Below are 144,179 nucleotides of genomic sequence, written 5' to 3'. Positions count from 1 at the left end.
AATGATACAAGGCCCATGAAATCTGGGGGCAAGCTTGCCCGCGGGAGCAAAATTTTTGACCATAACCTGGTCACCTACCTTCAAAGTGGTGGGTCTCCGTCCACGATCATACCTTTCCCTAACCTTTTCATGAGACACTTTAAGATTAGCTTTAGCCTTCTTCCAAAGATCTTTAATGTTGTCCGGATCTATTGTCTCGGGCAGAATGTCATTCAGAGACCAGAGGTTAGAGAGCGGCGTGTTGGGAACGAACTTAAACATCAAAGAAGCTGGAGTAAATTTGTGAGATTCATGAACCGCCGAATTCAAAGCAAAAGCTAACCAATGCAGGGACGTGTCCCACCTAGAATGATCTTCATGATGATAGGCAATAAGTGCGGACCTGAGATTGCGGTTAACCCGTTCAGCCAGAGATGGTTGAGGGTAATAAGCAGATGTAGTTACATGAGAGATGGACAAGTCAAAACAGAATTTACGAAACAGATTTGATGTAAAAGCTTTAGCATTATCAGATACAATGTATTGGCACGGACCAAAAGAAGCAAAAATAGAATTTAGGCAAGTAATGGTGGACTGAGCGGTAGCCAGCTTAGTCGGAAATAACCAGGAAAATCTTGTAAAACCATCTACACACACAAAGATGAACTTGTTGGCATTACCCTTTGACTGGGGGAAGGGTCCCACATAATCGATATACAGGCGTTCCATGGGGCGCGACGCTTGATGAGAAGACAAAAGGCCTACTTTAGTGGACATGGTGGGTTTACTGATCAAACAAGATTTACAAGCTTTTACAAGTTCTCGAATTTCACCGTCCATACCTTTCCATATGAACATTTCACGAATCTTTTCACGAGTTTTAAAGATTCCAAGATGCCCCCCCAATGGGGTCTCATGATAGTATTTGAAGATCATAGGTACAAGAACCGCTGGAACAACAACTTTCATCAACTTATCATGCCTCGAAGGGCAACATAGAACACCATTCCTCAGAACATAAGGGACAACATGTTCCCCAGAAGAAAGGGTTTCCATTATAGGAGCCAGCGTCGGATCTTCACGTTGGTATTTCTCAATATCCCTAAAAAGCATGGGAGCACCTGTTAAGATGGCATTAACACCAGATAGTATGGACTCGGAAGGTGATGAACTATCGACCGGTTCGTGGGTCTCGACGTCGTTATGAAACATACGGCTGAGTCCATCAGCAACAACATTTTCGGTACCTCTGATATGTCGTACATCAAATTGGAAGGCAGAAATACGGATGGCCCAACGGGCTATACGACCAGTACGACGCGGCCTACCTAAGACCCAGCTTAAGGCTTGATTATCTGTCTCCAGGTCGAATTTGACATGTTCCAGATAGAGACGGAACTTTTCTAAGGCGAATAAGACTGCCAACCCTTCGAGCTCATAGATGGAATACTTGGCTTCTTGAACCGATAGAGTCCTAGATGCATAGGCGATGGGACGCCTCCCTAGTTCAGTCTCTTGAAGAAGGACTGCAGCTACAGCTGACGACGACGCGTCCGTTTGGACGATGAATTTCTTCGAGAAATCAGGCATAGCAAGTACAGGGGCATTACAGAGAGCTAATTTAAGATCTTCGAAAGCGGCTTGTTGAGAAGGTCCCCACTCGAATTTGATGCCTTTCCTACGAAGAAGGTTTAAGGGCGCCGCTCTATTAGCGAAGTTAGGAATAAACTTCCTGAAGAAATTCACCATACCAATGAATCTAGCGATACCTTTGATGTCCTTAGGAGGTTTAAAATCACGGATGGCCTGTGTTCTAGAATGATCGACTGCTACACCATCAGGTGACACAATATGCCCTAGGAATGACATAGAGGGCTTAGCAAAGGCAACCTTGGACAACTTAACAGTTAACCCAGCCTTACGAAGGCGATTGAGAACTTCTCGCAAATGATCTAGATGTTCTTCAAAGGTTTCGGAAAATACGACGACATCATCCAAGTAGTGATATAAGTACTCAAATTTGATGTCGGAAAAGACCCTATCTAGTAGCCTAGTGAGCACAGCTGCCCCCGTGGGGAGCCCGAAAGGCACGCGGTTATATTCATATAAATTCCAGTCCGTGGCAAACGCTGTAAGATGTTTAGACTCTTCGGCAAGGGGAATTTGATTATAGGCCTGATTCAAGTCCAAGATGGTGAAGAACTTGGCCTTACGAAACCATGAAAAGCAAGAATGAAGGTCGGGAAGGGGCACAGATTGCAACACCACCTTCCGATTGAGAGCCCTGTAATCAATGACAGGCCTGAAGCCTCCTTGGGGTTTCGGGACTAGAAAAATAGGCGAAGAATACGCTGACTTAGAGGGCCTAATAATACCATCCTTCAACATCTGATCGATGATTTCTTTCAGAGCCTTCATTTTAGGTGGAGATAGCCTATACGGTGGAAAACGGACAGGAATTGAATCCGTGACCTCAATTTTGTATTCAACAAGGTCAGTAACACCAAGAGTATCAGAGAACACCTCGGGAAACGACTGACACAGTTTCCGAATACTATCAGCCTGCTCCTCAGGTAGATGTCTAAGGTCTAACAACATCTCATCCTGGGTAGGCGAAATAGATGAACATGATACAGAATTACACTTTAACAAGGGAATTCTACAATTGGACGCAAATTTGAATATGCACGACCTACACTGGAGATCGAGCACAAGACCAGTGTGAGAAATGAAGTCCGCTCCCAATATGATGGGGCAAGACAAACGCTTGGCCACAAACAATTTGATCTTCCATGTAAACTTAAAAACCCGAATTTTGACATGTATGGAACCTAGAATTTCTAATGGAGATGAATTAGCCGAAACATATTGAACAGGAGAAGAGACATAGTCAGGGAGTTTACAAACAGATTTCAATTTAGAATACCAATCAGCCGAAATAATGGAACAAACACTGCCTGAATCTAAGAGAGCTGTTATAGGCTCGTTATTTAACTCAATCTTAAGAAAAGGAACAGGTGCGGGGGTATCCGCCGCAATCCTAAGACACTCTTTAGGGCATTCAAAAGATGAATTTGAAGGCTGGTCGTTCTCTGCATTTACAACCTGTTTACTAGGGGCTAAATCTCGGGAAGATGGATTAGTCGGCTCAGCCGACGCCACTAGTCACTTTTTATTATTGGAATAGCTGGAATTTGCACCAGAAGTTGAGCAGGAGGGGGTGCTATTTGAGTTTGGGCAATTCTTGGCGATATGTGAGAAGGCCCCACACTTAAAACAGCCTTGTGATGACCCTACTCCATTCCTTGTCCCACTTGACTTGATCAGAGGACACTTATTCCGCAGATGGTCAGGCGACCCACAAGCATAACATTTACGGGGATTGACTGGTCGGCGAGGTGGAGGCCGAGTGTTACTAAAGGAAGGCGGGGGTTCTTTCGCCACACGCAAGGAATCGGCATACCTAACTCCTTCCGCAGAGACGGCTAATGCTTCCAGTTCAGAGAAGGTTTGCGGGCACGCCGCGAAACACAAATATGACCTGTAGGGTGGTGAAATCCCTTCAACAATAGCTTGCACGATCTGATCCTCAGGGAAGTGGAGAGCAAACACCCTAGTATAAAACTTAATATCTTGGATGAAGTCTGCCAGGTTTTCATCCAAGCGCTGTACCCGATAATAGTATTTCTGAATAAGGGAGGACCTGGCCCTAGCCGGGATGAAGTTAGCTAGCAAATGGGCGTGGAAATCCTCAATAGAAGATTGCTCGGCAATGGCTCTAACTATTTTGTCAGATAGAACACCAATAGCATAAGGATAGATAATTTGCAAAATTTGACATGGGGAAAGAGAAAACACAAGGGCATGATCCTGAAATTCCACTAGAAATCTTAAAAATGAAATTACGTCACTGGTGGTGTTGACGGAAAACTTAGAGATACCTCTAAGCAACATTGCCAATGGATGAGGCAAGCTGCTGAACCCAGGTGTCATAGTCGTTAAAGGTTTCAAGGGCAAGGAAGTTAATTCAGAGCGGATGTTACTCAATGACGCACGGCGTTCAGATTCGTTGTTCGATGGGGCAGAGATAGTTTGAGCAGCAACGGTTATCCTATTGACTTCTCCCTGAGGAGGCTCTTCCTCGTTACCTACATTCACCGTGGCGGGTTGATCAGTTTTGGGAGGAGCTTCGCCGGTTAGCAATTGAGTGACCTTATTAGACAATTCAGAAATAGTTTCAAGGAGCGTATTAGCTTGCTTCCTCTGAACGTCATTCACCTTTAGAGACAATAGATCATTAACTCTATTTGCAAAGTGATACAGCCTGCCTTGCACACGCTTAATTTGATTAGGAGATGGATCGTTTTCATCAAAAAAGCTGACTACCGATGCTAGCCCAGTAATATTCTCGACAATCGTGGAAAGAGAGTCGTCAATTTCTTTCTCTCCCAAATTGGGGATGGAAATGGGCAAATCAAGGGACTCTCTAAGCTTGTTAGTGTCTATTGCAACCGTGCCTCCAGATTGAACGTTTCTGATAGTTAACTCATATATCAACTCCTCTTTGCGCAAGTAGTTAAGGAGGAGAACATCGCGAGGGCCGGGCATGATGACAGAACAATTTTGAAAAACTCAAAAAATTCCAGCAACTGAGAAAATTGTTAGAGTTCGAATCAAAGCAATGTTTAGCCGTCAAAAGGGGCTAAATTGAGACCCATTCAACCACGCTCTGCTACCACTTGTTACCGAGTTTTTGTGGTAGTTAAGCATGAAAGAAGGTGCTGGGTGGTGAATAGGTCTCAAGCTACTAAAGAGAAATTAAATTTTAAAATTTAACAAGGTTATATTTTCTTTTCAAAATTAGGTAACAACAAATAGAACAGGTACTTAGTAGCCGAAATACAACTTGAAATGTACAATTACAGGGATTAAAGAATTTGGGCTTCGAGCCCTGGAAATACAATTCTTGAGCAACTAGCTCAACTTTACGATATACCAATTTCAACAAAAGGGGCAGAAGACCCCACTCAAACCCTGGAGCCCTTGCTCCAAATTACACAGCAAAGCCTCCTCGAGGCATACAACTCTCAGTTTTAGAAAAGAGCCACTCGCTCTTAAAGTTAAGCCTCTCCCAGGCCACACCAAACTCAACTTTCAAGTCGTCCTCAAAGGACATATACACAGGGGTAAAATACCCAACCTACTGAGGCCTATTAGGTGAGAAAAGATTAATACATGACCTCTAAAATACAACTTGAGAGGAGGCGAACTTGCACTCCTAATACACTTTGCTTTTAAAACCTAATCTGGCTCTGGGCCACTAACGCAAGGGCTAATCCCATACTACAGAGGTGACTGAGAGAAGAACACTTTACATTACATAAACGAAGAAAAGTTTGAGAAAATAAGTTCACCTCAAAACAAATGTGAGTGGGAGCTCGAGAGGGTTAGCACTCTCTATCCCAATATGTAACTTTACAAGAAAAGAAGAAAAGAGTAGTTACATTTTAGGAAAAGGTTACATGATGGAAAACGCTTCGAACCCGCCGCGAGAGTTAAACTGCCGACCTAGCAAGAAAAGAAGATATTAATAGGCCATTACCTGGTAGTAGATCGCTGCCGAGGAAAGAGGCGCTTCCCGCCTCCTGCAATGTACTTAATACACTGAAAGATGGAACAGAAGTGGCCCGGAGACCCCAAAATCAGCAGTTTATATCCTCTCGCGGAAGATTCTAGGCGTTAGGGGAAATAAAACACCCTCCCACAAAATCTTTATTGGTTCGGGAAAAGAAACCCCTACATAGAGGAAAAAGAAACACATTATTGGTGGAAAATTAATTAAAGAAATTCGGGATTGGCTAGATCCAAAATAAGGGGAAAAAGAGGGGTATACAGCCAACTTAAACCATGACAGAAAGAAATTTAACAAAGAACAAACTTTTGAAATAAAAATTTCTCCAACAAAATAGTTCTTTGATTTCGCACTAGGTTGCACTATTGTAATTCTTCAGTAGTGTCCTCTAGAAGAGAAAGTTCACACTTCTTACTTCAAGCGAAACAAAAACACATCAAAAGTGACACAGTTCAAAAACTCAAAATTTTCCACGTGGTGACATCTTCTGAGAAAGTAGAGAATTAATAGAATAGATAAAGTTCAACCTTCCTCCAGAAGAGGAGTTTCAACTGGCGCAACTTTTAAATAAACAGAGTAGAGGTGTACCGCCCGGTACAATTATTATTAATAATAATAATAATAATATTAATAATATTATAATAATATTATAATAATATAATACTATTATATTAATAATATTATTAATATTAATAATAATAATAATAGTTATTCCACTCCATACAGAAGTTTGCATTCAATAATAAAACGTCCCAAAAACGAGACCAGAATATCAATGAACACATAGTTACTACTACTGCATTGTTGACAACACTGACAAACCCACTAACACAGAGATCACTACGACTATGAATGACATTCCAAACAAACATATGACTAGTAGTACTACCACAGATGTTTACAAACAAACAATTAATGCTAAGAAAAGAACTTACAGACCATACCCAAACAAGAGATGTATTAAGTAGTGTGAATCACTGTATAAATGAATGTAAAAGTATGTAACTTGTGAAATGATATATAATTGTATTGTAATACTTGACACATATGTTGCAAATACAAACAGCAAGAATGGACTTAAAGACTCTAGCCAAACAAAAGGCTCAACAAAACAACAAAATAATTGACAAAATGTAAATAATTCATATAAATATGTACAAAACAAAGAATTCAATAAACGGGGATAGCGGGGGAAAACTATGGGGGGGTGTGGTGCGGGTCCTCTCCCTGGGTTGGTCCCCCTTGGTGGTCCGGCGGTTTCTGCGCCATAGTCAGCAACAATTAAAAATGTATGTACAACACATACAAACTCATTTAAAATCAAATCATCAATAAAATTTAACAATAAAAGGCCTAAGATCTACCCGTTTAGCTAACGGCCCCGCCTGTCAAAGGACAGGAATGAAATAACTTCAATCGCTCGTTCGTTCCTCCACGGTATGCACTAGCCTTGCGTCTTGGTAGGTGTGCTAAGGACCAACTGATGAGCCCAACTTAGCACATGAAGGCGAAACACAGGCAACCAAGAATGAGTTAGCTGGAAAATTCATAATGTCCAATAACAGACCATTATATTGGTATTATAAATTTACTCATTCAGGACAAATATTTCATGTTCCCTATGGGAATCAACATCTATATCATCTGATGGCCAGGCAGGCAACAATTTTTGGAAGTGAGACATAGTCTCTCATAGTGCATTGGCACTGCTGGTGGCTTCAAGTAACCTATGCAGTGGCCTCCACAATATGCACTAGCCTTGCATCTTGGTAGGTGTGCTAAGGATCAACTGATGAGCCCAACTTAGCACATGAGGGCAAAACGCAGGCAACCAAGAATGAGTTAGCTGGAAAATTTATAATGCCCAATACCGGACCATTATATTGGTATTATAAATTTACTCATTCAGGACATGGGAATCAACATCTATATCATAAGTGATATGTTCCGAGATGGCGTGGAATGACATCAGTAGATGAATAAGTGTGAGTGGTATCTTTAAATGTAGGAAAGATGAAGATAAAGTTGGAATTCAAGAGGACAAATTGGGGCACATATTCATTTGTAGGAAGAGGAGTTAGGGATTGGAATACCTTACCAAAGGAGACGTTCAATAAATTTCCAATTTCTTTGCAATCATTAAAGAAAAGGCTAGGAAAACAACAGATAGGGAATCTGCCACCGGGGAAACTGCCCTAACTGCAGGTCAGGACCGACCGCCCGACCGAAAATTCATTCCAAACAGCTGACTTGTTTCATGGTACAGTAGTAAATTTTGAAACAGCATGAACAAAGTTTTCTTAACTCCATACCTTTCAGAAGCCTCTTCTATACATTTTAATTTTTATGTATACTATCTGATCAAAAGTATGTAGATACCCCTCTATACATCTTAATTAGAGCCTAGATATCAGTACGACCACCGCTGCTGCTATAAACGACTGAGTGGTCAATATTATTCAGTGCTATGAGACATCTGCAAGATGGGTGGGGCAAGGAAGTTTAGAGACTTAAAATGTGGAATAGTTATTAGTTCTCACATCAGTAACCAATTAGTCAGGGCCATTTTCCACATGGACTGTTAGGAATGTGATTGTGAAGTGGAAACATGAAGATCAATCACAACGGCTGGCTAGGCCATGTAACTGACAGGCACTGTTGAGAATTAAAGATGGTGGTGTGGGAAAATCGCATGACGTTAGGTGTTACCGTCAATAATAGTAATAATAATAATAATAATAATAATAATAATAATAATAATAATGATGATGATGATGATGATGATGACAATATAACATTCTTTAACATGCCAGTAAATCTACCAGCGCTCTACTGTCCGAACTAGTCAGTCCAGCGATACCATCACTCTTGAATTCTGTAGTGCTACAGTTGTGCAGCTAACACCATCAGATACAAGGATTGGTGTTCAAGACTCGGTCACGTACCCATAAACTGTACATTTTGCCGATGAATGCTAAGTGCCATGTTTGGTTGTATAAAAAGCATCACCATTGTGCCATTGACTACCAGAGATATGATTTGATGTGATAAATCATGCTACACCATGTCACACTCAAATGAGGGTGTTTGGATGTGGTGAATGTCAAGGTGAACAATACATATCAGCCTATGTTTTTCACAGGGAAATTTAGCAGAGATGTCCGGCTCCATGGCTAAATGGTTACCGTGCTGGCCTTTGGTCACAGGGGTCCCGGGTTCGATTCCCGGCAGGGTCGGGCATTTTAACCTTAATTGGTTAATTTCGCTGGCACGGGGGCTGGGTGTATGTGTCATCATCATTTCATCCTCATCACGACGCGCAGGTCACCTACGGGTGTCAAATCAAAAGACCTGCATCTGGCGAGCCGAACATGTTCTCGGACACTCCCGGCCCTAAAGGCCATACGCCATTTCATTTCAGCAGAGATGAGGTGCCAGTATGGGGCTGTTTTTCATGGAAGCAACTTCATCCACTCATTAATAATAATACACAGCATATTAAAGGTAGAAGGATAAGAGGATATTTTGACCAGCTGTGTATTGTCTATGGTAGAAGAGCAGTTCAGGGATGATCACTGTTTATTTCAGCATGATAATGCTCCCTTCCATAAAGTGAGATCTGTTTGAGAGTGGTTTGTGGATAACAATGTTCTGAAAATTGACTGACCAGCCCAAAGCCTAAACCTCAAATCCACTGAATTCCTCTAGGATGAACTAGAACTGTGACTTTACTCCCCACCCCAACTTCCCACAACACTAACCATGCTTGCTACTATTCTTCAAAAAGAATGGTCAGCCATTTTTCTGGAGATGTTCCAACACTTGTTGACAGTCTTCCCTGCAGGGTTTGAGATGTAATAAAGGCCTGAATTAATGTCCACTCCTGGGCAATATATCCAAGGAACACTTAGATAACAGTTTTGAGTAGGTGTCTGGATACTTTTGATCCCATTGTGTAGATATATAAAATATAATATGGCAAAATGGCAACTTTGAGGAAATCAGTTTTAAAGATTTCTTATAATTATTGATATATGTTAATTACAAAATAATTAATGACTGTTAATCAAGGTAATAAATCTTATGCTCTCTAAATACAAAATAAATCTAATAACATTATTTCAGGAAGTAATTTCTTAAGAACATTATACTGACTGGCTATTGTTAGATGAAGTGTGCTTTGTCTCTTCAGCTGTCACTTATCCTCATTAGATGGCACTGCTGCTGCAATTATTATACAAAAGCTAACCTGTCAGCAATGAATATACAACGGCTAGTAAGAAATAAATCCAAGAAAACCAAACACTTACCGTTCAATTATGTGTCTTCCATTCTCAGTCAGATATTGCAAACCATGTATGGTACTATTGTCTAAGTATTCCTTAAGGACAAGCCAACCTCCCATGGTACTGAAACAACTGTTCTACAGTACATCACAGCAATGTTTTTGATCTGATATCTCACCTACTTTGCATGTGAGTCTTTCATGAGCCCAAAACAATCAATATAATGATTTTCTTTCAGGCATGAGAGTGCAAGTCTGTGTCATACTCTCTTATCTACATCTACATTTATTTGACTACAGCAATCAAACCTTATTACCCTATATTCAAACAACATTCAGTCCCAATAAGTTTAACAGAATTTCACACCAAAACATAATGATGGTTAATGATGGATGTAACTTCCAAATACCAAGTTTCACGTCTGTAACATCTTTAGCTTTTGGAGATATAAGTATCCTCATACAAATAATTCAATGAATTTTTCTATTCTTTCCCCCTTTAAGTGGATTTATGAAAACAAAAGAAGACGTGTTTAGTTTTGAAGGAGATTCCAAATACCAATTTTCATGTCTGTAACAGCTTTAGTTTTTGAGATATAAGTGTCTTCACAAAAAGAATTCAACTATTTTTCCCCCCACCCCTGTTAAGTCCTCCCCTCCCCCCAAAATGCATGTTCCTTTATTTTTAAAGGAGATTCCAAATACCAATTTTCACATCTGTTACCTTCAGTTTTTGAGATATAAGTATCCACATAAAAATAATATATTACGGACGCAAAAATTGGTGTTTATAATCTCCTTTAAAAGTAAAGGAACATGTATTTTTTTGTTTTAGGAAAGAGGGAAGGACTAATAAAGGGGTTGAATTCTTTTTATGGGGATTTTTATAGCCTATCTCAAAAACTAAAGATGTTATGACATGGAAATAGACATTTAGAATCTCCTTTAAAAATAAATTTATTTCTTTTTTATTTGAAAGAAGACTGTTTCTCACATCTACAGTTCTATGTTGCATGGTCATCTTAGCCCCAAAAGGCAATAACACAAATGTGGTTTACAAAGAGTTTCTGGGGTAAATGGGGTATTTGGAAAGTCCTTTAAAAATACAGGAACACGTAATTTGTTTCTTTTGTTTTTTGTTTTTGGAAAGGGCACTTAACAGGGGGTGAAAAGAAGTGAAAAAAGAATGCAAAGAAATTCTGGGAGATTCACTTACCAACATTTTTCAACAATATGCAAGTTATTCTTTGTTAAGCATCAATTCTTTCCTCAATTTTTCTCGTTGCTGGCTTGCTTGTTGTTTTACTGAACACTCGATCAAGTGCAGTACACATTACCTCAGCAAGTGTTTTATGTGTTTTATGTGCTTTATGTGTCCTCATAAAAGGAATTTAACTCCTTTTCATCCCTCCCCCAAGTTTATTTTCCTCCTAAAATGCACGTTTCTTCATTTTAAAGGAGAAAAGAAGTTGAATTCTTTTTATGAAGAAACGTATATCTCAGAAACTGAAGATGTTACAGACGTGAAAGTTGGTAGGCCTATTTTGAATCTCCTTTAAAAATAAAGAAATACTTTTTTTCTTTGTAAAATCCACTTAAGGGGCTGAAAAGAATTGGAAAAGTGGGTGAAATTTGAAAATGAGTACCAGTATATCTACAGTATATGTCAAAAACTTAATATGTTACAGACATGAAACTTGGTATTTGGAAAGTCTTTTAAAAATACAGGAACATGTATTTTGTTTTTGTTCTTTTGTTTTTGTTTTTGGAAAGGGCACTTAGTAGGGGTTGAAAAAAAGCAAATTTTTTTTTATGAGGATGCTTTTATCTCAAAAACTGAATATGTTACGGACACAAAAATTGGTATTTATAATCTCCTTTCAAAGTAAAGGAACATGTATTTTTTTTTTTGTTTTAGGAAAGAGGGAGGGACTGATAAAGGGGTTGCATTCTTTTTATGGGAGATTCTTATAGCCTATCTCAAAAACTGAAGATGTTACAACATGGAAATAGACATTTAGAATCTCCTTTAAAAATAAATCTTCTTTTTATTTGAAAGAAGGCTGTTTCTCACATGTACAGTTCTATGTTGCAAGGTCATCTTAACCCCAAAAGGCAATAACACAAACGTGGTTTACAAAGAGTTTCTGGGGTAAAAGAAACTCAATTTGTCGGTGAGTGTTTATACTTAGGGATTTTCAGATAATGTCTTAGTAGGCCTACAGTACCGAGGAACGATTACTTTTATCATTTTACGAAATCCATCCGAGCGAAGCCGTGGGTAACTGCTAGTTTAAGTACCGTATATAACATTAAAATTAAGTGATCGTTTACTTCAGCCATTATTTTTAACCAGTTAACAACTGCTATCAACCACGTTATTTATGCATTTATTATGAAAACTTGTTATCTCTTTCATTTTGAATTTTTTTAGAGAACAGTAGTCATTGGGTTTTACTAATTAATGTCGACAAAAGAGCTTGCAAATGCACATAGTGAGAAAACTATACCCCCTATACCATACCAAAGATGATCAATCGCATTTTGTGACAAACGTTTCAGTTTCCTATCAATCAATCAATACTGATCTGCATTTAGAGCAGTCGCCCAGGTGGCAGATTCCCTATCTGTTGTTTTCCTAGCCTTTTCCTAAATGATTTCAAAGAAATTGGAAATTTACTGAACATGGTAAGTTATTCCAAACCCTAACTCCTCTTCTTATAAATGAATATTTGCCCCAGTTTGTCCTCATGAATTTCAACTTTACCTTCATATTGTGATTTTTCCTACTTTTATAAACGCCAATCAAACTTATTCGTCTACTAATGTCATTCGACGCCATCTCTCCGCTGACAGCTCAGAACATACCACTTAGTTGAGCAGCTCTCCTTCTTTCTCTCAATTCTACCCAGCCCAAACTTTGCAAAATTTTTGTAACACTACACTTTTGTCGGAAATCACCCAAAACAAATCAAGCTGCTTTTCTTTGGATTTTTTTCCAGTTCTTGACTCAGGTAATCCTGGTGAGGGTTCTAAACACTGGAACCATACTCTAGTTGGAGTCTTACCAGAGACTTATATGCCCTCTCCTTTACACCCTTACTACAACCCCTAAACACCCTCATAACCATGTGCAGAAATCTGTACCCTTCATTTACAATCCCATTTATGTGATTACCCCAATAAAGATCTTTCCTTATATTAACACCCAGATACTTACAATCATCCCCAAAAGGAACTTTCACCCCATCAACGCAGTAATTAAAACTGAGAGGTCTTTTCCTATTTGTAAAACTCACAACCTGACTTTTAACCCCATTTATCAATATATTCCATCTCACAACATTTTCGAGGTCACGTTGCAGTTGCTCACAATCTTGTAACTTATTTATTACTCTATAGAGAATAACATCATCCGCAAAAAGCCTTACCTCTGATTCCACTCCTTTACTCGTATCATTCATATACATAAGAAAACATAAAGGTCCGATAATACTGCCTTGAGGAATTCCCCTCTTAATTATTACAGGGTCAGATAAAGCTTCACCTACTCTAATTCCTCTAATTCTCTGAGATCTATTTTCTAGAAATATAGCAACCCATTCAGTCACTCTTTTGTCTAGTCCAAATGCACTCATTTTTGCCAGTAGTCTCCCATGATCCACTCTATCAAATGGTTTAGACAGGTCAATTGGGATAGAGTCCATTTGACCTCCAGAATCCAAAATGTCTGCTATATCTTGCTGGAATCCTAGAAGTTGAGCTTCAGTGGAATAACCTTTCCTAAAACCGAACTGCCTTCTATCGAACCAGTTCTTAATTTCACAAACATGTCTAATATAATCAGAAAGAATGCCTTCTCAAAGCTTACATACAATGCATGTCAAACTTACTGGCCTGTAATTTTTAGCTTTATGTCTATCACCCTTTCCTTTATACACAGGGGCTACTATAGCAACTCTCCATTCATCTGGTATAGCTCCTCCAACCAAACAATAATCAAATAAGTACTTCATATATGGTATTATATCCCAACCCATTGTCTTCTTTTTAGTGTTGTTTGGGCCTGCTATGGACCACGTGGTTCTTATCTCTAGCAGCTTTCTTCTTTGACCAGTACTCCTTCATTCTTGCACTGTGAATGTCTTTTCGCTCCTGAGTCCATTTCACACCTCTTCCCAGATGTACTGTTTTTTCTGTTAGTGACTGGAGAGAGTTTGATGTTTTTATCAACGTTCTGTACCTATTCCTGTCATAAATTTCACTGGGAGCAATGTCCAATTCTTGAAGGTCTTTTCTGATGAGTCTTGCCCACTTGGCATTAGTCGCTTTCCCTCTAGAGATGGTGTGGAAGATTCTGGAGGTGAACCTCTGATTGTCCATTCTCATGACATGACCATAGAAGTTCAATCTCCTCTTCCTCATAGATGTTGTAATGCTCTCCAATTGTTGGTACAGTTCATTGTTGTGCCTGATTCTGTACTTGCCTTCTTCTTTAATAGGGCCCATGATTTTTCTCAAGATCTTCCTTTCCTTCAACTCCAGTTTTCTAAGTTACCCTTTTCTTACCATGTATAGGCATTCTGAGGCATATAGTACTGACGGTCTCACTACAGTAGTGTAATGCCGGATTTTGAGGTTAAGGGAGAGGGATTTGGATTTGTACATATTCTTACATAGGTGGTAAGTGCTTTCCAGTTTGATGCATCTGCTGTTTATGGCCTGATATTCATTCATGTTTGGGGTTATCCATTCTCCTAGATATCTGAAAGAGTCCTTTGTACTGTTTTGTCCCCCAGTGGGATTGATTTGGGTGCATCTTTGATGTTGGTGATAAACTGTGTTTTGTTGATGGCAACCTTCAGCCCTACTTTAGCTGCTATATGATCGAGAGAGGATAGTTGATGAATAGCTTCCTCCACACTGGATGCTAGGAGTGTAAGGTCGTCTGCGAAGGCTAAACAGTTGACAGTTAACTTGTCTTTCTTGTAGCCTATTCTCAATCTAGAGTCATCCTTTAGCATTTTCGTCCACTCACGAATGACTTTTTCGAGAAGGCAGTTAAAGAGGATTGGAGATAGGCCATCCCCTTGTCTAACACCTGTTTTGATCTCAAAGCTCTGGGACAGTTCCCCTCTGAATTTGATTCTGGCTGTAGTGTTGGTAAGAGTTGCTTTCACTAGATTTAAGGTTTTCTTATCTAGTCCCAGTTCAGCAAGTGCCTGGAAGAGTGACTCTCTATCTACTGAATCGTAGGCCTTCTGAAAGTCAACAAATGTTGCTACGTAGGGTGAGGTGTTTAGGTTTTTTTAAGTGATGATGGTTTTGAGGTTTAGGATTTGTTCGCCACATGACCTTAACTTGCGAAACCCAGCCTGGTACTCTCCGATGCAGGAGTCTAGTTGAGCCTCTACTCTTGTGAGTAATACTTTGGAGAGTATCTTGTACGTCACTGATACAAAGGAAATCCCTCTATAGTTGTTGAGATCTGATTTGTCGCCTTTTTTGTGTAATGGGTGGATGATAGCTGAGGTCCAGTCGCTAGGTAATGCTTCTGTCACCCAGATATTAGATATGATTTCATGGATACTTTGGATTGACTCCTCATCAGCATATTTCCAGAGCTCTGCTATGATTCCATCCTCGCCTGCTGCTTTGTGACATTTCAATTCTGAAATGGCTTTCTGCATCTCCCCCTTTGTTGGTGGGAAAGAGTCCGACTTAGTAACATTCTGAGGTTCGAAATGCAGTTTCTCCTTGGGTTCCTTTGAATTTAGAAGGTTGTTGAAATACTCTGCTAGAACTGTGGTGCACTCTTCATTGTTCATTTTCAGCTTTCTGTCAGCTCCCCAAAGGTGAAGTGTAGGGGCTGAGTAGGGTGTTATTTGAGATTTAAAAGTTTGGTAGAAGTCTCTAGTGTTCTTTCTTCAAAAATCCCTCTCTGCTTGTTCAATGATATCTTTATTGTACCGCCTCTTGGGTTCCTAATAATTTTAGTAGCAATTTTCCTAGCTTCTAAGAAGTTTTTATGGTTATCCAGACTTTTGTTACGGTTCCATTTTAGCCATGCTTGCTCTCTCTCTTCTAGTACTTTGTCACAAATAGTTGTCCACCATGGATGTTTGTTCTTTCTGACCACCGGGATGGTGGTTATCGCTGCATCTATTAGTGCTTTCTGTAGTTGGGGCCAATCATTTTTGTCTTTGTTTTTAACCAGGGTCTCGGTGAAGCTATTGTTATCTTTCATCTTGGCTGGAATGAACCTTGGAATTCGCGACTTGATGCAGTGGTTTTCTCTGCTTCTTTTAAGAGGGATGAAATTGGTTTTGATCAAAGAAAGATAGTGGTCTGAATCAATGTTTGCACTTCTCTATACTTTGACATTCAGCACTTCATTGCTGTTGCTTCTACTAATAATAATAATGCTATTTGCTTTACGTCCCACTAACTACTTTTACGGTCTTCGGAGACGCCGTTGCCGTTGCTTCTACTGATGGCTACGTGGTCCAGTTGGAATTCCCCAAGCATTGGGTTTGGGCATCTCCAAGTCATAGCTTTTCTAGGAAGGCATTTGAAAGCTGTAGATTTAGGACTACGTTGTAATTTCTGCACAGGTCAATCAGCCTTTCTCCATTCCTGTTGGTCCTCTTGTGGGCTGGGTAATCTCCAACTATGTTCTTGAATTTTCTCTCTTTGCCAATCTGGGCGTTAAAGTCCCCCATTAAAATAGTTTTGTGGTGCTTTGGGATCCGGTCCATTGTTTCTTCGAGTACCCTCCAAAAGGTTTCCACATTTTCAATATCTTTTCTGTTGGTGTCAATAGTAGGTGCATGGAAGTTAACAACTGTGTATGCTTTGTTGAAAGTTTTGAAAGCTATAGTGGACGTTCTTCCATTTGGAGATGAAAAGGAGATGCTGGAGTTGATCATTTTGTTGCTGACTATGAAGCCTGTTCCCAAGTGAGACACATTCTTCATCACTCTTTCACCGGGTTGCCCTTTGTAGATCCGATAACCTTGTGATTCTATCACTTCTTGATCGAGGAATCTGGTCTCTTGTACAGCTGTTATCAGGATGTTGTGTTCAGTTAAAACATCTAGTGTATGTTTTAGTTTTCCTGTCTCTAGGAGGGAGTTGAAGTTGATGGTCGCCAAGAAAAAAGTTTCTTCATCTCACATGAAGGTGCAAGCTGCCCAGAATCCAAAGGCTTGCTTGCCCCATCAAAACTGGGGGTGGATTTTATACCACATGGGGTAGTTTTCCCGTTGGTTGTTTTCTCTATGTTGCTGACTGAATACTTCTGCCTTTTGAAGATCCTCACATACACACTCCCCTTGTTCATTAATTATTCCTGGAATGTCCTTCTTGGAACCTGTTTCTCCCTTAAAATACCTATACATACCCTTCCATTTTTCACTGAAATTTGTATGACTGCCAATTATGCTTGCCATCATGTTATCCTTAGCTGCCTTCTTTGCTAGATTCAATTTTCCAGTAAGTTCCTTCAATTTCTCCTTACTTCCACAGCCACTTCTAACTGTATTTCTTTCCAGTCTGCATCTCCTTAGTCTCTTTATTTCTCTATTCTAATAACGTAGGTCTTTACCATTCCTTACCTCCCTTAAAGGTACAAACCTGTTTTAGCATTCCTCAACAATTTCTTTAAACCCATCCCAGAGTCTGTTTACATTTTTATTTACCGTTTTCCACCGATCATAGTTAATTTTTATTAACTGCCTCATGCCTGCTTTATCAGCCATATGGTACTGCCTAATAGTCCTACTTTTAAGACCTTCCTTTCTATCACATTTATTTTTAACTACAACAAAATCACTAATACCATCTATTACTTCAGTTTCTCTATAGAGCTCATCTGGTTTTATCAGCACCACATCCAGGATATTTTTCCCTCTGATTGGTTCCATCACTTTCTGAATCAGCTGTCCTTCCCATATTAACTTATTTGCCATTTGTTGGTCATGCTTCCTGTCGTTCGCAGTTCCTTCCCAATTGACATCTGGTAAATTCAGATCTCCCACTACAATCAGATTTCTTTCCTTGTCGTTTCCTACATAGCTGATTATCTTATCAAATAATTCTGAATCTGTGTCAGCACTATCCTTTTCTGGTCTGTACACTTCAAAGACATCAAGTTGCCTATTATCTTTAGAAATGAGCCTTACACCTGGAATTTCATGTTTCTCATTTTAACTTTTTTGTAGCTTACAAATTCTTCTTTCACCAGAATGAATACCCCCCTCCCACCATTCCTATCCTATCTCTACAATACACTCTCCAGTTCTGTGAGAAAATTTCTGCATCCATTATATCATTTCTCAGCCATGATACAACTCCTATTACAATATCTGGTAAGTATATATCTATTAAATTACTTAATTCTATTCCTTTCTTTACAATACTTCTACAGTTCAACACTAACAATTTTATGTCATCCCTACTTGATTTCCAGTTCCCTTATCACCGCTCCCTAGGCCACCCTATTTCCCTGATGTACCTCCCTATTGCCCTTCCAAACAAATTTCCTAACTTATACGTACCACTGCGGTTTAAGTGAAGGTCATCTGAGCGCAGTTCCCTATCTCCTACCCACCCATTAGGATCTAGAAATTTCACTCCCAGTTTCCCACATACCCACACCATAGTCTCATTTAAATCCCCAATCACCCTCCAGTCAGTATCCCTCCTACACAGTATTCCACTAATAACAATCTCCGCTTTCTTAAACTTCACCCGTGCTGCATTTACCAGATCCAACACATCTCCAACTATGTTGGTACTTATATCAGCTTGCCTTACATTGTTAAAATTCAACAGCGTCACCTATCCTAACTTAACCGTACTATACCGTTATGAAAACATACTTCAAGCAGCACTAGAGAAATGATAACCTTCTCGCTATAAATTTGCATGATAATAACCTTTCCGTAATTTAACCAGATGCGAGAAAATATAAACTAACCTCTGAAATCAATTATGCACTCTGCCATATCTCGAGGTGTATCCCATTTTTACTTAATTGCAGTATTTAGCATTAAAATTAAGCGATCATTTAGTCAGCCTTTATTTTTAACGAGTTAAGAACGCATTTATTATGAAAATATGTTCTCCTTCATTTTGAATTTTCTTTACGGAACAGCAGTCGACGGGTATTACTAATCGACTCTGACATCGCCTTCGAATGTCGACGAGAGAACTCGCTATTGGACATAGCGAGGAAACTATACCGAAGAGAATCGATTGCATGCAACATAATCGCTGGGGTGCATAAATATCGGCAAGATAACAGAAAAAGTCATGCTCACTCAATCGCTCACAATAATGGATGCGTCAGTGATAGGGCTCTCGCTGTAACCGAAGGATAATACACAGTTTAATATAAGGAATTTTGAAGGGACAACAAAACATTATAGGTATAACTGGGTTCTCGTTATATGCCGTACTCGCTATAACTTACTTCTACTGTAATGAAAGGGCAACAGGGGTTGCAGTTCCAGTTTCTGGGTGTTCACATGCACTTATCCTTTTGTATAAGCCACCACTGTGCAAGCTTTCTATAGGGCTATTTATATAAACTGGGTGGTTTTCAATAAGAACCCATTTCCCTCTGATAGCAGATAGGATGATGTGATTTATTTCTAAATGCAAAGGAACTCTGGGAGATTCACTTAGCAACATTTTTCAACAATATGCAAGTTATTCTTTGTTAAGCATCAATTCTTTCCTCAATTTTGCTCGTTGCTGGCTTGCTTGATGTTTTACTGAACACTCGATCAAGTGCAGTACACATTACCTCAGCAAGTATTTTAAGTAAAAAAATATTGGACTGCAAAGTCCATCGTAGCCACATACTATTAGTTATTTCATTCTTCCCTTAAGTTGGCAGGGACACACCAACACAACTAAGGGACCATTTGACTATGGAGAATGATGGTTTTTAAAATTGGTTTCATTTTATTGGGATTGTGTTCTCCATCTTACCTATGTTAATATTAAACTGAAGATGGTTCTTGTGTAGAGGTCGCTCACAATAAGGCTTCAGCCAGAACTTGGCCTACACCACATCCACTCGTGCTTTCCCAGATATTCCCCATTTATTTTACCAAGTATTATTGCACATTTTTGTCTGCAGTTACAATTGAATCTACTTATATACTGTATATGCAATTAGTTTTCTTAAATTATTACTTAAATCCATTTTTCTTCATTTTAAAGATTGTCACCTTCATCACTGTTGCTGTAATTGCTTTTTAGAATTAAATAAATTAACATCGTTCTAGATTTCACTAATAAAATAAAGCATTACTTCTTATTATGTGTCATGATATTTGAACAATTTTCACTTGTTGGGATCTGTAATATAAAGTAGGACATATACATAAACACTGTTAAAATTACACTTAGATAAAGATTTTCCAGTTCATATCCATGTGCAAATCCAGGTCGCCATATGTCTTGATGGTTTTATTATGTAATATTGTACTGTACTTGTCAAGTAATTGATGATGGTGGTTATACCATAGTACTCTATACTATGCTTAATCTAAGTTTTTGGATGGGTGATTAACCTTTACCGAAGAATGTACTACCTGCAACAGTCCGTTATTTGACACTAGAGTTAATATTTATTTTAAGGCAGAAGTTGGGGTGGGAATAGGTGTTTGGTTTGGCATGTTGGTTGATTGCTAAGGATAGACTTGGCAAATGGAGAGAGGTTAATTTAGCCACCTAAAAGGTGTTGAGAAGAGAGTATGGTATGCATGATCCTCCAGTGAGAGATACGATGCTGGCTATAGTGAGAAAGTTGAAAAAACTGGCTCTTTGTTGAGCGAGTCTGGCAAACAACTCACATTTGGTTTGGCAGATATGTCACATGATGTCCAGACTAAGTTTGCTTCTGTCTCCTAGAAAATCACTAAGTCATTTATCTCAGGAGGTGGTGTATTTGTAATATATGTCAGAGAGTGACAAAGGTAAAGAAACGGCAGCCATAAAGATGACTGCCATTCACGTGTTACAGAAACTGGATAAGGAAAAAACAAGTCCGTGTCTGCATATCATTCTTAGATTTTACTGTACGGCTGTACTGTCCTAGTAGGATGAATACAGTAACTGTGATTTCGTCAACTTAGTATTAAGAAAGGAACTCATAAGTTAGTCCTACCCTGTAGTAGCCTACTTTACCAGAGTGTTCATAAAAATATGTAGAGCAAATTACACCCAGTAGGTTTGGCCGCAGTCAGCTCTGCAATTTGAATCTTGAATTCCTGTCTCCCGTTGCCAGTGCTCTGTTTAAAATTTATAAATTTCATTATGGGGTTCTGTATTAGCTTCAAACTCAAGGAGAAAATTTTCTCTTAAAACCAAAGTTGAGGACTTTATTTCACAATTCACTCATTACTTTTTGTCTATTATGCAGTCTCTAAATAGGGGAAGAACACATTTCTTCTTCTTCTTCTTCTTCTGATTATTATTATTATTATTATTATTATTATTATTATTATTATTATTATTATTATTATTATTATTATTATTATTATTATTATTATTATTATTATTATTATTATTATTATTATTATTATTATTATTATTGCATAAGTTGGTTCATTTTTTCCAATGTCTTCTATTGCATGACTATCTTATCTGAAATCACATACACCAAACTTACATTACCAGCATCCATTATTCAGTACAGTATTTCTCTGCACATGCATGCATGAAGCATGACACATGCAAACACTCTGCTGTGTATTAAATAGATAAGGGTAATGTGTTCCGACATATACACAGAGAATGATCAGATGCAATTTCATTTAATACCTCCAGAAGGAAACTAGTTCTTATTGCTTCATTTAAAGGGATTGGAAATAATACAGCTAGAAACCCCTTCGAATTACTAATTGTATATGGAAATTCTGTCCTTTTACCCGTGTTTCTGTAATCATTTTTACTGGCTCAATAGGGCAAAGAGGTATTATTATTATTATTATTATTATTATTATTATTATTATTATTATTATTATTATTATTATTATGTTGAACTCACTATGCAGCTAATCCATCAAGCATGCAACGCCTCAATGTCCCGAGGGAGACCGCGAAACAGCAAGCGCCCAGCGTACTGGTGGACTGAAGAGAATGATGAACTGAGAAAGAATTGTCTGCGACTTCGACGCAGGGCTCAGAGGATGAGAGGCAGTCAAGAGAATACCTCAGTCACAGCGGAGTACAAGTCAGCGAAGAAGGAACTCCGTAATGCAATCAGAAAAAGTAAAGCCGATAAATGGTGGGCACTGGCTAAAGAAGTAGAAAATGATCCATGGGACAAGGTTATAAGATTGTAATTAAGAAACTCGGGACATTTTCAACCTCGAGTGCGGGTCCGCAAACAATTAAACAAATTGTGGATACACTATTCCCAGACCATCCAGAGAGGATTGACAGTGAAGATGTAAAAGAACTGGATGATATATCCCTCTTCATTGTAGAAGAGCTGAATAGAGCTAATAGCTCTCTTAGAAACAAGAAAACTCCAGGACCAGACGGTATACCTACAGAAGTGCTGAAGATAATATCAGAACTTTGTCCAGAACTGTTGCTGAATATGTACAATCATTGCCTGCAAACGGGTGTTTTTAGTCCCCGATGGAAAATGACTCATTTGGTTCTGATCAGCAAAGGAAAACTTGGTGGTTATAGACCTTTATGTATGCTGGACACAGCTGGGAAAGGCTGGGAGAAACTTTTGCAGCCCAGAATCCTCTCAGCAGTTCAACTAGCAGGGGATCTATCTGTTCGCCAACATGGATTTCAGAAAGGACACTCGACGCTAGATGCAGTGTGGGAGGTGGTGAATACAGCAGAAAGGGCACAAATGGGCAACCATCATTCCCGTAAATTGACACTTCTTGTGACCCTGGATGTTAAGAATGCCTTCAATTTGGCAAGATGGAGCGACATGTTGGTAGCTCTTGAAGAAACTTTCAAGCTACCACAATATCTTATGCGCATAATGAGAGATTACTTCAAAGATCGCTCTCTGTTGTATGATACGGAAGATGGAGAAAAGTCAAAGCGTCTGACAGCTGGTGCAGCACAGGGATCGATTCTTGGTCCAGATCTTTGGAACATAATGTATGATGGCTTGTTATGTTTGGAGATGCCAGAGGACACGAAGCTTGTGGGCTACGCTGATGATGTGGCCGCCTTGATAGTAGCTCGTAATGTTGAAATGGCTCAAATTAAACTGAATCGGGTGATGTGGCGAATAAAAGAATGGATGATGAGCCACAGTCTAACATTAGCTGAACACAAAACGGAGATAGTTCTTCTGACGAGGAAAAGGATTGAAACTCTTGTACCAATGACTGTTGGAGAGTTAGTGATAGAAACATCTGCAAGCACAAAATATCTAGGAGTGACACTTGACTCCAAGCTCACATTCTGTAATCATATTCAGAGAGCGACAGACAAGGCAGTAAAATACATGACTGCACTTAGCAGACTAATGGGAAATATTAAAGGTCCGAAATCCAGTAAACGACGTCTTCTCAGTCAGTGCTCCTATATGGCTCTGAAATCTGGGCTGAATCTTTGAGATTTGCTTGGTGTCAGAGGAGGATAGCTGCCGTACAACGGAGAGTGGCTTTACATATTGCATGTGCATACCGCACGGTTTCCGAACCTGCAATCCTCACGGTGGCAGCAATAGCCCCAATAGACCTACTCGCATTGGAGCGGCATGAAAACTGGCGTACCCTAGGAGAGCTGGGAAAGAAATGTGCAAAGAAGCGTGCCTTCAGTCAAAACTGATGAGGCGATGGCAACTCAGATGGGAAAGTGACCCTCGAGGCAAATGGACCAAGCGACTGATACCACACTTGGATATCTGGGTTGAAAGGGCCCATGGTGAAGTAAATTACTACCTCACGCAGCTTCTAACAGGACATGGATATTTCCGGAAATTTCTGCATAAATTGGGCAGAGCAGGTGACGCAGCATGTATATACTGTGATGACATTGACAATGTATTTCACACCTTTTTTGTGTGCGGCCATTGGACGATTCAGAGAAGATGTGTGGAAACTGAACTAGGAGAATTGACAACAGATAATATTATTTCGGAGAAGCTGCGAAATCAGGAATCCTGGGATTGCGTGGCAGTGCATGTGGAGGACATCCTTCATCAGAAGAAGAAGGATTTGGAAGCATACGAACGTTTGTAAAGGAGAAATGAAGAAAGAAGACGTCTGAAAGACAAAGCACGATATCACCCTGAAGTAATGTGAGAGCGGTTCCGGGGTGATGACACAAATCGTGGGAAAAGGGTGTGTGGTGTTTAGTGGGTAAGAATCCCACACACTTGTGGAGTGCGGACCCTTCACAAGTGTCTTTTGAAAATTTTCCACAATCCCTCGTTAAAAATATTATTATTATTATTATTATTATTATTATTATTATTATTATTATTATTATTATTATTATTATTATTATTATTATTATTATTATTATTATTATTATTATTATTATTATTATTATTATTATTATTATTATTAAAGGAATTAACTAGACTAGAGCAGAACTTAACACAACAAATTTGGAAATTTTATTTGTTTTTTCCTTTCTTTATCTAGTTTAAAATTGATAGATAGAAAATTTGAATGAAAAACAAGCAAGTAGAACAGATTATTAATGAACTCATCAGCTCTAACAATAACAGGGACTTAGAAGTCCAAAAATCAGGTACAAAACTTGAGATAATTATCAATTTGTTGATTTACATAGAGAAGTGCATTATTGCTCTGGACAGGTACAAATATTTTATAAGAGCAGGATTTGCTCCAAGAAGGTACATTGCTGTGAGCTTGCATCCGGAGATAGTGGGTTCAAATCCCACTGTCGGTAGCCCTGAAGATGGCTTTCCGTGGTTTCCCATTTTCACACCAGGCAAATGCTGGGGCTGTACCTTAATTAAGGCCATGGCCACTTCCTTCAAATTCCAAGGCCCTTCCTATCCCATTGTCACCATAAGATCTATCTGTGTTGGTGCGATGTAAAGCCACTGGCAAAGAAAGTACATTAATCAGGAGTTTGAACTTTGAAGAACCATAGTCTAGCCTCTTGGAGGCAATCAGTTTCCTTTCATACACTGAAATTATACTATGCCACATCGGGTGACCTCACTTTAAAATTTTCATCAACTGATCCACACTAGCATTGATCACAGTTCCAAAAAGGGAACCAAAATCGATGAAACAGTTAACCTAAGAATAATACAGGAGACACAGAGGCATAATTGTCCATACTACATGGCCTTGAAAGTAAAAAGAAAATGTTGTATATAATCAGCCATAAACAAAAGGCAAGGAGGCAAAACACCAGCACTCCTTGTAGAAATTGTTAAAAACCTACAGTAAGTGGCTTAGGCCCAAAATGAAAAAGAGGCTAATCCTATGCTACGCCAGGGTGACTAAGGAAGAAACAATAGTGCCAAGACAAGATTTAAGAAATTTAGAGGTTGAAAGCTTTAGTCACCCATACAATTGTTAAGGATCCACTAATTCAATATAATATTTAATCAAATAAAAAACATCATCTGATAGCAATTACACTGGCGGAAAGAAATATCCAAACACCATGAAATAAGGAATGTAGAATATGGAAACTTTGGTAATATATTTGATTAAAGATATAAGACTACAGTTAATATCCACCTGAGAAAAGCCATCGCAAATGTGGCCTGCTGGTCCATTAATAACTAGTGTAACTGCCTGACTGTTGAATGCAGACATGCAAACGTACATGCATTATGTTGTACAGGTGCCAGATGTCAGCTTGTGGGATGGAGTTCCATGCCTGTTACACTTGGTCGGTCAATACAAGGGCGGTCAATGCCGGTTGTGGATGACGCTGGAGTTATCATCCAATGATGTCCCATACGTGCTCGATTGGGGACAGATCGGGAGATCGAGCAGGCCAAGGCAACATGTCGACACTCTGTAGAGCACGTTGGGGTACAACAGTGGTATGGGGCATGCATTATCCTGTTGGAAAACACCCCTGGGAATGCTGTTCATGAATGGCAGCATAACAGGTCGAATCACCAGACGGACGTATACATCTGCAGTCAGGGTGCATGGAATAACAACGAGAGTGCTCCTGCTATCATAGGAAATTGCTCCCCAGACCAGAACTCCCGGTGTAGGTCTAGTGTGTCGACACCGCACACAGGTGGAATGCAAGTGCTCACCTGGTCTCCTTCTAAGCAACACACGGCCATCATTGGCACAAAGGCATAACTGGCTTTCATCAGAAACACAATGGACCTCCACTCCATCCTCCAATGAGATCTTGCTTGACACCATTGAAGTCGCAGACAGTGGTGGTTTGGGGTAAGTGGAATACACACCAGAGGGTGCCTGGCTTGGAGCTGTCCTTCAAATAACTGATTTTGAAGAGTTTGTTGCATCACTGTGGTGCCAACTGCCACTTGAATTGTTGCTGCCATGCTGTCTGCTGTGCCACAGCTAAACACCAAATATGGCGTCCTCACTCTTGGTGGTGCCATGGGGATGTCCGGAGCCCGGTCTTCTTGTGACCGTACCTTCTCATGGACACTGCTGCCAGCACACATGCAGAGTGGAGACTTTCCTGCCAAGTTGTTCTGCAATAGTGCGGAAGGAAAATCCACCTTCATGTAACCCTATTGTACCGCCTCGTTCAACCACAGTGAGCTGTTGATATTGGCCTCTTCATCATCGTAAAGACATTCTTGACCCACTCAAAGTCATTCAGTTCAAACTCACAGGTAACTAACACACTTGCACAGTACAGCTCATATTTAAAGTAAACTTGATGTGCAACGTCATGGGGCCACGCTCATGTGATTTGAGAGAAATGTGAAATGTTCGTTAATCTAGCACAACCCCTTCTTGGTGTTTGGATTTTTTTTCTGCCAGTGTTTCATCCACCTAGCTACCTAACATACCATATTTACTCATGTATAAAACCCCATCACATATTTTTTTTTTTTGCTAGGGGCTTTACGTCGCACCGACACAGATAGGTCTTATGGCGACGATGGGATGGGAAAGGCCTAGGAGTTGGAAGGAAGCGGCCGTGGCCTTAATTAAGGTACAGCCCCAGCATTTGCCTGGTGTGAAAATGGGAAACCACGGAAAACCATCTTCAGGGCTGCCGATAGTGGGATTCGAACCTACTATCTCCCGGATGCAAGCTCACAGCCGCGCGCCTCAACGCGCACGGCCAACTCGCCCGGTCCCATCACATATTAGACCCTCCCCCATTCATATGCTTTATCAGGCGGTGGTCATTTAGTCAAATTACAGTAACGTGCTGGTAGTCAGGGAAAGTTATGATATTGGAATTAGTTGTGTACTACTATGAGTGGTAATGTTAATATCAGTAAGCGTAAAAGTTATTCTGCTTCTTTTAAACTAAATGTTCTGATGTTTGCCAATAAGAATGGTGTCCAGGACACCATCCGTGATTTCACTGTTCAACCAACATGATCAGATATTGGCAAAAACAACAAGAAAACTAATGACCACAAAACAATGTTAGATCTTTTCCTGGACTGCAAACGAGTAAATATTTTGAATTGGATAAGAAGGTGTTGGTGTGGGTACAGGAAACCAGGAACAGTGGCAACAGCATGTCTCATGCAATGCTACAAATTAAGGCACGTAAAATCACAAAGAGGTATGGAATCAGTGAACGTGAGTTTAAAGCAAGCAGAAGTTGGGCTGTGCGTTTCATGTGAAGAAACAGCCTGGCTTTATGGATGCATAGATCATTGTGTCAGTGACTGCCGGAGGAATACTCGGATAAAGTGTAGACGCTCCCTCACCCCTGAGTAATTGCGGAGTGAGTGCCCTTGCTGCGAGCCGGAGGTCAGGCGGTTTTTGTGCGCACATCAAAGGGTTTCGCTCATCGAATTTCTCTCAGTGTAAACGTGGTCCCCGTAGTTGCGCGAGGGATGAATCAAGAACAGTGCTTGCAGCTCATCGAGCTCTACAAAAATAGAGATTTTATGTGGAATCCGAAAAACAAAATCTATTTCAATCGCAATAAAAGAGAAGATGCGCGGAAGGAAATTAGTTCTCAACTAAACTTTCCTATCTCTACAGTGAAAGCGAAGATGAAAGCGCTACTGGGATCATATCGAAGTGAAAGATCGAAAGAAAATAAGAGCAGACTCACTGGATCAGGTAAGCTATTACTATTGGTTTAAACGCAAAATTGCGTCATTTCATTACTTTTTTGAACCTACCGGTACCTATTTTGAAACATTCTTGGCTCATTGTGAAGAACTTCCACTAGTGGGCAGACAACACCACATCCAGAAGGCACAAGCCCTGAACATTTGGATTAGTCACATTTTGATGGGCTATTGAGCTTGTGACTAATTTTACTTGGTTTGTGATTTATTTTTTCTTCCATTTTTTTTTTTACATTTTCACCCATTTTTTGTATTGATCCACAACAATTAACAAATATATCAAACGCTATTTTTTTTTAAATGGGTGCGGTTTGGATACGAAATGTATTTCTAAATTGAATTAATGTTGTGATTTTAATTATTAGCATTCCTATTTGTTCATTTGACTTTTTTAAAATACATATAAAATACCGAGTCGATTTACTGTTTTAAATGCGATTAATTATTATCGTTACCTTCACATAATCCTGAAGTGTTTCAATCAACACATCACAAACTTCTGGGACGATTTTTGATATTGTGCACTTCGATATTTTAAATGAATACTGCAAACTTGTGTACGAATCACCAGTTGCTAAGAAACGCAGTGTGACAGCCAACCTTTCTCTCACTGTTGCTGCTTCTCTGAATGTTGTGTCTTGTTCTTCAACTTTTTGACTGATCAGTGAAACGAGTTGTTCAAAATCTTGGGTACTCATGCGGACGAAGTTCTTAATTGTATCATCAATGGTTTCCTGTACCATTTCTCTCATAAGGCTGTTTCCATATTGGCTTCTTCCAAGGAATAATTGTTTGCTCCACCATCGTCGAGGGCGCCGATTTTTGTTCTTCCCTTTCTTGATCAAAAATGACATTGATATGATGGAAAACGCGGCTGCAGCGGCTGGAGGGACAAAACAAGTTTCCATGTAAATAGCTGCAAAACAAGAACAGAAGTGTTCAGGCTTGTCGAAGGTGGCTCGCCCCACTCGCGCTATTTTTCGCTGTGAATTGCGCTCTGGTTTGGGTAGTACGAAATTTCCCTCGAAGCGAGTAAATTTCACCCGAGTGACTTTCACGAGGGAGTTTCGCTAGTGTAAACGCAGCTTTAGAATTCCATCAGTTCGTGCCTCGACAGTGGCAAGAACACCAGTTTCTCCTATTGCAGATAGGATACACGTATCAGACTCCAGTTTATTTTGATATGCTGAGATGCTCCACTATCAATGCCAAAGGAGCCTCAAGTATACTTCTTAAACCCACAGGAGCTGATAAATTGCACTCTATGATAATGCTGGCAATTATGGCTGATGGAAGGAAACTCCCTCTATAGGCTATATTTAAAAGAAAAAACTTGCACAAGGGCAACTTTCCCAAAGGGATTGTTATCCGCATTCATGAGATGGGGTGGATAGCAGCAGATGTGATGATAGATTTATTGCACATTGAGTGGTCTCACCGCTCGGGGGCTTTGACGCAGAAGAAGGCACTGCTCATGCTGGAGAGTTTTTGAGGTCAACTTGTTGATGCCGTAAAAAAACAACATGCTGCAAATGAACACCCAAGCCACAGTAATTCTGGAGAGATAAACTTCTACCCCTCAGCCAATTGATGTCTCCATCAACAAGCCATTCAAAGACCACATGGGGCATTTTTATGTTGACTTGCTGGTAGCTGGAAACCACTCACTGACAAAAGGTGGGAAAATTTTAAAAAAACGTCTATTAAAACAGAGTGCGAGTGGAGAGTTCGGGCCTGGGGCCTTATCACACTAGAAATTGTTGAACAAATTTTCAAAAAAACTCTAATTTCGTGTGCCTTGGATCGGATCGGAAGATGATGCCATATAGGAAACAAACGATCCCGCAGATGTTACCAATTCAGAAGGCAGTTCAGACAGTGACAATGACAGCAATTATGGAGACCTTCATGGACAGTGATGAATTAAATGTAACAAGAGGTAAATGCAATTTATTATGAGACTTTCTCGCCTATATAATATAATATAATATAATATAATATAATATAATATAATATAATATATATTGTACCGGGAACGCCGCTACGAGCTAAGTCCGAAGCATGTTTGTGGAACTTCGCGCGAGGAGGAAGGTAGGCAGCCCGCCGAACGCAGTGACGTACACAGCGAGTGACGTGGCTGCCGTAAGCCAGCTATACGTGCCATATATGGTAATGTTCCAGCTCACCGTCAAAAGTACATTTTGAGCTACTTTAACGCTATTTTGACACTGCCATATTAAAAACCTTTACAATGGATGTCATCTGTTAAGATTTCAAGAAAATCCACCGAGTATTATAGAAGTTATAAGGGTAGATAGTACCCGAGTTCTAGACACTTCCATGCGAACATGTATAAAAGGATGACCACCCGACCTATGAATTCAGTGTCTGTCACTCCGCCGTCTCTGTGACACGGGTGACAGGAGAAGTATTGTGTGTGTCGAACTTCTGGTTGACAGTGTGAAATCCAAGTATTGGAACTTCAGTATTTTCTCTAAGTGTTGTATCGGGACTTTATCATATTCTTGAAGTTCCTGAATGGGACTTTGTTATTTTCTGCGAGCATCGTATTGGAACTTTGTCACATTGACACATTGGAACTTTGTTATTTTTCGTGTGTCGTGACTGGACTTTGATATTTTCTTAAAGTGCCATATAGGAACTTCGTTATTTTTTCGGAAGCGTTTCATTGGAACTTTGTTATTTTCGCCAAGTGTCGCGATAAGACTTTATTATTTTCTTAAGGTGACATATTGGAACATTGCCATCGGAAGTTTATTTTCTTCGAGTGTCGTGTTGGGACTTAAATATTTCGACACGTTGGAACTTTATTTTCTTTGAGTGTCGTGTTGGGACTTTAATATTTTGACATATCGGAACTTTGTTATTTCTACACATTGGAACTTTGTTATTTTTTGAAGTGCCACATAGGGACTTACTTATTCAATGACAATTGAAAGGACTTTGAATTTTCACGAGTGTTGTGTATCGCATTGAACTTACGTTTCGAACTTATTCGAACCTGTATTTTTTTGAATCATTTTCTGGAACATTGAAATTTTCCCGAGCGTGTAGGATGAACTTGTGCCCTACCAACATAAACTTTCGTGTGAACGATATGACTTGTTTTCTCAAGTGCCTCATTGAATTTACGCCTTGTAAAGACTATGAAACTTAGGGGACGTTCAACATTACGTTTAATTGTGAAATATGCAATACTTTCCAAGTGCTGCACAGGGACTTATGTTTTGATTCTTAAAGACTGTGACAATTCAGAATACGCATATCGCGTTCCCAGAAAGCCTAGAACTTTCCAGTATTTTGAGTGATCTATAATTTATGAAGTCAGACTTTTTCTTTCAAATATTATTTTCTTTAATGGCTATTCACATCGCCTATTGACGGAACAGGACAGTTTCCGAGTGCTACTTATTCAGTTCATTGCCAACATGTTTTAAATCTTCAGAACTATGCATTTAGGACTGCAGTGACAGTAATCCTCTAGAACATTCTGACTTACAGTGAGCTTGCATTATGAACTTGCATTTCTACCAGTACTTGTTCTTCGAGTGATTATTCCAGAACGTTTGATTTAATATCTAGAGTGCAGTAACCATAATTAAAAAGTCATATCTGTTCAGACAGTGCCATGAATGTGTGGAGTGCCGTGCAGGAAATTCAAGTGTGAATTACGTCTCGAATCGAACCCAGGAACGTGTGCTAATCTTCGAGACATTCCAGAATGTTGGGACATTCCAGAACGTCGGGACATTTCCAGAACCTCGAGACATTCCAGAACTCCTCATCCGAGCAGGTGTGGTCCCTGCCCAGTCGATGTCCAGCACCATCCCAGGACTTGGAGGTACCAACCAGTCACGACACTTCCACGCTGCTGTACGAAGGTGATATGAACTTGCTTTTGATGATCAATAAACTCAATTTATCAAAAGAATCTCTAAAATTTATAACTATACCTCTCTCTGTACCAGCTCCAATGATAAAGCCACTCCCTAGGTTAAGAATCATGCTCGTTAATTTAATATCAAGCGCCTTAAAGATATGAACACATTTTTACAGGTACAATATATATAAAATAACTTGTCCTGACTGACTGATTGACCGATTCATCATCGCCGAGCCAAAACTACTGGACATAAAGAAATGAAATTTTGGGGATACATTCATATTAAGATGTAGGTGCTCACTAAGAGAGGATTTTTGGATATTCCATCGCTAAGGGGGTGAAAAGGGGGGTGAAATTTTAAAATGAGTGTATCTATATCTCAAAACTTTAAAAGTTTACAGATGTCAAAAATGGTATTTAGAATCTTCTTTAAAAATAAGGAAACACATATTTTTTTGTTTTCAGAAAATCCCAATAGAACGGGTGAAAAAGGGTGAAAAAGGGTGAAAAAGGGTGAAAAAGGGGTTGAATGCCTTTAATCAGGATACCGGTATGTATATCTCAGAAACTGAAGATATTACAGACCAGAAAATTGGTACTTTTGATCTCTTTTAAAAATTAAGAAACATATGTTTTTTTGTTTTTGGAAAATCCAATTAATGGGAGGGTGAAAAGGGGGCTGAATTTTTAAAATGAGCGTATATATATCTAAAAAATTTGAAAGTTTAAAGATGTAAAAATTGGTATTTAGTATCTTCATTAAAAATAAAGAAACACACATTTTTTTGTTTTTGGAAAATCCCAATAGGTGGGGAGAAAAGGGGTGAAGAAATGGTTGAATGCCTTAAATTAGGATTCTTATATCTCAGAAACTGAAGAAATTACAGACCTGAAAATTGATGTTTGGGATCTCCTTTAAAAACAAAAGAAACATGTATTTTTTGTTTTTGGAAAATCCAATTAATGGGGGGTGAAAAGGGGGTGAATTTTTAAAATGAGTGTATCTATATCTCAAAACTTGTAAAGTTTACAGATGTAAAATTTGGTATTTAGAATCTCTCTTTAAAAATAAAGAAACTTGTATTTTTTCGGAAAATCCCTATAGGAGGGGTGAAACAGGGGTTGAATGCCTTTAATGAGGATACTTAAATCTCAGAAACTGAAGATGTTACAGTCATGAAAATTTAAATTTGGAAACTCCTATAAAAATAAAGGAACACATAATTTTTTGTTTTTGGAAAATCCAAATAATGGGGAGGTGAAAAGGGGGGGGGGGTGATTTTTTAAAATGAGTGTATCTATATCTCGAAACTGTAAAAGTTTACAGATATAGAAATTGGTATTTAGAATCTCCTTTCAACATAAAGAAACACATACTTTTTGTTTTCGGAAAATCCCAATAGGAGGGGTAAAAAGGAGTGAAAAGTGGGTTGAATGCCTTTAATGAGGATACTTATATCTCAGAAACTGAAGATATTACAGCCTGAAAAAAGCCATTTGGGATCTCCTGTAAAAATAAAGAAACATGTACTTTTTGTTTTTGAAAAATCCAAATAGTGGAGTGTTGAAAGGAGGGTGAATTATTAAAATGAGTGTATCTATATCTCAAATCTTTCAAACACACTTTCAATCACACTTTCAAGATGAAGAAACACGTATTTTTTGTTTTCGGAAAATCCCAATAGGAGGGGTGAAAAGGGGTGAAAAATGGTTGAATGCCTTTAATAAGGATACTTAAGGATACTGAAGATGTTACAGACCTGAAGATCGGTATTTGGGATCTCTTTTATAAATAAAGAAACATGTATTTTTTGTTTTTAGAAAATACAAATAGTGGGGGGTGAAATGGGGGGGAGGGTGTATTTTAAAAATTAGTATATCTATATCTCAAAACTTCAAAAGTTTGCAGATGTAAAAATTGATATTTAGGGTGAAAAGTGTGAATAAGGGGCTGAATGTCTTTAATGAGGATACGTATATCTCAGAAACTGAAGATAATACAGACCAAATAGTTAGTATATGGAATCTCCTTTAAAAATACAGAAATATTTATTTTTGTTGTTTTTGGAAAATCTAATTAAGGGGGGTTAACATGAAATTCTTTACAATTGCAATCCGCTTCCTCAACTTTCATAACGCGCTACACAAGGGGTTCCTGTCTTAACGTCTTACCTCCACGTCTGGTGAGTCCTCAGTTCGAGGCCGCGGCGGGACCGGCTGCGAATGCAGCGAGCAAGTCAAGCAGACCGGAAAAAGAATGACGGCAAGGAGCAGCAAGCGCTCCCCTGCCCAGCAGGGAGAGGCGCGCGCGCACTCAAAGGGGAGGGGAGTTTTGTCACCAGACGTGCAGGCAAGAGGAGGATAGCCAACCTAAGGTTGAAAACACCCCAGGACGGGAAGAAACTTCGCTTTATCCTGGGGCCATGAGGGCATGAGGACAACGTTTATTTAGGAAGGGCAATGCAAAACATAATACAACATGACATATATAAATAACATCTAAATAAAAGAGCTTGCAAGCACAATTACACTGATAAAATAAAACGAAGAGTGAAAGGAAATCTTCTTCACGCTACAATAATAACATAAACAATACTGCAACTCCAACTGACACTGATTTCCAACTACTCAAATTTACTTCACAATACCAACATTATATCTTTACAACAACTCATTCTTTGATCTATAACTACTATTGACTAAAACTGACCCATCATCATGGTGTCAATATAGCTGATCTACGATAGCTTATTGCATAACAGCACTACAATTCCAACTCAACTGCCTACTGGTGTCAACACTCATTTTGGATAATTCTGCTTTTTTACAATTTAATACAAGATACCTGGGAGGTTCTACACTTAACATCCAGAAGTCCTTGTTAAGAGCCATCAGCCTCTGCTCTAAAGTAGAAATATTTCCTTCAATCTGTTTTCCATGCTGGAGATTTGCCTATCTAGATTCTGTTCTAGAGTTGTAATATGGGAACTCACTTGTGTTACCTTTCTACCTAAGCTCTGTCCCATATTCAAAACCCACAGTCATTAGATCAGCCAACATAGTTTTAATGCTTACCGCCTCTCCTGACATTGAAGATTCTCCCTCCTCGTCGTGCTCAATGTAAAATTAGTCTGGATTTAATTCATCGGTGATCAGCTGTTCTCAGAGTCTTATAATTATGTCTGATTTCCTACTGGTAGTGGGAAGTCTGCATTCCTCCAACTGTCCCGTCAATTGACTGACCATAAGAACCTTGAAAAATATGTTTATGATTCCACTATATTTCAAGTCTTTGCACAATATTTTCATCACTCTTCACTCCTTAACGATAAACGTAATCTGAACGCAAGTACCACACTTCGGACACAATAATCCTATCACAGCATCCCAAATTCCTGTCACAGCTGCCAGTTTAACATAGATGTAGCAATGTTGCAAAATAAAACCGCTACTATCACTGACTACTTGAATATATTTTCACTTAACATGCATACAGTATGATATCACGTAGAAACATGTACACAGTAAATCACGATCGATGCACCATCATGGTATCGATATAGGTGGTCTACAATAACATCAACAACACTATGACCCCAACTGGCAGGTCAGTCCATGAATTTCCTGCCGTACCAACACCTTTGCTAGACTCAAAAGGTGTTCTTGTTATAAATCAGGAAATCACATAAATATACTTGGCAGAAATTTTCAATGTATCGTGACAATACCTTATCCATCAATCATATAAATGTGGCTGATGCATTCTTCAGTTCGAATGGCATGACTGCAAATCGGAATAGGCCTCTCAGTGTCATGACAGCAGTAATTGGTCTGGATTTTTCTTCTACCTCATCTTGCTAGTATCCAGATTTAAAATCTAGTGTGTTGAAAAATCTTGGATCCATTCATCTGTTTAAGCAAGTCCTTCAGGTCAGGCCTGGGGTAGGCATCACTAATCATTCTTCATTTAATTTATGGAAGTCGACACAAAGCCTATAAGAAGATGTACAATATAAGAAGGATCCACCTTTCAATACTCCGTTGTAAGTTGAACTAAAAAGAAGTCACAACTTGTTTATTGGGACCGGTTTCGACACATTACAAGTAAATGTACAATATAACTATTTATAATAGTTTATTTAAATCCGCCTTGATCAATACACTCATTAAATGAAAGAAACATTATTTATTAACCATACATGTTTCGGGAAATCTCAACCATTCCCTTCATCAGTGGTTAGATCAAAGAATAACATAATGACACAATCTTTTGTTTTACAATTTAAAGGAGTATTGTTTCCCAATACATCATGTCAAAGAGTAAAGAGAACTTACGAAATATTATAAAAATGATCAATACATACAATTTTGGTTGAACTGAATGAGAAACACTATACAAATTTATGATCTTCAAGTTTTTCTTCTTTTCTTCTTCTTTTTGTTCCTTAAATGATTATATGCTAGCCTAAACAGTGTCACCATCAGCCAAATAGTAAAATAGGGCAAGATATAAAGATCTTAAAACAACTAATACATTGAACACAGGCAAAAAATTAACATTGATTCATATCGTAGCAATTCAGTTAATGTCCAAAACACAATGATCGCAGTCAAGAGAGTAAACAGAACATCATTGTCTTGCGCCGAAAACAAATATAGTTGAAGTTCACAAGCAGGTCAAGTATGCACTTATGTAGAGTCGTTGCTAGGCAGGTCTTGTAGGCATTTGTTTCTCAGGCCGAAGAGTAAAAGGTGATGTAATTGAAGTCTTAGGAAAACAGTGTAGGATTTAATTTCGTCTAATTCAAAGTAGGTATATAAGTTTGAAAATAATTTAAAACATTATAAAGTCAAATAAAAATATATTAAAAATAGGAAGAAATAATAAAAGAAAATTGCAGTGTGAGGTTCAACTCGAAACAACTTGCCGTAGTAATTGATAGATGAATGGGAGATGATAGAGAAAAGGTTGGGGAACGTTTATTAGAGGGTGGTGGTGGTGGTGATTATTGCTATTAGAGGAAGTACAAATGTGTACATCTTCTTATTTCTCTATTCAATACGGAACGATCATGAAGTTTTTAACTTAAAAAAAAATTAAAACAAAGCCTATATTCACCATTCTCCTTATTTGGTAGTAAAATAAACGAGACTCAACTAGGGGAGGGTTCAAGAAGACATTGTCCTTCCATTTCTTGCATCTCCTTTATGATGCTTATCTGGGTTTATTGAATATGGACATTGCTTAATCGGAGAATAGTCATTACATTCAATGGTATGTGTTACTGTGGTAGTATGGACTGTATTGTTACTAATTACTTCAGGAAAGTACTTTATGACCGATTTCAGGTTCTCTTCATCATCTGGCTGAAGATGCTCTAACTGGATTTCCCCCATGTATGAATTGTCATGTAGATTACCATGAGTTGTGAAATTTCCATCCGTCCAATATACTGTCCGATATCCATCCTTGCCCAGAAAAATCTCATTGGCTGCATAATCCAAAATCACACTATACTTTACCACTCTACCAGGGTCATGGCCAAGTATGATATCCGGCAACAAATCTTGAATTACCGCAATGGTAATTTCCATGGATATGACAAGGCATTTAGCTGTCAACTTAGTCTGTCCTTGAACAGAATAGGTTACATCATCAACCACCCCTTTCACTCTTCCAAGCTGATGAGGTTTTGTATGAGGTAGTAAGTTAGTTATAGTGTTATTTACAAAGGAGTTATATGCTTGACTATCTAGTATGGCTGAAAAATGTCTGTTACTGATCTTCTGGTGATGGCTGAGAGGGAATGGTCCCTTTCACCAACAGTTTTGCCTATCTCTTTCCTACTTATACAGGACTTCTTCATCATATGTTCTTGACTTACTTGACTTGACTTAATTTCTCTTGTTCCCCCTGGAATATCTGGAACATAGGGAATCCATGAAACATCTCCATTGAGGTAGTTGGCATGTCAATGCTTTAACTTCCTTCCAAATCTTCCCTACTTTTAAGGGCCTCCTCCTTTACAGTCCTCCCCCAGGTCTTTCCTAGAAGTCTTCCTAGGATGACCTCTCCTCTGTGTATCTTGTGGATTCCATTCCAGTGCTGTGCATTCTATAGATCCTGCTGGCTTTCTCAAAGACCTATCCATTTCCATTTCCTTCTCTTGTTTCCTACTGTGACTGGAACTTGGTTTGTGTTCTCCATAGCTCGTTATTGAATACAATTTCAGGCCATCTGATGTTTATGATGCTTCATAAGCAACAGTTTATAAATGTTTGAAAGAGATTACTGGTAGTTTGTGTAACCTTTCAAGTTTCACAAGCATATAGAAGGACTGACTTAACATCTGTATTGACAATGTTTATTTTTGTCTTCCTTGGAATGTTCTTATTCTTCCACACTGCATACAGCTGCATAAAGGCTCCATTTCCTTTCCAGTCTAGCTGTTTTGTTGTGTGTTATTTGCTCGCTCCCATCCAAAAGGGGTTATTTCCAACATGTTTAAACAAAAAGGGATATTTGTGTGGTACCGTACCTGAGTGAAAGGGACTATTTGCATTTTGTTTATATTGGCATTAATACTAACAACAGAACACCCATGATGTATGTTTGGAATTGGAGCATAGTTCTAAACAGTTGTACCATACCTGGTCAAGGGTACGCCCTATGTGTCTTTTATTATATGTTTCTTGCGTTTTCCCACAACTTTCTCTTGGTGGAAGTAGGGACTTTTGAACAGACACTCCTCAATTCTGGAACAGGAACTTCCCAACAGTAGAACAAAATTAGGACAGATAATCATTGTTTTAAGAGGAGGTTCAACTGCACAAATTGAGAAAGACAAGTGCCACGAAGGGTGTGAAAATGAAAGTCTCCATAGACTTCAAATGCTCTAATACCTTTAGGGTTGTAAACGAAAAAGAGTTGATCATTGTGAAGGTGGTGGTGGTGGTGGTGGTGGTGATTATTGTTTTAAGAGGAAGTACAACTGGGCAACCATCCTCTATATAACACTAATCAGAGGGAAAAATGGAAGGGATCCGACACTTCGAAAAATGAAGATATCGACCAAAGTAAGACAAGGGCCACGAAGGGCGTGAAAATGAAAGACTCCCTAGCCCTCGCAAACCTAATAGCGTCGGGGTCGGATAAGAACAAGAGTTGACCAAGGGTGGTCGGATAGGATAGCTGAAAGTGAGGAGCCTGGCACAAGTAAGTGGAAGCAATGCCAGGACTCAGCTGAGGGCCCCATGGTCGCCAACCCACGCTCCAAAGTTCAGAGCCCCTGAGGCCCCTTTTAGTCGCCTCTTACAACAGGCAGGGGATACCATGGATGTTATTCTACCGCCCCCACCCACAGGGGGTGATCATTGTGAAGAAAATTACGATTGTGATTGCGTAAAACATGATATAGGTGACATACCACTGTGATGGTATTCTGGTTTTGTCATTTGTGTACTAATGGTGACATTTTGTGGAAAGCTAATTTTTTTTTTTTTTTTTGCTAGGGGCTTTACGTCGCACCGACACAGATAGGTCTTATGGCGACGATGGGATGGGAAAGGCCTAGGAGTTGGAAGGAAGCGGCCGTGGCCTTAATTCAGGTACAGCCCCAGCATTTGCCTGGTGTGAAAAAAGCTAATTTAATGTGGTATTGAACTGTATTTAACAAACATTATGCAATGTAGGGGATAAGATGTAGGGGACATTGTAGAGGAACGGATTTTGATTACGTCGAATATGATGTGTGTGACAGTTAAGTATCATGTTCTCTTGTTATAGTGTACAAGTTATCCCAAATTGTTATAAAGAAGGATGTACAGTAAATATATTCTGAGAACCAATGCATGTTACAGCAGTGTACCAATGAATAAGGCACTTGAGCTTCGGTGTTTCTGAGTTGCTCAATTTTGCCTAGACTCATTCTGCTTATTGTGATCAGACGGCATGGGCAATTCAGTAGACTCATTTGTTCAGTGAAGTTGATCTTTTCTAGTCTGGTTGTTCCAAACACTCACTGACCAGGAAACTTTGCACGAGTTTTAGTGAAACAAATCTTTCATAAATGAGTCTACAGGTTTTGCACATTTCTGCCAGATATGTTGTCTTCTACATCAAAAATAAGAAAGATTACAGCAATTAGAAAGAATTGTAGGGAGAAGGGAAGATGAGCTGAACTTTTAGGATCAAAACCACATTCAAAAGGGGAGGCTTTTCCTCGATCATTAATGGTTTCTTTAGACAGGATTGAAGCCAAAATTATGACGCTTGAGTGTCTCTTGTAGATTGCAAAAAATTAGCTTCATTTCCCATATCAAACAGGTGGAAGTTTATTTGTATTGATTTAATGTATCCTGCAGGCCAAGGCTCTTCACTTCCATGTATCCTATCCAACCGCCCTTGTCAACTCTTGTTCTTTTCCGACCCCAATGTTATTAGGTTTACGAGACCTAGGGAGTCTTTCATTTTCACATCCATTATGGCCTTTGCCTTCCTTTGGCCAATACTGTCATTTTTAAAAGTGTCAGACCCATTCCATTTTTTCCCTCTGATTAGTGTTATAGGGGATTGTTGCCTAGTTGTACTTCCTCTTAAAACAATAATTACCACAACCACCTCTGACCCTGCACTTCAAAGTGACTCCCATCAGAGAAAATAACTTCCTTCCAGTGTTCCACTGTCCAATTTGATGACTACATGCCTACAAGAGATGTTTCCTGCGCATTTTACATGTTAGTAGGTGTTTCTTTATAGGTTTGTGGGCTTTCATTCCAGCTTCCAGAAGTCTATGATAACATTAGAAATCTGCAAATTCACTCCCCTTTCCTCCCAGTTTGTGAGCACAGTCTACAATGGTTAGCCTGGGGTTAGATTTGCTTCCTCTGAGGAGATATGTTCATCAGTTGGCATCGCTTTCTTTTTCCTGCTATATTTTTCCTTTTTTCCTGTAGTGAAATTGAGCCAGTTTGTTTGTGCCACTGAATAATTCTATTTATAGAGCCTGCACTGACAGCAACAGAGTCACCAACCCAGAAGTCTTTTCTCCACTAAATTTCAGTTGAAAATCCACTCAATTCCAAACTGAAGCACAATAGTCTGCAACATCTTTTCTTTTTTTCTCAATTGGTTGTATGTTGCATTGATATAGATAGGTCTTATGGCGACAATGGAATAGGAAAGGGCTAGGAGTGAGAAGGAAGCAGCCATAGCCTTAATTAAGGTACAGCCCCAGCATTTGTCTGGTGTAAAAATGGGAAACCATGGAAAACCATCCTCAGGGCTGCTGGCAAAGGAGTTCGAACCGACTATCTCCCAAATGTCAGCTCACAGCTGCGGACCCCTACCTGAATGGCCAACTCACTCAGTAACATCTTTTCTTATAGAGGAAATTAACTCAACACTCACCAATTTTAGAGCAGGAGGTCATCATCTTTGCTTTTCAGCACTATATCCTTTGAAGTTAATGTCCTGGGTTGAGTTCCTGTGGTTTCATGTGAAGCCATGGTGCCAATTTTTTTCAAAATATCTGATGGCAATTCTTAATCACTGCAATACTTCTTTACTCATTTCAATCCTGCTCTTATGGCAAGCAATGCTTTTACCATAGTGGCAAACATTCTATTAAGCAAGGATGTTTTTACCCTATTTAATTGGCTGGAAGCTCTTTTCATATCAGCATCCATCCAAGGTAACACTAAAAGTCCAAGGGCTAATTTAGAAACTTCTTCAAAAGGATTTGAAACCACTTGCATCTTTAAATAACCACACTTCATTCCAGAAGTCTACAGTATTTTCATAGTTCTTCCATTGGAAATCAATTTTTATTACTGTCAGAATATCCTAAGTCCTTAGCTAAAGGTATTATTTGCTCCCTCAGTACATGAAGACACTCTTTTGGAGCAACCAAAGAACCTTCCATAACACTGCTATATTGGGGGGCAATAAACATCGCAGTTCAGCAGCAAGACACATAAGGAAATTCTCACACCTTTTTTAAAAGTTATTTTCATTTTCATTACTGATTTCATTGTTTCTGATCAGTTTGGAAAGAGAAACTTCAACTTGTTAGTCAAGATATATTTTAGAAGATTTATGTTTACTAACATTGTCAACATTGTATCTGGAACAAAATTCTTCTGGCAGCGATTCATCTCTAACAGAAAGTACTGCTAATCGAATAGAATGACACACACAGAGAATATAAAGCTAGATCGTTCTTTCTTTAATAGCTTGTACACTCCTTTGTTTATGCTAACCATAACTGGAGCAAATAAGGTTATTGTTGCTTCTGTCAAAACGCGTTCTCTAGAAAGCTTAACACAGAGAATTCTATTTTTGACTGTTGTTGAAATGAAAATGACAAAGCAACTTTTTAATGTTTAATGAAATTTTCCATGATTAAGAATGTCAGACAGTTTCACATTTATAATGCATTGATAAAATCTGCACCATCTGTCTTCAGGATCACTTGGAAACTCAACCAACTAGTCTTTTACAGCTTCATTATTGAGCCACTCTTTCCTAAATATCTGACTGTACTTTTTAACCTTTTCTTTCAGCATAATGATGCACCTAAAGCAGTGGCATGTGCTGGGATCAAGACGTGGGCTACCACTAGACTTAGGTTACCCCTTTTCGATAGTTGGTTTAGTGAATGTCAAGCCCTAAGCGTTCTGAGCTGCAGCCAATAGCCAACGGAGTAGCCTGCTGTGTTGTCAGTGCTGTTTCACAAGCTACTGCGCTGGCCTCTGCTACTGTCAATAATCAACACCTGATCAGTGGAGATGGTAGCCTAAGGTTTAGCAAATTAAAGTCCAGCTTTGTGGCAAAATGGGTAGAATGATTGTCTTTGGTCCAATGGCCCGGTTCAATTCTCAGAATCAACCTCCTTGTACTCTTAATTTCCTAGGCTTGGGGAATGAGTGTTTATCATATCTTCACCATTCATTTTATCCTTATTTAGTCACCACCAGGCCTATACAGATGCCATGTACCATTATTATTATTATTGAAATAAAAACCACAGCCTGTTTCCAGTCATTCGACCGGGTCAGAAATGGAATGAATGAAGCCCCCGTATAGCGGCGAAGATTGGAATTGTGCCGGCTGCTGAAGCCTGTCGCACTCCTCTGGGGTAATGATTATTGAATGACAGATTAAATGAAATGGTAATGGAGAGTGTTGCTGGAATGAAAGATGACAGGGAAAACTGGAGTACCTGGACAAAAACCTGTCCCGCCTCTGCTTTGTCCAGCACAAATCTCACATGGAGTGACCGGGATTTGAAACACGGAACCCAGTGGTGAGAGGCCGGCACGCTGCTGCCTGAGCCACGGAAGCTCTTATTCTTATTCTTATTCTTATTCTTATTCTTATTCTTATTCTTATTCTTCTTCTTCTTCTTCTTCTTATTATTATTATTATTATTATTATTATTATTATTATTATTATTATTATTATTATTATTATTATTATTATTATTATTAAATTTTGAATTTTACTACATTACCAGCAGTCGTACCCATCATTCACTGGTTTATTGGCTTCCTCAGGAGATCAGTGGTGATGTCCGACCCTTGATCACAGGTTCGATTGCAACCAACCAAAGAGAACACTAAACCTGAAAGAGTACATTTCATTTTAGCAGATCTACCTATAAAAAGAAAATTATATTACTCCTATAACAGTAGCCCTGCAGTATCCTTCTATGAGGATGTAAGCAAAAATGAGTGAAATACCAGCACTCTGTTATCTGTATAATTAAGTCAGAAGTATGAGGTGAGGAAGTATATACGATGAGGAACGCATGAGTCAATTTGGAAATATCCGGAGAACTTTGAGTCTTTGAATTATCTGTCCTTCGTTAGTAGTGGCAATCTGATGGACCAAAGCCTAGCACACCTATCCCCGCGGGCACCACACCTATCGGGCATTTAGCAGCAAGCCGAGCAAGGTAAGGCGAGGGAAGAGGGACACAGTGCCTGGGCTGCAATATCTTTCTCCGATGCCTTGCACTCAGAAATGCGAGTGATGTTTTATCTCATTGCGTTCAAGTTTTGTAAATGGAACAATGTGCCAGATCCTCACAATATAATGTGCTTTAGATTTTCATCGTTCTCATTTGAGGTTAGGGACCGATAGCCTTGGTAGCCCTAAGTATATGCCACTGACCTAAAGGAACCTAATTGCATCACTGACCTCACATGATGAATAATGATGGAGCAAAGACAGATTGTTGGGTCATCATGTTTTTGTTAAGTACAGTTGCAGCGTAAGTTCAATTTAACAACAGGATTAGTAAGTTCCATATTATTTTTTCTCCTTATGATAAAAGGTGATATTGTTACAGAACCAGTCCACTGAAAACCATTGACAGAAGTCTGAAAATCCATCAAAATATCTGCGGTCTACTATATGGAAAATGTATCCGCTGTTCCATTTAAAAATACATGAGTTGTCAAAATTGGACACCAAATTTAGTAGCTAACTCTCTTTGTGTCGTGGAAGTATTCTGAGATAATGCTACAATCACATTACACTTCATGGGAGTCATATCCATTGGAGACATAGGCGTTACTATTTGCACAAGGAACCTCAGAATTCCTCAAAAGTGACACACATCAAAATAAATACACTTTTAACCTGAAACAATTGTCACAAAAATAAATTACCACAGAAAAACAGTGCAAAGAATGCATAGAGAACATAGGATCTTGGAATAAACAATGTGTAACGCTGTTACCAACCAATTGAGAAAATTATTAAAGAAAGACAACCCTACCAATTAATTTGATCACTACTGTATGCAAGAGTTCATATATTCTCAGCGTTCTGGCAGAAGTTACAAAGCCCAAAAAACATAGCTTGGAGATAAATGAGTTTTCAAGAAATCAGTGATATATGACTCTATATTATTGTGAGGCTATCGCACCTTTTGGGCTAGTTCTTTTTGCAATGCCTTGTACTGTGTTACATATTAAGTGATTAAGTCCACTTTCACTTTTGTCTTGATGTCAGACTTCGAAAATGGACTTCACATTAGAGGGTAGGGTAGCTGTACCCTCAAAATGGTTCATTCTATTACAATAATGACCACGCCATCGTGAAGAACGTGTTTTCTTTACCCCAGCAGTACATTTAACTCAAATTGGTAAAAAAAATGGACTTAGTCACTTCTGCCTGAACATCAACGATATTGACTTCTAGGCCATGACAGGTATGTAAGAAGAGATTCATAAATGAGAGCCAAATGGCAAAGAGAAAGAAAAAACCTTCATGACAGAAAGAGACATCCTCCATCAAGAGTACTGTTCAATCAGAAGAGAATTAGATTTTTAGACCATAAATTACAGAAAGTGACTTTTAAGATACACTATAGTTTGAAAATGATATTTTAGGAATGAATCAATGCAAATGACTGATACTGAAAACTTTGGAGAAAGCAGTTACTAGGAATACCGTCTTCATGAAACAGGAGTGAATAAAAGTTTCCCTTCTCTTAGTCTTTTATTGATGACAATTCAAAAATGCCACGTTTTATGCTACTAATTTTTAATCCACGTCTAGCAGTCTCTAAAAGTGAATGTTCACTTTCAAATAGCAAGCTTAGTCATTATTCATTATTTATCATTAGTATTAACAATGAAGGGAAGCTTTTGGACATTTGCCACTAAATTAATCCATGAGATTACATTTATTTCATGATTTTTTTATTTGACCATTACAGCTGCATAAAATAATCATATGCTTAGTACATAACACCGAAAGTGCATATGTGGTACAGCACAACCACATTCAGAATTTAAAATTTGATGAAGTTGTAATTTTATGTAACTTTGTCTACTAGATTTACCAATAGGAAATTTAATATGTATTATATGTATTCTATAATACAGCAAATTGATTTTGCTGAATACTTATACAGTGTGGATGCTTTCTGTTTAAGTTTCAATTGAATCATTCATAAAGATTCTTGAATAAAATTCCAACTGATTAACTACAGTTAGTAGTATGAATGTGAGAGACAAAAGCTATTTCTCTGCTTCTAAGCCTTGTACAGTACCAGGAGGGTCAAGTCGAGGACACAAGAAATGACGAACATTACGTGGCATCACCATACCTTCCTGTCGATCTGCCCAGTATTTCATATAAGATACAACTGATTCAATCTGGTCTTCCTCCACAACAGGACCAATTCCTTGAACCTCAGCAGCAAATCTTAATTTTCTTTGTTCTCTTCTTGCTATTCTTGCCAAAACCTCAGGATCTTCTTGAATTGGGACAGCTTCAACAATTTTTTCAATTATAGAAGCAACAGTGTCAGTACGTGTTAATGTAGAACGTTGAAAAATTTCCTCGACGATGGAAGATATCGGTTCAGCATTTGGAAGTGTTGCACGTTCAACTATTTCTTCAACAATAGAAGCTGCAGGTTCTGCACGTGGAATTGTTGCACGTTCAAACACATCCTCATCAGTAAAATCTGCTGGTTCATCCTGTTGAATTGTTGAACGTTCAACAATTTCTTCAACAATAGAGAATGCAGGTTCAGAGCATGGAAATGCTGAATGTTCAACTGTATCAATTATATCCTCAACAAGGGAAGAAGCTATAGGTTCCCCATGTGAAACTGTAGCACGTCTGACCATTTCCTCAACAATTGAAGCAGCAGGTTCATTACGTGGAATTGTTGCATGTTCCACCATTTCATCAACAATAGTAGATATTCGTTCAGTTGGTGGAACTGTTGAATGTTCAACAATTTCCTCAACAATAGAAGCTATATGTTCCGTACGTTGATCAGGAGTTTCTTCTTCTTCTTCCTCTTCTCCTTTTACTTCACCCTCTGCACCTTCTTCAATAGCTCCTACTTTTGCCTCTATTCTCGGAGGACCGCAGTCCATTCTAGCCAGGAAAGTGTACAGATCACAGAAGGTGTCACAGGGGATCATAGCAGAGCCTCCTTCAGGTTCTTCAGTTAGTAATTCACAGAGCAACACCATGGTTTGAGAGAGAGACTGTGAAAAGAAAAAAAAAATATTATGGTAGTAGAGTAGCTGCAGATTAAGTTTGTTTTTAAAATTTTAAAAAAAAATTTTAAAAATGAATATTTTGTAGGGGAATTGAAAGATTTTTACATGAGAAGTCCTTATACAGTACATGATTCACTCCATAAACAAATGGATCATCCTTACACTATGTTACCTGGTATCAAAATATTATAGAATAGATAAATATAAATTAACAGATTAACTACTGTGTATATATATCGATCTAAAATTTATTTGTGCATAGATAACTAATAAGTTTCTTAATTTCTATATAGAAGTTTAAACTGTATGGAGTAGACCATGCAGCCAGTATTTCAATGCCAAGTGTTGGATGATGGTAAATAACCTAACCCCCAAAGGGGTCCATACCTAAGGTGGGGGGGGGGGGGTACTCCCTTAGTGTAGGAGATGACACCGGAACCCACTAAGCAGCATTTGTTCCCAGGTTATGGACAGCTATGACAGGCGTCCAAACTCTATGTTAGAAGTGGCTTGATCAACTACTGTCACTAACTCCAAATAGTTTTGGGAACAGCAACCTCATTGTACTAATAGCCTTATATGAGTGGTTCTCAAACTATTTTATCATACAGAATCCTACAGAAAGTACAAAATCTATTGCAGAACCCTTAAGCGCTTGTCACATCCCTTTTCCTTCTACAAATAAACTAAAATGTTTTTGGCTTCAACTAAGTACTATTGTCACTATCTATTATTCACATATTTTACGCCCACATTGGAGCACTTAAATCAATACATTTGAGTTAATTTCTTCTTTTTCTTTTTCTTCTCCCAGAACTTTTTCATCCTCTCCGACCTGGAAGCCCTTTGTGTGTCCGATATAGTATATTGTTTCCATTCAAATGTTTTTAGTTTGAGACTTATGCTTTTGTTCTTCAAACTCCTCTTCTCTTTTCTGTCTTTGATTTGTTGCCGAGTTATACCCAATTCTTCCAAATCATCCTGAACTTCTTTGAACCAATCATTATTGGTTTTATTTTTCAAAAAGTAATCAAATAGTTGTTTCAATATCCTGGTGTCTGGTAATCTTGATATGTGACAGAAAAAGGAAATTCTTCTTATACGCATTGTAGATATTATTGATTCATATTCACGATAGACAGTGTTGTTAGGCAACACTCTTCACTGTCCATCAACTTCGTGTTTTTTATTAATAATTGTTCTAAGAATTCTTCTATCAGTTTTCTGTAATTTGTCTGTTGTAGATTTTACATTTAATTTGAATAAAGTTTCACTAGCATACGTTGCCTCTGGTTTAACTAAGGAATTATAATGTTTCAGCTTAGCGTTTATCGAAAGAGATTTTTTTTAATACGTTGGCCAGGTAAGTCTTTGTGCTTGTTTAAATTTAGTTGTTCTGTGTTCTATTGCTTCTTTTTCATTTGTGTTCCATGTTATTATTTCCCCAAGATATTTGAATTTCTGAACAATTTTAATCTCTTTATTACTGTTCAGTTAAATAACTGGTAAATCAACTTTAAAAGTTGGCATCATTTCTGTTTTCTCAAATGAAATTTGTAATCCCATTTCTTTAATAATTACTAGTTGTTCAATTTGAAATTTAGCCTCTTCTATTGTATTTGCAAGTAATACTAAATCGTTCGCAAAAGCTAGGCAGTTGAGTTTAATATTTCTACCTATCCTGTTAGTTGGTCGGCATTTCTTGTTCCATTCATAACCTTCTCCAATGCACAATTAAATAACAATGGTGAAAGTCCATCTCCTTGTCGAAGTCCAGTTCTTATAGTGAATGATTCTGATAATTCACCTCTAAATTTAACTTCTGCCTTCGTATTTTTAAAAGTCATACTAATGAGGTTAACAAGTTTTTGGTGTAAGCCAAATTCTTTAAGGCTTTTTAATAATGATTCACGATGAATACTGTCGTATGCTTTTTTTAAATCTACAAACGTGATGACTAGACCCTTACTTCGAACTCTTTGGTGCTTCATTATCCATTTTAAACTAATGATTTGATCTGGACAGCTTCTACCTGGTCGAAATCCTCCCTGGTATTCTGCAAGTTCTTGGTCGAGTTGTTCTTGGATTCTTGTGTATATAATCTTGGATAAAATCTTGTATGTAATATCAAGCAAGGATATCCCCCGATAATTATTTGGATTGGAGTGATCACCTTTCTTATGCAGCGGGTGGATTATCGCTGTATTCCATTCCTCGGGAAGCTTCTCTGTGTTCCAAATATCAATGATGTATTTATGTAGGTTTTGAATAGTCTGATCATTAGCATTCTTATTGTCACTACCTATAGTAAATTTATGCAATAAATTAAGAATAACTGAAGTAATTTATTACATACTCAATATTAATAATTATTTCAAACTGTACTGGAAGTACTGATACACGTTTCAAATTTTAAAATGACAACTAAAGAATTCACAGAAGTAAATGTTAGAAATATTGAAAAGTTTACTATTCAAAACATAACTTTTTTTAAAGTTCAGTATTTTAAAAATGATTGCTCATGAGATGGATGTCTTCTAAACTTGAGTTTTCCAAAGTCAAGTGTGATGTTGGATAGCTGGATCCACATGTCTGCTTTCGGATTAAGTCTACTTCCTTGCTTGGTCTTAGTGAGACAGTTTTGAGAATGGTGCCTCAGTAAGATTTGTTAGAGGAAAGGGTAAATATTTTCTACAGCTCACTTTGCAAATTCTGGATATTCACTTCTAAACTTAGCCCAAAATTCAAATAACTTTGACAGACTGAAAGTGTCCTTCAGGTTCCTGTCATATCATTTTGAACAGGAACATATTCATATTCATGGAATGAAGTTTGTAGGTTTTGTAGATGTTCTATGATTGCTGATGCAACCTCCAAAGAGAGAACAACTCTTGATTCAGACAAAAAATCATGCAGTGTAGGGAAGCATTCAGTAACTTTCTTTCTCACACAGGACTCCCAAAAGTGGATTTTTCTTAATGTTGATTCAATTTTGTCATGAGCCGAAAGCACAGTTACACGTGAATCTTGCAGAGACAGATTCAATACATTCAAGACTGAAAATATATCAGTGACATTCATTCATTCATTCATTCATTCATTCATTCATTCATTCATTCATTCATTCATTCATTCATTATTTAGTTATTTATTTACCATAAACCTTTACAGTATGTATGGAAGGCCAGGGAAAAAGGATAGGCTCCCTACATGCAGTACCCCCTGACGAGTGTTGTAACCACTCAAAATCACAAAGTGTTGAAGACAGATCAAATACAAAGTCAGAGAGAACAATTCTTCCCCATTCATTCTAAAGGGTAAAAGGTTTAACCTCTAAACTTTGCCCCAGGACAACCTTCTTACTTCAGTGTGAAGTAATAAAATCTTAAATTGACTTCCCATTTCTTCACAGAGAGCAGTGGAAACATGAGAATTCAGGGGTCTTAATTTTATAAAATTCAGTATTTTGACTGCTTAATTAAATACACTTAGAAGGTTCAGTGGCATATTTTTCATTGCTAATGCTTTTCTGTGGATGACACAAAGGCTATTTCCAACTTTGGGCACCACACTTTTAACAAGAGCAATAAATACACAGTATTTCCTGAGATTGCATCAATACAGGTATAAATTCATTCATTCCAAGACAGTCCATTTTATGTGAGATAGAAATTGACTAAATTAAATATATGTATATGGTATCCTCGTCAGTTGTCTGAGTCTTGAGAGGCTTGCAAAACAATATTTCATCTTTGACTGAATTATCTTTTACCGGTATCAATCAATCATTATTGATATGCACTTAGGACTGTTACTTAGGTGGCAGATTCCCTATCAATTGGTTACCTAGACTTATCTTAAATTTTTTCAAAGAACTTGGAAATTTATTAAATATTTCCATTGATAAATTATTCCATTATATAATTCCTCTTCCTATAAATGAATATTTGCCCTTATTTGTCCTTTTGAATTTCAACTTTATTTTAATATTATGATCTTTCCTACCTTTTAAAGCTCCTTATTCATCTACTAATGTCATTCCATGCCATTTTTCCACTGACAGTTCAGAACATCCTACTTAGTTGAGCGGCTTGTCTCTTTACTCCCAAGTCTTCCCAGCCCATAATATATTTTTTAAACTATTCTTTTATCAGAAATCACCCAGAACAAATTTTGCTGCTTTCCTTTGGATCTTATCCAGTTTTCATATCAAGTAATCCTGGTATGGATCCTATACTCTGGAACCATACTCTAATTGGGGTCTTACCAGAGCCTTATGTAACCTCTCCTTTACATCCTTACTACAACCCCTAAATTAATTTCATTACTTGTAAAACACTCAATACTCCCATAACCATATGGAGAGATCTGTAACCTTTATTTACAACCTCATTAATGTGATTAGCTTAATGAAGATCTTTCCTTATATAACACCTAACTACTTACAGCAGGGGCGTATTTTTTTTTTTTTTTTGCATGCATTACGATAGTGCAAAAACTGCCTGGCATATGGTTTTAGGTTGTTTCAAATTAAGTATTAATAATTTAATCTTTCAAAAGTTCAAAAGTTCCGCACAACTGCACTAGTTTTGTTTCTTGACTACATGCGGTGCTAGTGTACTCTGGCCATCTAATCCACTGTACAAAGAATGAAAGAAAGAAAGAAAGAAAGAATGAAAGAAAAAGAAAGAGAGAGCAGATGGAGAAGTTGATGATGATCATGCTTGTCTCTTTCATCCCATATTATAATCAGTTCAATAAAGGCACATGGTCTTTCAGCATATGTAGATTCATTCACTTTCAACCACTCCTTCTTGGTGTTTAACATTTTTTGTCAGACAGTGTAATTAGGGTGAGTAGAATTGGAATTTACTGAACACACTGTGCTACTACATTGTTGAGGTCTTTCTGCAGTCACTCAGAATCCTGTAACTTATTTATTACTCTATCTCTATACAGCATAACATCATCTGCACAAAGCCTTACCTATGATTCCAGTTTTTTACTTATATCATATATATATATATATACTAGCAAGATACCCGTGCTTCGCTACGGTATTATACTGAAATTTATAATTGAATGCTAATTGTTTTAGATATATAATCCGCCGAAATTCGCGATCTGACTCGTTTTCTGCGAGAATCCGCCAAAATTCGCGATCTGACTCGTTTTCTAATAGATTACGGTATGTTTCCTCACATTTTTCAATCCTTCTTTCCAGCAATCGATTTCGTACTTCCCGGGCTAGGTCCAGATATTCCACCCCGTCAGTTGGGTCCCTAAATCTTTGCCATCTTTTCCTATAAGCGTTTTTAATATGGATCAAATCCTTCAGGAGATCCGGCGTGGTGTCGTCTTAGGTGCCTTGGCGGTACTGAACCCGCGGCCGGACTGCATTCTTAGTCATTACCCGTCCAGGACCATTTTCCAGGGGGGTCCGCACATTTGACAACGGTCCAGAACATTATTATTATTATTATTATTATTATTATTATTATTATTATTATTATTATTATTATTATTATTATTAAAAGATGTTCTGAACCCCACAGCAAGCTGCAAGATCGCTACTTGGCGGTAAATTACATCTGCTGCCAGTGTCATTGTTACAATGTGACCAGCACCATCATCGCGCGTAGGCAAGTGTGCGGGATTTCTGGCGATACCAATGCCATACTTCCGTGCATTGTTGACCTTATTATAGAGGTGAACAATTTGACGGTCCATCTCATTCCTATCGTTTATTTCAAATGTGTTTAAATTTTTATTTACATGCCAGGAGGATCTACTGTAATCTAAGAACGTTCTCCGAAGGAAAAGATGGCTGTTGAAAACCAGCCCAGGAAAGATTAAAAATGATCGGTTTATGATCAGAATAAGTACATCGAAACTATATAGCCTGTTTCCAGTCATTCGACAGGGTCAGGAATGGAATGAATAAAGCCCCATCTAGCAGCGACAATAGGAATTGTGCCGGCTGCCAAAGCACACCTCTGGGGCAATGATCGTTGAATGACAAATGAAATGAAATATTGGACAGTGTTGCTGGAATGAATGATGAGAGAGAAAATCGAAGTATCCGGAGAAAAACCTGTCCCGCCTCCGTTTTGTCCAGCACGAATGTCACATGGAGTGACCGGGATTTGAACCACGGAACCCAGCTGTGAGAGGCCGGCGCGCTGCCGCCTGAGCAACGGAGGCTCCTTAAGTACATTATGAACAGTAAAATCAATTGATCTCACCTCCTTTTACACCCCACCGCCGTTAAGTTTATTTACACCCCCCCCCCCAAAAAAAAAAATAGAAGACGTGTTTCTTTATGTTTAAAAGATATTCCAAACACCAATGTTTACATCTGTTACATTCAGTTTTGAGATATAAGTATCCCCATAAAAATAATTCACTTTATTTTCACTTCCTTTCACACTCCCCTCCCCCCACCCCGTAAGTGAATTTTCCGGCAAAATATACTTGTTTCCTTAATAGCAAAGGATCTTCTAAATAGTAATTATCACGACTCTAACTTCTTCAGTTTTTGATTTATGTGTCTTCATGAAAGGAATTCAACTCCTTTTCACTCCCGCCCCCCAAACGCGTTTTTCTTTGTTTAAGGAGATTCAAATACCAATTTTCACGTCCGTAACAACTTTAGTTTCTATTAGATGTATGTATTCTCATACAATTAATTCAATTAATTTTTCAATACTTTCACCCCCCCACCCCCCCTTCATTGGATTTTCCGAGAATACGTGTTTCTTTACTTTTAAAGCAGATTCCAAAGCAGATTTCACGTCTGTAATATCTTCATTTTTGAGATATCAATAGCCTAATTAAAAGAATTCAACACCATTTTCAGTCACTTTTACCCCCCCCCCTTCCACCCAAGTGGTATTTCCGAAAGCTGAAAATACACGTTTCTTTATTTTTAATAGAGATAAAAATACCATTTTTCACTTCTGTAACATGTTATGTTTTTGAGATATACTGTAGAAATTCGCTTTTTAAAATTTCACCCCTTTTTATTTCCCCTTACGTGGAGTTTCCGAAAACAAATCACCTATCTTTCTTTACATTTACAGGAGATTCCAAATACCCACTTTTTACGTCTATAACATTTTACGTTTCTCAGATATTCTGTAGATATAGTCTTTCAAAAAATTCACCCCAGTTTGTCACTCCTGTTTAACCCCCATTAATTGGATTTTCCAAAAACAAAAAAATACGTGTTTCCTTATTTTTAAAGGAGCTCCCATATACAAATTTTCAGTTCCGTAATATTTTCAGTTTCTGAGATATATGTATCCTCATTAAAGGCATTCATCTCATTATTCACCCATCTACACCCCTCCTATTGGGATTTAAAGAAAGCAAAAAATACGTGTTCTTGTATTTTTAAAGTTCTAAATACCATTTTTTTACATCTGTAAACTTTTAAAGTTTTAAGATGTAGACACACTCATTTTAAAAATTCACCCCCCTTTTCACCCTCCATTATTTGGATTTTCCAAAATCAAAAAAATTCCTGTTTATTTATTTTTAAAGTAAATCCCAAATACCAATTTTCAGGTCTGTAATATCTTCAGGTTCTGAAATATAAGTAGCCTCATTAAAGGCATTCAACCGCTTTTTCACCCTTTTCCACCCTTTGAATTGGGATTTTCCGAAAACAAAAAAATACGTGTTTCTTTATTTTTAAAGGAGTTTCTAAATGCCAATTTTTACATCTTTAAACTTTAAAAGTTTTGAGATATAGATAGACTCATTTTAAAAATTCACCCCCTTTTCACACCCCCCATTAATTGGATTTTCCAAAAACAAAAAATATGTATTTCTTTATTTTTAAAGGAGATCCTAAACACCAATTATCAGGTCTGTAATATCTTCAGTTTCTGAGATATAAGTATCCTCATGAAAGTCATTCAACCACGTTTTCACCCCTTTTCACCCCTCCTATTGGGATTTTCCGAAAACAAAAAAATATGTGTTTCTTTGTTTTTAATGAAGATTCTAAGTACCAATTTTTACATCTGTAAACTTTAAGAGTTTTGAGATATAGATGCACCCATTTTAAAAATTCACCCCCTTTTCACCCTCCCATTAATTGGATTTCCCCCAAACAAAAAAATACGTGTTTCTTTATTTTTAAAGGAGATCAAAAGTACCAATTTTCATGTCTGTAATATCTTCAGTTTCTGAGATATAAGTACCGGTATCCCGATTAAAGGCATTCAACCCCTTTTTCACCCTTTTGTGCCCCTCCTATTGGGATTGTCTCAAAACAAAAAAATACGTGTTTCCTTATTTTTAAAGAAGATTCTAAATACCAATTTTCACATCTGTAAACTTTTAAAGTTTTGAGGTATAGACACACTCATTTTAAAATTTCACCCCCCTTTTCACCCCCTTAGCGACGGAATATCCAAAAATCCTCTCTTAGCGAGCACCTGCATCTTAATATGAATAAATCTCCAAAATTTCATTTCTTTATGTCCAGTAGTTTTGGCTCGGCGATGATGAATCAGTCAGTCAGTCAGTCAGTCAGTCAGGACAAGCTACTTTATATATATAGATATATATATATATACACACACCAATAAGATTGCCCTGTAGGACACCTGCTGGACAGTGTCCTCAAGAAAAGGTTTCCTAAGCTAGCTCCAACAAGGTGGAACTATTCTAGCTGTTTAGTACAGACCATCGCAGAATATCGTGCGCCTCTCCAAGAGCTTTACAAAAGTATTTTAGAGGAACCTGAGAACTGGTATAACATTACAATCAATAAGGCAAGCGAACTTCTTGCGAAGTTAATGGAATTTCAGTTCAGTTTTCTTCTGAATGCTTTAAATGAAATATTTTCATTGACTGATTCAATCTAAGATCCTAGACATTGCATTTTGCACTGGAGAAGTAAACTCTTCAGAAACTAAAGTACCAATAATGTGAAACAGTGGATTTGCTAATGCTTGGAACAGAACAGAAGGGAAATCTGATCCCTGAAGGAAAAGTAGAAAGGAAGAAACATTTTTAGTTAAAGGAGAGTTTACCTGGGAATACATTATATTATTCTAGCACAGTTAAAATATTGCTTCTGTTCATCAGGAGAATTACCTTTCATTGAAATGTGTGATTGTAAGAAATTTTCATTTTCCTCTGGCAATTTTCCTAAAGAGCAATTCAGCAAACTGATAGAAGTCTATGGAAAATACTTCAATATAGTATAACTTAAATCCAAATTGAGGGCAATGTTCACTTCTGAACACTTCAAAGATAAGACTGTGGCTCTTTTCCACAAGTTCCTATTGACCAGTGGTCTCCATTGTTGTCTTTATGAGATTTATAAATTGTGCATATTGGTTACAACAATTCCTGCTACATCATCAACTGTACAATGCTCCTTCTTGGCTCTAAAGCGAATAAAATCTTTTGTCCGCAATTCTCACAGTCAGTCATCTCTCTAGATTAGGAATGATGACTACAGAGAAGGATCTTCTTGTTGAGATGGAAGTAACTGAGGAGTTCTACAGTGACATCATCAAGGAATTCTGCAGAAAGAATCGCAGGGTCAAGTTCACCTACATGTAATTAGGGTGAGTACAATTGGAATTTACTTAATACATTATGCTACAACATGGTTACTAGTTGCATGCCTTCTTGGAGAATCCAGGATATGCCACTGACCTACAGTGATCCCCATGAGGTACTTTCACCCTATCAACACAGTAATTTAAACTGAAAGGAGTTTTTCTCTTAGTGAATCTTACAATCTGACTTTTCATCCTATTTACCATCATACCACTGTCTACTGTCCATCTCACAACATTGTTGAAGTCTTTTTGCAGTTGTTTGCAATCCTGTAACTTATTTATTACTCTTTCTGTACAGTATAACATAATCTGCAAAAAGCCTTACCATGATTTCAGTTTTTTTTAAACTCATATCACTGATATACCGTATATATGAAAATTTAAGGACCAAAAATACTGCCCCAGAGAACACCCCTCTTAATCAGATAATGCTTAACCTATAGTTATTCTCTGAGTTCTATATTCTAGAAATTTAGCCAACCAATTATTCACTCTTTTGTCTAGTCCAATAGCCCTCATATTTGTCAGCAGTCTCCCATGATCTACCCGATCAAAAGTCTTGGATAGGTCAATAGTGATACAGTCTATTTGACCTCCTGAATCTAAAATATCTGCTATATCTTGCTGGAATCCTATGATTTCAGCCTCACTGGAATAACCTTTCTAAAACACCAACTGCCTTTAATAAAACCAGTTAGTAATTTTGCACACATGTCTAATATAATTAGAAACAATAATTTCCCAGAGCTTACAAGCAACATATGTCAACCTGACTGGCCTGTAATTATCCACTTTAAGTATATCACCTTTTCCCTAGTACACTGGGGCTAATATAGCTACTCTCCATTCATTCAGTATGTAGCTCTACATGCCAGCCTATCCTGCGCTAACCTTTTCATTTCTACAAATCTACTCTAATCTGTTGATCATATTCATGCCTTGGTCTACTCCTACAATTCTTACTGCCTACACTTCTCTCAAAACCGGGCGAGTTGGCCGTGCGCGTAGAGGCGCGCGGCTGTGAGCTTGCATCCGGGAGATAGTAGGTTCGAATCCCACTATCGGCAGCCCTGAAGATGGTTTTCCGTGGTTTCCCATTTTCACACCAGGCAAATGCTGGGGCTGTACCTTAATGAAGGCCACGGCCGCTTCCTTCCAACTCCTAGGCCTTTCCTATCCCATCGTCGCCATAAGACCTATCTGTGTCGGTGCAACATGAAGCCCCTAGCAATATAAAAAACTTCTCTCAAAAACTAACTGAGTTTTCCATGGTTTCCCATTTTCACACCAGGCAAATGTTAGACTCGTTGGCTGAATGGTCAGCATACTGGCCTTCGGTTCAGAGGATCCTGGGTTCAATTCCTGGCTGGGTTGGGGATTTTAACCTTAATTGGTTAATTCCAATAGCTCAGGGGCTGGGTGTGTGTGGCGTATTCAACATTAGAAATCATCCTAGGTAGGGCCCTCATCTTCACAGACATGCAGGTCACCTAATAAGCGTCTACTAGATAAAGGCCTGCACCAGGCCTCTCCGGAGGCCATATGCCATTATATATACCAGGCAAATGCTGAGGCTGTACCTTAATTAAGGCAATGGCTACTTTCTTCCCATTCCTAAGCCTTTCCTGTCCCACCGTTGTCATAAAACCTATCTGTGTCAGTGCGACGTAAAGCAAATAGAAAAAGAAAACCCAACTGAACAAGTTCTGCACATCTTAAGATGTGTCTTTTGATTCTGTCTGTTTTTCTCTAATCAAATGTTGTCAAATCAATATCCTCTCACCTATTTGATTTAATATTCATGATTTCATGTATCCATCTCACCTTAAATATTCATCTGCAACACCAACAGCAACACCTAGTTATTGTCTATGTTTCACTTGCACGCAATGCTACACTCCAGCGAAAAGTCTTCAAAAGCATCTTTCTAATTCCTATATCAATATCAAGTGAGCAAGTTTCTTTTCTTAGGAAAGGCCTTCCTTGCATGTGCTAGTCTGCATTTTATGTCCCCCTTATGTCTGCCATCATTAATTATTCTTCTATCCAATTAACAATATTCATCTACTTCCATTAAGACTTCATTTCCCAATCTAATATTTCCTGCTTCTCCTAACTTCATTCGACTGCACTTCATTATTTTTGTTTTGGATTTATTTATTTTCATCTTGTTCTCCTTCTCCAAGACCGTGTCTGTACCATTCATCAGTTTCTCCAGATCTCCTGCAAACTCAGAAAAAATAATAATATTGTCAGCAAATCTCAATTTCCTCTCCTTGGATTGCACATTCCTCTGATTTCCTTTACCACCTGATGTATATAAACAATGAAAAGAGAGGGGACAAAGAGCAGGGTTGCCTCACTCCTTTTTGGATTGCTGCTCCTTTTTCATAGCCCTCGTTTTTATAATTGCAGACTGATTTTTGTACAGATTGTAGAATAACCTTCTTTCTTGGTATTTGATCCCAATCACCTTCAGTCCAACCAATACTATTAAATGATTCTTCTAGACCTATAATTCCATGTATGTGGGCTTGTGCTTCTTAATTCAATCCTCTAATGTCAGATATAACGTTAGGACTGCTTTACAGATAATTCCAGGCTTGTGTTAGTGTCATACTTTCATAACATATGTACACCTGTTATGCTCCCCTCCCCCCTCTCCCCCAATCTTCCATGCTGACTCTGATGGTACCATCAGCTGCCACTTGGAATGCTGGTACTGTGCCAGCACATGGCGAGCCATCTGGTGATGAATGAACATATCACTTCCTATTACTAACGACTAAATTCAAACCTTCATTATTGGAGAAGTCCCCTTCATGAACAGTCAAGATTTTCTTGTGAAGAGGCGGAGCAAAGTTCTCTTCGAAAGGTAAAGAATTTCACCTTATATTCTTGACATGGCATAAACCCAAAACAGCCTGTATCATGTCTACAGACTACAAGTTGTTGATGGATGAATTTTCAAAAATACAAATGTTTTCAAATCCTTTAACAAATTACTCCCAGGGCACAGGCAGGAAGGGAGTCTGGAACAGGCTACATAGAACTGGCTATGAGGTGAGAAAAATACCTTTATGCCCCAGGTCAGCAGTGGAAAAGGCAAAATGTATTGTGAAAGAAGCAATGCCAAGGAAAGGCTACCATGGGAATGATCACAAAGAAGATGACCTAACACATCTGGAGACAGCGATACTGTCCTCCATCTATGAGTAAAGCCCTGGAAGGAATGCAGACTGGGAGCATGTGTGGCCAGCTACCCTGACACTGCTGGCTGTTATGAAAACATTTATCACTTTTCTCCTAATCTGTCTACATTAATACATGTAAGGGTAGTGAGATAGCCTACACATACAAATGAAAAATACATTAATTAATGAGGCACTTCCAGACATGTTAGAATATTCAAACTCTGTGCCAGGGAAGTTGAGATCCTTCAAGTTCCCTAGAAAATATTAAAAACCAAGAAAGTGCTGAGGAAATTTTTTGAGATAGTAAGCATGTAATCAGACATTCTCAGATGCTGGTTGTCCACAGCTTTTGTAGATGTGGAATGTCTCATTTTGTTCTCTGTGCAAGGTCTGAATGGATGTTAAATATCTAAAATGCCACCTATTGATATCCAGTCTTTCCACTAAAATTTTACGCTTATTTACGTAGGCACATATTTCTTCCACTTAAAATCCAGTTTGTGTAAAACAAGCCTAAGAGATTCTACTTCCCATCGCAAGTCTGTTTTTTCTTTTAAAAGACCTTATAATTTACCACATCTCTGGACCGTTTTCCTAATTTCACAAAATTCTTGGACTGTAGGGTTTCCCTTTTAGTTATCTCTTACAACCGGAAGAGAATACTGTAGATGTATTCTACGATGCCCAACACTTATAGGAGGGTTTTTTGAACCCACCATCTCGTGAATGAAAACTGATGATGATGATGATGATGATGATGATAATGATATTTTTCTTTTATTTTCTTTTATGAGGGACTGTGGAAAATCTTCAAAAGACAGTTGTGAAGGGTCTGCACTCCATAAGTGTGTGGGATTCTTACCCACTAAAAACCACACACCCTTTACCCACGATGTGTATCATCACCCCGGAACTGCTCTCACATTACTTCACGGTGATGTCGTACTTACTTAGTCTTTTAGACTTCTTCTTTCTCCTTTACAGGTGTTTGTACACTTCCAAATCCCTCTTCTTCTGACGAAGGACATCCTCCACATACACAGTCACTCGATCCCAGGATTCCTGGTTTCGTAGCATCACAGAAATAATATTATCTGGTGTCGGTTCTCCCAATTCAGTTTCCACATATCTTCTCTTTATCATCCAACGGCCGCACAGAAAGAAGGTGTGAAGTACATCATTGATGTCATCACAGTATATGCATGCTGCAACACTCGCTCCGCCCACTCTATGCAGGAATTTCCAAAAATATCCATGTCCTGTTAGAAGCTGTGTGAGGTAATATTTGACTTCACCATGAACCCTTTCAACCCAGATATCTAAGCGTGGTATCAGTCGCTTGGTCTATTTACCGCGAGGGTCACTTTTCCATCTGAGTGACCATCACCTCATCCGTTGACTGAAGGCATGCTTCTTTGCACATTTCTTTCCCAGCTCTCCTTGGGTACGACAGATTTCTTGTCACTTCAATGCAAGTAGATCTATTGGGGCTATTGCTGCCACCGCGAGGATTGCAGGTTCAGAAACCGTGCAGTATGCACATGCAATACATAAAGCTTCTCTTCATTGTACGGCTGCTATCCTTCTCTGATACCAAGCAAATCTCGAGGATTCAGCCCAGATTTCAGAGCTATACAGGAGCATTGACTGAACCATCAACATGAGAAGCCGTCGTTTACTGGATTTCAGACCTTTAATATTTCCCATCAGTCTACTAAGTGCAGCCATGTATTTTACTGCCTTATCTGTTGCTCTCTGAATATTATTCCAGAATGTGAGCTTGGAGTCAAGTGTCACTCCTAGATATTTTGTGCTCGTAGAAGTTTCAATCACTAACTCTCCAACAGTCATTGGTACAAAGTCTCGATCCTTTTCCTCGTCAGAAGAACTATCTCCATTTTGTGTTCTGCTAGTGTTAGCCTGTGACTCATCATCCATTCTTTTATGCGCCGAATCACCTGGTTCAGTTTGATTTGAGCCATCTCAACATCACGAGCCACTATCAAGCCAGCCACATCGTCAGCACAGCCCACAAGCTTCGTATCCTCTGGCATCTCCAAATGTAACAAGCCATCATACATGATATTCCAAAGATCTGGCACTGCATCAGCCGTCAGTCGTTTTGTCCTTTGTCCGTCTTCCATATCATACAGCTGAGTGTGATCCTTGAAGTAACCTCTCATTATACGCATAAGATACTGTGGTAGCTTGAAAGTTTCTTCAAGAGCTTCCAACATGTCATTCCACCTTGGCGAATTGAAAGTGTTCTTCACATTCAGGGTCACAAGAAGTGTCAATTTATGGAAATGATGATTACCTGTTTGTGTTCTTTCTGCTGTATTCACCACCTCCCACACTGCATCCATCATCGAGTGCCCTCTCCGAAATCCATACTGGTGAACAGATAAATCCCCTGCTAGCTGAACTGCTGAGAGAATTCTGGGCTGTGGAAGTTTCCCCAGGCTTTTTGCAGCTGTGTTCAACATACATAAATGTCTATAACCATCAGGTTTTCCTTTGCTGATCAAAGCTAATCAGGCCATTTTCCATTGGGGACTAAAAATAACTGCTTGCAGGCAGTGATTGTACATATTCAGCAACAGTTCTGGACAGAGTTCTGATATTATCTTTAGCACTTCAGCAGGTATACCATCTGGTCCTGGAGTCTTCTTGTTTCTAAGAGAGCTAATAGCTCTATTCAGCTCTTCTACTGTTACGAGGGGTATATCATCCAGTTCTTTTTCATCATCACAGTCAATCCTCTCTGGATGATTGGGGAATAGTGTATCCACAATTTCTTTAATGGTTTGCAGATCCATGCTTGGGGTTGAAAATGTCCCAAGTTTCTTCATTACAATCTTGTAATCTAGTCGCCATGGATCATCTACTTCCTTAGTCAATGCCTGCCATTTATCAACTTTATTCTTTCTTATTGCATTGTGGAGTTCCTTCCTCACTGACTTGTACTCCGCTAAGTGAGGTATTCTTTGGACTGCCTCTCATCCTCTGAGCCCTGCGCTTAAGTCGCAGACAATTCCTTCTCAGTTCAGCAATCTCTTTGATCCACAAGTATGCTGGGCGTTTGCTAGTTCATGGTCTCTTTCGGGACATTGAGACATTGCATGCTTGCTGGATTAGCTGCATGGTGAGTTCAACACCTACACCAGCTGATTCCTTCCCTCTACAGCCAAAACAATTTTTTTGTTATGTTCTCCATTCCATTCTGTATTACAACAAGAAACTTTTCCTTGTTGATACTGGCTATGTTTCACTGTGCTGGCCTGTGCAAAATGTTTCCTACCTGAGGAGCTTCCTAGAGCAGTCGAAAGATGATATATTGGTGATCACTCCCCGTATGGTTCTCAATCACTTGCCATTCAGTAATCTTAGGTGCAATATCCTCCAATGAGAAGATTATATCCGGTATTGTTCACTGATATCCTGCCCATCGAATTGTTGGCACATTTCCAATGTTGTTGACCACCAAACCCGTTCTGGCTGCCATTTCCATTATACATTGTCCTCTGGAGTCTGTTTGTGGCATGCCCCATTCCAACGCTTGAGCATTAAAATCGTCAGTGACCACTAGTCTGTTTTCCATTCTGCGTAATGCATCCTCAAGGCCATGAAGTTTCATCTGAAAGTTGGAAACAGATTCATTTGGCATAAAATAACAGCTTACAATAGTGGTTCCCCCAGTCTGTACCCAAACAAAAACATATTCACATCCATGCTCTGTTACTGAAAATTTTTCTAGATCTGGTATCCAAATTGCAGCTGTTCCAAGATTATCCACAAACCACCCTGGATGGTCCCTCTCTTGACATGGTTCGCTAATAATAACGATGTCTGTTTCCATCTCATAAATCAGCTGTGTCAGAAGGTCGTTAGCTGCTTGACTCCTGTGCATGTTTGCTTGAAGGATTCGCATCATTTGCTGTGATTTTTGGCCTTTTCAAGAGCTTCACTAACTATTGTGCATGCACCCGATCCAAGAACATGATTTCATTTAGCTTCATTGATACCCTTGTCTGTCCAAAGCATGCATCACGGATTATTCTTTTTGCAGTCTACTACCTTATGACCAGCTTCTCCACACTTAAAACAGAGCCTACTTCTGTCAGGGCCTGTGCAGTTTCTTGCCAGGTGTCCATATGATAGGCATTGTAAGCGAGGTAACATGGTTCTAGCACGTACTCTGCAGTATAGCCATCCTATGTTAATTCTTCCCGCTTCCAGTAGTTTCTGAGCATCCTCATCTTTAGTTTTGAAGATGGCAAGTTTCTGTCCCAAGCTGTTTGGTTTTGTGACCGATATTTTCAGCTCTCTGTGAGGATTACCGGAATCTCGTCTTACAGCTTCCTCTACATCTGCAGTGGTAGTGAATCTCCAGTATGATTCAGGGGATTAAAGCTTTTACATCGCCATCTTGTCTGAGGGCATCTCTCAGATATTTACTGAATATCTCCCTGTTTTCAATCTGTCTTGTTTTATTGAACTCAAGAAGAACGGCCCCAGCTTTTGTTTTGCGGACAGATCAGATGCCTGCTCCAATGTCTTCCGGCTTCACTCTGTTCCTGACATCCTTCAAAACATCAGCGAAAGTCTTACCATTCATTGGCTTGATGATTACGGCTTCTGAATGACTGCTTGATTTAGAATAAGGTCTTTTCCACTCTAGCTAACCGCTGTACCTTCAAGATCGTTTCCAGCCCGTTTCGTTGGAATATCTTTGTGCTTCCTATCCTAACTCTTCTTCTTAGATAGAACCATTTCCCACTTTCCTTGGTCTTCCTCCACGTCATTTGTCACTGGTGATGTCCTGGACAATTCCTTATTCTCTGTGGCAGTTGATCTCTGCTTCAGTTCTTCTGTAGATTTCTTCCACAATATACTACATGTTGCTCCAGCCTCTAAGGCTTCTTCCAACTTCATGAGGCCATTTTTTATTTCCATTTCTAGATTCTTACGAGGAATAGTCATGATGTTCTTCAATAGTGATCTTGCAGTCTCAAGATGCACCTCTTCTTCATACTGATTCTCCGTTATCTGCCGACTGATATCATCAATCAGATTTAAGTCAAGACTCCTACCATTTCTGCCATTGTAGATGCTTTCCCTTGATACTCAGACAGCTCCACTGTATCACACTGATTAACAACTGCTTTACACCTTAGCTTATCCGGAATATCGCATCTAGCACCAAGGCGGTTTTAACTAGTTCAGAGGCGGATGACGTAGAATTCATGTTGGCGGGCAAATATTGCATCAACAGTTTATAATAAGCACTTTAACAATTTGAACGATGCCCTGGTCCATTGGTTGAGTAACACTTATGGTGTTTGAAATTAACTAACCAAATTGTATGTTGTAAAATTCAATATGGGGGTGACATGTTAAAAAGAAAAAAGAAAAAAAGCATAACATACCAGTTTTGCCTTTTTCTTCTTCCATTTAATGCTGTTAACCATTCTTCCATGATCTGTGATGTTATCCATGCCTTTTTTTTTTTTTTTTTTTTTTGGTTGAATCTTTAATCAACAGGTAGGTTTCTTAGGTCAATGTTTATGAAGCATCATGGCTTACCAAATACTTTTTTCGGACATTTACATGGGACAGTTTCTGTGCTCATTAAGTTATTCCCAAGAGACCCGATTCCTTCAGTAAGAAAACACAACTCCTATTAACTTCCATACATTTTCCACATTTCCCCCAGTACCCTCTGACACACGTCTATTACACTAGGTAGACTGAAGAGACTTTAAAAAAATATAACTAATCATTGGACAATATAACAAATGAACAAAGAAAGTTATATCTTCGAAATACCATCATTTTTGACTTCACTCATCTCCTTGCCAGCATTTCAATAACTTTTTCTAATGTCAATTCCTGTATTTGGAGGCAAAAACTTGTACACTAGCATTTCTAACATCTTCAAGATCATCAAACTATCTTCTCAAAGAGATGAGGCTGTGAACTGGGACCAATGTTATTCATTAGACATAGAAGATACAGTAACAGTTCTACTGCATCTAAAATTCCTGGACTTTCTGTTGAGTTGAACTTTTCCAATGTGCTAAAACTTTCTCTTGCTCCAGTATAATGTGCTGGGTAGTATTATTGTCTTAAAACTTCAGAAACCCAATCCACTCGATAATGACAGAACTCAATATCAACTACACAATTGCCAAGAACTAATCAATCAAACAAAAATCAATCATCATTGATCTGCATTTAAGGCTGTCACCCAGGTTGCAGAATACCTATCAATTGTTACCTAGTATTTTAGAGGAACTTGGAAATGTATTGTACATTTCCATTAATAAATCATTCCAATTTAATAATTCTACCTATAAATGAATATTTCCCCAAATTATCCACTTGAATTCCAATTTTTATCTTCATTCTAGCTGTAGTGCCCGGTTCTGCTTGGGTACTTTTTTGAATGTTTACTTTTAGGATTTATGTTACCTGTTTGAAGTGAATTTTTGTAGATTTCTTTATTGTGGTGATTGATAGTTTATTAACTCTTTTGTAGATTTAGAAATATGGTTATATGTATAATTGAGATTATTTAGTTTCATGTTAATCTGTTTCCTTGTGACACCCCAGATTGTCCTGGGGTCCTGGTGTAGTTGGTCCTTTCATACAAATAATAAAAGTATTCAAAGATATAAACTTCATTATGGTTCTGTACTGAACTTTGTAATAAAAGTATGTTATAACCATATGAACAGTATATGTGTGTCACACTATTGATATCATGTACATGATTCCAACTGTCACTGGGACTATCACAAATCAGCCTAGGGACCATGAAAACTATGGAATCAATACTCCTCTCTATCATTTTGGACATCTTCTTTTTCGCCCTTTCTGAACCCCCAAGCTGAACTTGGACTTAAACGGCATCTCAGCGATACTGTAAACTATGCATTTGACACTGAAATTGGTCATTTTCAATTATTTTTTAATGTAATTCCCCCCCCCAGGGATGTCTTACTTCCACAGATTTTTTTTTTTTTTTTTTTTTTTTTGCAGATAATATAGTGGTTCATGGTGTGGCTTACTGTAGTCACGTCCTAGTTCTTGAACCATGGGCAACAGCTGAGTGGACAAGTAAGTGGTCCTGAGAGTCGGGATACCAGTTACTATGGAATAAGAGTGGGTATCTCGGACATATTCTGAGTCATGGTCCTCCTTGTGCTCAGGCGGCTAGGACTATGCAATCCACCAGTGGTCCCTAACCCGTTAGAGGAGATACCCTCACTGGGACTATGTGTAAGTAAGGGTAGCATCCTGATTCACAGAATTCTCACTGAGCATGTTCAGAACATTTTAAGCAAGCCTCGGACCTATGGGAGTAATGGAGTCCCACATCTATTTGACAGGTGAGGGACTCCTTGAAAACATCTTGGCTAATGAAAAAAGGAATTTGATGGGGAGTTATCAATATTAATGGAGCTTATGGAAGAAAGAAAGTAGAACTGGCTAAGTCAGCAAAGAGGATGCATCTGAAAGTCTTCGGAGTTAATGATATTCAGGTAAGGGGGGATAACAAGGAAGAGTTAGGAGATTATAAAGTGTACTTGATGGATGTTAAAAAGGAAAGAGCTGAGTGTGGGGTAGTACTGTTTATCAAAAATACAATTGCACATAACATAGTTTCTGTGGAAATGGAAATGATAAAAGCTGGAAGTGGAAGTGCAAATGATAAAAGCTATGTACAAAAATTGTGTTAGTAGTCTGAAGACTAGTACAGGGAAAACAAAATGGTTTAAAGTTGAAACTGTTCTCTGACAGGGAAGTGTACTGTTCCCCATACTATTCATCATAGTCATGGATGAAATTCATAAGAACATTAAACAGAGATTGGGAAGACAGGCAACAAAAGCCATGTTGTTTGCAGATGAAATAGTGATATGGGGTGAGGATGAAATGGAAGTGCAAAAATAAATAGATTTATGGAATCAAGGGATAGAAAAATTTGGGATGAAAGTAAGCACAGAGAAAAGTAAAACAATAGTGTTGATGGAAGGAAGGAAGGAAGGAAGGAAGGAAGGAAGGAAGGAAGGAAGGAAGGAAGGAAGGAAGGAAGAGGAAAGATAAAACTGAATGGTAACATTCTGGAAGTGGTTAAAAGTTTCAAGTACTTGGGAAGTGTGGTCACAGAAGGTGGAAATATTACCAAGGAAATTTGAAAAAGAATACAACAAGCAAACAGCTCCTACCAGAGTGTAAGGGGTATTTTGTGGAACCAAGATGTCCCAAAGAAATGTAAGAAAGTATTATATTCAACCTATTATGAACCCATACTAACCTATGCAGCTGGATTGTGGACTACAACAAAATGAGAGGAGAGTAGAATTTAAAGTTAAAAAATTTATTATGTTATATATTGAACTGAGATCACAATGTTAAAATTTGGGTAAAAGTTCCACCTTTTCAATACAATATGTGTTGTACAAGATTGTTATTCACAACATATTTTATTTAAGGTACCGGTTTTGACACCTGTATATGGTGTCATCATCAGCCTAAAATTGTAACCATGCAAAAGAACAGAGAGAAGAGGGAGGAAAACCAGAAGATGTACTCAAAAAAGGAGAAGTGTGGTGGAGAGACAGGAAGCGATGGAGGTCCTTGATTCACAACCCAACCCAGGAAGCTGGAAACGGGAAATGAAGATGATGATGATGATGATGATGATGATGATAGTTTCTGTTAGGCACATAAATAAGCGAATGATGTGGGTAGATATGACAATTGGAAGAACTGGGACAAGAATTGTCTCAGTGTATTCACCATGTGAGGGTGCAGATGAGGATGAAGTTGACAAGATTTTTATGAAGCTTCGAGTGACATCTACAATGTGAGAGTTGGAATTAGAACTGGAGGATACAAAAGATAACTGGTAAACATGGGGAAGATATGGAAGCTAATATGAATGGGATGCATTTGCTGGACTTCTGCGCTGGTATGGGATTAGCAGTTACAAATATATTCTTCAAGCATACTTACTTACTTACTTACTTACTTACTTACTTACTTACTCCTCAGCGCTACAGCCCTTGTAGGGCCTTGGCCTCTCTGACGATTGTAGCCCAATCTTCACGATCTTCTGCACGCCTCCTCCATCTTCTTATTCCCATCTTTCTTAAATCCTCCTCCACCTCATCCAGCCATCTTTTCCGGGGTCTTCCTTTCCATCTTCTACCACCTGGATTTCCTTTGTAGATCTTCTTGATAGCCCTATTATCCGGCATTCTCTCCACGTGTCCCAACCACCTTAATATGTTGCTTTTTATTTCGGTTATGATACTTGGATGTCCATAGAGTTCTTCCAATTCCTTGGTTTTCCTTATTCTCCAAAATTCCCCTTCCTTCACTGGGCCAAAAATCTTTCTCAGTACTTTTTTCTCCCATCTGTTCAACACTTCTTCATCTGCTTTGGTCACTGTCCATGTTTCAGAACCATAAGTTACCACTGGTCGTAATACTGTTCGATACACTGTCAACTTTAATCTTCTACCAAGGCTGCGTAATCTAAACACTTTCAGTAAAGCTAAGTAAGCCCTATTGTCTGCAGCAATCCTCACTTTTATTTCTTCTTTCATGTCATTATCTTTTGTCACCAGCACTCCTAAATACTTAAACTTTTCACATCTCTCGTAATTAATCCCATTCAATTTTATGCACTTGTCTTCCCTAACTATGGTCCTCCTAGATGCAAACAGGTAATGAGTTCTGGCATTATTCACTCTTAGGCCCATTTCTCCTCCTTCCTTTTCTAATCTATCCAGTCCTTCCTCTAGGTCTTTCAATCTTCTAGAAAGCATATCAACATCATCAGCATACGCCAGATTCTGTGTTATACAGTTGAACAGCGTACCGCCTGGATTACTGACCTCCACCTTTCTCATCACACGCTCCAAAACCACATTGAAGAGCAGGGTAGATAACACATCCCCTTGCTGCAAACCTTGGTTTACTTCAAACTCTTTAGTAAGATTTCCTTCTATTTTAACCATGCATTTAGTACCCGTTAGGGTCATTTGTACCAGTCTTATCAATTTAGTTGGGAACTCCATGTCCATCATTGTTTGATACAGTTTCCTCCTTTTCACACTATCACAAGCCTGCCAAAAATCCACAAACAGCTGATGCACATCCACATTATATTCATAGCATTTCTCCATTACTTGCCTGACAGTAAAGATGTGATCTGTTGTTGATCTACCCTGTAGAAAGCTACTTTGGTAGTCTCCTAGAATCTGCTCAACCAGTGAGTCTCATAGACAAAACTTTGGCTATGACCTTGCAGACCACACTAAGCAAAGATATACCTCTATGAATGAAAACCTACAACCTGTTTTCCAGTCTTTGACCGGATCAGGGATGTAATGAATGAATCATATATAGGCTGTTATTACGATGGGGTCGCCACTCCCAAAGTGATTTATATTAATGAGTGATAGATGCTATGAAATGAGAATGGAGAGTGTTGCTGGAATGAAAGATGACAGGGAAAACAGGAGTACCCGGAGAAAAACCTGTCCCGCCCCCCGCTTTGTCCAGCACAAATCTCACATGGAGTGACCGGGATTTGAACCACGGTATCCAGCGGTGAGAGGCCAACGCGCTGCCGTCTGAGCCACGGAGGCTACAGATATACCTCTATAATTTTCACAATTTGCTTTATCTTTCGAATTGGGCAAATAATTGCTAAGCTCCAGTGCTCTGGCATTTGTTCCAATTCCAAAACTTCCACAATTAGTTGGTGAACAAGTCGCGTTAACTGTTCACCTCCGTATTTAATCATCTCAGCTGAGATGTTATCACTTCCTGGAATCTTATTATTCTTCAAGTACTTAATTGCCGTCCTCACTTCTTCTATAGATGGTAGAGGCACTGGTTTTAAATCCAGGCTAGGATCTTGCCAAGGCTGCCCATCCTCTTCTTCCTCTTCTTCCAATCTTACCGTCTCTGCCACCATATTCAACAGTTCACTAAAGTATTCCACCCAACGGTCAAGAATCCGGTCTCTTCCCCCAATCATGTTTCCTTCCCATAGAACTTCTGTACTTCTTGCATTTCATATTGTTCCTCCAAATCTGTAATCCATTTCCTCTCTGCCTCTCTCTTCTTTCTCCTACAAATTCTGTCTGCCCCTTTCCTCTTCTTCCTAAATTCTTCTACATATGTTCTTGTTTTCCTGCTAAACATTTTCTTTCTTGCTTCATTTCTCTCCGCAATTGCTCTTCTGGAATCATCATCAAACCATCCTTGCCTTTCAGTCTTTGCTTCCACTCCTTGTACTTGATACGCAGTTTCCTGCAATGCATCCCTCAATAAAGTCCACTTTCCTTCGATGTTTTCCACTGCCCAACTTTGTTGTTTAGCCTCCAATCTTCTCCATCCTGGATCCATATAGCTGCGCAGTTTTGTTATCTTTCAATTTTGAGACCATATATCTCCTCGGAGCTTTCCCTTTCTTAGCAGATCTGTAAGTTGCAATATGTTGCCTATATTTTACCCGTACCAAGTAATGGTCTGAATCACAATCAGCTCCCCTCAGATGCATGTCTCCTATCGATTACTACATGGTCTATTTGATTGAAGGTGACACCATCTGGTGAACACGAAGTGGCTTTCCGTATATTCTTTCTTTGAAACCATGTACTCTTCACCACCATCGAGTTTCCCATGGCAAAATCAATTAGCCTCTGTCCATTATCATTTGACTCATCATGCAAACTTTCCTTCCCAACTGTCTTCCTATAGGCTTCTTCTTTACCCACTTTAGCGTTGAAATCTCCAAGTATGATTTTTACATCTTGTCTTGGGAGGCATTCTATTTCTTGTTCCAACTGTCCATAGAACATATCTTTCTCTTCATCCTCAGCCTCTTCTGTAGGTGCATACACACACACACACACACACACACACAAAGGTGATATTGAAAAAATAGGCCTTCATCCTTAGCGTGCATATTCTTTCATTTACAGGTTTAAAATTCAAAACTGCTGACTTATATCTGTCATCCACTAGGAAGCCTGTGCCACCTACTGTACCCCTGGCTCCATCACTATGCAGCACTGTATATCTACCACTTCTAAAACACCATTTCCTTTCCATCTGACTTCCTGAATTGCTGCTATTACAATATTATATTTCTCCATTTCTTGTTTCAGACTGTTTAGGGCTCCTGGTTTATTCAGGGTTCGTACATTCCAGGTTGCTATATACATATTATATTTCCGTTTGCAACTTCCATTTCCTCGTGTGGGTCGTTTACCATTATCATCAGTCCAGCTATTCTTGTCTATGAGTTTCGTGACGAGTTGATTTTTCCAATATAGGGTTGTTAGCCCCATGATCAACCCCCAACCTGGAGTACCAGGGTATCCTTTTTAGTCTGCCCTATCACCTTTGACCTTTCCGGCTTGGGTGGCCCTACCAGAAGCTTATGCTCCTGCCGGTATAGCTCTCAGGATCACTTAGGCAGACAAGCTCCCACATCGCGACAAGATGAAGATACCAGCGTGGGAGATTCTTCAAGCATAAGGAAGGCTATTCACCACTACAAGGGGCACCAGATTCATAATAGACTATATCATAACCAACTTTAAATTCCGGAAATCTGTTAGGAATGTGTGGGTTTTCCAATGATTTTTCGATGATACAGACCACTAACTGATTTGTAGTGAACTAAGTATCTCTAGGCCTAGAACGGAGAAAGTGAAATTTGTCTGTAGAAAGATAAAGGTAGAAAATCTCCAGGATGAGGAAATTAGAAAGAAGTACATGGATATGATTAATGAAAAGTTCCAAACAATGGGCAGTAAGCAGGTTCAGGATACAGAAAGAGAATGGGTGGCATACAGGGATGCTGTAGTAGAAACAACAAGGGAACGCAAGGGAATGCCTAGGAACAACTGTATGTAAAGATATTTAAAAGTGAACACCTCGGTTGAATGATGAAGTGAGAGCAGCTTGTAAACACAAAAAAAGGTGTATCAGAAATGGCTCTAAACAAGGACAGACGCAGACAGGGAATTGTATGTTGGTAAAAGAAACAGAGTGAAATAAATAGCTGTTGAATCCAAGAAGAAGTCATGGGAAGGTTTTGGTAATAACCTGGAAAGGCTAGGTGAAGCAGCAGGGAAACCTTTCTAAACATTATACGAGGGGGTGTCAGAAAATAACCAGAATGATTGTTTTTTGTGTTTCATTAATCCTGCATTTATCAGGCAAGTTAGCCATGTGGTTAGGGGCATGCAGCTGTGAACTCGCATCCGGGAGATAGTGGGTTCGAACCCCACTGACAGCAGCCCTGAAAATGGTTTTCCATGGTTTCCCATTTTCAAACCAGGAAAATGCTGGGGCTATACCTTAATTAAGGCCACAGCCACTTCCTTCCCATTCCTAGGCCTTTTCATCATCGCCAAAAGACCTATCTGTGCCAGTGCAACGTAAAGCAAAAAAAAAATCTGCGCTGGAGTTTGCCGGTGGTAGTACTGGAAAGGTCTGACATTGAGTGATACAGTACAAAGCATATCATTCACCTCAGGCTTCTCCATTGCAGGGGAGCAGCTGAGGAAGGGGGCCGTGTTCGCTGTACCCAACATGGATCTCGAGCTGCAGCAGCGTGCTTCAATGAAATCTTGTGTTCTCCTGGACAAATCTCCAACATAAACAGTGGAAATGTTGCAGCCAGCTGACAGAGAGGAAGCCATGGGAAAAATGCAAGGTTTAGAGTGGCACAAACGCTTTAAGTAGGGTAAAACTGATCTTGAGGATGCTTCACACCCCGGAAGACCCTCAACTTCGAAATCAATGTGAACACAATTTATGCCACGTTGAGGGAAGACCACCGTTGAACCATTGAACAGATTGTTGGAATGATAAACATCTCCTATGGATCAGCCAAAGACATTATACGCAATGTTCTAGGGTGTAGAAAAGTTTCAGTGAAGTGGGTGCCATGTGTGATGAATGTTGAAAAGAAGGTTCACCGTGTGATTGCATTTCAAGAATGGAAAGGGAGACTTCGGCAGGAACCAAATTTTTTGGACAGGGTTATTACATGTGACAAGTCCTGGTTCCATCATTATGACCCAGACACAAAACAGCAAAGTGCCCTTCCAGTCCAAGACCCAAAAAGGCCAAAGTTCAGGCGAGTGCAGGGAAAGTCATGCACTTTGTCTTTTTTGATAAGCAGGGCATTGTGTACGATCATGTAGTGAAAAAGCAACATACTGTTACTGCTGATTACTATTGTGAATTGTTAAAGGGGCCACTGAAAAGAAAAATTACAGAAAAAAGACCAAAATTCGCTCAAACGGGATGGATCCTGCACCAGGATAACACACCTGCGCATCAGGCAATCAAGACATTGAGGTGGTGCCACATTCACATTTACCGAACCTAGCACCCTGCGAATTCTACCTATTACCTGCAATGAAAAAGGAACTTCACAGTAGCGTGGCGAGAAACAAGTCAGAGCGAGGCTCGGTCTAAACCAGCTATAGGGAGTTTCATTTATGACCTTGTCTTTTTCAAAAAGAAATATTCTTAAGATTTAAGCCATGAATATGGTGGTCATGCAGTGCTGGTCTTTGCTATACAACAGGCAGTCTCATAAAGCTTCAGATTTCTTCTACCAAAATAGCTCAATTTGAAAGAAAATTCTACAAGTTAATGCTTTTAAATGTTCTGATATGGATTTAGTATCAATCCTTTTTCAAGCCCAGAATTTCTCCCCAGTCAACACACTGAAACTACCAGATTCCAACAATGCTTGGAATGTTTTTCAAGTAAGGTCGTTCACATTTAACTTTGCAGAAGATTGTTTGCAGGAAGTGTTAAACTACCTCATTAAATATGTGTATATTTTTTCTCCAATGTTTTCTCAACAGTTAAAAATGGACCTTCCGCTTTAAATACGGACAGCAACAATAGACAGTGATTCCGTATGAGACGTTATGGCAGGCTTGTCATTTTTCAAGTTATATTTCATTTTTTAACATTGAAGACAACAAAAGTTTTTGCAAGAAGTGAGGTTAATTTGTGTAAATAATGTAGTTATATTTATATCTTTTGCATTTCTCAAAGATGTCCTTAAAAGGCACTGGGTTCTTCCATTTTTTCATTTTCTGAATTTTGAGTTTTGTAATCTACCACGTGATTTTATGGCTGATGAAGTCTCAAACAGAGATGAAACATGTTCCTAAATATATTTAATATGTCTTTTAATTAAATAGTTCACTTGTAAAGTGATGTATATTGATTGGGTGGACCAAAACCTAACATTGTTTCTTAATATTTAACTAATCGAGTATATAACAGTTGGAGTGATCCATAAACAATGTGCCAACAGTCATATGTTTAACCATTAGAAAATGTACTTTGAATTTTGACTACATATTATCACGATTATAATTATATTTTTATATTTCACAACCAAATCATGGCTAATAATGCACTATACATTCTATGATATATTAAAGGACCCACAAACAATGTAATAGCATTTAACTATATCCATCAAATAGCATCCCTAATTGTACACATTACCAATGTATATTTCCATTCCATGTTTCATAGTCAAACGTAACTGATAGTTCACCATTGTGTTTTGTATTACTCTATTTCAGATATGCTAACATGTTCAACAAGTTCTCTTTTTCTTCTTCTTCATCCATTCCCTTTTCCAGATTCTCTCTGGGTAGAGTAGTGTACCAAAGCCCTCCACCTTATTCGATCGTTCCACCATTCCTCTTCTAGTACTTTATTGCCATAGACTCCTCTATCTACAATACAGTCCACAACAGAGCTCCTCCATCTCATTCTAGGACATCCCCTAGGCCTCTTTCCAGTCTCTGTATCCATGAATGTTCTCTTTGGTATTCTCTCTCCTGGCATTCTCATCAAGTGTCCAAACAATTTTAGTTTTGCTATATCAATCTCTTCTTGAAGTTTACACACTCCCACGCTTCTCCTTATTTCCTCATTTCGTATTCTATCTCGTCTTGTCTTTCCCTGTACGCACCTCAAGAACCTCATTTTAGCTGCTTGTATCTTACTTTGGTTCGGCTCAGTTAATGTCCAGGCTGCTGAAGCATAGGTCAGTATAGGTTTATAATAGGACGAGTATAAAACCTTCTTGCACTTCATTGGCACATCTTTGTTCCATACAATGTCTCTCACAGATTGGTAGAAACTTGCAGACTGCTGTATTCTTAAATCAATTTCTCCATCCAAATTTCCATCTTGTGATATCATGCTGCCCAAATATTTCACTACTTCAAGAGGTTCATTTCCAATTTTTATCACTCCCCTGGATTTTCTGTTACCTCTCGTCATGATCAAAGAACTAATCTTCATTCCAAAATTTCTTATCTCCTCATTCCATAAATCAACTTGTGTCTGTACTTCCTCTTCATTACCTTCCCAAACTGCAATGTCATCAGCAAAGAGAAGAGCATAGACTTTATTTGCTCATCCATCATCTTCTCCTTGATATTATGTAGAATTCTATCCATGATGATAATGAAGAGTAAGGGGGACAATACACTTCCCTGTCTTAAGTCTGTCTCAACTATGAACCATTCAGTTTGACCCACTTTGGTTCTAACACAGCTTTTGCAATTTTGATACAATGCTATTACCATCTGCATAGTTTTATTCCCAATCTGTGCCTCTGTCAATGTCTTCCAAACCAAATTTCTTGGGACGCTGTCATATGCCTTTTCAATATCTAGAAATGTTACTACTATGTCCTTTCTATATTGTCAATATCTTTCCATCTTGATGCAATGTAAATATCGGGTCAAATGTGGACCTGCCTCTTCTGAATCCATACTGGTGTTCTGCCAATTTTCCCTCTACTCTGTCTCTTATTTGTCTACCCAAGATTCCTACAAGGATTTTAGCTGTATGAGGTATCAGTGTCACTCCTCTGTAATTTTCACATTGCTTCCTGTCACCTTTCTTGAAAATTGGTATAATGACCGCTTTCATCCACTCTAGAGTGTCTGGGAGGGCTGTTACCACTGTAGACCAACTACTCCTGCTGCTTTTCTATGGTGACCTCGTCAATTCCAGCTGCCTTGCCTCGTTTCATTTTTTAGTGGTCCACTCAATCTCTGCTATGGACACCTCGTTTTCCTTATCTTCCATCTGCACTAAATCTGGTTCTTCGGTTTCTCGTTGTACCAAGGTATTTTGCATGGTGTAAAGCTGTTCAAAGTATTTTCTCCACCTCTGCAATATATCCTGCTTCTGTGTCATCACTTCCTCCTGTTCATTTTTAATGAAGTTAGCACCTTCACCTAGGTTTTTCTTCCTTTTAACAAACTGGAAAAAGATCTTTTTATTTCCAGCTGTATCTTCTAGCAGAGATTCAGTAAATTTTTGCCAGCATTTCTTTTGCTCTTCTTGAACCACCTTGGAGCACCCCTTCTTGCAGTGCCTGTGTTCTGTTTTGCATTCTGTTGTTCTGTTTCTCAGCCATCTTTTCCAAGCTTGTTCCTTTCTTTTAACTATATCTTTTACCCTGTCATTCCACCAGGGCATTTCATGATCTTTCTTCCTTCCTGATACTCTTCCACAGGTCTTTTCTGCAGACTCGACCATGACTGTTTTAAAGTAGGCCCATTCTTCTTCAACACTTCCGATGTCTTCCTTAGGTATACTTGTTTTAATGTGTGTCTGGAACTCTTCATTTTTTCCCTTCTCCTGCAATTTCCACATCCTTAGCTTTCTCTGCCTAATCTCAGTTATCTTTTGTATCTTTCCCATCTTTAACATAGCTATCACAACTCTGTGATCTCCTTCGAAAGATTCACTTGGGAGGGCTGTTACGTCTACCAACATTTTCCTGTTACCTATCTCGACCAAAATGTAACCTATCAGAGTTTTGATTTTTGATTTTGTTATCCCAATTATATTTTGTTATCTTCTGACTGTTTTTCTTTTGAAACCATGTGTTACCAATGATCAGCTCATTTCTTCTACAAAATTCTACCAAAACATCTCCAGCCTTGTTTCTCTTGCCATATCCAAATGGACCTACAATCTCTTCATCTCCTTTTCTTTCCTGACCTACTTGGGCATTCATGTCTCCTATCATCACAACCTGTTTATTCTGTATATAGTCTTCCAGATATTCAAGGTATTCCTCTAGATCCGTATCTGTATTTCCTGTTTGTGGAGCATACCCTTGAATTAAATCTGTAACACCAGTTTAAGTCTCAATCTGACCTAAATCAATGTGTCATTTATGTTTTCCACCAGTTCTAGGTATTCCTTTAAGTCTTTTCTAATTATGAGACCTACACCATTTTTGGCTTCTCTTTCTCCACTATAGTATAAGGTGTATCCTTTCTTTAGTTTCCTCTCACCTTTCCCTTTCCATTTCGTCTCACTGATTCCCAGCAATGCTATATCTTTGTCAACCATAAAATCTACAGTTTCTTCCACTTTCCCTGTTAGTGTCACTACATAGATGGTCGCTACCTTGATGTATCAGAATGTGAATACTACATCTTATTATGTACTATACCAATTTGATTTCTAGGTTAACTTATAAGGCTGATGATGACCCTAACTCAGGCTGAAACTAATCCCATATCCCTGTATATACATACATATATGTAAATAATACAATGATTTAGTAAACAAATTTGTATTGATTAGGTGGATCTAACCTCATACCACATTTGTCCGATAGAAGGCATTTGTTCTGTTGGTCAGTTTACATCATTAGTAAGTTTGGTGGTGTACAGATAGCACATTTGAATTGTGACCTTGCTGTGCAAAGGATGGCAACAAGTGGATGTTGCTGCTTGTGATGAAGAGAATTGGACTGATGTCACCTGAGTTTGGAACAATTTCAGTAAAACACAAATTGTTGCTGATCTACATGCAAAAAACTCACAGGGAGGATAGGTATTTGTTGATTTCAGCACATGGTGAGCCCACTGCTACTGCCACCTCATTCTGCCAGGATCTTCGGAGGGCCATCAGAGTTAATGTGTTAGATCAGACAGTGCGAAATCAGCTGCACAACAGAGGACTGATATCAAGGAGGACTGTGTCAAAAGCTCTACTTAAAACACGCCATAGGGCAGCTTGTGTGAGGTGGGCAACAACTCGTAGCCTATGACATTAGAAATAGTGTAAGCATATGCTTGTTTCTGATTAGGTCACCATAAGCTTGCATCCAAACATCAGAAGCATTAGAGTCTGGAGACAATCCAGTGAGAGATGGAATGAACCCTTCATCCAGAAGTGCCATGAGCAGCAAGGGGGCGCTCTCATGGTTTGAGATGGGATTATGTTTGATTGATGTGCACCGCTGATTACTATCCACAGTAATATGGACTGGCTTTGTATACAGAGACAACATTCTCCAACCTGCAGCCACTGTGTGGAAGGGTCTTACACAAGTGGATATAATCTCATGTCTCTCTAGCCGCCAGAGCGGTCATCATTTCCTTGAGACGCATGACATACAACGAATAGTGTGGCTGGCATATTCTGTGGACATGAACCGCGTTGAACATGCATGATGTGAATTAAAGAGAGCAATTGCCCATCATCCCAATCCTCCTTCTAACATTCAGCGACTGACTGAAGCTGCTACCCAAGAGTGGAATAATCAGTTCCAAAACAGGTTGAATTCTTTGGTGCTGCACATGCCTCGTCATATTCAAGCAAACCTCAGAGCCAAAGGTGGCTACACACAGTACTGATCTGCCACACAATGAATGATAATTTTGTGTTCAAAATCCCACATTACTAACTTTATGATTTTGTTGCATTTCTGTTGTTCTTGCATAGCTCACTGTATGCTGGTTTTCTATGCATATACCCTTCATTACATATGTACATACACATAGCAAAATAAGAAGTGTACTAAACCAGGGTTCAACTATTTATGAGCACTGTACATAGTCCAAGGAAGATTTGCACAGTAACAGTTTGGGGTCTGTCAGTGAACTGTGTTCTCTCAGTCACCAGAGCACAAAAAAGGCTGTGACACAGAATATAACCAAGATGCCTGCTCCTGTATCCAACCCTGAGAACTACTTTGCTAAGCCACTTAGCTGTGGCCCATAGCTTATGAACTAGGACTTGACTACAGGAACTCGTCCAAATAACTATGTGTAAAATGAAGGTTAAATAAAAAAAATGACTTAAATATCTTCAGAGTCTCCTATTTACATTAAAATAAGATCAAATTACACAAAATATACAAAAAGTTCTTACATTTGTTAGGTGTCCTGCTGCAACTGCTATGAATTTCAGGAATTCAAACTCTTCATCAAAGTTCCCAAGGTTGAGCATCTCAAGGAGAGCACTTTCATTGAGACACATTCCTTTCCACTTTTCAAACAGATCATCTTCTTGTACTATAGTTTGATTCTGGAACTGAGGAGAAAACATGTCATTTTAGTTTCTGAAACTTTATACAGTATATTTTGAGAAGTACAAACTGTTAAGTGACAATTTACGTTTTGAATGCTAGAGGCATTAATGCTCAGGTTATTAGCTCCAGCATTGGAAGCAACGGGCTCCACTTGAAACTATTAAAGAAGAAGATAGACAGGGTGTTCAAGATAAAGGGTAATAGGAGGGGAAAATATTGTATTGTATTGTATTTTATTTCGTCCAACTGATCATACAGTGATATGGGACACGTCAATAATCATATTTACAGTAACAAAGGATAAAACAGTAATAATACATGCCATGATAAATAAAGAGAAATATACAATGTGGTAAAGAGGCACAGATTTAAAAAAAAAAGTGATACATAAGTTAATTTTCAAGAGCTAAGTATTCTTCAATAGAATAAAAACAATGGTTAGAAACAAATCTGAATAATTCTTTCTTAAATTTTGAACATGGTTTTATCTGCTTAATGTAGGCTGGTAATTTATTAATTAAATGTACTCCTGAATAACTCAAACTTGATTCATATAGCTTAGTTTTGTGTGATTTTATGTGCAGACTGTGTCTATTTCTAGTATTATACCTATGTACATCAGAGTTTATGGTGTAGCTGTTTACATTCTCCTTCATATATACATGTGTATGGAAGATATAAAGGCTAGGCAATGGTAAAATAAAATAAAGTTTAAAGTATTTCTTGCAGCTTGTCCTCCTGCTGACACCGGCCATTCCTCTAATTATTTTCTTTAGTAACCTAAAGATGACTTTGCTATATCGTGAATTCCCCCAGTAAATGATTTCATAGGTTAGTATGGGATGGACATATGCAAAATACATAATTTGGCAAGCCTTTAAATTAAAATTATTTTTCAAATATATTATCATGAAATAAATTCTACTAAGCTTTTTCCCTATAACCTCTGTATGTTTTTCCCAGGTTAATGATTCATCCATCCACAAGCCAAGAAACTTTGTTGATGATGAGTACTCAATTATGGTATCTCCAAATGATATTGGACTAATTTCCATATTTAAATTAATCTTATGGTGAAATCTAATCACAGAAGTTTTCTGTTTACTCAAAATTAATTTATTATCTTCAAGCCAGCTCAGGATATTACTCACTATATTGCCTGCCTTCAATTCTAACCCTTCAGAACTTTCATCAGCTACAAAAACAGTAATATCATCTGCAAACAAAGTTAATTGCACTCCTTGAATATCATCGACAATTTGGACGATATCATTAATAAATACTAAAAATAATAATGGTCCTAAAACTGACCCCTGTGGAACACCATGATCTATGTTTCTGGCACAGGAATACACATTCTTAATTACATTTTTGCTCAAATCAGTACCGGTATATGATATTTCAACAATCTGTCTTCTATCCCCTAAAAATGATTTGAATCAGTCATAGGCCATTCCCCGAACTCCATACATGTATAACTTTTCTAAAAGCAAGCTGTGGTCAATTATATCAAAAGCTTTTGTTAAGTCCAAGAAAATACCTAAACATGCACCCTTCCATCTAGTGTGGCATATATCCGTTCAATAAAGTTAATGAATGCTGTGGTAGTTGATCTATTTTTACGAAAGCCATTCTGGCAACCAGCTAATATATTATGCTTCTCTAAGAATGATAACAGTCTATCATACATAATTCTTTCCAGTGTTTTGAAGAATACAGAGGGGAGGCAGACAGGTCTAGAGTTACCAGCATCTTCTTCACTACCCTTTTTATGTATCGGAACAACTTTGGTTACCTTGAATTTGTCTGGAAATTTACCAGTGGTTAGTGACAAATTTATCAAGTAACAGATAGGCTTGATTATGTATTGGTAACAACATTTAATAAGGTAGTTTGAATAACCATCTAAACCAGAAGACTTCTTTTTACCCATCTGTTTTATTATCTTATCTACACTGACTGACAGAGCAAATGCAACACCAAGAATGAGTGGTCAGAACGTTATGCCAATTGCAGGGTAGACTGACGTCACTGAGGTATGCTCATGATGTGAAATGCGCCGCTGTGCTGCGCACGTAGCGAACGATAAATGGGACACGGCGTTGGCGAATGCCCACTTCGTACCGTGATTTCTCAGCCGACAGTCATTGTAGAACGTGTTGTCGTGTGCCACAGGACACGTGTATAGCTAAGAATGCCAGGCCGCCGTCAACGGAGGCATTTCCAGCAGACAGACGACTTTACGAGGGGTATGGTGATCGGGCTGAGAAGGGCAGGTTGGTCGCTTCGTCAAATCGCAGCCGATACCCATAGGGATGTGTCCACGGTGCAGCCCCTGTGGCGAAGATGGTTGGCGCAGGGACATGTGGCACGTGCGAGGGGTCCAGGCGCAGCCCGAGTGACGTCAGCACGCGAGGATCGGCGCATCCGCCGCCAAGCGGTGGCAGCCCCGCACGCCACGTCAACCGCCATTCTTCAGCATGTGCAAGACACCCTGGCTGTTCCAATATCGACCAGAACAATTTCCCGTCGATTGGTTGAAGGAGGCCTGCACTCCCGGCGTCCGCTCAGAAGACTACCATTGACTCCACAGCATAGACGTGCACGCCTGGCATGGTGCCGGGCTAGAGCGACTTGGATGAGGGAATGGCGGAACGTCGTGTTCTCCGATGAGTCACACTTCTGTTCTGTCAGTGATAGTCACCGCAGACGAGTGTGGCGTCGGCGTGGAGAAAGGTCAAATCCGGCAGTAACTGTGGAGCGCCCTACCGCTAGACAACGCGGCATCATGGTTTGGGGCGCTATTGCGTATGATTCCACGTCACCTCTAGTGCGTATTCAAGGCACATTAAATGCCCACCGCTACGTGCAGCATGTGCTGCGGCCGGTGGCACTCCCGTACCTTCAGGGGCTGCCCAATGCTCTGTTTCAGCAGGATAATGCCCGCCCACACACTGCTCGCATCTCCCAACAGGCTCTACGAGGTGTACAGATGCTTCCGTGGCCAGCGTACTCTCCGCATCTCTCACCAATCGAACACGTGTGGGATCTCATTGGACGCCGTTTGCAAACTCTGCCCCAGCCTCGTACGGACGACCAACTGTGGCAAATGGTTGACAGAGAATGGAGAACCATCCCTCAGGACACCATCCGCACTCTTATTGACTCTGTACCTCGACGTGTTTCTGCGTGCATCGCCGCTCGCGGTGGTCCTACATCCTACTGAGTCGATGCCGTGCGCATTGTGTAACCTGCATATCGGTTTGAAATAAACATCAATTATTCATCCGTGCCATCTCTGTTTTTTCCCCAACTTTCATCCCTTTCGAACCACTCCTCCTTGGTGTTGCATTGTCACTGTCAGTCAGTGTATCTCTTGCTCAGTCACAGGAGTAAGAAACATGGATGATACATTCCTGTGAACTGTATTCAAGTTTGTTCTTGTCACTGATGTTTCAAAAATTTTCCGTTAACCTCAAAACTGCTTCTAGAAAATAGTTACTAAATATTTCTGCAACTTCTTCTGGATCACTGACTTCTTTCCCTGCATTTGTAAGAGTAATATTATTTTTTAATGGAACTAGAGTACCTTTCTCCCTTTTTATAATGTTCCACATACATTTAGACCTGTTTTTAGAATTTTTTAGCTCATTCTCATTATGCAATTTTTTGGCAGCCTTCAAAACTTCTTGATATATGTTCTTATATTTCTTATAATAATCCTTCAATTCAGATGAGGTGTTACTCCCTTTCACACATTTGCTTAAAAACCTTAATCGTATACTTGAATTTCTAATTCCTGTTGTAATCCACCCATTCCTATAATTCTTTACAATTATCCTTTTGACTGGCATTGCCACTTGATAATAATAATCGAACAAACCTAAAAACTCACTGAAGGCCTCATTAGTTGAGTTATTTCTATATACACTCTCCCAAGTTTCCTTGGCCAATAACTGGTTAAAATATGAAATATTTTCTTTGTTGCACATTCTAGTTTCCCTGTAAATTACATTGTTATTTTTTAAATTATGGTTTCCTATTATCCTAAAATTTAGATGCACAATTTGAGCAAAATGATTTGAAAAACCTGTATCATAAACTTCTATTTCATAGTTCCACATTTCCTCATTCAGTACAACTTGATCTACTGGTGACTTTGTATCCCCAGATATTCTAGTTGGTTGATTTACAACTGCCTTTAGACCGTACAAGGAAAATAACATTTCTAGCCTTTGCTTATCTCGCCCACCATTATTCCCTAAAAAAATCTACAATGAAGTCACCCATGATTATTACATTTTTGTTCTTATTCTGTAGGCCATCTAAAATAATTTCAATGTTATTATAAAAAGTTTCAACATTACTAGAAGGATTTCTATAAATGCATATGTATTAACTTATAATCCACTAGTTCAATAAAGCTAGCCTCGAAATGCTCCTCTACATTCAGATGTTCAAATTTATCCAACTGCTTACATTTGATATTATTATTCACATATATACATGAACCTCCACACTTCATTTTCTTTCTATAAAACTTACTTGCAAGAGCATAACCTTCTAATACAAAGTTTGAAATCTCATCCCCTATCAACCAATGTTCAGTTAAGCATAAAATATCATACCCTTGTAGGTTATCTGCCAACAGAACCTCCATACTTAGAATTTTATTTCTTAAAGATTGAACATTCTGGTGGAACAAATTTAGCTCTCCCTTTAAATTATAACTATTGCTACCTTTTACCTTAAAAAATCGTGCTCTAGTAATACTGGTCGTTTCCTTGTCCTACTTAACGTTCTTATTTCTGGTTGTTTAGCTTTCCCTCCTTCAGTTCGTCCTGATGGTACTCCAACATCCAACTTCTCCAGTAACTCCTCTCCTCGTTCATCCAACTAACTGCTACTGACGATCTCAATGGTTTCCTCACAAGTTTTCCCTGAGTACTCGGTGCTTTCTGGTATTGCTGTCTCTGATGATTGTGGTAGAATCACATTAATCCCTTTCAGCTGAATTTCTTCTCCTAGGCATCCTTCTTTAGTGGTAGCACTCACCTCAACTACTTCCTCAACTCTTCTTACTTTCATTACCTGCAAATGTTCTGCAACTTCCTCATCTTTATCGAACAGCAGTGGTATGGCATTAGTCATGATAGTTGTTCCTGGAGTCTGTTGTATTTTCTTTCTTATCATATTACATAGCTGCTTTTTCCCTCTTCTGCTAAGATGCAGGCCATGATTTGTGAAATATCCTCGATCCATATTGCTCACATCAATTATTTCTGTATTTTGAAAGCATTTGACAATTTTCTGTAGCCGCCTGTTTGTATCATCAACTAACTTATTTACACAAGACCATTCAATTAAATCATGTCGATGTGGAATATTACATAATATTACATTGGTGGTCTTTAATTTGCAAAGTGCTTTCTTCACCCCAGAAATCACATTTGATGCTTCATTTCTAGCAATATCATTCGTCCCTGCCATAATAACCACGTAGTCATGAAATCAGAAGATTAACATCCAAGAATCACATTAGAGTTTGGATCAGAAGAGAACAAGAACTAACCAAGGAAGCTTAGTGATGTGGATGTGATAATGTTAAGGGATGGCCCTCATGAAAATTAAGAGAAAAAAGGAATAATTTACTAAGCACTATAACATTATTCTTTCTCTGCCACTTTTCTCAAATCCACAGGGTTGCACGTATGGACTAAATCCTGTTTTATGGCTTAATGCTATTATTTCTTGATGCCAACCAAACATGGAGAAATGTATTCATTATTGCACATTTCTGTGGTGGTTGATAGTGTGGTGTATTGGGTATATATGAAGAGGTGTGCATTAGGACAAACACAAACATCCAGTCTCTGAGTCAGAGGAATTAACCAGACATGGCTAAAATCCCCAACTTGGCTGGGAATCGAATCTGGGTCCATCTAAACCAAAGGGGCTGATGCTGACCATTCAACCAAGAAAGATTCTGAAATGGCGTATGGCTTTTAGTGCCGGGATGTGTTCAAGGACTTCAGCTAGCCAGGTGCAGGTCTTTTGATTTGACTCCCGTAGGGGACCTGTGCGTTGTGATGATGATGATGATGATGATGCATCCAGTCCCCGTGCCAGGGGAATTTACCAATTATGGTTAAAATACTCGACCCTGCCGGGAATCGAACCCGGGAACCCTGTGATCAAAGACCAGCATGCTAACCATTTAGCCATGGAGCCGGACATAAAATTGATTACAAAATAAGAATAAAAATGAAATGTGCACATTATATGAAATCTTGCGTTCTCTAAGTAAAAGTCAAGTGTATTCTCAGAAATTATTGTTGAACCCATCCTTTCATACTGTAAAGTGAGTGATGAAATCAGCTGGCATAAGATAATCTGTTATAGGCAGAATGCAGACCTTTGCCAATCACACTGATTGTCATATCTGTAGAATGTACACCAAGTGAACAAAAGTGTATGAAATGAATAGCAAATTTTCTCCTTAGTCCAAATGAATTTCTAGACAGTTTCTGGGATATTCAAAACTCTATTTAGACCTTCCTCTATGATTACCACAAAGAGGATGGTCACTCTCTCATGCTGTGCTCTTCACTTTCAATTTACTGGGTAATCAGTCAGCTAACCACTCTGATTCTTGGAACGTAGGCAATTGATGGTGCAACTAAAAGGGAATGTCCCTTGCAAGGATATCAATTGACAATGATACTCATGCTGCTGATGATGACTGCAGTATTAAGGAATCTAACTTAAAAGTCATTAGCTCTAGATCAGGGTGAAAGTAAGATTCCTTCCTTCTCAGTCTTGTCTTCCAATTTATTTCCTTTTATTCTCATGAGGTTGGGAACCTGAAGAAAATAACTCTACAGTCAGCCTTGTAAAACCTAGATTACAAGTCCTAAATGTGCTGCTTCAATGAGTGATTGGGAACCATAATAACTATACCTAGTTTCAAAAGTCAAGAACCCTAGGGCACAAAATATAACCTAGCAAGTAAGTTATGAATGTACTGCATCAACAGTTGTTACTAGGAATCTGTGATTGCTGTACTATGTGTCACAAGTTATTACCTCTGGGGTAAGATAAATAAGTGCTATTATGAAGGGTAGTGAAGTCGTTTCAATGTTACCAGTATTTTCATTACAGACATGGTACTATTGTGCCATGTAACTCTAACTATTGAGACTTAGAAATAGTTACTGCATCATGATATGAAGAACATTACCTGCTTTAGTAAGACTTTGAGGTAGCCGGGAGTAAGGCCCGATGGCAGCTCAATGGGAGGATATTCAAGCCTCACTTTAACAGGAGGCTCATCTCCATTTGCCATTGCACGGAAATAAGCTGCTGACCAGCGTAGGAGATCATATGGCTGAGTACGAATTGCAGCTTTAGCATATTGTTTTAATATATATGGAAATGTAGGTGGAATATGTATCTGCTCAGCGCAGTACATCTGTTCAACAAGGTCTGGCATATTGCTTTCACTTCAGTTCTTTACAGTCGAACCACAGATGACCTGAAATTATATATACAATGTTACACTAAAAAATATGGTAAAATATCACAACAACAGGTAGGGCCTACTGCCAGTATAACATATAACATAATATATAACATATAAACTTTCATAGAGTAAAATAAATTTAATGGTGGCTACTCAACTTAGGTTTTCATTAACAAATGAAATATTAGCTTATGCAGTACACAGTGAGTATTTGCCAAACCAACATTTAATACTGTATAAAGCTAAAACTGTATGGTATGACTGGGAATCAGCCAAAAATCTCCTTCTAAGGAACTGCTTTAACAACTAAGTTATTATTATTATCATTATTATTATTATTATTATTATTATTATTATTATTATTATTATTATTATTATTATTATTATTATTATTATTATTATTATTATTATTAGATTGGATTATTTCCTAACACAGACATAATAAAAAAATTCAGCATTGCACCAATCCAGAAGAAAAGTATGCAAAAGTTTACTATACTGGTTTGAATGTGTTGTGAGCAGAAGCAGATGTAATTGAAGACCTTAGAAAGAGACCCAAAGGACAATCGATGATGGGTTGATGCACTTTACAAATGACTTGAAGAGAGTTTAAATCTACGCCCAGATATTGCCCAAGACCGAAGAGAATGGAAACAGCAGAGCCTCATCCTGAGATGGTGCAACTCTTTCTTAGGCACACTCCCTATGGAGGTGAGCTGTCTGTACCATTTTATATCACCTCTCCTGCCATTCAAATCTCTGGCAGCTAATAAACATGATGAGGATGATGATTATTATGATTTCTTTTTACATGGTCCATATTATAAGGCAGAAAGTGTTTCCAAACAATCCAAACATACAGATGGAGTATAGCGAACTCCAAAAAATTCAAATTGAATAATTCGTTACTTTATATCAAAGCTGGAAGCTATGGTCTACAAATTTTTAAATTATCTAGAAATTATATGAGTGGTCACTTCTACTGTTTACAACTGTGTTGATATCATGAAAAGGCACAAGAACCTCATAACTGTATAAGAATAAACAACATTGTTTGCTAATGAAATTATTGTTTGAGGAAAGGATGGGAAAGGAGTTCAAGAACAGCCAGATGTAAAAAATGAGAAATTGGAATAATGGAGAATGAGATTAACGTGGAGAAAAGTAAAACAAATATGATGGGAAGAGGAAGAGGGGAGAAAAAGGGATGAATAATAGAAATTGGAGATAAAAGTATTAAATTATAGAGACTTTTAAGAACTCAGAAAGAGAATTAAAGGAAAATTGAATATATGATATGGAATCAACTGGAGGATATATTAGGTGTTTTCTACCAGTTTTCAACTACTAAGATAAACCAAAGGAAGGTTAAAAATATACTGCATAACATACATTAACAATCTATGATGACATAATTAGCTAAAAATTAGACTTGTGCCCTCATCCTGAGGTGGTGCAACTCTTTTTAAGGCACACTCCCTATGGAGGTGAGCTGTTTGTACCATTTTATATCACCTCTCCTGCCATTCAAATCTCTGGCAGCACCGGGAATTGAACCCGGGCCTCCGAAGATGGCAGCAAATAAAGCTAACCATTACTCTATGGAGGTGGATACATAATGAGCTGTGATATGGCCAGTGACAAGAATAAATGAATATTGAGTACAAACAGTGTAAGTAAATATAATAAAATTCTTCCGGGCTGTTATGCCGTGGTCCACTCCTCTCGCTTCTCCCAGACGTTTCGACTACTGCTGCGGTAGTCATCTTCTGTGGCGTCGTGTAGATACGCTCTCCTGTATCCCGCTGGTGACTGCAAAAGTTGTTTGGGAAGCAGCTGTATTTATATGTAAATGTGTGGCCTCCAATTGGTTCGCGCTGTGCAAACCAACAGCTGATTGACTATCTGAAAGCACGACCTCCGATTGGGTCGCGCCGAGCAGCTTGACGTTTGGTTGGCTATCTGAACACACGACCTCTGATTGGTTCGCGCCGGGCATGGATTCTGACTGGGTCGCTCCGAGAAGTCTGTCGTCTGATTGGACCTCGGAGTGCACGACTTCCGATTGGGTCGTGCCGAGCAATGGATCCTCTGGTTGGTTGACGGTAATGTCCCTGATCTTAGTAAACTTCGGCCGTACGTTATATAAAGGGGTGTACCAGGCCTTGCTGAGTTTCAGTCCTTCCTCCTTTCTATTAAAGTTATCTGGATGTTTATGTATTTCGATTGCTTCCCTGTAGAGACGGGCGTGAAAGTGGGATGTTGTGGCCAGTATGTCAGTATCCTCGTAACGGATCTCATGATTTCCGTCAAGCAGTGCATGCTCCGCTACTGCTGATTTGTCGTATTGTCCCAAGCGACAATTCCTTTTGTGCTCCGTCAGGCGAGTATTGACACTTCTGCCAGTCGTGCCAATATAAACAGCTCCACAGCTGCAAGGTATCCTATAGACCCCAGTAGATGTTAAAGGGTCACGTGGATCTTTGGCAGAACGTAACATGTTTCGTAGCTGTTGGGTCGGCTGAAAAATGGTTTTAACTTCGTGACGTTCAAGGAGCCTTCCAATACGATCCGTGACGTCCCGTATATACGGCAAATAAGCGATACCTTTCTTCCTGGGTTCTTCTTGCTTACTATTCGCTGGCTGTCTTCTGGGGTGGAGTGCTCTCCTGACCTCTTGTACCGTGTAGCCATTGGTTTGTAAGGCTAGATCAAGATGCCGTAGTTCCTTCTCGATGTACTCTGGTTCACAGACACGAAGGGCGCGATCCACCAAAGTCTTCATCATGGCGCGCTTCTGCCCAGGATGGTGATTCGAATTTTTGTTTAAATATCGGTCTGTGTGTGTTGGTTTTCGGTATACTTGATGCCTACTAATTATGTTCCAGGAGACATGGAATAGAGAAAAATGAAAGCATCCATCTGTTCATGAATCATGGTCTCCTTATTTGATTCTATTTACAAGGATTGAATGCAGTGGTTACAAATCATGACTTGGGGGGAATCATGTGACTTGTGAACCCTATGCCTACCAGAATAAATTTTCTCAATCTCTAGGATTCTAAATTTCTGAAATATTTCCTTTTTTCCTTGATGCTTAGGGTCAAAGTGCAATCATGAAAAAATCTATTTAAATGGACTCCAACAAAATGTCAGTAATGATGATGGAACCTAACTAGCACTAAGGTTAAGCAATGGCAGAATTAGTGATTAACATTTTGGGGGGTAAAATAACAGTACCCTATGTATTATTAATAATCATAAGAAAAGGAGTTTAAAACTCTTAAAGAAAAGTTACAGTTTAAAAAATAGTCCATGAAGGTTTAGAGAAAAATTTCCAAGACCCTGCAAATCTACTATCAGTGGGGCTGGAAAATAACAACAGATGACTAAAAGAGTTGTTGTTGCTGTTGTTGTTGTCATTTCTTTTTTAGTCATCAGTCCACAGACTAGTTTGATACAGCTCTGCCTGTTGTCCTATCTGGTGCTAATCTTTTCATTTCTATGTAACTACTGCATCCTACATCTACTCTAATCTATTTGTCATATTCATACATTTGTCTACACCTAACATTCTTACTGTCTACACTTCCCTTAAAAAATCAACTGAACAAGTCCTGGGTTTCCTAAGATGTGTCCTATCGTTCTATCCCTTCTTCTGGAGGTGAAGCTGAATCCTGTTCGTGGTGCCCCTGCATAGGTAATTGGAATTGAATTTCTGTTACTGAACTGAACGTCAGCATTCCAGAAGCATCAATAAACTACTATCTGAAATTATTCATTCCAGTAGGGACAGCTCTTATCAGAGCCCAATTTTACAATTATTTCTCTTAACATTGAAGGACTGTCTTCTTATAAAGAAGATATTTTACATAAAATATGCTTAAAACATAACTGTGATGTTTTATGTGTACGACAAACACATAGGGATGTTAATCAACGACGTCCTAAAATCCCTGGAATGAGATTGGCAGTCAAACGTCCTCATGGCCAATATGGAAGTGACATCTTCACTAAACCAGATATCAGGATTATTGCAACCTTCATCACAGATGAAAATGACATAGAAATTATTGCAATAGAATTGAGTAACTCGATCATTTGTTCCATTTATAAACCCCCAAATGTAAGCTTTTCATTCAGACAACCTGATAATCTGGATTTGCAGAAAGTGTCCACCTTCATGGGTGATGGTCCTTGCTTCTGCCATCTTTAGTTATTCTACTACCCAAATAACAACATTCATCTACTTCCTTTAAGACTTCATTTCCTAATCTCACTTTGTTTGACTGCACTTCATTATTTTTGTTTTGAATTAATTTATTTTCATCTTGTACTACTCCTTCAAGACTGTGTCCATACCATTCAACAATTTCTCCAGATCTTTTGCAAATTCAGATAAAATAACAATATCATAGGCAAGCCTCAGAGTTTTGATTTCCTCCACTTGGATTGTGATTCTGTTTCCAAATTCCTCTTTACTCCCTGTTCTATTTAACACTGAAAAAGAGAGAGGACAAACTACAGCCTTGTGTCACTCCTTTATGCATTGCTGCTTATATTTCATAGCCTGCAATTTGTATCACTACAGACTGATTTCTGTACATATTGTACATAATCCTTCTTTCTTGGTATTGGATCCCAGTCACCTTCAGAATCTCAACAGATTGGTTCAACCAAACTTTTTGAATGCCTTTTCTAGATCTACGAATGCCATGTTCGTGGGCTTGTCCTTAGTTAGATCCTTTAAGATCAGACATAAACCGAGGATTGCTTCATGTGTTCCTACATTTCTTCTGTAGCCAAATCAATCTTATCCCAAATTAGCTTCAACTTTTCTTTCCATTCTTCTGTAAATAATACGTGTTAAAATTTAGCAAATGTGAGATACTACTGTAAACTAATGGTGAGGTAGTTTTCATGCTTATCAGCACCTGCTTTCTTAGGAATAGCTTTAACAACAATCTGTCTAAAATCGGATGGCACTTCTCCTATCTCACATATCTTACACATTAAATGGAATAACCTCGCTATGCTGCTTTTTCCTAAGGCATTTAGTAATTATGAGGGTATGTCATCAATTCCGGGTGCCTTGTTCCTATTTACGCCGCTCAAAGCTCTGTCAAATTTTGACCTCAAAACTTGGTCTCCCATTTTATCAGCATCAACAACCTCTTCAACCTCTTCTTATTCCAGAGTTAGGATAGAAAAAGAAAGGTATCTTGGGTAAGTGGAAGTAATGCAAAATTCATTGCAATCCCATGATCATCATACTGACATCCTGCAAGTTGTGGTAGGATGAGGTGGTGATTATTGTTTTAAGGGAGAAGTACATGAATGAATGAATGAATGAATGAATGAATGAATGAATGAATGAATGAATGAATCAATCAATCAATCAATCAATCAATCAATCAATCAATCAATCAATCAATCAACCAAGCAATCAACCAACCAACCAATCAATCAATCAATCAATCAATCAATCAATCAATCAATCAATCAATCAATCAATCAATCTATCTATCTATCTATCTATCTATCTATCTATCTATCTATCTATCTATCAACACTGATCTGCATTTAGGACAGTCGCCCAGGTGGCAAATTACCTAATAGTTGTTTACTGGCCAGGTCAGGGATTTTTACCTGCATCTGAGGGCTGGTTCAAGGTCCACTCAGCCTACGTGATTACGATTGGGGAGCTAGATGACGGTGAGATGGCGGCCCCGATCTAGAAAGCCAAGAGTAACGGCCGAGAGGATCCATCGTGCTGACCACACGACACCTCATAATCTGCAGGCCTTCGGGCTGAGCAGCGGTCACTTGGTAGGCCATGGTTCTTCGGGGGTGTTGCACCATGGGTTTTGGTTTGGTTTTTCTAGTCTTATCTTAAGAGAGGATGGTTACCCACTTGTAATTCCTCTTAAAACAATAATAATCACTACCAGCATCACTGCTAGTGATCCTGTTTTTGTTGTTGTTGTGGTTTATCCTTGCACTAACACACACAGATTTTTGTTGGCAACAAAGAAGAGGCAGAGCTCTATGACTGGAAAAGTAGCATCCATAGCCTTAATTAAAGTATTGCCCCAGTATTTGAATGTATGAAAATGTAAAACTAAGGTAAAGCTTAACCAGCTTGCTGAATGGCAGTGATCCAAGCTCCTTTCAATGGTACATATCGGGCTAACTCATGGTTACAAAGGCATGTTAACCCAAAAAGTGGAGACTATTTTGTATAATGGAAAGTACTTTATGTGAAAGGCCTCACAACCCACCATCAGACTGCTTGGTGTCATATGTTATATAATACAATTTTTGGTCATGTTCCTTATCATAGTTAGAACTTATGAAATTCTCTAGTTTTCTGTTTCACTCTCTGTGGGTGGATGTAATTGAATACATCCTCAGTATCTCCTGCCTGTTACAAGAGGTGATTAAAAGACTCAACTTGGGAATATTGATCGGCAACCAGGGGTGTCCTAGCTGGGTCTGATATTGTTGCCACTTACTTATACTAGGCTCCTGGCATTCATCTATTTTATCTGAACTCCTTTGGATAACTCTTGTTCTTTTCTAACCCTGACAATAGTATGTTTGCGAGGCCTTACGTGCCTTTCATGGCCTTTCCCTTTTTTTTTGCCAAAAGCCTTATTCTTTGAATGATCATACCTCTTCTATTTTTTCATTATTTAGCACTGAGAGACCTCCCGTGGGTGAGGGCGGTAGGAATGACATCCATGGTATCCCCTGCCTGTTGTAAGAGGCAACTGAAAGGGGATCAGAGGCTCTCAAGTTGGGAGCATGGCTTGGCAATCACGGTTCTCCTAGCTGAGTCTGGCATCACTTAAAATTACTTGTGTCAGGGCCCTTGCTTTTATCTTTCCAACCTCCCTTGGTCAATTCTTGTTTATTTCCAACATCGATGGTATTAGTTTTTTGAAGCCTAGGGAGTCTTTCATTTTCATGCTCTTTATGGCCCTTCTCTTCCTTTTGCCAATATCTTGATCTTTCAAAGTGTTGAATATTTTCTATTTTTTTTCTGGTTAGTGTTAATGGAGGATGGTTGCCTAATTGTACTTCCTCTTAAAATAATAACCACCACTACCACCATTAGCTTTGAGAGTGAATAGTTACCCAGTTGTGTTTCCTCTTAAATATATGTCATCACCACCACCACCACTTTCTTTCTAGCAGTGAATCAAACATTACATTAATTAGTACTGCTGCTTCTGCTGCTGTTGCTGCCTGACTTGGGTATCAGCAAGGAAATGTGAGTGAGGGGTTCCAGGTGACCTCAGAACTGATTTGATCTAGTTTATTTATTGAATTATTCTTAAAAAGAAAGGGAATAACTTTGAATACTTGTTGCAGACCTTTCAAGAAGAAGTTTACTGTTCTTATCCTGTTCTTCCTGTCCCTTCTCTGCCCCCATCTTCTCTATTAGAAAATTTCCTACAAATGACTGTAATGTATTTGGCTCTTCATATCCTTTTCTTCTAACATGTGTTACTGAAATGAAATGGCATATGGCTTTTAGTGCCGGGAGTGTCCGAGGACAACTTGTGTTACTAAACAGATGTTATGTTCATTTGGAAGAAAACAGGTCTCTTATCCACTTTGTCCAGCACAAATTCCAAATGCAATTACTGAGTACAGGATAAAAACTATAAGTGCGAAACATGGGCGCCCATATGACAGTTTGTAGGGGGGGCCTTGACCTGGGGGTATGTATTATTTTTAATATTCTGGAAGATGAATGGTGACTTGGCTGCGGCCCCTCTCTAGCTCTCAGGGAAAGGAAAAAATCTGATGTCATGTGTTTTTCTTTCAAGAAAATGATTTAGAAGTCGGTATTACGTAGAAGTGGTAGTACCACCCCCCACCAACAGACAGGGGATACCGTGGTGTTATTCTACCCTGGAATACAAGTCGCCATTCATCTTCCAGAATATTAAATAAATACCCCCAGGTCAAGGCGCCCCCCCCCCTACAAACTGTCATATGGGCGCCCATGTTTTGCACTTATAGTTTTTATCCTGTACTCAGTAATTGCATTTGGAATTTGTGCTGGACAAAGTGGATAAGAGACCTGTTTTCTTCCAAATGAACATAACCTTTTTCTCTCATTGCAGTTAAGCTCTTGATCAATCAGTGTGCATATTATAGGGTTTGCCATATAGCAAACTGTTTCACCTTAGCCTCAAGGGCTTACAAGAAGGGAGCATGACACTGTGGTCATAAGGCTTCCATTCTCGTATTGGTTCCACTTATTGTGTCAGAGTTTTCATTTTCATGTTTTCTATCTATCCTCTTATGGTCAACTCTTATTTTCTACTAACCCCAACACTGTTATATTTGCGAGTCCTATGCTGTCTTTCATGAACCCTCTCACTGATTCCTCAAAGGTCAAGGTTCTTCTTCTTTCTTGTATGATTAAAACTTAGTACCACGTTCAAAGAACTTATTTGATTACTGTTTGCATGAAGGAGCTATAGAAAATGAATGGAGAGTTGCAAGAGTAGTCCCAGTGTATAAAGGCAAGAGTGATAAATATAAAGCCAATGATTACAGCCTGTCAGTTTGACATGTGTTGCATGTAAGCTTTGGCAAAGCATTCTTTCTGATTATATTACACATATTTGTGAAATTACTAACTGGTTTGATAGAAGGCAGTTCAGACTTAGGAAAATTTATTCCTCTAAAGCTCAACTTGTAGGATTTGAGTAAAATATAGCAGATATTTTACGTTCAGCAGTTCAAATGGACTATATCACAATTGACCTATCTAATGCTTTTGATAGGGTAGATCATGAGACTACTGACAAAACTGAGCGCAGTTGGACTAAAGAAAAGATTGACTGAATAGGTAGCTATATTTTTAGAAAATAGAGAGGAGAAAGACGGGAAAGGTCAGATTAGACTTGCAGACAAGCCCCTGGAAGTAGTGGAAACGTTTAAATACCTAGGGAGTGAATTAATGGAGAATGCTCGACTGGATGCTGAGATTAATAAAAGGATTCAAGCTGGAAGTTGTTTCTATCATAGTGTAAGAAACATGTTATGGGACAAAGATGTGCCAACGGAAGCAAAGGATACTATGTACAAGATGTATTATGTACCCATAACAACTTACGGAGCAGAAACTTGGACAATGACAAAGAAGGATGAGAGTCGAATACAGGCAGCCGAAATGAAGTTCTTGAGGAGTATGATACAGAAGAGTAGAAGAGACAAAATAAGGAATGAGAAAATCCGGGAAGAAATTGGAGTGGAAAAAATGAATGATAGAATAGAGAAGAGCTGACTAAGATGGTTTGGGCACGTAAAGCGAATGAGCGACGAAAGAATGTTAAAAAAGGTGATGGAAATGCAAATCCAAGGAAGGAGAGGCCGTGGACGACCACAATTGAGATGGAAGGATACCATCCAATGCAGCATTATAGAAAGAAACCTGGACTGGGACACAGTGTTGGAGGAGGAGTGGTGGAAAGACCGAAGAAAGTGGAGAGGAACCATATTTGCCCCAACCCGGCTACAGCTGGATAAAGGGAAATGATGGTGATGATGATGATGAGAAAGTATGGTAAGTGAAGCATTATCTGATCCTGTAAACACTAAGAGGGGAATTCCTCAAGGCAGTGTAATTGGACATTTATGTTTTCTTATATATAAATGATGAGTAGGCCTAAAGAACTGAAATCGGAGATAAGGCTTTTTGTAGATGGTGTTAATACTGGATAGAACAATAGTTATAAATAAGTTACAAGATTGTGAGCAACAGCAAGAAAGACCTCGACAACGTTGTAAAATTGACAGTAGATGGTATGTTGGTAAACGGGGTGAAAAGTCAGGTTGTGAGTTTCACTAATAGGAAAAGTCCTCTTAGTTTTAATTACTTTGTTGTTGCAAGTGAAAGTTCCTCATGGGGATCACTGTAAGGAACTAGGTCTTAATATAAGGAAAGATCTTCATTGAGGGTAATCACATAAATGGGATTGTAAATAAAGTGTTAAAAATCTCTTCATTTGGTTATGGGATTATTTAGGGGTTGTAGTAAGGATGTAAAGGCCACAATTAGAGTTTGGTTCCAGTGATCCTCACAGTGTTCCAGAGAAGCAGTTTTATTTGTTCTGGGTGATTTTTGACAAAAGAGTAGTGATACAAAAATACGGTATTGCAAACTTTGGGCTGGAAAGACTTGGGAAGAAGGAGGCAAGCTGCTCGACTAAGCAGTAGCATATGTTCTGAGCTGTCAGTGGAGAGATAGCATTGGTAGATGAATAAGTTTGAGTGATGTTTTTGAAAGTAGGAAAGATCACAATATGAAAATGACGTTGGAATTCAAGAGGACAAGTTGGAGTAAATATTCATAAACCTTCACACATTACATTAATTATGGGAAACAAACTGGAACAGAATGTACCAGCATACCACATGAAACTCTTTCCTACATGAAATGTTCAAAATGCCCTCCGTTAGCATTCATACATGCATGAACCTGCCATCGCACCGAATTCCAGATGCAGGATTTCTTCATAATATTCCCTGTAGTAGTCTGTGGCCTCTAGCCATATTCCCCAACAAGTGAAGGCAGGTTCTGGAGGAAGATGAATGTCTGACAATCTTAATGGAGTTTTCACAACTACATTCTTCACAGAAGTGATAAGTTTATTCACTGTTGGAAATTCCATTCTTATTTGCTCTTCTACTCGATGTAGTCCGTGTGCCAAGAGAAGGAAAAGACACCGTAAGCCAGCAAGTGACTGGAGCCGAGCACTGTAACGTCGCTGTGTTCTTCCAAAAAATCCTTCACTTTCCTGATTTTGGATTGAAGGGTGTGGAGAAGGTGCTCTCAGAGGAATTTCAGCAGATGTCAAGGGCTGTGTAGATGTAGGAAGACCATTGATTTTTGCACTAATATATCCATAGGCTGTGTACTCTCAGTCTGGCGCAGAACGAATGGATTTCAAGTTATGTATATGTGGGGAATATGTAGTTTCTCATGTGTAGAGGCATGATTTTTTTCGCATTAACGATAAACGCGACAAAAAATATTTTGAAGCGATTTTGCGTCATCTTTATGAATCATATGTTTCTGGTTAAGAAAATATGGATATTATGTTCACGAATTAAAGCAAATTAAAGCGATAAGGCCATTTTAAAGCGAAATTCAATCATTTGGTGATAAGCGTGATATTACAGTGAAAGTGAATAACCAACGTGACATTTTGTTCCAAGATTACGTATGAAAAGAAACAAAAGAGCAAAGAAAGATTCATCAACAGGAAAGAAATATGCTATCATTAATGTTCTGGAAAATCTCTTTATGACATGGCATCAAAGAAAAGGGGTTGGCTCCAGGCTTCTTGCCAAACAAAATATTTGGAATGTTGTTCTTGTGGTGGCTGGTAATCCCACCCCAGCCTGACTCCTCACGGCATTGTGCAATCCTGTAATCCCTAATGACGTCTACAAGCAGCACAATTGACTGGTGTATTTTGGCTTCGTGGTCAGGTAAAATTAAGAAAGTGATCACAGATAGTAGCGAAGATGTGTCGCTCGACAAGTGTTTCGGTGCACAGCAGAGCTAAACAGTTTACGTGTGAAGGTTTATACGTTTCGGAAAGCAATATTTTAATGTGTAAATTTCGTAATGTTCGTATCCAGTGTGAGAAAATGATACTGTCTCAAAACATTGTTTTAAAAATAAGGAACATTCAGAACGTAAATTTAGCACTCCGACAGTGAAACGGCAGGCAACAATAGAACTCTCATTAGATATGCAAAAGAAAGCTAGTGTGAAAAAATAGAATTTATTCACGAAACAACAGCAATGCTACTCAAAGCCAACATTCCGCTAGAGAAGGCATACGACCTTGCAGCCCGGAAATGACTTCAAAAGTATGTACCAGGTATGTACAATCTATCAATTAAACTTCCACAATCAACGATCAGTGATAGTAATGAAACCTTTAATGATTAATTTTAGAATGTCATTAAAGCAAAATTAAAGCGATACGGCAATATCTATTTCGCGAAATAACGTGAAAATGAGTATCCTTCTCGCGAAATTGTTCAAAAATTAATGCGAAAAAATCATGCCCCTACTCATGTGCTAGTATATCCATATCATTTCACAATGTGACTTCTCTTCTGAGTGACAGAAGAGACAGGCACCTGTGTAATATTTAATATATGCACCACAGATGGGTGCCATTTGTAATATAAATAAAATATAACCCACACTGGACACCATTTACAATATAAATAAAATACTTGCATCACGTTTGGGCATTAATTGGAATCTTAATAAACATGAAATTAATAAAATTATTAACTGAAATACCCATAATTTGGGTGCCAGAGTTCACCCAAATGGATCCATTGAATTTTGATAGAGCATGATAATTCTCTCTCCCAGGGTGTGTACATAAAGCTGTGTATTGGTACATCTGCAGCAGGCCTTACCTAATCCTTGGAAAATTATTAAACATGTAGGTACTGCACCTAGGTTCATGTTCACCAATTACTTCTCCACTGATTCTAAATTAACTAACTATATTATGACTTGTATCAGTGCATGAGCATTTCATCAATATATAGAAATATACAATGCATACTTGAAATATTAACAACTGCTGGAAGACTCCCAACATATATTAAATAATCCTAGAACAAAAGCCGTGGGAAATGACAGCGAGGACATTGCCCGTCACTGCTTTTGTGTATCAGCACAAACTGCCGACTCTCACCATTGACACATGTATAACACTTTGATACTGTACCTCTTTATGCACTGACTCTAACACTTTGTTAAGAGATACTTTCGCTTGCACAAACACACACTGTTGATCTATACCTTGACACCAGGTCATAGATTACACTGACCTGCAAATTCAAACTTTCCGATCATTGCATGAAGTTTACATAGTGATCTTTTATATTTCAGGCATGTTGATTGCGGAACTGAAGTCAGTTTTCCCTTATCAAATTCAAAATGAAAATTTGATAAATATGCAGCACGTGCACATTCAAGATTACTATTATCACATGTAAAGAACACTTCTTATTATTTTCATCCATCTCAACACTCCTATTTTACACTGGTATACTTATGAACATAATATAAAGATATGTAGTGCATTGTATTGCCAGCCCCGTGGTGTAGGGGCAGCGTGCTTGCCTCTTACCCGGAGGCCCCGGGTTCGATTCCTGGCCAGGACAGGGATTTATACCTGGACCTGAGGGCTGGTTCGAGGTCCACTCAGCCTACGTGATTAGAATTGAGGAGCTATCTGAGGGATGTAGTGCCATGGGATTTGGTTTGGTGTATTGTGTTAACAGATCTGTAGAAAAACACAGCCAAATGGACCAAAATTTACCACGCATTAAGCCACATAATGTACTGAGAATGGTAAGTCTACGGTTTCAATTTTATAATGTCCTACCTTAGTATAAGAAACGTCTTCACCTTGCTTTTTGTGTGTGAGGAGTAGTTGGACCTTCTCTCTTTAGTAACCAGCAGTAATCTGCCAGCATGTTTTTGTTCCATTTCTCTTGATATCTGCATTCCATTTCCTGTAGATCCTGACGGAATCCTTCTCCTTGTTCTTTGCTCAGCATTCCTAGGTTCTCAGGGAAATAGTCCAGATGTGAATGTAACATGTGCACTTTCAAGCTCATTTTTCAGCCTAAATCTTGGAAAGAAATAAGCAATCTATCCACCATTTGTTTGTAGTCTGAATCCCTTGTGTTTTCAAGAAAGTTTTTGACCACATTCCGGAATGCTGTCTACGCTGATCACTCTGCAGCGCACATAATGTCTTCAAAATTAGCATCAGAAAGAAGTTTTCTGATATCTGGACCTGTGAAAATACCCTCCTTGATTTTGGAATTACTGATGCCTGGGAATCGACGACACAGGTACTGAAAGCATTCACCTTCACTGTTTAGGGCCTTAATGAACTGCTTCATAACCCCTAGTTTGATATAAAGCAGAAGTAACAGTATTTTGCTCTTCTGAACAAGAGTTTCTTGTTTTATGTTTTTTGACCCTACAATCCATTGTCTATGTGGCCATTCTTTTTGAGTTCAGTGATGTAACCTTGCTCGACTGTCCCACTCACACAGAAACCAGGGGTGCTTTGTGTAACCTCCTTGTAAACCTAACAGAATTCCTATCACTTTGGAATCATCACACACTTGCCACTTGTGTTCCTGGTACTTCAGTTTACACAACAGTATTTCGAGATTTCCATATGTTTCTTGCATAATAACTGAATGAGCAATGGGAATGGATGCAAGTTTGTTTTCACAGTGAAGAAGGACACACTTCAAACTACGCTTGGAGGCGTCAATGAAAAGTCTCCAGTCAGTAGGGTCATACTGTGGTGCTCCTAGTTTTAAGATTACATCTGGAATGTTGTTGCAGTAAACCAAGGCTCCCTCTTCATAAAAGAAGGGTGTACATTCTTGTTTGTGTTGTCTGTACCAATAGTACTTCGTCCATGGTGCCAACACGTTCCTTTCATGAAGTCTAGACCCGAGTAACACGGCAGATTCCTTTGTAAGGCCAAGATCTCGAACAAAGTCATTTAATGCACTTTGCTCGAACAGTCTCGGTTCTTTTTCAACACATTCAGGGCAGAAATCACAGTCAGAGTTAGTGCCCGCCATTTCTGCGTTAGATTCAGATGAGGGACAATCCTGTAAATGTTCTGGATGCTGTGGTACTGGTGTATCAGGGCCATGAGGAACGGGTAAAATTGCAGATCGAATATTGCTTGGATACACAATGTTACCTTTGTTGCTGCTGTTAAATCCCTTCACATTCACAGAACAGAAGTAGCGGTGAGTACTGTGGTCTGGGGGTTCTCGCCACATCATTGGAATACCGAATAGCAACGCAGTTCGCTTACCGTTCACCCATTGCCGTAACTGCTCTATACAGGTTCTACAAGTCTTATGTGGTGCCCACGGCTTGTCTTGGTCTCCAAGTTTTAAGCCAAAGTAGGCATAGTACGCCTTTCTCATGAACTAGATTATACTGCACCGCTGTCTCATCAGCACGAAACTTCCACATACATACCAGAATGTATCTCGATTGTTCTTGCAGCCACGTCGTGGCATGTTGATGAAAGTGCAATAAAAATATTAACACAATACGTCACTCACATATAGAACACTTATGTGAAACACAACTCAAACTGTCGCGGGCAAAGCACAACGAGAGAATGACGCCATTCAGCCAAAACCGTGCGTTTGTTGTACATAGTTGCCGGCTCTACACTCTGAGCATGATAATACAGGACAACGAGATGGCTGGAGGACGTCAAATTAATAAAAATAAAATAAATTAATAAAATAATGTGGAAATCTAAATTAAAGCAACACACTTCCTAACAAAGTAAGAAGTGCATTAGTGCATGTGATGAAATCAACGTAATATAGGATTTTGAGAAAATGTGATGTGATGGGGAAAAATTAACATCGGATCCTGATTCAGAATGCAGAAGTCATCCTAAAAAGCAATACAGGATGGCGGCAATGAAATCATCGCAGGACATTGTTATTGAAAGTTGCCTTGAGACATAGAACCAAGTATATCCACTAGATCAGTACACTAACACAAGAGTTGTTTGAGTATCAGCAAGTATGCTACAATACTTCTCAGTTCGTAACTTAGTAGATTAGTCAAAAATTCCATCATAAAAGTTAATAGTTCGCTGGCCGCGTCCTTCAAGCGCACATATAATACTCTCATTCCCCTATTCCATCTTGATATGTCCAGGCTAGTTTGGGCATGTATGTTCAGTAGTAGTAGTAGTAGTAGTATAATACTACATCTTCATTATAGACTGTTAAGCCTTTCAGCGTTCAGTCTGAAAGCCTCTGTGAATTTACTAACTACTGCCACAGTCTTCTATTTGTAACTAGTTCTGTGTCCTTGTTTAGTTCTATACCTCTTATCTTTAAATTGTTAAAAGCTGAGTCTAACCATAGTTGTCTTTGTCTTCCCCTACTCCTCCATAACTGAGTTTATTATTCTCCTAGGTAATCTATCCTCCTCCATTCACCTCACGTGACTCCACCAGCGAGTCAGGTTTATGAACACTGCTTCATCTATCGAGTTCATTCCTAACTTATCCTTTTTTTACCTCCTCATTTTGATTATCCTCCTGCATTGTTCTCACCAGTTTGTACCAGCAATCATTCTCACTACGTTCATGTCTGTTACTTCGAACTTATGACTAATATATCCTGAGTCCATCCAGCTTTCACTCCCATACAGCAAAGTTGGTCTGAAAACAAACCGATATAAAGATAATTTTGTCCGGGAACTGACTTGCTTCTTACAGCATACTGTTGATCGTGACTGCGAGTTCACTGCATTAGCTTTGCTGCACCTTGATTCAATCTCACTTACTAGACTACCATCCTGGAAGAACACACATCCTAAGTACTTGAAATAATAATAATGCTATTGGCTTCTAACTAGTTTTACTGATTTCGGAGACGCCAAGGTGCCTTTAGTCCTGCAGAATTCTTTTACATGCCAGTAAATCTACCAACACGAAGCTGACGTATTTGAACACCTTCAAATACCATCGGACTGAGCCAGCATCAAACCTGCCAAGCTGAAGTCAGAAGGCCAGCGTCTCAACCATCTGAACTACTCAGCCTGGCTACATACTTGAAATTGTCTACCTGTTCTAGCTTTGTATCCCCGATCTAACATTCAATTCTCTTGGATTTCTGCGAAGATATTAGACTGCAGGTTTACAACACAATCTGCCCGAAGCCCAAGCTGTCAGCAGAGGTCAAACTGGTTACTATATTTTCTCCTAACTGAATCCTTCTCTACTACTTTAATACCTTTGAGCAGACGGTCCATGTAAACTACGAACAACAAAAGTGAAAAATTAGAGCCTTGTGTATTCCCTGTAGGTACCTTGAACCAAGAACTCCTTCTACCATCAATTCTCACTCTAGCAGTATGTTCCAAGCTGTCAGTGGAGAGATGGCATGGAATGATATTGGTAGACACACAAGCTCAATTGGAGCTTTTAAAGGTAGGAATGATCATAAAATGAAAAGTTCAAATTCAAGAGGACAAAGTGGGGCAGATATTCATGTTTAGAATTACAGATTGGAATAATTTATCAAGGGAAATGTTCTTAAATTTCAAAGTTCTTTGAAATCATTTAAGAAAGGACTAGGCAAACAATTGAAGGGTTTCTGGGAAAGGCAAACTATGTCAAAAATATGAAATGTTCAGGAGAAACAATAAACTGTCTAAATATGAATCTGTGTTACAATGAAACCAGGCAAACTTATCATACATTTGTTCATAACAAATGTTGAAGTTTTTGATGTTGAACGTTTAAAATTTCCTCTTAAAAATTGTTGTCATGAAAAATACATAATATTCCTTACATTCATTTTTAATGCAACAGAAATTTTTCCTACACATGTATATTTAAGTCTTCCATTCTTCCATCACATGGTATTGAAAACAGATTAAAATAACGTAGTAATGTTATGGTTCACTAGAACATTTTCACTTGGTGTGTCCATCACTGTTGTCATCTTCTTCTACATCAGTAATACATTCTGTGCTCTCTTCCAGCTGTGTGAAGAACAGCCTACCTTCTGGTTTCTGAAGGAATGCACGCAATCATTTTAAGTCCTGTAACTTTGCTGGTGGAAGCGGAATGGGATCTCCACACAATGGGGTTAATTCTACACTGGGAGGAAGGATGGTTTTGCTGCAAACGTTACACTTATCACAACGGCCAGGGTATATATCACATTTCAAAACAAATGGGCAATCTACATCTGCTATTTCCATCAAGTGAAGATTTTTTAGAGTAAGGGACAATCTTAGTGTTTTTAAAAAATAAGGAGCTACTGCAAGTTTAAAATTTTTTAAAAAGTAAGGAGCTACTGCAAGTTTTAAATCATAAAGCATGTCCTGTGTCACGACATCAAATGGCAATGATCTGCTGCACCAGCTACTTATCATTTCACTCCAGCAAAAACGGAAATGCCGTATGACTTTTAGTGCTGGGAGTGTCCGAGGACAAGTTCAGCTCGCCAGGTGCAGGTCTTCTGGTTTAACTCCCATAGGCAACCTGCATATCATAATGAGGATGAAGATGTCACATACAACCAGCCCCTGTGCCAGCGAAATTAACCAATGATGGTTAAAATTCCTGACCCTGCCGGGAATCGAACCCGGGACCCCTGTGACCAAAGGTCAGTACGCTAACCATTTAGCCATGTAGCCGGACAATTAATTCCAGTCATTTGGTACTTCTGGCAAAGCAGTTCCATTTTTTCTTCTCAATCAATGCAAAGTCAATAACAACTGATAGCCCAAACACAAGATGGCAGAAAATGTTATGGCTTGCAAGCAAAAACAACCAATATCTTTTGACTATCGTTATTCTTACTAGAAACCTAACTGACATTGGTCATTTTTACAGAAGTACCAATTTTCCATGCCTCTGTAACTTGGTGACTGGCTGATTTTGCAGAATATGCGATGTACTCATACATAAAAAGATGAGCATCCTGTGACTGTATTCCCATTCTACTAGTATCTCATTTTTGGTATTTTTGACACTGGTTGCTTTTTAAACAGAAACCCTTCAATTGTCATCTGAGTTGCAGCTCTAAATGCAGATCAATGGCAACAGATTGATTGATTGATTGATTGACTGATTGAATGATTGATTGACTAATTGATTTTGATTGACTGATTGACTGATTCATTTAAAACTTCAGCCTTCAACAGGCATGGTTACAAGAATGGCTTAACAGAAAAACTCCACACCTTAATTTTAATGTCAGTAAGAAAACTTTTTTTTTTTGCTAGTTGCTTTCCGTCGCACCGACACACATAGGTCTTATGGCGACGATGGGACAGGAAAGGGCTAGGAGTGAGAAGGAAGCGGCCATGGCCTTAATGAAGGTACAGCCCCAGCATTTGCCTCGTGTGAAAATGGGAAACCACGGAAAATCATCTTCAGGGCGGCCGACAGTGGGATTCGAACCTACTATCTCCTGAATACTGGATACTGGCCGCACTTAAGCGACTGCAGCTATCAAGCTCGGTAGTAAGAAAACCATGGGAACTAGATCCTCCTCATAGAATGTGGTCAACACTCAATAGAATCCACACAAACCATGGCAGCCATGCTGACAAAAAAAATTGAAGCACCCAGAAGTAATGGTTGGATGTCAATGTAACTTTGTACGTGTACACATCAGTGGCGGGTATGTAAATTATTCAAGTTGCAATTCTCTGTGACAGGTAGAACAGCCACCAGAGTGCATTAGTGTTGTTCGTGTTTAGTGTTGTTACCAGGCCTGGTAGGGTATATAAGGGGCGTGAACAGCATCAGATGTTGAGTGATCACTGTGAAGGACACGGAGATGCCGTGTACTCATGTGAAACAGTGTTATCAGCACCTGACAGAGTTTGAAAGGGCCTCATTGTGGGTCTCCATTTGGCCGGCTGGTCAAATTGTGCAATATCCAGATTTGTGGGGCATTCAGATATGACAGTGGCCTGATTTTAGACTGCATGGGAACGTGACGGCAGGCATACCTCTCATCAAGGTGACAACATCTAACCACCACAAGGGAGGATTGCCTTACTGTGCACCACGCGCATCATAACCCCTTCACATATGGGCCTGCCATCTGAAAACATGTAATGGACTTCCTGCAACATTCTTCGTCATCCTGCTCCATTCGCGTAGGCTACCATTAACACCACAACACAAATAGCTGCGTTTAGAGTGGTGCCATGACCTGAAGCATGGACTGTTGATGAATGGTGTCGCATTGTATTCAGCGATGAATCACGGTTCTGCACTACCCCCGGATGGCCATCGCCTGTGAGTATGGCGGCAACCTGGGAAGAGGTCCCATTCTTCCAATGTTGTGGAGAGGCACAGCAGTGTTACTCCTGGCATCATGGTGTGGGGAACCATCAGGTATGACTTCAGGTCACAGCTGGTAGTGATTGAGGGAACTCTGATGGCACAACGGTATGTCACAGACATCCTGTATCCTCATATGTTACCTCTCATGCAACAGTATCCTGGTGCCATTTTTCAACAGAACAATGCTCGTCCACACACGGTATGTGTCTCTATGAACTGTCTGCATGATGCTGAGGTACTCATGTGGCCAGCAAGATCCCCAGATCTGTCCCCGATAGAATGTGTGGGACCAGCTCCGATGTCAACTCCATCCTAATGCCAATATCCAGGATATCAAAGACCAGTTACAACAGTTGTGGGCCAGCTTGCTTCAGGAGAGAATACAATGGCTTTATGACAACCTTCCCAACCAAATAAGTGCATGCATCCAGGCCAGACGGGGTACAACATCTTACTGATAAGTGGGCTCATGCTGCTAAGTTCTTTGTAAATTTGACACGATTTTGTAATATCTGAAATAACATCACATACCCTCTCTACACGTGAAGTCAGGCAGTGTACTTCAGAATTAGGGAAAGGTGCCTTCTGCACAGTTTAGTTGCAGCTACCCAAGGCAGACAGCCCAAGATATTGTTGATGAGTACCCTCTGAACTCCTACGGAGGAAACTTCTTGGACACTACACCATGTGCAATAGATTGTATAAATAGGTTAACTGTACAATTGCAGAATTTTTAAAAGTTCAGATGGTTTTCTTATGTAATAGTGTTGTATAATAATAATTTTTAAATAATAATAATAATAATAATAATAATAATAATAATAATAATAATAATAATAATAATAATAATAATAATAATCTTTCTTTCTTAATCCATTTACCCTCCAGGGTTGATTTTTCCCTCAGACTCGGTGAGGGATCCCACCTCCTAGCTCAAGGGCAGTGTCCTGGAACGTGAGACGTTGGGTTGGCGTGATACAACTGGGAAGGAGGACTAGTACCTTGCCCAGGCAGCCTCACCTGCTATGCTGAACAGCGGCCTTGTGGGGGGATGGGAAAGAAGAGGCCATGGTCTTAAGTTAGGTATCATCCCAGCATTTTCCTGGAGAAGTGGGAAACCACGGAAAACCACTTCGAAGATGGCTGAGGTGGGAATCGAACCCTCCTATACTCAGTTAACCTCCCGAGGCTGAGGGGACCCCATTCCAGCCCTCCTACCACTTTTCAAATTACGTGGCAGAACCGGGAATCGAACCCGGGCCTCCGGGGAAGCTAATAGCATTACACCACAGAGGAGGACTTATTATTATTATTATTATTATGCAACTTTCATTCAGTTTTCACTAATCTGATTGAAATTATGTATAATTTTCACAAAGCTTTCAAGTCTCTGTTTAGCAAATAAAGCAACAACAAAAAAATCAACACAAAACGTTACCGTATATCTTAATATCTTGCCTTCCTGTGTTCAGTGATAGGTCTACCTTTAAAAACGCAAACCTTCAGGCATACCACATTGGCAGAGAGACAATACAGGCTACATCATGTGGATTTCAGTACCAATAATTCAACTTTTAGTAACATGGACTCTGTGAAACAGCAACTAAAGAAAATGTACGTACATTATGACATTTCTTGATGTCGCTTTGTTTACACTCGTTGGAATTTGCGTTGTCATGACAACGTACGCCATGATACCCAATGCCAAGTAAAGGTTATGACATACGTTGGATAAGAATGCCATAAATTCAAGTTGTTTTGATCAAGTATTAATAACATGTATCTAAACTTATTCAAATTAAGGATATTTTTTATGAAACAGTTCTTGAAAAGTAAGACTGAATAGTCCGTTACGTTCGATGTCATGACCGATGCAGTGAACTATGGCTTTGCTGCATCCTTAGCTGACATCTGTATGTCATACGCTGAACTTAACTGACGACTGGGATATCACGTGACATTGAAGAGTTTGGAGGAAAGTTCATTGCTGTAACGGGAACATTTTCTTGTGATTCGCGTAAAAAAATGGGGAAAACAATCATTCGAAGATGAATTTTACTGCAGACAATGACTTGAAAACGTGAAAGGGGCCGGCCATGGACGTTCTTGGGGAGGATCAAGCTCTACAGGCCGTCCTAGGTGAGTTTGAATGGTAACACCTACCTTCGGTAGGCGGTGTTGACAGAGTAGCAGATCCGTAAGCATAGCAAAACCGAAAGTGATGGTGAATGTTTATGTTTACGTGACTGGTTCTTCGGCTGCATGCGAAAACATATTAAGACATTGTCACCTCCTGTGTAGTCGTGCTTTAATTATAATATTGCTTTTACAATAAGAGAAAATATTTATATACATATCTACATAACGAATGCAGGAAACAGGGACAGACTTTTTCATGAGCAACAAACTGCATGGTGACCTTGGCAACCTGTAATGTAATATCCGCAAAGGTCTATCAATTTATATGTAAGTTCGTGCGGTCGTAGTGTGTTCCGTCTTATATCTTTCACCAACCATACTCGTGCCGTGTGGTTTGACATTTGACGTTTCTGCGAGCATCGCGCGCCCGTTTATGTGCATTCCTCTTGTGATGAAGGTGAAGCATGCCCTCGCTCTTAAATGAAATACAGTGAATATTAATACATAATAACTTATTGACATTCTCCCTCCCCCTCATTATTGCCTATTATGCAATACGCAAGATTGATAGTACCTTATGACACCACCTTGTCATGAATTCACCGAACTTGAGGAATGTAATTGTTCAGATTTTTATATTCCCTGAAGAGTATAATTATTTTGACTCATTCAGAATATACATTTATCGGAATCGTATAGGATCCTTACAAACGAATGAATTCGTACACTTTCACTTCTGGTCGGGCCCGCACATATTGTTAATGCTTGTGGATACAGGGTGAGGGGCGTGGTTATTTTTGCTCAGATCCTGTTTGCTTCCCTACGTCATTGTTCTATATTACCTATACTGACAGCGTTAACAGACTGCTTGCAGGCTCTTTCTAGTTTATATTATGTGATTATCTGTATAACTAGCTGCACATTATTTTATACAGTATGTGGGCGTCTTGGAGGTGCCGGCTTTAATATCATATTGGCTCAGGTTGACGGCCTTTTTATTTGTATTTTTCATTATGTTAACATTTTACATAGAAATAATATCAAACCAACTGGATTAAAAATACATCGTTCGTTGACGCTGTAAAGTTCTTTTTAAAGATGAGAAATTTTACTAAATAAGATTAACATGTACCGGCAAGTGATTTCTTGACGCACGGTCGCTGCTGCTTTGGAATTACTCAGGTTAAAGTTAATGTATTTAGCAAGAGATGATTGCAAGTTGCCGAGATAGTAGAGAGACTAATGTTGAGGCTTCCCTAAAATGCATTGTAACTTAAATCGATTTTAGTTTTCAAGGTTTCGGGCTCTAGTAAGCGTTGTCCGTTATAGGTAGATCGAAGTGGAAGTGGAATCTCTAATGTGATTTTATTTAATTGAGACCTTTCTACAACATATTGTACTTAGTTTTTATATTGTGATCGATAAAAGCCCAAGTGTTCGAAGATAAAGGAAATACTTTACTATATATTTACTAACATGAACATCTCGATTTGGGTTACGGTAACGACGCGATGTTGTTGACGTATTATATTTAGATAATATTTTTAGTAAATGCAGGTGTCACGTCGCAATAAGACCTAAGTATCTGTGTCGGTGCGACATAAAGCAAAAAAAAAAAAAAAAAAAAAAAGGTGCATGATAGCCGAGGAACATAGTCACCGGTTTCTCTCCAAGGCAGCATGATTCGAATCTGGGCCAGTGCATGTGGAATTTTTAAAATGAAAAGTCACGCCCACGTGGTTCGGATTCCACGTAAAATTGGAGGTGCTGTGCTATGATCACGATCGCTGTAACTTTTACGTGAACTTACAAACTAACGCGTTAAGTGCGGCCAGTATCCAGTAATCGGGAGATAGTGGATTCGAACCCCACTGTCGGCAGCCCTGAAGATGGTTTTCCGTGGTTTCCCATTTTCACATCAGGCAAATGCTGGGGCTGTACCTTAATTAAGGCCACGGCCGCTTCCTTCCCATTCCTAGGCCTTTCCTCTCCCATTGTCGCCAAACGACCTATCTGTGTCGGTGCGACGTAAAGCCAAAAAAAAAAAAAAAAGAAAAAAAAACTAACGCCTGTAGTAAGTTTGTAAAGAATTGAATTACTTGTATGAAATACTGTAAATAAATATGGACGTGAGACGGTGATGATCGTACCCTCGAGAACGCCATAATAAATATAGACGTGAGACGGTGATGATCGTATCCTCGAGAACGCCATTTTTGGATTATGTGATATTTGTCAAAATAGAATAGTGAACAAATACAATATTGTCTGTTTACGAGATGGATGGAAGTTAGAATTCATGATGCAGATAACTGATTGAAGCCATCTAACGTCATACGAATGGATAATAATTTATTATGCAATAAAATAGTAGAAATATATATTATGTCGTCACTACGTATAAACAAAAACAGATTTTTACACTGGGCATCAGTTAATACCTGTTGTAACTAACGTCCCATGACGTGTCTCGCAATCAAATTTAATTAGTTACCGGGTCATTTCGACCTTCGGTGACAATTCTTAACAGTATGGACTCCTAGTAGAATGTTCTGCAGCACCTTTCTCTATCACACCCAGGAATAATTACAATAAACATCAAAATAATACAGAATAACTAAAACGATTATACTGGTTACATTCTAGACTTCTTTATAACGTTTTAGAAAGAGTTTCAGCTGCCTGTGAAAAGCGTCGATAAAATTGTCATTGCTGCGATTCGAAGATCTGTGAAAATACTCCGATCTCATTTATACTGACCTGCTTGATTTCATGATACAAACATATAATTTTTCCCCCTTAAAAGATGTTTCTATACATGTAACGTTTGTTTGTCAACCCGTTCATGCGGGAAGTTGTTGACATCGTCAACACATTACTTTTTAATTTGGAACTGAAGACGACGTTGTCCTAGACCCTGACAAAAATCAACAGAAATAATGTACTTCAGTAGGGGAAGTTGTCTTCTGGACGATTCAGTCCAGATGTAGAATCTATGTTACAAAACTAGAATCTCTCCCTCTCCTCCCCTTCCTATGTTAAAACAACATTCGCCATCATATTCCCACGTTATCACTTAGAGCATCGTGGTTCTTCATCGCTCGATACACTATAAATGTAGTTACACTCCTTTGTCAAATTGCTAGACTTCTACATTTTTATTGGTTTATGCAGATGATCCTCACAATATGGATTAAAATGAACATGTACTATTGATAAAATTCTGCCCATCGATTATTTTTTCTTACACAATTTGGCAACTCTGTATAGTGGAGAATCCTGTATATGAATAATCGTTGGGTACGATTTCCAACGTACCACCACAGCTGACTTCAGTAGCCCATTTGACACCATAGAATTCAAACTATGATAAAGATGGAATTACTAAATTTCGATCCAGCTGCGCTAACGTTTTTCAGTTCTTATTTGAGTGACTGTCAACAGCGGGTAACAGTAAACGACAAGGCCTCTGAACGGAAAATGAAAGTGGTGCCCCACAGGGCAGTATTATTGGCCCTTTGCTTTTCTGTATTTATATTATTTATGTTAATGACGTAGGCCTACCACCTGTGATAGGAAACAACGCACACCACCCAAGACCGACTCCAATACTCAGACTGTAATTAAAAAAAAAAAAACGTGGTGGCCGAAGTAGCCGGACTGCTGGTATAGGCTAAAACGGAATTATAATGTACATATTATACAAGTGACGGTAATTTAACATGATAATTGTAATATAAGGAAGAATCACCGTTGCACGTATGAAAACTTTTCGCGAACAACTACCCATCACATATAATCAACTAGAATCACATATATTCTACTAGAATAAATGGACAATCCCCACAGTAAAAGAGAACAACAAGCTGATTATTTAGAAATTTCACTCAGTCATATAACAACGTTTTCTCTTAGGTTTCACTTCACTGGATAGATGGAAATACATGATAAAACTGTTAAAATGTTATTTATAACATGATTTTGAATGTTTAAAAATAAATTAAGGTGCGAAATTCATCAATTTATTCACTCTCATGAGAACTATAATGCATAACTTGTTGCCTTACTTTCGAAATGGTGGGCAATTTCTAATGTTCAGCGCCCAATGAAAGGAAGGTACATTCGAAGTTATTATGCTAACCCAGTTAACGGCCCTAGTGATGCTAAGCTTTTCTTTCTGGAAGCTTAAAACATATGCTGACATATGACATAGCAGCACCTCACACAGTGATGGTAAACTTAGTAATGAAACGTTCAGACACTAAGTTATAATAGGTCTTCATACATTGAGGGACCTGAGTGCAAAAACTCTATTGACTCTAACCATTGATGCCTTTAATCTACATGGACTAGCTTAAGTTTGGTGTAGTCTGCTTGATAACATAACCGCAGCATGAATCGGAAGATCTTGGTACTGTAAAACCCAGCTAATCCCTCCAAGTCACAATTTTTTCCGTGTAAATGTGTACAGTTATGAATTAAGTTATTATTTAAAAGATAAAGTTTTATCAAAATAATTGACAAGACAGCTCACCAAATTTTCCAGATTGCTCCATCTGTCACTTATAGGTATTGTTACACTCCAAGATCCAGCCAAACTTTTCCACAGGCAAGCACAGATTCGTGTAAAATACACTTGCATCTAAATCACTCGGCACTTTGTAGCACATAGTTACTGACGGAACATCACCATATCAAGTATCATCTATCTGATTGAATATTATTTTCGAGAAATGCGGATAGGTTTACCATTTATAATCAGAAAAAAGTCTTCTCTAATCTCAGACTTATTTTCAAAATGATGAACGGGCCAGGCTGAGTGGCTCAGACGGTTGAGGCGCTGGCCTTCTGACCCCACCTTGGCAGGTTCGATTCTGGCTCAGTCCGATGGCATTTGAAGGTGCTCAAACACGTCAGCCTCGTGTCGGTAGATTTACTGGCACGTGAAGGAACTCCTGAGGGTGGCACGTGAAGGAACTCCTGAGGGACCAAATTCCAGCACCTCGGCGTCTCCGAAAACCGTAAGAGTAGTTAGTGGGACGTTAAGCAAATTACATTAAAATGATGTACGCACACTACTGTTTTGTCATCGACTTTAAAACAGTCACGATATATATTCCTAATCCGCTTCTCTCTTAATGTTTTATTCTTTAGAAAACTTAGGAATAGTTGTATGGAAGGAATTGCCGTAGTCGGACCTAAACCCGGTTCACAACTCGATCAAAACATTCTCTCATTACTGCATATACCGGTAATTACAGATCCTAAGTGTCCATTGACTCAAATAAAATACATTCGTACACTTATATTCTACAAAGAAACTAATATTTATCATCAACTTTCATGAAATTACACCGACCGCAGGCGAAAACAACAAATCCACGTTTCCGGCATGCCTGGCTACTCGATTCGCCTCTTGGAACGATCGAAAGTAGCATTAAGTTCTACCGAGCGAGTTGGCCGTGCGGTTAGGGACGCGCAGTCGTGAGCTTGTTTTCGGGAGATAGTGGGTTCGAACCCCGCTGTCTACATCCCTGAAGATGGTTTTCCGTGGTTTCCCATTTTAACATCAGGTAAATTTTCACACCAAGGCCGCTTCCTTCCTACTCTTACCCCTGGCCTATCCCATCGTCACTCTCTAAGACCTATCTGCGTCGGTATGGCGTAAAGCCAATTGTAAAAAAAAAAAGCGTCAATTCTAAGGATTGGATTCGGTCATCCACTTCCTCTATGCCGACGATCTTTAAATATATCAATACTGCTAGACTTCAGAGACTTCAGACTTACGTGAAACAATAGAAGATATTAACAGTACCTCTGACGACTCAGTGTAGACGCACAACGGAATTCTCTTATTCTAAACGCGACAAAGACTTTGGCAATCATATCAGGATTACGAAAATTACTGAGCTGCTAAAACAATAGAACAATTCCACGTATCCTGCTGAATGGTAACACTATTCTCTATAGTAAAAGGGTTGGAAATCTTAGCATCAATGTAAATGAAACACTTGATTGATCGGATCACACAAAAGCAACACTTTGTGTGTATGGCCGTTAAGTTTGCCGACAAGAGTGTGGGTGATTCGAGCAGAGCGCAACATTGAGTCCATACAGACTACCTAATTAATTTCAATCCGTATAACTTTTTCAATAGTGGTTAGTGTGATTCGTTGTCATCCCCGGAGGCCCGAGTTCGATTCCCGACTCTGCCACGAAATTTGAAATGTGGCACGAGTACTGGAACGGGGTCCACTCAGCTTCGGGCGGTCGACAGAGTACAGGGGTTCGATTCCCACCTCAGCCATCCTCGAAGTTGTTTTCCGTCGTTTCCCACTTCTTCTCCAGGTAAATAGGCAACCGGTATGGTTCCTAACTGAAGTCCACAGCCGCTTCCTTCCCTCTTCTTTGCATATACCTTCCAATGCTTCCATCCCCCACAAGGCCCCTAATCAGCATAGCAGGTGAGGCCGCCTGGGCGAAGTAATGATCTTCCTCCCCAGTTGTATCCCCAACCAAATATCTCACGCTCCAGGACATTATCATTGAGGAGGTAGATATGGGATCCCTCGCTGAGTCCGTGAAACAAACCAACCCTCTGGGGTAAATTGATCAAATAAATAGTCAAATAACTTTTTTCAACCATCGGAAGCGCATAATCTGAAACAGGAAACAGTTGAGCGCTTATTCATCTACCTCAGTAAATCATTTAGTCTGAGCGTTTGTGGGCAACTGCATACTTCCGACTTCCCTCCCGGAGGGAAGTCTGTGCAGGTAAGTATCCCAGAAATCTGCGCGTGCATGGGGCACTTTTAAGAGAGGGCCTAGAGCGTTAACTTCGCCACTGAGCAAGGCACTAATGTTATTCGACTCCCGATCAGTTGAAATTATTTTGCGAAGTGTTTTTCGAATAATACAGTACAGCTAATAATAATAGTAATAATAATAACTTTACGTCCTACTAACTACTTTTACGGTTTTCGGAGACGCCAAGGTGCCGGAATTTAGTTCAGCAGGAGTTCTTTTACTTGCCCGTAAATCTACCGACACGAGGCTGACGTTTTTGAGCACCTTCAAATACCACTGGACTGAGCCAGGATCGAACCTGCCAAGTTGGGGTCAGAAGGCCAGCACCTCAACCGTCTGAGCCACTCAGCCCGGCAAGTGATTTTACGTCGTACCACGTTATTCTGGTAAAATTACTAACGGCTGAAACTTTTCATTTCTTATTTCGTCTAGGTTGTACGGACTTATAGACCTGCGTGTGTGATTCTGGGAATCATTGAGTAAACACTGAACATTTTTGAGGGGGGGTGGGGTTAAGGAGGAGATTGTTCTGAAATATAGAAAAACTGAATGCTATTTGCAAACATCTGTATAGATGGATCAATGATACCGAGCGAGTTAGCTACGTGGTTTGCATCACGTAAGTGTGAGCTTACAGTCGGGAGATTGTTAGTTCGGAACCCTCTGCCGACAGCTCTAAAGATGGTTTTCCGTGGTTTCCACATTTTCACTTCTCCTTAACCTGTTTACCCCCCAGGGTTGGTTTTTTCCTCGGACTCAGCGAGGGATCCCACCTCTACCGCATCAAGGGCAGTGTCCTGGAGCGTGAGCCTTTGGGTAGGGGGATACAACTGGGGAGAATGACTAGTACCTCGGCCAAGCGGCCTCACCTGCTGTGCTGAACAGAAGCGTTGTCGAGGGATGGGAAGATTGGAAGGGATAGACAGGAAGAGGGAAGGAAGTGGGCGTGGCCTAAAGTTAGGTACCATCCCGGCATTTGCCTGGAGGAGAAGTGGGAAACCACGGAAAACCACTTCGAGGAAGGCTGAGGAGGGAATCGAACTCCCCTCTACTCAGTTGACCTCCCGAGGCTGAGTGGACCTCGTTCCAGCCCTCGTACTACTTTTCAAATTTGGTGGCAGAGCCGGAAATCGAACCCGGGCCTCTGGGGGTGGCAACTAATCACACTAACCACTACACCACAGAGGCGGACCCACATTTTCACACTAGGAAAATGCTGGGGCTGTATTTAGACTCATGCCGTGGTCGCTTCCTTCCCAGTCCTAGTCGTGTCCTATGCTGTCGTCGCCTTAAGATCTGTGTTGGTGCGACGTAAAACAAATAGCAAATAAAGATAAAGAACATTGTAAATATTTATTATTGAATAACATGTACTAACTTTGGGAATAATAATAATAATAATAATAATAATAATAATAATAATAATAATAATAATAATAATACCACTAACTACTTTTACTATTTTTGGAGACGCTGAGATGTAGGAATGTTGTCACTCAGGAGTTCTTTTACGTGTCAGTAAATCTTTCGTCATGAGGCTGGCGTTTTTGAGCACTTTCGAATACCCGGACTGAGTCAGGAAGACACCCACCAATTTCGGCTCAGGTGACGAGTGTTTTACAGTCTCAACCACTCATCCGGGCGTACTTAATTCTCTTTTGTGGGTAGAGACGGTTTTTTGCATGATAAATAAGCTGAGGATATTTCCTAAAATGCCTGTTTGTTCCTGTAATTTTGTTAAACGTGTAGAGTAGTTACGAATCCGTCCTAAGTCAAATTATGAGGAACAGAAGGCATTTTTAGTGCCTATAAAGCCTGTTTTGATCGTTAGCGCCTATTTTGCGATACATTCCTATTATAACGCCTAAAACGTTATTTGTTTCGATATACCTCGTTGGTTGAAAGATAGTATAGGCCAAACACTTCTTGTAAGGATGAGAGGACATTTTCTCGATTTAGGAATAAATCCTGGATTAAACGAGGTATACAACAGAAAACCTTGAAAATTACGCAGTCCACTATAACGTAGCTGGAGAATAAGTTATTTCATTATAGTTGCCTTTCTACAGAATTGAGATCAGTGACAAATTGGCTCTTCAAATACAGTAAAACTCTTATTTAGCATTGTTCAGGAGATAATTAAAATTTTAAATAGTTAAGTAGTTAATCCGCCTCTGTGGTGTAGTGGTCAGTGTGGTTAGCTGCCACTCGCGGAGGCTCGGGTTCGATTCCCGGCTGTGCCACGAAATTTGAAACGTGGTACGAGGGCTGGAACGGGGTCCACTCAGCCTCAGGAGGTCAACTGAGTAGAGGGGGGTTTCGATTCCTACCTGAGCCATCCTCGAAGTGGTTTTCCATGGTTTCCCACTTCTTCTCCAGGCAAACGCCACGATGGTACCTAACTTAAGTCCACAGCCGCTTCCTTCCTTGTCTATCCCATCCAATCTTCCCCTTCCCCTATAAGGTCCCTGTTTAGCATAGCAGTTGAGGCCGCCTGGGCTAAAGACTGGTCCCCCTCCCCAGTTGAATCCCCCGACGTAAAGTCTCACGCTCCAGGACACTGCCCTTGAGGCGGTAGAGGTGGGATCCCTCGCTGAGTCCGAGGGAAAAGCTAACCCTGGGGGGTAAACAGATTAAGAAAGAAAGAAAGAAAGAAAGAAAGAAAGAAAGAATATTGATTAGTAATAAGAACATTATCCTGTATCTAAGGTTTCACATTCCTAATCTATATATAGACCATAAAATAAGAGTTTTGTCTGTACAATGCTCATAATTTGAAAAGAATGGTATTTATGTATCGGTCATGTCAACAGTAACAAGGAAATGCAATTTTTTACTTTTCCATAACTTCTGTCTGTCTGTCTGTCTGTCTGTCTGTCTGTCTGTCTGTCTGTCTGTCTGTCTGTCTGTCTGTCTGTCTGTCTGTCTGTCTGTCTGTCTGTCTGTCTGTATGTACACGTATCACTAGAAAACGGGTGAAGAGAATTTAGTAAAAATCGGTATGCAAAGTCGGGGAATAAGTCGCTACAATTTAGGCTATAAATAATTGTATTCACGCTGATTGAAATGGTAGTTTAGGGGAAGGCCTGAAATTTAATTCTCAGATATTTATGTTATTAGTGGTGATATCTTAATGAAAATTGGTATGCAAAGTCGAGGAATAAGTCGCTATAATCTAGGCTATAAATAATTTTATTCACGCTGAGTGAAATGGTAGTTTAGGGGAAGGCCAAAAATATTATTCTAAATATTCACGTTATTAGTGGTCGTACCCCATTGAAAATTTGTATGCAAAGTCGGAGAACGAGCCACTAAAATCTAGGCTATACATCATTTTATTCACGCTGAGTGAAATGGTACTTTGGGGGAAGGCCTAAAATGTATTTCTCAAATATTTGTATTATTAGTGGTCGTGTCGATAAATACTACATAACGAAAGTCATATAGAATTAAATTTCCGACCATTTATGTCTTATACATTTTTACCGTACCGGCTATGATAACACAGATATTCATGAATTTGTATTTTTGTTGCTAAGTCCATATCAACGCCGAGCCACGAGAAAATGAGTTAACAGAATTTAATGAAAATCGGTATATAGAGACGGCGAATAATAAACTACAGCCTAAGCTATAAACACTTTTATTCAAACTGGATTAAATTGTAGTTTAGGGGAAGGCGCCTAAAATTTATAAATACGTATGTTATTGGTCCTGTCGAAAAGTACTACATAACAAATGTTAAAGAGAGTACAATATTCGACCATGAATATTTTATTCAGTTTTACCGTGCCGACTATGATAGGAGTGGTATTTCAGAGTCGGAAGAAAACGAAATGACCGGGCGAGTTGGCCGTGCGCGTAGAGGCGCGCTCCTGTGAGTTTGCATCCGGGATATGGTAGGTTCGAATCCCACTGTCGGCAGCCCTGAAGATGGTTTTCCTATCCTATTCCATCGTCGCCATAAGACCTATCTGTGTCGGTGCGACGTAAAGCCCTATCAAAAAAAAAAAACTAACTAAATGTGAAGGCCTACAATATCGAAAGCGCATAACGTTGATGAACAATAATATTACATTGACCATTGTTAGTGGCGGTGTTCTTTATCTCGTATGCTGCCTCTCAATTCCGATAGATGGGATTACTGCTGCGTACCGAGTATAATAGCCTGACTGGTTACTGGCGGAAAATAGCTGGGGAGTTGGAAAACTTTCTTCTTTAGCATGCCATTCCTCTGGTTCATACATTTTCTGATACATCTGGTACGTAACACACCGGTTCAGCTGTTCGATCCCCACTCTGACGCTCTGTTTTGAATGAGCAGTGTGCATACTTAAGGCAGTAGTAGACCTATGGCCTGGTCTAGAATAACAATTTAGGTTCCAATTTATAGCACCACAATTCGCAATATGATTCAAAATTCAACCCTGAAAAGAGCCGTTTCTTAAGCTTCTTCCTCCTCACTTTTATTAAATTCTACATTCATTTTATTCCAAATTAGCAGTGAAGAGGGGGTTTCTCCTCTGGCTTGGGAGGAGAAATTTACCTCCAAGTCAGATAGATTTTTCCGCCGCCAGTGTAGTGAATTGATATTTACCGACTCATCGTGTACTCCTAGGAAATAGATTAGTAAAAGGGCATGATTTTTGCCCTGGGAGTCTCCACTATTCGACCTCCTCCTCCTCGCCGAAAAAAAAGACGAAGAGTGTTCACGGCTCACGGCTGTCTGCGGCTTGGTCATCCCAGCTCTGAAACTTTGGACTGTAATGTCGGGAGCTTAGACCTGTTCGTTAAAAGTGAGAAGATGTGTGGTTTGTGATTTGATCGAGTATTTCATATGAAAGCATTGCTTTTAATTGCGCCATTCCTACTGACGTCACTGTAATGTTTGTTCATTTCAGTTGGGAAAACCAGTAAGACAGTCTTTCTGAGGATGTAAAAAGGCAGGTGGAGAGTGAGTGTCTACCAGTAAAATGAAAGCTTCCCAACCTTATTGTGACTGATGGTATGCAAGCTGGTCTACCATTACAGTGAAAATTCCCTAACTCAGTCTTCATATCAGAAAAGATGTTTGGTGACATCGCCGTCGCGTTTCTAGGGTATCGTTAAGAGCTTTGCAATTTAATACGATCTTGCTCACATCGTGTACACTACCTAACCTAGAATTCTGTATACATTGTAGAATTCCGTAGCGAAGCACGGGTACATCAGCTAGTAATTATATAATAAGTTAAATGAACCGAGATGTTAAAGAATCGTTAAAGAAAAGAACTATCAACATGATTATTTAATTTACAGTCAACTTATGGTACCATTGAATTTAAAGGGACTGCATTGTAAAAACTACGTACAGATCTTTGCTCACTGTTTTGATCTTTGTGCACACATTGTAACGTTCATCGTAATCACTTCGTATCGATTCGTATCGATTTGAATACACAGTTGATGTATAATCTCCAAATTAAGGGCAACCTAGTAAATACACAGTTCCGTACGGTGGAATTACTAGTATTTATAGCGATTATATATATGTCAGTGGTAAGTTCGGCGGTTCGGCTCCTTGGGTGAATGTTTAGCGACGAGACCTTCTATTCAGAGTATCCCGGGTTTGATTCCCGGCCGGTCGGAGATTTTGATTGCGTCAGGTTAATTCCTCTGACTCGGAGACTGGGAGTTTGTGTTTATTTCCAACACACTCCCCGTCATATTATATGTAGTAGGATAAGTGTAACGTCAGACTTTTAAATCAGCCGCCTTTTTGCAGAAAAATGTCGATAACTCAATTAGACTGGGAATTCTTGGTCTTTGTATAATAAATCTGATCCATCGCATCCTAACTGTAGAACGTACAAAAAGGCGAACACTATATCCAGCCGTGTTGTAACTATCCTGATATGCCCAGCCAAATTGTGAACTGTTATTTCTCTTCTTGTCCGCACGTGGCACTTCACAAGAATATTGTAGGAAAGCTCGTAGATTTCAGGAATAGAGTTTATCGAATAGGTGCCACTTCGGGAATTATTAAAAACTAGCTTCCACCCCACGAAATACAGTATTCAACTGCACTGAATTCAGGTACTATATTGGGCATACCTATCTCTTTAAGAGAGGCAATATCAAAGCAATCATCATTCGGTGGACAAGGTTTTCAAAAACGTTGCTGTAAATCTGCTAAAAATTAGTGCAGAACAAATTGATGTGCTTGTTTCAAAAATAATGCCTAGTGCTACTCAAAATATCATTTCAGTTAACATGTGTTAATAGATAGTCTTTCATATAATCATATCAGAATTGACTATTATTACTACTATACATTTCCATTTGAAAACATTGTGCCTAAGTACTATTCTTAATTCAGATTGTGTTATATTCATATTCTTTTTCATAACTGTAGAATGTGTTTCAAAATGTAACCTAGACATGTAGGATATGTGATGATTGTTCAGTGGTTGAAGTGACCTTTAATTAATAACTAGCAAATGTTCCCGTGCTTCGCTACGGTATTCTAGCTTGTATACGGATTTCTACGTAAATTGCTTTACCCGAAGTGAGTAATATTATATCAGGATAGTTGCAACATGGCTGGAGATAGTGCATTCGCTTTTTTGTACGTTCTACAATTAGGCTGCAATGCATCAGGTTTATTATAAAAAGACCAAGAATTCCAAGTCTGATTGAGTAATCGACATTTTTCTGCAAAAAAGGCGGCTGATTTAAAAGTCTGACGTTACACTTATCCTACGACATATAATGTGAGGACCCCATACGTTGTTTCCAATGTAAGGAGAGCGTTGGGGAAGTTTCGATAATAACGACACACCACATTTCTTACTGCCATTCACAATCGAGTTCGGGAGTTCCCACTATAACGGCAGGTTTTTCCGTTTTCATTACCCACCCTGAGGCCACCAAGAGGGTTGCGCCCTCACTCTGGCCGAACGGCAAGGTCACTTGCCAACTGCTATTCACATTAGAGACTGCTATTCACATTAGAGATGGAGAGATTTCACTATAATGAGAAGCACCTTTTCCTAATGCCAGTCAAATCGAGTTGGAGAGCTTTGATTATAATCGAGAACTGCAGCGCTATCTAACATGTAAAGACTCGAGATACGACAAAAAGTCATGGGACCAAAGTTGAAGTTCTCTCCAAATTGAGCGGCCATTGTGTCATTTTCTTTGTGAAATGACACCGTTTAGAAAGCAGTTACCCTGAAACGAAATTCGGCACCATCACTGAAATTAACTCCATATTACGATATTTTCCGGGGCTAAAAAGTTATACATTTGAACAGATTGGAATTTTCCTTCAAAGGAATGAATCTCCAGTGACCAAACGAAATTATGTACATAACAAACGTTGCCAAAATATGGCTTCCGATTGAGATAGCTAAAATTAAAATTCAGGAAACTCAATCGTCAAAAATTACCAGTGTTTCGCCCTGAGTGCGGCATGGGCTCCTCAGTTGGATAACGCACCTTTTCCAAGACACTGGCCGGCGACACCACGATTGAGTTTCCTGAATTTTAATTTTAGCTATCTCAATCGGAAGCCATATTTTGGTCATGCTAGCCCGGGAGGGCAATATAGCAAGTGGAGATGCAATTCTCCCCTAGTACGTCGGCACTGCATTGTGCTTATCACATGTATTGCTTGCAGTGGTGTCGCTACCGGCGTGCTAGCCGGCCAGTGTCTTGGAAAAGGTGCGGTATCCAACTGATGAGCCCATGCCGCACTCTGGGCGAAACACTGGTAATTTTTGACGATTGAGTTTCCTGAATTTTAATTTTATAACAAACGTTGTTTAAAATGAAGGGACGTTTCACATATAGTCCAGGAATTTTACAGAAAATCAGTAGTAAAAGAGAAAATGAAAAAAAACTGTTGTTGGTTTCTTATAAATCCCAATTCTGTTCAGTGATTTTTAAATCATATGCATATATAAACCTTCCTCTGGATGAGTATGTTCAAAACATCAAGTTCGGTAGAGACCTATCAAGCCGTTTCGCCGTAATGGTGGAACAGATGGACAGACAGACAGACGGGCAAACAGACATGAAAGCTAAAAACCGCTTATGCGGTCTTGAGTTGACCTAAATCGGATAAAGATCCTCATAATTGGCAAAAACAAACGAAATTACAGACAGCGGACTCCCCCAACTTTATTTATATAGATAAGCATGGGCACGTTTATAAGTGCAGACCTTCATTTTGAGATTTAGGGCCTACTGCTATTAAACGGTACCGTCCGCCGTATCAAAAAACGGAATTCCGCGGTCAGACGAGTTTACAGGAAAGTTGACGAAAATGACATTACGTTACTTCCCTGCTGGCATGCAGTCAGGGACTCTGCCATGGTAACAGGTAGGTTCGTTGTCGGTCTGTCGGTCACCCAATGCAGAGCACGATGCCCGCAGAAAGTAGTAATTTTCTCCGGCATTTGAAGAGTAAGCGAAATTATGCTCATAACAAAAGTTATTTGAAAGGGCATTTCACATATAGTCCACGGATTTCACAGAAAATCAGTTGTATAAGAGAAAATGGAAGGAAACTGTTGTGGTTTTCTTATAAAACCCCAGTCTGTTCAGTGATTTTTAATCCTATGCATATCTAAACCTTCCTCTGGATGAGTATGCTCTGAATATTAAGTCTTATTTGATAAGATAATCAGCTATGTGGGAAACGACATGGAAACGAACGTGATTGTAGCGGGTGATCTCAATTTACCAAATATCAATTGGGAAGGTAATGCAAACGACAGGAAGCATGACTAACAAATGGCAAATAAGTTAATATGGAAAGGGCAGCTGATTCACGAAGTGTTGGAACCAACTAGAGGGAAGGATATACTTGACGAGATGCTGGTAAAACCAGATGACCTCTATGGAGAAACCGAAGTAATAGGTGGTATTAGTGATCACGAAGGTAGTTTTTGTCGTAGTTAAAAATAAATGTGAAAGAAAGGAAGGTCATAAAAGTAGGACTATTAGGCAGTGCCATATGGCTGATAAAACCGGCATGAGGGATTTTTTGAAAAGTAACTATGGTTGGTGGAAAACGGTTCAAAGATGTAAAGATGGGTTTAAAGCAATTGTTGAGGAATGTGAAAATACGTTTGTACCTTTAAATGTGGTAAGGAATGGTAAAGTCCCATTTTACTATAACAGAGAAATAAAGAGACTAAGGAGGAGGTGCAGATTGGACAGAAATAGAAATGGCTGTGGAAGTAAGGAGAAATTGAAGGAACTTACCAGGAAATGGAATCTAACAAAGAAGTCAGCTATGGATAACGTGATGACAAGCATAATTGGCAGTCATACAAATTTTAGTGAAAAATGGAAGAGTATGTATAGGCACTTTAAGGCAGAAACAAGTTCCAAGAAGGACATTCTATGAATCATTAATGAACAAGGGGAGTGAGGATCTTCAAAAGGCAGTATTCAGTCAGCTGTATGTAAAGATTGTTGGTTACAAGGATAATGTCCAGATAGAGGAGGTGACTAATACTAAAGAAGTATTAAAATTTGCCTGTGATAACAATGACATTTAAAATAAGATACACAAGTTGGAAAATAGAAAAGCAGCTGGAATTGATAAGAATTCTGGGAATATACTAAAGACAGTGGGTTGGTATATAGTACCATATCTGAAGTACTTCTTTGATTATTGTTTGCATGAAGGAGCTATTCCAAATGCATGCAGAGTGGCTATAGTAGCCCCTGTGCATAAAGGAAAGGAAGATAGACATAAAGCTGAAAATTACAGGCCAGTCAGTTTGACATGCATTGCATGTAAGCTTTGGAAAAGCATTCTTTGATTCAATAGAAGGCAGTTCCTGTTTAGGAAAGGTTATTCCACTGAAACTCAACTTGTAGGATTCCAGCAAGATATAGCAGATAACTTGGATTCAGGAGGTCAAATGGACTCTATCGCGATTGACCTGTCTAAGGCATTTGATAGGGTGGATCATGGGAGACTACTGGCAAAAATGAGTGCAGTTGGACTTAAAAAAAAAGAGTGACTGAATGGGTTGCTCTATTTCTAGGAAAACCGGGCGAGTTGGCCGTGCGGTTAGGAACGTGCAGCTGTGAGCTCGCATCCGGGAGATAGTGGGTTCAAACACCACTGTCGGCAGCCCTGAAAATGGTTTTCCGTGGTTTCCCATTTTCACACCAGGCAAATGCTGGGGCTGTACCTTAATTAAGGCCACGGCCACGTTCTTCCCATTCCTAGGCCTTTCCTGTCCCATCGTCACCATAAGACCTATCTGTGTCGGTGCGACGTTAAGCAACTAGCAAGAAAAGTATTTCTAGGAAATAGATCTCAGAGATTTAGAGTAGGCGAATTTTATCTGACCCTGTGGTAATTAAGAGGAAAATTCCTCAAGGCAGTATTATTGTACCTTTAAGTGTCCTTCTATATATAGATGATATGAGTAAAGAAGTGGAATCAGGGATAAGGCTATTTGTGAATGATGTAATTCTGTACAGAGTAATAAATAATTTATAAGATTGTGAGTAACTGCAAAATGACCTCGATAATGTTGTGAGATGGAATATGGTGATAAACGGGGTTAAAAGTCAGGTTGTGAGTTTTACAAATAGGAAAAGTCCTCTCAGTTTTAACTACAGCGTTGATGGGGTGATAGTTCCTTATGGGGTTCACTGGAAGTACCTAGGTGTTAATATAAAGAAAGATCTTAATTGGATTGTAAATAAAGGGTACAGATTTCTGCACTTGGTTAAGAGGGTGTTTAGGGGTTGTAGTAAGGCTGTAAATTAGAGGGAATATAAGAGTCTGGTAAGACCCCGAATAGAGTATGGTTCCACTGTATGGGACCCTCACGAGGATTACTTGATTCAGGAACTTGAAAAAAAAAGCTCGATTTGTTCTGGGCGATTTCCGACAAAAGAGTAGCGTTACAAAAATGTTGTAAAGTTTGGGCTGGGAAGACTTGGGAGAAAGGAGGCGAGCTGCTCGACTAAGTGGTATGTTCCGAGCTGTCAGTGGAGAGATGGCGTGGAATGACATTGGTTGACGAATAAGTTTGAGTGATGGTTTTGAAAGTGGAAACGATCACAATAAATATGAAGATAAAGTTGGAATTCAAGAGGGCAAATTGGGGCAAATATTCGCTTATAGGAAGAGGAGTTAGGGATTGGAATAATTTGCCAAGGAAGATGTTCGATAAATTTCCAAATTCTTTGAAATAATTTAAGATAAGACTAAGTAAACAATTGTTAGGCACCTGGGCGACTGCCCTAAATGCAAGTCAGTGGTGATTAATTGATGATTGAGCCTACTTTGTAACATGTAATAATAAAAATAATCTGAATAAATACTAAATTTTAAACCCTGTTAGACAAGTCATGAATGTGGGTTGACATAAATTAGCAGTGCTTGCTTTCTTAACACTAAGCTGATCAAAACACCAACGAATACCTGTAATACCTTTTAAATTACAAGAACGTAAGTCAAAATCTCATGTAAAACAAAGCTTTCGCCTTTATATGAATGCGCCAAATCTGTGACGTGATCCCTGTGAAACTGTTAACAGTAGAAGGCCTTAACTAACCGAGTTGGCCATTTATGGAGAGCCAACAATTTTTACTGTCCTTCAGAAATGGACTACCTCATCTGGGATGGAATCTCCAAACTTGGATAATGAATCGGAAACTCTTACCACTGATCCACCGCTTAAATGATCCAGAGTTATATCAGCAGTAAACTCTGAAATCTCTAAAAAAACATTTAAGAACATATTTCCCTAATCTTTACCTTTCATAAATATGTTTCTAATTTTACAATTAATTTTTTAGTTAAATTACTTGTGTCAAAGAAACTAGTTTATTGCGTGCTGTAAACAAAAAATAAATACTCTGATATGCGAATTTCATGCAAATGTGTTCAGTAGTTTTTCAATTATAATGGTAACAGTGTGTAAGAAAAAAAATACGGAAAATGAACAGCAAACATATGGCAAAGTAGAGCGTAGGAAGTGACATACATGCCACTTAGAAACATATATTTTGAAGTAGTGTAGATAGTTAATTTTTATCGTCAGATTAAAGTGGAAGGTATAAAGACAAAATAAATTGAAAAAATGTATTTTTTCATAAAGGTGTACCGGTGAATACCACCTTAAGATAATTGTTTAATGGCGGGCACCTCTTTCTTCTAAGAGGATATCCGTTTTCAAATTCGTCTTTTATCTGAGGCTCCCTTATTATGCGTACCCTATATCCATAAAAACATTGATAGCAACCTGAAGCTCTCCGATTATTTGTAGTTTCGTCGACTTCAACAAAGCGTACGATTCGGTCGATCGGCATTCTCTCTTTAACATCTTAAAAGAACAAGGGCTTGACCCAAAGACATTGACTCATCAATGAAACACTCACGAACACGAAGTCAAAAGTGAAATTCATGGGTGAAGTATCGGACCCCTTTGCATTTAAGGCCGGCGTGCGACAGGGTGACGGATTGTCACCACTGCTTTACAACCTTGTTCTAGACAAAGTCATTCGAAAATGGGAGAAGGAATTGCAAGTTTAGAAGCACTGGAAACCCATTCATCTTGGTGGAAATAACGATGACATAAAGGTCAGTTGTTTAGGTTTCGCAGACGACCTGGCGATACTAACATACAGTGATATTTCAGCGATCAAACAGATTGAAGTCCTCAAGGAATGCGCTATGAAAACTGGACTACAAATCTCATTCGAGAAGACCAAGTTTATTTGCACTAAATTCGACATTCAGGAATTACAAACAAAATGTGGGCAGATCAAAACGAGTTCCATACTTTAAATATCTCGGCGAGATGCTAGAACCAACAGGGTTGGAAAAGGAAGCACAGAAAGTTCGATTACGAAAACTCAAAAGAGCATATTGGAGAACCAGTGACATCTACAACAAGAAATGCATGTCCATACATACAAAAATCAAACATAATACGGTGATTAAACCTGAAATGCTGTATGCAAGTGAAGTCTTGGTACTTAATAATAAAGTTGATCTGGAAAACATCTTGAATGAGGAAAGGAAGATCTTGAGGAAAATTCTGGGCCCAGAGAAGAAAGAAGAAGGGTATAGACTCAAATCACGCAAAGCTACGGAAATACTGTCCAGCCTTGCCTCAGACGTCAGGAAACGAAGACTGAAATTCTATGGACACGTTCACAGACTATCGTCTTCAAGGCTAACCCACAAGATTTTGACACATACTGAAAAACTGAAGAACGTACCATCGATACAAGATGTTAAAAATGATCTGGAAAAGGCCCAGATAGAAACATCAGAAATACTGGACACAAACATTTACCGTCACAAGATAAATAGATGGGTAGTAAAGCTAGAGAATGAAGTCCCTAAAAGATCGGGGACTAAGTGGTCAGAGGAAAGAAAACAACAGGCACACAGTGAAAGAATGAAAGCAATATGGTGTAGAAAGGCGAATAATAAATGTAATGCGTGATCCAACAGGGTCCATACGCAAATAATAATAATAATAATACAGTAATAATAATAATAAAATCATTGATCCTGTCCCTGGGTCAGTTCCTTTTCAATACCTTTAATATATTGTTTCGTAGTACATTTATTTTCATCAATATCGATATTTCTCACCTTTTCAGTTGTGACGAGAAAATTGACTCGCTTCACTTAATTCCTGTTGTTCCTTGTGGAACATAGGGCATCAACAAAGCATCTCCATCTGATCCTGTTGCCAGCCAACCTCTTCACCTCTCTCCAGGCCTTGCCTTCTTCCATTGCCTCCATGTATACAGATCTTCGCCACGTTTGTTTGGGCCTTCCTCTCTTTCTTTTACCCTGCGGGTTCAAATCCAGTGCCTCTCTCTCAATGGCTTCATTCCCTTTCCTCAACGTATGCCCTATCCATTTCCATTTCCGCCGCTTTATCTGTATGGCAATCTCGGTTTCACCCGTCCTTCTCCATAGTTCATGATTGGAGATTACTTACGGCCAGTAGATGTTTAGAATCTTCCTTAAACAGCGGTTGACAAAGGTCTGCAACTTGGAGGTAATCACTTTAGTCACTTTCCAGGTCTCGGACGCATATAGTAGAACAGCCTTGACAGTACTTCGGAAAATGCGAAGTTTGGTCCTGATAGATATTTTGTTGTTCTTCCATACCGGATAGAGGTTTGTATACGTTGACAAACATCCTGCACTGCTCCTCCATCTTTAGTAACTACACTGCCCAAGTAGGTGAAACTGTCCACATCCTCTATAGGTTCATCACTGAAGACAAATGGGTCTACATTCTTAGGACCTCAGTCTTCTTTGAGTTGATCGTCAGTCCCAACTTTTTCCCTCTTTTACCAAGTCTTCAATATTTGATTGCATTTTACCATGTGCCTCAGACAGGAGATACACATCGACAACGAAGTCTAGGTCTTTAACCTATTAGCCAATCCCCACTGGATACCACGTTTTACATTTCGCGTTACATTCCGCATTACTGCATCAATCACCACCAGGAACATGGTTGGCGACAGGATACAACCTTGACGTACTCCTGAATGTACAGATATAGGCTCAGATATACGACCCTCGTGAATGACTCTGCATGTATAATCACGGTATGTTTCCTGAATGAGGTTGGTAATTTGTGATGGCACTCCGTACCGCTTCACTGCCTTCCACATAGCTTCTCTGTTAATCGAATCAAAAGCTTTTTCGAAGTCGATGAGCACTGCTTAGAGGCGAGTTGACCACTCAGCACACTGCTCCAGAATTATCCTCAAAGTGTTTATTTGGTCTACACACGAGCGATTCGATCGAAAGCCAGCCTGTTTCCGTCGGAGCCTCAAGTTGATATACTCCGTAATTCTGTTCAGCAGAACCCTGGTGAAGACTTTGCTAGGGATTGAAAGAAGCGTAATGCCCCTCCAGTTGTTACAGTTTGACGTATCGCCCTTCTTTGGCAACTTCACCAGCAACCCAGTCTGTCGGCATTTCTCCATTAATCCATATCTTCTCAAATAGCGGCTGCAACATATTGGCAGTGGTATCCATATCAACCTTCATGACTTCTACTGGAATATTGTCAACACCTGCTGCCTTACCAATACGCAATTCTCTCAGTGCCCGCTTGATTTCCTCCACTGGTGGAATGCAGACTTTAATCCATGGGTCAGGCTGAGTTTCTTCCTCGGAGTTTGTTAGGAGGACACCAGCTTTGTTTCTGACTGGACGGTTTTTCTGCATCTGCTTCCTTGCCAGAACTCTGGTGATGGTATAGAGTTCTCTAAGATTTCCCTTTCTGGCTGCCTCCTCTGCTTGTTGAGATAGCTCACCTATCCATTTCTTTTGATCTCACCTCACACTTCTCTTTACTTCCTTATCCTTCGTAGCATATTTGGATTGCAATTCTGCCTTCCTTGCTCGTGTCTTACATGCGTTCATTGCTTCCTTTATCTCTTTCCTTTGTCTGATAATTTCCCATGTCTGGTCAGTCATCCAGTCTTTTTTCCACCTGTCCTTAAAACCCAGAGTATTTCCACTTACTTCAGTAAATACAGATCTAATCTTCACCCATTTTTCCTCAATAGTTTCATCCTCCACCTCAGTGAGTGCTTGGAATCGATTCTTTAGTTCTATCCTGAAGGCTTCTTTCACATTTCTGTCATCCCTTAGCTGTCCAACATCATATCTCTTCCTTGTCTGCTCTATCCTTCTCTTTTGTTCCTGGATCTTCATTCTAAAGATAGCCACAACAAGATGATGACCACTACCAATGTCCGCACCTCTCTTGTTCGTCACATCCAAGAATGAACTACTCCACCTTCGTCCAATAGCCACATGATCTATATGATTTTCTGTCCTATGATCAGGTGATACCCATGTCACCTTATGGCAGTCTTTATGTGGAAATATAGTACCACCAATAACCAAATCGTGGCTTGCACAGAAGTCCACAACCAGCTGTCCATTCTCATTTCGTTCTCCTAAACCATGCCTTCCCATAATATGTTCAAGTCCTTTGTTGTCCTGTCCCACTTTTGCATTCAATTCTCATCCAACCAGGATGATATCCTTCCTTTTCTGTTTCTTAACCGTTCTATTAAGATGTCCATAGAACAACTGTTTGTCTTCCTCCTCCGCCGACTCCGTAGGTGCATAGCATACTATCAAGACAATGTTTCTAATATTGGTCTTAAAACGTGCCACTATTATCCTTTCCGTCACTGGGTACCACTCCATAAGGCTCCTCTTGGCCTCCTTATCCATTAATATACCCACACCTCCATAACTCGCTCCGTCGCCCTCGGGTCTTCCAGAGTATAATGTAGCTCCATCATGGGTTGCAAATTCCCCAAACTCACTCCATCTCACCTCACCCAAACCTAGGATGTTCAGGCCATAACTCCTCATACATGCCACTGCCTGTCGTAGCCTTCCACTTTCCCGCAGAGTCCTCACATTCCACAGTCCAATTTTCGTTAGCCTTTTCAAGCCAAAGGTCTTCATCTTTGGATCAGTCCGGTTTGTCATTGTTGATGTTTCTGTAATAAGGTAAGGTTGTGCGAGTTATTGGCCCACAGCACCCGAGCTTGGTGGTGGGGCTGCCACCTACGCCTCCAAGCCTGCTGTTTTCAGTTGGGGCAGTCTCCCTTAGCCTTTGAAGATCCCTCTTCACCACAAGGCAGTGATTTTCCACTTTATTTTACCCCAAGAGGAAGGGTTGCCTCCTCCGCCAACTTTGTCGTACCAAAGGTCTCCTTCTCCGCCTCAGTTGCCGTTAAGGATTTCACCAGAGCCCCGTTAGCCGTTACTTTTCAGGGTTCCTGTAAGGCCTTCACAGCTACCGTAGCGGTCCTGGGGTACACAAGGTCCCCGCTGTACTTCACCCTTACAGGCTCTCTCCCTACTTCGTACCGTTGCCCGTCCTCCACGACGTGGACGAGGGGTTGGACTTATGGGGGACTGACGAGAAACTTGATACAATTTATTTTCAAAAAAATTAATTTTATGTGTTCCACTGAGCCTATAATACATGATTCAGTAGTTAGATAATGTTACTTTCATTTGTAAATTTTGGAATCTGGTTATCATGTCATCACAGGACGAAACAAACACAGGAAAAATAACTGTCAAGTAGCAAAATTAGTATAGCATAGGATAGCACAGGTCCAAACCACTTGTTACTTCATTTTCTGCGGGAAAATCTTTTTAGATTGAAAAATAGCTAAAACCGCTGGAAATGGTAAATTCTACAGGAGATTTGTACATCATCATCAGTCTTTCTGTTCATTGCTGAACGTCGAGATCTCATGTACTTTATCATTTCTCTGTTGCAACCTTGACGAAACGTCTCCGTCCAGAGTAGTCTTCAGCTTTTCTTAATATAATCTGAAGATGTAGGCTAGTGATCTTCTTTGATTGATATAACTATCTAATTACTGTTCTTCTTCGTGGTGTACTGCCTTCAACTTTGCCTTGAAAAATTGTATATTCCAAATGTTGTGCTCCTTTTCTAAAAATGTGACCAAGGAACTGGACGTAGTTCGTCTATAATGGAAACATTTGTTCTTTTTTCCGTCCAGGGTATACGTAGCATTCTCCACCAACACTGCATCTCAGAGACATCGATTGGATTTTTGTTATTAGCTTTCACGACCCAGATCTCACAGCCATACGAAAAGACGGGGAACACTAGTGATTCACCTAAGCGCACCTTTGTAATTTTTTATTTTCCTCGGTTCTGCTAAATCTTAGTGAGTTTAACCATTGAAGCTCGACTTAAGACAATGAATGTCTTTTTATGCCTTTAACACAGTTTCCCGTGCACTGGTGACTGATCTCAGTATAAGAATTCCCTTACTACCTCCAGGTCCCTTAGTCAACGGCCATTAGTTTGGCCTTTTCACGTTTATCTCTTAGACCATAACAAATACTAATATTATTCACTATTGTAGTCAGGTCAGTAAGTTCCTCTTCACTTCCAGCGATGAGAGAAGTGTAATCTACAAACCGTAGTTTGCTAATTTTTCTACCGCCGAACGGGATTCTACCAGATTGCAGCATTCAAGAGCTCTTTTGATGATATACTCTGCATAGATGTTGTAGAGTTTAGGTGATAATAAACAGCCTTGCCTCACTCAATTTATCACGTTGAAAAAGTCTGAGAATCATCGTCCAACTTTATGGTTGCAGCATGGTTGTTATAGAGACTTTTCAGTAACGATAAGTTATTAAATGCAATGGAACCTCAAATTCCTTGAGATCATGTGATAACTTTTCCCACTTTAGGTAATCAGGGAAACAAATAAAGGCAGGGACATAAAACTTGCGAATGTTCTCAATTATCTGCCTCATGTTCAAGATTGACTCTCGATTTCCTTTACTTGTAAAAAAAGCCTGCTTGTTCCGCGGATATCTGTGGTTGCATGAATGGTTTTAGGCGTTGATTTATTGTGTAGATCAGGACTTTGCTAGTATGGGATAATAATACAGCTAGTGGCCTGTCGCAGCAATTGATGCGAATAGAGACTTACAGAAAATATACTGAATTTAAACTTACACTTCTGTTGTGCCTATATATGGAATATTTGAACCTTGGCAAATGCCCTATCATAATATTATTGTGCTTGCTTGTAACAGTCATGTTTTAATCACTTTAGTACAGTAGGCTACAGTTCACTGCAAATGATTGCATTTGACTGTCCTATTCATTGACAGATTTTAGTATTTCATTGCAAACGATGTTTCTTGTGAAATAATTTTCAGTTTTGGGGAACTGACCCTGATATGGTATAGTTATAATTTTAATTTTGACTTCCCTCACAGCTTTATTAAAGGCCAAATATAAGTGACCGTGACTGAATGCGCACCGTGATAAGTAAAATTATTTTTGTCAGAACTTTGACCCTGTGTTTTGTTAATGGTCATTGCGAAAGCAAGACGTAACGGGAACTGCCTCCTTTTAAATTTTAAATGCAGTTTATTGTCAGTAGACACCAAATCAGTCCTAGGTAGATAAATGACCTGACTCTTGGATGCACCTGTAATGTCTTCTAATTTTTATAATCTTGTCATGCATCTATAACTATCATACGAACTCCGTTTACTAAACCGAAGGCCATGCGCATATTTCTTATAAGCATTAGAATTGCACCAACTTTCAATTTAAATGCTTATGGAGCCATCCAGATGACATAATGGAGTGTAGGTGTTCTAGAAGTACGCTGCTTAAGAAACTTGTGTCAGCATCATTATCTGACAACAGAGTATCGACATTGTTGTATTCCTTAAAACTTGCTGGGATTAGGCGAAGAACGTTTTCATTTATACTGTTACAGTCATCATTGAAGGGGCTTACAATTGCTCTGTTATAGTAAGCTGAGGAATAAAAGTCTATACAATTGCCGAAAACGTGACTCACCAATCTATCGTTACTTATGATATCATTGGGAACACTTATTGTATCATTTCCTATTTCACTTTTAATTTCATTATTTCCTAGTAGTAGTAGCCACGCCGCGAATTCCTTTTTGGAAAGCCTTTGCACGCATGCTTGTTTTCATGTGCAATACTTGTAATTTTTGGCCATATTTGAGCATTCTGGATACATGCCTCATACCTAAGCTCTTCCGCCTTTGGATACCACACGTAGAACTTGGTGGAAATCTCCCCCCAATGTGACAATCTTACCACCTGTTTCTTTTTTCACACCTCATAATGTACCTTAAGTAGGCAATCATTGCAATTTTGCTGCTAATGCAGGAAACTTCGAAGCATCATCAAATAATAACAACTGCTGATTTTCGCAAAACGCCTGATTCTTAGCTGTTCCATGAAACACACGAAACATGAACTTACTATTACTGGAATAGGCAAACCAAACGTTTTGTGAATTGTGCTACCTTCTGGTAATAACAAAGCTGCAATTCCTCTCCATGCAGCGGTGATTTCAATCCCACCTCTGCTTCTAATAATGTATACTAAACTCGAATACAAAATGTGTTCTGACTTGATTTCACAAAGCCATTTATCGGACATCTATATACTGAATATAAAATAAGAGTTTTGTCTGTACATTGCTCAGAATTTAAAAAGGATGGTATTTCTGTATCAGTCGTGTCCACAGTAAGAAGGAAATGCACTTTTTAATTTTCCGTAATGTCTGTCTGTCTGTCTGTCTGTCTGTCTGTCTGTCTGTCTGTCTGTCTGTCTGTCTGTCTGTCTGTCTGTCTGTCTGTCTGTCTGTCTGTCTGTCTGTCTGTCTGTCTGTCTGTCTGTCTGTATGTATGTATGTATGTATGTATGTATGTATGTATGTATGTATGTACACGCATCACGAGAAAACGGCTGAATAGAATTTAATGAAAATTGGTATGCATTGTTGCTACAATCTAGGCTATAAATATTTTTAGTCACGATGAGTGAAATGATAGTTTAGGGGAAGGCTTAAAATTTGATTCTCAAATATTTATGTTATTGGTGGTCGTATCTTAATGAAAATCGGTAGAAAGTCGGAGAACAAGTCGCTATAATCTGGGCCATAAATAATTGTATTCACGGCGACTGAAATGGTAGTTTAGGGGAAGTTCTAATCATTGTCAAATATTGTAGTGGTCGTACCTTAACGAAAATTAGTAGGCGAAATTGGGGACTAAGTCGCTACAATCTATGTTATAAATAATTGTATTCACGCTGAGAAAAATGGTACTTTAGGAAAGGCCTAAAATTTCATTCTCAAATATCTATGTTATTAGTGGTCCTATCTTAATGAAAATCGGTATGCAAAGTCGGGGAATAAGTTGCTGTAATCTAGGCTGTAATTAATTGTATTCACGCTGAATGAAATGGTAGTGAGGCCTAAAATTTAATTCTCAATAATATTTGTTATTATTGGTCGTATCGATATATACTACATAACTCAAGTTATATAGTATTATATGTCCGACCATTTATGTCTTATACATTGTTATCGTATCGGCTATAATCACAGAGATATTCTTGAATTTGGATTTTTGTTACTAAGTCCACATCAACGCCGAGTCACGAGAAAAATGGGTAAATTGAATTTAATGAAAATCGGTATGTAAAGTCGGAGAATAAGAAACTACAGACTACGCTATAAATAATTTTATAAGGCACCCTAATATCACAGAGTCAAAAGAAAACTACATGTGAAGGCCTGCAATATAGAAACCTCATAACATTGATCAACAACACATTGACCACTGTTTGTTGTGATGTGTTAATGGGAAACTATGGAATACCATCTTCAGGGCTGCCGACAGTGGGGTTCAAATCCACTATCTCTCGGATGCAAGCTCACAGCTGCGCATTCCTAACCACACAGCCAATTCGCCTGGTCGTACCGAGTGTAAAACAATCAATCAATTACTACTGATCTGCATTTAAGGCAGACGCCCAGGTGGCAGATTCCCTATCTGTTGTATTCCTAGCATTTTCTTAAATGATTGCAAAGAAATTGGAAATTTATTTAACATCTCCCTTGGTAAGTTATTCCAGTCCCCTTCCTATAAACGAATATTTGCTCCAATTCGTCCTCTTGAATTCCAACTTTATCTTCATATTGTGAACATTCCTACTTTTAAAGACACCACTCAAATTTATTCGTCTACTGATGTCCTCCCGCACAATCTCTCCACTGACAGCTCGGAACATACCACTTAGTCGAGCAGTTCGTCTCCTTTCTCCCAAGTCTTCCCAGTCCAAACTTTGCAACATTTTTGTAACGCTACTCTTTTGTCGGAAATCGCCCAGAACAAATCGAGCTGCTTTTCTTTGGATTTTTTCCAGTTCCTGAATCAAGTAATCCTGGTGAGGGTCCCATACACTGGAACCATACTCTAGTTGGGGTGTCACCAGTGACAAATATGCTCTCTCCTTTACATCCTTACTACAACCCCTAAATACTCTCATAACACTGTGCAGAGATCTGTACCCTTTATCTACAATCATATTTATGTGATTACCCCAATGAAGATCTTTCCTTATATTAATACGTAGGTATTTACAATGATCCCCCCACTGAGCTCGGTAGCTGCAGTCGCTTAAGTGCGGCCAGTATCCAGTATTCGGGAGATAGTGGGTTCGAACCCCACTGTCGGCAGCCCTGAAGATGGTTTTCCGTGGTTTCCCATTTTCACACCAGGCAAGTGCTGGGACTGTACCTTAATTAAGGCCACGGCCGCTTCCTTCCCACTCTTAGCCCTTTCCTGTCACGTCGTCGCCATAAGACCTATCTGTGTCGGTGCGACGTAAAGCCAATAGCAAAAAAAGAAAACAACAATGATCCCCAAAGGGAACTTTCACCCCATCAACGCAGTAATTAAAACTGAGAGGACTTTTCCTATTTGTGAAACTCACAACCTGACTTTTATCCCCGTTTATCATCATACCATTGTCCGACTCGTTGGCTCAACGGTCAGCGTACTGGCCTTCGGTTCAAAGGTTCCCAGGTTCGATTGTCGGCCGGGTCGGGGATTTTAACCTTAATTGGTTAATTTCAATGGCACGGGGGCTGGGTGTGTGTGTTGTCTTCATCATCATTTCATCCTCATCATGACGCGCAGGTCGCCTACGGGAGTCAAATAGAAAGACCTGCACCTGGCGAGACGAACCCGTTCTGGGATATCCCGGCACCAAAAGCCATACGACATTTCATCATACCATTGCCTACTGTCCATCTCACAACATTATCGAGGTCATTTTGCAGTTGCTCACAATCTTGTAACTTATTTATTACTCTGTATAGAATAACATCATCTGCAGATAGCCGTATCTCTGATTGCACTTCTTTACACATATCATTGATATATATAAGAAAACATAAAGGTCCAATAATACTGCCTTGAGGAATTCCCCTCTTAATTATTACAGAGACAGATAAAGCTTCACCTACTCTAATTCTCTGGGTTCTAGTTTCTAGAAACAGGGCCACCCATACAGACACTCTTTTGTCAAATCCAAGTATCTATACATACCCTTCCGTTTTTCGCTAAAATTTGTATGATCACGAATTATGCTTGCCATCATGTTATCCTTAGCTGACTCCTTTGCGAGATTCAATTTCCCAATAAGTTCCTTCAATTTCTCCTTACTTCCACAGCCATTTCTAACTCTATTTCTTTCCAACCTGCACCTCCTTCTAAGTCTCTTTACTTCTCTGTTATAATATAGTGGATCTTTACCATTCCTTACCACCTTTAAAGGTACAAATCTATTTTCACATTAATCAACGAGTGCTTTAAACCCACCCCAGAGTCTGTTTACATTTTATTTACCGTTTTCCACCGATCATATTTACTTGTTAAAAACTCCCTCATGCCTGTTTTATCAGCCATATGGTACTGCCTAATAGTCCTAATTTTAATATCTTCCTTTCTTTCACATTTATTTTTAACTACCACAAAAACAGCTTCGTGATCACTAATACCATCTATTACTTCGGTTTCTCTATAGAGCTCATCTGGTTCTACCAGCAACACATCCAGAATATTCTTCCCTCTAGTTGGTTCCATCACTTTCTGAGTCAGGTGCCCTTCTCATATTAACTTATTTGCCATTTGTTGGTCATGCTTCCTGTCGTTCGCATTACCTTCCCAATTGACATTTGTAAATTGAGATCATTCGCTACAATCACGTTCCTTTCCTTATCGTTTTCCACATAACTGACTATCTTATCAAATAATTCTGAATCAGCATCTGTGCTGCCCTTTCCTGGTCTGTACACTCCAAAGACATCAAGTTGCCTATTATCTTTAGAGATTAGCCTTAGCCCTAGAATTTCGTGTTTCGTGTTTTCGTGTTTGTCATCTTTAACAGCCTGCCTGAATATTGGCGGGAAGTAGATGGGGAGTTAGATCATTTTCTTCTTTAGCATGCCATTCCTCTGGTTCATAAATTTTATGGCACTACTTGTAAATAACACACTGGTTCATCATAGCATTCAATCCCTACTTTGAGCCAGTGATTGGAATGAGCAGTGTGCATATTTAACGGAATGATGGTAGAGGAGTATTCACGGCTGTCTGCGGCCTGGTCATTCCAGCTCTGGAACTTTGGACTGTTAGATCGGCACCGTAGTACTGTTCGCTAAAAGTGAGAAAATGTGCGGTTTTTCATTTGATCGATTATTTTATACTATAACATTGCTTTTAATCGTTACTTTCCTACTGACGTTTTTGTAATGACCTATGTTGACTTCAGTTAGGAAAACCGCAAAGTCAGTTTTTCCGAGAATCCCGTAGCGAAGCACGGGTACATCAGTTAGTAGAAATATATGTATGGACAACTTTCACAGAGCCCTCTATCGGGCTGGCACAGAAAGATCAGCTAGATAACTGTCATAGAAGCTCTACCGGTGAACGCAGTTAACTGCAACGATCTATGCATCGTATTATTCGAATAAATGACTGTTTTACCCAGATAAAAAACTTAATGAAATAAATAATATTTTTCTAGTAATCCCAGAATGGAGACATGTATTTTGATGTATAACACATAGGCTTTAGTATTGCGGTTCTGTCACAATATTGTGTTAAGGTGCGTCCACACCAAGATGTTTTCGTCAACTTTGTTAGTAAACACGATTAACCAACGAAGTTCATGAACAGTTTTTACTGTTAATAAACAAAATAGCTTGTTCGTAAACTTTTCGGCCAGGTTTAAAAACAAAATATCTTTAACTTTTGTGGATTAATATTTTCATTAACTTTTCGTGTTTTCTCTAACATTTAGGTTCGCACATGCGCGAAGACGCAATTACAACATGCACATTTTTCTAGCGCCCAATATGATGTTTTCTTATTTTTTCTAAAATTGAGTATCATATTGCAAGCGAAAGTTCTAATATATATTTTTAATTCTGTATTATGTATTTTCTTCGCCGAATAACCTAACTTCCGATAATCACTTTTATATCATCAAAATAATACTCTCCCAAACCAAACCAAACCAAACCAAACCAAACCAAACCAAACCAAACCAAACCAAACCAAACCAAACCAAACCAAACCAAACCAAACCAAACCAAAACCAAACCAAACCAAACCAAACCAAACCAAACCAAACCAAACCAAACCAAACCCAACCCAACCCAACGCAACCCAACCCAACCCATTGCACTACAGGCCTTGAAGGGCCTTGGCCTACCAAGCGACCGTTGCTCATCCCGAAGGGCTGGAAATTACAAGGTGTCGTGTGGTCAGCACGACGAACCCTTCCGGCCGTTATTCTTGGCTTTCTAGACCGGGACCGCTATCTTACCGTCAGATAGCTCCTCAATTGTAATCACGTAGGCTGAGTGGACCTCGAACCAGCCCTCATGTCCAGGTAGAAATCCATGACCTGGCCAGGAATCGAACCCGGGGCCTCCGGGTAAGAGGAAGGCACGCTACCCCTACACCACGGGGCCGGCTATACTATCCCAGCTAGGTTAAATTAAGTTTTTCTTTCTTTATTTCGTACCCTTACCAGTTTCCTGAGATTATTGTATAAAGCTTCACACACTTCAGGCACAATAACTGAAATAACTTGTTTCGGTACTCTATACAAATATACAAGTGAATTGTACGCAGTAGTGGTGATTAGCGGGCGGGAGGGGGCGACGGCTAACTGATTTGGATAGCGCCACAGCATGCAGTGGAGACTTTTCATGTGCTTCTGAAATGAAGGGTAGCACGGGTAGGCCTATATATATATATATATATATATTTGCCAAAGTCATGAGTCCTGAGGCATGATTCATTCGCTTGCCATGCGCATTCGTCAGTCTGGCAGTTTCTTTCGTTTTTTTAAGTTTCTTAGTGTGTAGGCAAATATTAAAAGATGTTTAATTGTATAATCACTTCTTTTTAATTGTAATACATGAGTAATATTATTCCTTTGGTGAACGTTTCATTATATAGTATTGAATCAAAATCTCAAAAAAACTATTAATACCGCACTTAAGTTTGTAAACTGTCAACCTTTATCTCTCCGTCGAAATGCGCTTAGAGAGCATTAAGAAATTTACTACTTTGTAGCTGTTTTTTTTCTTCCAGTTTTGATGTATAGACTGTACCCCTGTCCTTTATATCCCACAAACCCGGATACTTTCGGTTGTCTCTACATTTTTGCCTTCTACCCCCCTCTAATTTCCAATCTCCGCTACTGAGTGTACGAGTTAACAAGTTGCTACGAATCTTAAAGTTATGAGGTTCTTCACTGCCAACCGTCTGGTGGAGTTTGTCACACGAATCCTTCAGTTCCTCCTCTACTTATAGATAACATATTAAGGCGATTGATAGCACGTTACATTCCACGTTCTCTTTTTCTTGTCGTTTTAGTGTTTTGAGATAGACTTTATACGGCTTCAGATTGATGTCATGGGGACGGAATTCCTTCTGAGAGTATATGTGCCTTCAGAGAAGTGTGTAAAATCTTACAAGAAACCCTTCTTAAGTGCATACACACTTGCGAGCATGTTGTGAGCCGAGTAGCTCATGAGCCGCTCGCACTACCATGCTCGCAAGTGTGGACGGGTTCTGAGAGTAATACGAGCATTCGTTGAGCCACTCGGTCTTGAGACGACTGGAGTAGGTTTTTTAGGCGAGCACAAAGGGATGCTCGCGCTCAGTATGGACGGGGAAGGAACGTGACCAGTGAGCATCCTGCGAGCAAGGCGACCTGGTCGGATGAAGATGTGCTTACGCTAATAGACACTTATCGGATACATTCTGTTTTATGGGACCCGAAAAATGGGGATCAGTTTTAAAATAATGTGAAAAAGGATGCATTGCGGGATATTGGTACAACAATTGGACGGCCCGCGGATGAATGTAAGAAAATAATATTTATTTCTTGGGGTCATGCCGGAGGGAAAGGAGCAAAGGAAAAGTAGTCGCACTAATGGAAAAGCAGAGTTTCTTGCTCAGAAAACATCTTTTGATGGAAACAAGACACAGACTGATCTTGTTCGCGCGCAAATGGCTCAAGCAGTGCTCGCGAGCCGCTCGGACATTTTAGTTTTCCACGAGCGGTTCATGAGCCGCTCGGCTTACAATATGCTCGCAAGTGTGTACGCACCTCTACGTTGGTCTACGATTGTTGCATTTCTTATTACTGTAGTCGAGTGTGTTCGTTTACTTCCACGATAGGGCTAGAAGCTCGGAAAGCTGCGCCATTCAGGGATACATGGTTCGCAGTATGACGTTGACAGCGGCTATCTTGATTGTCTCCTACAATTACTCTAGGCAAATGCTAAGACATTGCCTATTTCAGATTACAAGGAATCTAATTGAATCCTTGGCTTTCATTAACACAGATTTTTCAGACTGTATCTACCCTCAGGATTCTACACGGGACTGATTACACAACCATCAAGCTCTTAAAAATAACAATACCTTAATAATAATAATAATAATAATAATAATAATAATAATAGTAA

General features: G+C 39.2%; 1 protein-coding gene across 1 annotated transcript; it reads right to left on the bottom strand.

The window, feature by feature from the left end:
- Window positions 1–45,794: 45,794 nt before the first annotated feature.
- LOC136866152 (uncharacterized) lies at window positions 45,795–109,428 on the bottom strand. Its single transcript, XM_067142869.2, has 4 exons — window positions 109,238–109,428; window positions 87,557–87,850; window positions 80,157–80,318; window positions 45,795–47,080 (listed from the first exon to the last, which is right to left on the bottom strand). Exons 2-4 carry the CDS (start codon window positions 87,806–87,808, stop codon window positions 46,094–46,096), a joined length of 1,401 nt encoding a protein of 466 aa, XP_066998970.2. The 5' UTR covers window positions 87,809–87,850; window positions 109,238–109,428; the 3' UTR covers window positions 45,795–46,093.
- Between the last annotated feature and the right edge of the window lie 34,751 nt (window positions 109,429–144,179).

This window comes from Anabrus simplex, chromosome 1 (assembly GCF_040414725.1).
Source record: "Anabrus simplex isolate iqAnaSimp1 chromosome 1, ASM4041472v1, whole genome shotgun sequence".
NCBI lineage: Eukaryota > Metazoa > Arthropoda > Insecta > Orthoptera > Tettigoniidae > Anabrus > Anabrus simplex.
The sequence above is the reverse complement of the archived record's forward strand: the minus strand, read 5'-3'. Positions and strand labels throughout refer to the sequence as shown.

Coding starts and splice junctions, on each gene's coding strand:
- LOC136866152 (XM_067142869.2), bottom strand. CDS start 87,808: ATGCCAGACCTTGTTGAACAGATGTACTGCGCTGAGCAGATACATATT. Junction 80,319..87,556: donor TCAAAGTCTTACTAAAGCAG/GTAATGTTCTTC, acceptor TTTTCTCCTCAG/TTCCAGAATCAAACTATAGT. Junction 47,081..80,156: donor CAGCAGGACACCTAACAAAT/GTAAGAACTTTT, acceptor TTCTTTTCACAG/TCTCTCTCTCAAACCATGGT.